The following is a 144,179-nucleotide window of genomic DNA, read 5'->3' as shown; positions in this document are numbered from 1 at the left end:
GGTCATGGAATAGTTTTGTATAACAGCATTAAGTTGACGACTTGCATAGGCAATAAGATAATTTCTTCTCTTTTTCTTATCTTTGACAAATTGGCACACTATACTTCCGACCACTACCATACTTGCATCACAATATACATAGTAGAGTAGATTCCACTTTGGAGGTTATAAGACCTGATACAAACTTAACTTTTTCTTTAGAACTTCAAATGCCTCTTGATAAACCTCGATCCATTCAAACTTCATTTATTTTTTTTGTATGCTAGTGATAGAGAGGATGATTGTAGCATAATCTAGAATTAGTTCTCCGTACCATTCAATGTGGTCTAATATTCTTTGTACATCTTTCACACTCTTTGGAGGTTTGAAGTTATTGATGACTCTAATTTTCTCTAGTTTGGGCTTTCTACCACTCTCACTTACCATATAGCCTAATAATATCCCACAACGCATTGTAAGATAGTTTTTTTTTTAAGATTTAACCCCAATCTCATCTTTCTGCATTTCTTTAAGCTCTCTTTCATGTAATGTAGAAGACCGTCCTTCATAAATTGCATGCTAAAATCATTGATGAATACTATAATAGATTTATACAACAAGCAAGTGAAGATGTATATAACTAATCATTGGAAAGTGGCCACTGCATTGCATAAACCAAATGGCATTATATACCATATAAAGGTACCTTATGGTGTTGTAAACACCTTCGTATATATATTCGCAAAAACGATAGATACTTGGTTGTAACCATAATACCCGTGCATAAATGTACAACATTCATGTCTTGCTACCTCTTCTAAGATGTTAATAATAAAAGATAATAAAAATGGTTTTTTTTGTGTGTGAGCATTTAATTTCTAATAATTTATATATATATATATATATATAACTTCCTATTTTCTTTCTTTACAAGTACCATAGGTGATATCCAATTAGTGATTTTTATAGGTTTTATAAAGCTTGCTTGTAACAATCTCTCTAGCTTTATTTTCACCACTAATAGAAGTTGAAGATTCATTCTTTACTCCTTTTGTCTAATAGATACCACTATTGTACTATAATTATTTATAATATGTAAAAATTAACTAAAATATATAATATATTTATAAGTGTTGATGTATATTAGAGTGGTTAGTAGATTAATTTAAAGAGAGTTTATATAAGAAAATTTATTTTAAAATTTATCTATTTTTATTATAATATTTAAATTATATAGGATTTAGATATTTAGTATAAGATTTAAAGAAAAAATTGAGGCTCAAAGTTGAAGATCTAAATCTCTAAGAAACTTATTTGGAAGGATGAAAGCAAGATATGGATAAGTGAAGACAAAGAATGAAGATCTTCATTTCTATTAGTCAAAAGTCATATCCAATAGGCTCTCAAGAGGCTGTTTGCAACCATAATAAGAATTTTGGCAACTTCAAAAGAGGCATTCAAGAATTTATTCTATATAAAAAAAATTCAAAAGAGAAGAAAATTTTGCATAAGAAAAAAATTACTAATTTAGATGCAGACTTGAGTGACAGTGAACAAACTGAGCTAGAGACTTACAAGGCGATGATGTAGTCTTGAGTCATAGATGCCAGTGCATACAAAGTATGAATGTGTGATAACAATAGGCAATATAGGGCAATATATTTTCTTAAGTTGCCATAAAAATTCATTTAAGCATTGCAATGGAAGTAGCTGTTTGATGTGATACAATGTTCAAAAATTGCTTCTAGAATACTATTGTTATATCTTTGAACGATTGTATATACTTGAATTCAAAAGCGGCTATCTCTTCCATTTTTTTCCAGCTAAAGATGTGGATGTATCAAAATTGTAACCAAGTAGTGGTAGAAATGAAGATGAAGGATGTATGCATAGGTATTATCTTTTTGGTAGATTGTTCTATCTATGTTGATATTTTTGTAAGTTTTATCAACAATGGTGTTGCTAGAATTATTCTTATTATCGTTGTAGTGCTTGGATTATAGAGCAACAAAGTTTGGTTGTTGTATGTTTCAACAAACACCTAGTTTCATATCTTTGATTGAGTTGTTAGCTTAATTCTTCATCTCTAAACTTGCTTGTAAATGATACTTCTCAAAGTACCATAATGATATGATATCAAAGGAGGAGTAATTAGCGAGATTATTGAAACATAGAAAGCATACTCCACACAAGTAAGTTAGAACTAGCAAGGTTGCACTTTAACAAATAGAGTGTGGTATGAGATAATTCTTCCCATGCCAACCCTTTCATTATATACTAGTACCAAGGTACGAAGTGCTACAACCCATATGGGATATCTCTTAGGACCAGCCCTCCCCTTGTATTCTAATGCACTATAGACCAGCACCTAATCTTATGGAATATCTCTAACAACACTTGTACTCTATTGACCATTAGCAACTACTTAAAGAGTTCTTTCCTTCAACACCCTCACTTTGCTATTGGTCAATTAGCTATCAATCCTAATGCCTTACTCAACTTGTTGTGTCTTTCTCTAACTAAGGCTTTTGTCAACAAATCAGCCAACATGTCTTTGGTTTTACAATACATCATATCAATAACCCCCATCTCTATCTTCTCTCTTATGAAATGATGCTGAATATCAATGTGTTTGGTTCTTGCATGATACTTTGGATTCTTTACAAAAACAAGACATCTTTGATTATCACACCTCAATGGAGTGGCCTCTAATTGCACAAGTCTAATATCTTCCAATAATAACCTCAACCAAATTGCCTTCATTGCTCTATGACTTGCTGCCATGTACTCCGCCTCCATTGTGGACCTTGCAATGGTTGGTTGTCTCTTGCAATTCCAAGATATGGCTCCTACTCCAATAAAGAATACATAGCCCGGTGTTGACCTTCTATCGTTTGCATCTCCAGCCCAATCCGCATCACAATATCCATGTAATGCAATATTATCTCCTCCAAGTTATAGTTTGAAGTTCAAAGAGCCTTTCAAGTACCTCATGATTCTCTTGATGGTTGTCCAATGCATAGGACCTAGTTTTGCCATGTGTTGGCTTACAACACTTACTGCAAATGCAAGATCCATCCTTGTGCCTACCATTGCATACATGAGTGAGCCTACTGCTGCCTTGTATGGTATGCCTTGCATTTGATGCTCAACTTCAACATACTCCTCATTCGTGAGCTTCATCAACTTCAAGTTGGCCTCCAAAGGAATTCCAATGGACTTGCGATCTCCTATATTGAATCATTTCAACACTTCTTCAATGTACTTCCTTTGGCTCAATGTAATGGTCTTTGATTCTTTACTTCTTGTGAATTCCACACCCAAATAATAATAGAGCTCTCCCAAATCACTCATCTCAAACTCTCTCTCCAATTTCTTCTTCAACCAATCCAATCTTACCATGGTGTTGCTTAAGATGATTAAATCGTCTACATAGAGGATCACAACCAGCAAGAAGTCCTTGGCTTGTAATACATACAAAGAATGGTCAGCTTCACTCCTTACAAAACCTTCCTTCACAAAGAATGAGTCAATGCATTGGTACCATACTCTTGGTGATTACTTGAGTCCATACAATGACTTCTTCAACTTACAAACAAGGTGGTGTTTGTCTTGTTGAATAAATCCTTGAGGTTGCTCCATGTAGATGTCTTCTTCCAATTCTCCATTCAAAAATGTTGTCTTGACGTCCATTTGATGTATCTCAAGGTCCATTGATGCTCCAATTGCTACTATGGTTCTAATGGTGGTGAACTTGGCCACGGGTGCAAATGTCTCATTAAAGTCCACTTCAGCAACTTGTGAGTAGCCTTTGGCAACCAATCTTGCCTTGTACCTCACAACATTGCCCATAACATCTCTCTTGGTTCTAAACACCTACTTACATCTAATTGCTGATCGATTTGGTGGAAGTCGAATCAACTCCCATATCTCATTGTCCATAAGAGATTTGTATTCTTCTTGCATGGCAATCTCCCACTTCATTGCATCACCACACCTCATTGCATCACACAAAGTCAATGGATCATCAAGAAGAGCAACATTTGCATGGTCTTCACTTACTTGTGGAAAGATATGGTTCTTCTACCATTCACCTTGTGGTCTTCTCTCACGTGTTGGATATCTTCTTTCATGCAAAGAGGATGAGCCTTCATGCCCTCTTGCTGCCTTGTATGGCTCATGGAGTTCTTTCTCTTACTCATTGGTTGATATTCTTCATCTTCATTCTCTTCATTGTCCTTGTTGTATCTTGCTGGAATTGAAGTCTTCATAGTATTGGGCTCTTCTATCATGGCATCTTCCTCTCTTTCTTCACTTTGAGAATGCTCTTCTTCATCTTCTTGTTTGTTTTCTGGAATTGAAGATGTGTCCACAAATATACCACTACTCCCACTTGGACACATCTCCTACTTTTCACTACCATTCTTATGCTCCAAGAACTCTACATCACGACTTTTGATGATCTTTTTGGTATCTAAACACATGAGCCTATATGCCTTGGTGCCTTCACAATAACCAAGGAATACACATCTTGTGCCCTTTGCATCAAGTTTGCCTCTCATACTATCTGGAACCTTGACATATGCAATGCACCCAAAAATCCTTATGTAGGATATGCAAGGTTTGTTACTAGTCCAAGCTTCTTGAGGAGTCATTCCTTCAAGTGTACTTGTGGGACACCTATTTCTTGTATACACAGCATTTACCACAGCTTCCACCCAATACTCATACCTAAGTTTTTGAGCATGAATCATACTCCTTGCCATCTCCACAATGGTGCAATTTGCTCTTTCAGCAACTCCATTTTGTTGTGGGGTGTAGGGAGTAGAGATTTGTCTTGTAATGCCTTCATGCTTCAATAACTCATCAAAGTGTTTGAACAAATACTCACCTCCATTCTTTGATCGCAGCACCTTAATCTTGTGCTCACATTGCTTCTCCACAAGTGCTTTCCATTCCTTAAACTTGGCAAAACACTCACTCTTGGCCTTGATGATGTAAATCCATACCTTCCTTGAGAAGTCATCAATAAATGTGACAAAGTACCTTGTTCCACTCATAGATGGTATCCTCATAGGTCCACAAACATCCGAATGCACAAGCTCCAGCAATTGGTTTGCTCTTGTTGCAACTCCACTAGGAAATAGTGTCCTATGTTGTTTGCCTTGAATGCATCCCTCATAACCAAGATTCATGGTAGAATGGCCAAGATCTAAGCCACTTACCATAGATTGAAGCTCCTTCATGCTTTTGGCATTCAAATGTCCAAGTCTTTGATGCCAAATGCCCACCTTGTCTTCATTTGATGGAAATTCAGCAAAGGCAGCAACCTCCACTCCATTGATCCTCTTGCAATTGATAATATAGAGATTGCCATCCCTAGTCCCTTTTGCTACTTCTTTGCCTTCTATGATTCTCATAAAACATCCATTCATGTTAAATTGTACTTTGCACCCATGAGTTACAAGTTTACTCACCGAAAGGAGGTTCTTCTTCATCTTTGGCACATGCAACACATCCTTGAGAGTGATTCTCTTGCTTATGCCCTTCACCACCACCTCCACTACAATGGTGCCCATTCCAATGGCTTGTACCATACCATTATCACCTAACCAAACCTTGGTTGCTGGAATTGGTTGATAAGTGTTAAATAAATACTTGTATGGAATCATGTATTTGGTACATCTGGAATCCACAATCCATTTGCTCATATCAAGCATGGAAGGAGTTTGTTTTGCCATGAATGCAAAGTCTTCACCTCCATGGTCATGAAAAGCATTGTTGGCATTCTCTCTTTCTCCTCTCTTTACCTTGAAATAATTTCTAGCAAAATGGCCTGGTTTTCCACAAATGTAACAAGTTTTAGGAGGATAATGTTGAAAAGGGGCACTTGCCTTACTTGGTCTTGTAAATAGTACTGATTGCTCCCCAATAGACTCTTTTTTCTTTCTTTTGGTCACTTCATGGGCTAGTCTTGCCGTGACATAGTCCAAAGTGAGGTCTTTCCTTGAAATGGACTCCAATGCCACAATGAGGGAGAAATAAGAGTCCAAAAGGCTTGAGAGCAATGTCATCACAACATCTTCTTCAAGTAAAGGCTTGCCAACAACATCAAGTTGATTTGCAACTGCTTTTACCTTATTCACATGAGCCATGAGATCTTCACCTTCTTCCATCTTCACAGTGAAGAATTTTTGCCTTGACCATAGCACATTGGAGAGATTCCTACTTTCATAGATATTGCAAAGAGTCTTCTATGCATCTGCTGCTCCTATGCAAGAAATGACATGAGCAAAGTTGCTTTCATCTAAATTGGTGGCAATTATGCCAAAAACCTTCTTCTCTCGTCTTTTGAAGTCCTTTTGCTCCTTGATGCTTGCCTCTATTTCAGGTACAAGTTCCTCCTCATCTATTATCTCCCAAAGATCCAATGACGCCAAAAGTAGCTCCATTTTGGCCTTCCAGTGGTGAAAGTTGTCACCTCTAAACTTTTCAACAACTCTTAAGCTATCACCTTCAAAAGATGCCATCTCAAGCTACAAGTAGATCCAAAAAAACTCTTGATTTGGAGTTGTAATACAAAAGATATGACTACTTAAAGATTGCTGAACTACAAACTCAGAATTCGCTGTTTTGCAACTTTTTACATATTTTGAGTCCAAATTATGTCTAAATGGTGGAGAATGGTTTGTAATGTGATTTTATGACTTTTAAAAGTTTCTTTCACGTCACTTCACTCAAAATGACTCACTTTCTCATAAAACTCTCAAATACTAGTGCTCCTTCAGCAAAGACACTATCAAGGTCTTGTACTAAGCTCATACACTCACAAATCCAAGAGCAATGACTTCAACAATTCACTAGCAATACTCTACCATAAGATCTCAACCACCAAAACAAGCAACAAAGAAATAATACAAGAACAACTTACTTAATAAGAGAATGTGGGCCCATAACCTATTGAAACATAGAAAGCATACTCCACACAAGTAAGTTAGGACCAGCAAGGTTGCACTTTAACAAATAGAGTGTGGTATGAGATAATTCTTTCCATGCCAACCCTTTCCTTATATACTAGTACCGAGGTACCAAGTGCTACAACCCATATGGGATATCTCCTAGGACCAGCCCTCCCCTTGTACTCTAATGTACTATAGACCAGCACCTAATCTTATGGGATATCCCTAACAACACTTGTACTCTATTGACCATTAGCAACTACTTAAAGAATTCTTTCCTTCAACAGAGATGAGGTATTATTATTATGTTGCCAAAATTAATGACATAGTAAGGTAGAGTAAAATTTTTTGGTTAAAAAAAGTACAACATAGTAGTTAAGAAGTAATACAATACTTAGAAGGTCCCAGGCTCTAGTACCACAAGTTAGATAATATTGGATTGAAGGCTGTATAATTTCGATCAAGTAATAAATTGGGTCACGCTTTTTTTCCAATCATTGTATGTGCTAAGTCTAGTCTTGCAAGGTCTTGTCTTATACTTATTGGTATAAACTTACACAAGTAATAATAAATTTATGATCCACATCTCATCCATTACAAATATGACAACCAAATGAGAAGATGACGAAGGCTACAACCAAATACCTCAAGAAAGTCCATCCATGGCATCCATTTTAATCTTAACAATTGTGATCAACTCAAGACAACTCTACCTTGAATATCTCATTTATAATTGCATAGGTGATTTCAATAAATATATCAAAGCTTACTTATCTATAATACAAATTAATGAGATCTTATTATTAAAAATATTGAAATTAATGTTCAAAATAATGTTATGAGAAGTGAATATTACATAGTTTTTAATATTTATTCATAGGTATTTTAAAGCCACTTAGGAAGAATATGAATAAAGCTTTATAAAAAGATTTAGGCCCATGAAAATTAATGACAATATTATATTATGATTGTCAAAAATTAAACAAGTGAGTCACAAGATAGTAGAAGATTATTTAGACATGTTTACAAATTTCATGGAAAAACTCAATGCTATTTTTGATGATTCCATCCAAACCTTGTGGTTCAAACAAAGCTTAGTATCTAATATCAAGTAAGATATGATGTACATGTGACCTAAAAGTATAGAAAAAATGATTAAGACTACTCTCAAGGTCGGATGTATGTTATCATTTGCATAAGAATCCAAACAAATTAACTCGGGTGGAATGTCAATAATATATAAACATTGCTATAAGATATGATCTAAGGACTATTGGTGGAATCTCTTAAATCCAAACAATTGTTGGAATAATACTCAAAAAAAGCCAACTATTGCTAGTATAAAATTGGAAGAAGAAATCAAATATGATATATTATTATGTGATAATACAACTATATGGTGAAAGATAAAAATATGAGATTTATTACAAAAGAGCTTAATACAAAGATATAGTAGCAAAACATAGATAAATGATAGGAAGGTAATAAAGTTTTTTTAGTATTAATGTTTTAAAAAAAAAAAAAAAAAAAAAAAAAAAAACTTCTATTTACTTTGTATGGCCATAAATAAGGCAAAACTAAGTAGATTAAGGAATTAAATCATATAGGCATCTTTAAGAGAGATTTAAGAATAGATTTTAGCAAATTTTACCTCAAAATACTAAAAATTGATATTTAGAAAGAATTGATTGTGAATTAGGATTGAAATGAGATCCTAAGGTATAAAACTTTACACTTATGGCAAATCTAAGATTCTTTGTTTGATTGGATAGTAAGATTTGAGAGCAAACTTGTAAGAGGTTTTTTGGAAGTTGATTTTTGTGAATTAAAATAAACCTCTATTAGGTGGAAGTTTATTCTAGTTTATAACAAGTGAATTATTATGTAAATTCTTTAAAAAAGATAGCTATTATTCAAATCCTAATTGATTCACTCTTTACTCTTCTTAAATCACCAAGCTCGCAAACAAAAAAAAATCTACCACTAATTCACACTTATTCTAATAAATCACTAGAAAAAATTCATGCCTTAAGAATTTCTTTCTTTTGATTAATTAATTATTTATTTTAGGTTTAGGATAATACATAATTTTTTATTTTAAAGTTTTTGTAAATAATTTCAATTAAATTTTTAAAAGATTAATAATTAAAATCCTTGTTTTATTACAAAGCACATCAATATTATTTTTTTCATTATAAGTTTGTTAATACAGTATTTTCAGCATATTCACTAAGAATCCAACAGCTAAAAGCTTTCTGATGCTTGTCATCAGTGCATCCTAAGTCTTTGTAATATTTCATGGAAAATGTAACATGAAATAAAATTATCAAGAAAAAAATATGCAAGTTGCATAAAGCATAAAAATAATTTCTACACATTCTAATCCCCTAGCAGAATATTCTGTAATTTCTAGTTACATCTGAAAGGAGTTTAGGAGTTGTCCTTCAGCAATGAAGAATCTTTTAAGACTTTTTTATGGTGTAATTGGCCAACACAGACTTTGTACCGTGTAAAAAGGATTAATAGTGTTAATAACATAAGGTTAATCTACCCAATTATGCCGAAGGTGAATAGATATTCATTTCAGTTGCAGAATTTCAGAAGGAATTTAGTATAGTGCAGTTGCACTGTATATCAAGAACAAAAAGACAAATCATGCATTAGAAACAAGCATATGCTTTACTGCAAAGACCCTTCTGAATCACCAAAATGTGTCTATTCTTAGCAAAAACAAGGTTTTGAAGGAAGCTGTACATATTTATTTCTGGAAAATCATAAGCACTTTTCTATCAGAACATGTCAAAATGTCATAGTTAGTGTGTTGAGAATGCAATTATTCAAAAAAAGAATGCTTCTACTAAATTTTACTTCGGAGTTCAAAAGGCAAAGTTGAAGGGTGGCAGCTTTGACAATTCGAGGAATTCTTCCTTTTTCCATTTGGGGAAAACACAGTACCTAAGAAAGCTAGAACAATCCTCCAGGTTAAAAGAAATAGAATCTTGTCGTGATGGATGCTACAAAAAGCTAAACATGCTTAAGTCTGAAGCCCAGGAGTGATAGATGCTGATTCGGGTGGATGATATCAGATGCGGATGAAGAGGGAGATCAATGTGGAATAATGAGGAATACATGTATGCTTTGGCATATTGTCTTATATAGTTCATGTATCTTTTGTTGTGGCCCATCTTCTCTCTTGTGGCTTAAAATGCATTGCTCCAAGTTCTTGCAATTTTACAAACACCAAGTGGTGTGTGTCTATACATATATATAGTTGTGTGTGTATACATACAAGTTTATAAGAGCTTTCCAATTGGAATAATAAATTTTAAAAATCATTTATCAATGTGTGTGTGTGTGTTTTTTTTTTTTTTTTTTTTTTTTTTGTACCAGTTATTTTGTATACAAGGGCTTTACTTGATATTATTGAATATCAAAATGATTTGATGAGATTATACTAAGATCATAACATGTGTATAACCATTAAACAGATTTTAGGAATAATTTCAATAAAACATTGATACAAATATTAAGCACTCATATCCTTTGTTGTTGGTATCTTAATACTTGTTTGTTAAACTGAGTTTAACAATATAATTGTTTTTTTGCATGATCAATTCAACTATAGGATTTTTGAAACTACTTTTAAGATAACAGAGAGGCGATATTTATTTTTTTATATTTCTATTAATGATAGTTTACAAAGTTATTAAAAAACTGTTATTATTATTTTACATATTATTAAGTATTTGATAAAATTATAATATCATTTATTAGTTATAAAATATAATATATATTAATTATGTGTTTTATTATTAAAATAAAAAAATTATAATGTTGTACTTCAAACTCAGTAGATAGAATAAATCATATTCTTAGAGTATTAAATAAATATATTTGAAAAAAAAATAAAACTAATTGTATACTTCTTTTTTTGTAAATAAATACACATATATTATAAATATTAAAATTTGAATGATAAATTAAACAAAATTTATTTATGGATGTTACATAATTAGAATGATTACAATAAAAGTTGTAGAAGGATATTATGTGGTGTTAGAATCTTATAATAAAATACAGACATACTCATCTTCTAGAATCAAATCTAGATTTTTATTATTTTTTGTAATTTTTTTGTGAAAACCTTTAGATTGTCTTCGAATTATTTAGAAACATTTGGAAGAGTCTGAAAAGTGATTACACTCTTTTAAGACTTTTATAATATTTCATATTCATCAAAGTCAAACTATAGCCTTTTAGAAATTTTGGTAAAACTTAAATAAAATTTCAGGACATTCATAATCTTCAAAGCCTTCTCAAATGCTTCTATTAAACCTAATTGCAATAGTATGAACAAGAAAGTAAGACAAGGAGTACATAAGTCTTACTATTTACAACTCTTGGCATTATAAACCTTGTCTTGTTTCTAATCTTGTATCTAGTTTTGTTAGGTATATAATTATTGATCTTGTAACAATTTTATAAAAACTTTCAATACTTATTTTACAGGGGCCTTAGAATCATCCTTAGTAAACAATTTTGTGAAATATTCGAACTAGTGTTATTAAACATTACAAAAGTTGCAAGTGCTAAATGATATTTAAGAAACTTGTTTGTTGTACTGAAAACTCGGTTCACAGTCTTGACACAATTCTTTTCAGTCCCATAGAACTTTTATTTTAACAGTATTTTGATTTAATAGTGTTGTTTTGGTTCTAAATGTGGTGAAACAACAAATGCAGATGCTAGAATATACAAATAGGGATTTTTCATATGGCAAAAGGATGGCAGAGCAGAAGGATCTTGGGCAGTGCAATCTCATTTTAGAAACCCCTCCATTAATTCCCAATAAAAAGACTTTGGACCAAGTCCATCACCACCAGCACAGGAAGGAACAAAGCACTTATTGACAAATCTCTACATGAATTCAATGTATGAATCTATGCCCATTGCATCTTCATGACAAAACAGCATGTGAGGAAATCATTACACAACCATGGGGGTACCCAAAATACCAGACAAACATGCACTCATTGAAAGACAGAGATCTCAGCACACATGCACTAATTAAATACCCTTCAAAAATGTATTTATGATACTGAACAAACTATAAGATTCCTACTGGTTCTGTTATGTCAAGGAGAAAAAGCTTGACCAAAAGGGTGTTGAGAACCAAATGAAAATCTGATGTTGGACATTTGGACCAAACTGGATCTTTAGAACCCAGATTGGTTCATAGCATGTGAGACTGTGGTCTAAAATCTTGAGCTTGGAAGGCTGGTGCTAGTTGTTGAGAGTGTCTGTTCCCATCTTCAGGCTGGTTCTGGGTTTGATTCTACATTATAGCCAAATCAATTCCTATGTATGTTTTCGCTTCTCCTTAATTTTACACTTAACTTTAGCCCTCCCCGGACCTCTCTTATGAGTGCATTTCGCCTTGGCAGCCCACTGAGACTCTGCTCCCCTCGACCCCCAGTTCCGAATTTATCGAGAGAGTGGGGGGGGGAGGGGGCAAAGGCAGGATACACAAAATTGTTTAAACTGCCCGACACCCATCTCAGGGATGAAGAAAACATTTCCCATGGTACGAGCTGGGAGCCTATTCCTCTGTGTCCGACATCGAGAGTTGGTTCAAGTCCTGGAGAGGAGCATGTTTCCCTTGTCATGGCAGACTAGACGAAGAAAGAACACACACAGTGTTGGAGGTTTCACGATATCGTGACAGAAAGGTGGGTGTTGGACGATGCTGGAGAGGGCGGAGTCAACAAGGATAAAGGGCCCAGAGTTGCCGCACCCAGCACGAAGCTCATCGAACTTTCCGAGTTTCCAAAGTTGCATTTAGGGGTCGCTTTTCTAACATTCCTGCCTTTGCGGGAGGGGAGGCCAACGATACTCCAACTCAGCATTGCAATATCTGTGAAAGGAGACGAGCAAGCGGGAGAGAGAGTGTACGTGCGCAAGGGTCTCCGAGGACAAAGCAACCACTAGAAAGACCGAGCCCCATGACAGGATTCGGTACGCATCCCAAAATCGAATCCAACTATCTGGACATCGTCCTTTATGTCGCGATGGATCCGCACCCATATGCCCGCAAACCCCTAAAACCCGCCAAAAGTCAATACTCCGGAATCTGGTCGTCAACATGTAATGACTGCGAACCTCCTGATGAGACCTCCTTAGCCCCCCCCCCCCATCTAAACCTAGTCATGTCCTCATACTCATACCCCACCTTTGATCCGCAAAGAGTATATGATTTATGCGACAGTGAATTCAGGCCCGAATTGAAAAATTGAACTGGTGAATAAAAGACTAAATGCTGCCGCTTCAACGCCAGGACAGGCAGGCAAGTATCATCATAAACCAGTCATTTTGTCATTAACTAGAATTGATGCCAAAGCATGTTAGGAACTTGTCAAAGTTCTAAAGATGCTTTCAGAAAATCGTCTTGCGAAAGATTGGAGCAGAAAAAGAGGCATGCATGTCTCTCAATATTCCTCAACAAACTGGGGCTGCTGAATTCTCCATTGCACTCGAAACTGTCTCCTGGTTTCGACTACTTCAAGGGGCCCTCAACAGCTGGTCTCTCGTGAGCCAGCGCGGTTCGTTGCAGGAAGGCAATCACGGGCATGCAACAGATGTGAGGTCATACATCTGTTACAGAGTACGTGGGGGAACATTTGCAACTCCGCCTTGCACGAACGACTGGGAGGAGGTTACATGTGGGACGAAATTGCGTGATAGGCCTTGCCTGGTTTCTGATGTTCTTAGTCATGGTGCACTTCACAATACTGCTTCTGAACTGAAGATGACCGAACTTGTGCAGGTGGTTACGTTGCAGTGGATGCTGAGAAGGTGCAAGCGATCTTCAGTCTCCAATCATGGCGAAACATCTGGCGACCCAGTTGCTGCAACAATGGAACGAGGCGCTGAAAACCATGCCTCCCGGATTCAGGACGGCGGGGAAAATCCTGGTGTGGGAGGAGCTTGCTTCCAACAAAGTGCTCATCACTATCGCACTTGCTTGGGTCCTTCTCTTCGTTGCGCGAACATGTTTACGAAACAAAAAGAGACTGCCTCCAGGTAGACGCGGGATGCTCAACGAGAGCACCTCCGGTCACTCTTCAGATACATGCGTGCAAACTTCACTTGGGTGTAGGGACGGTAAACGTCGGTTGAATGAGATGCTCGAAACCAAGGTAATTGCTCACCATGTTTCTCATTCGCCTTGTGCAGCTATTCCTGGCGGGTTGCCAGTGTTGGGAAACCTGTTGCAACTGACAGAGAAGAAACCACACCGCACTTTCACTGCATGGTCTAAGGAACATGGACCCATCTTCACCATCAAAGTCGGGTCAGTCCCTCAGGCTGTTGTAAACAATTCCGAGATTGCCAAGGAGGTGCTGGTCACCAAGTTTGCTTCGATATCGAAGCGACAAATGCCCATGGCATTGCGAGTCTTGACTAGGGACAAGACCATGGTCGCAATGTCTGATTATGGAGAGGAGCATCGCATGCTGAAGAAACTGGTGATGACCAACCTCCTCGGCCCAACCACTCAGGTACATGACCACAGAGTTCAACAGAATCCCCCTTGTCTGAAAATGTGTCATGTCTATGCTTCCCACTCAAAGGGAACTCCGGAAGAAAAAATAGTTTGCAGCCCTGCATTTTACAGACGCATTTCACCAAGTGGTATGGAGTTCGGCTGTGCAGAACAAAAACCGATCGTTGCGCGACGATGCACTCATCGGCATGATCGAAGGAGTGCTCGCCGAGTTGAAAGCCTCCCCGACCTCCCCCAAAGTCGTGAATGTTCGAGACTACGTGCAGCGATCGCTGTTCCCCTTCGCCTTGCAGCAGGTGGCTTAGACCCGAGATTCTTCCGTCTCGTCAATAACTGACTGGAAGATTTTGCATGATGAACAATGGGTCACGGTGAGTATGCAGTAGTCCTGAAGCATCGGTGTACCGTGCAGGTGTTCGGGTACATACCCGACCAGGTGGAGGTGCTGGAATTGGGAACTTGCGTGTCGACGTGGGATATGTTTGATGCTCTAGTCGTCGCCCCACTGAGTGCAGTCATCAACGTGGACTGGCGTGACTTCTTCCCCGCACTCAGGTGGATTCCAAACCGGAGCGTCGAGGATTTAGTACGAACCGTGGACTTCAAGCGCAACAGTATCATGAAGGCCCTCATCCGAGCGCAAAGGATGCGCCTCGCAAACCTCAAGGTCACATCACTTAAACGCAGAATCGCTACGTCTCCGTTGTAAGTGCTGACAGTCCATATCTGGGAACGAGAGATTCAGTCGGGTCGGTAAGGGTCTGACTGTGGTTCGTGCATATTGCAAATTCGCAGGAGCCCCCAAGATGCTATGCCGACATCGCATTGACGGAGGCAACTCACCTGACCGAGAAACAGCTAGAGATGAGCCTGTGGGAGCCCATCATTGAATCGGCGGACACCACGTTGGTCACCTCGGAGTGGGCAATGTACGAGATTGCCAAAAACCCTGATTGCCAAGATCGCTTGTACCGCGAGATTGTGAGCGTCGCAGGGACAGAACGCATGGTAACAGAGGACGACTTGCCGAACATGCCGTATCTGGGTGCCATCATCAAGGAGACGTTGCGGAAATACACGCCGGTGCCGCTGATCCCGTCTCGCTTTGTTGAAGAGGATATCACCCTCGGCGGCTACGACATCCCCAAGGGATATCAAATCCTCGTCAATTTGTTCGCAATAGCCAACGATCCCGCCGTTTGGAGCAACCCCGAAAAATGGGACCCCGAGCGGATGCTGGCGAACAAGAAAGTAGACATGGGATTCAGGGATTTCAGCCTCATGCCATTCGGAGCTGGAAAGAGGATGTGCGCTGGCATCACACAGGTGAGCTTCTACGACATCCAAAGCAAATTCAATTCCCCTCGCCACTTCTGGTCGTGCTTCAATGCTTTATAGTAAAGGATGTTGCAGCCAACCAAGCACAGCTAACCTGCAAACATATGTGTGGGAATTGGAACATTTGGCTCACAATACGAACACGGTTGAAGCGCAGGCAATGTTCATCATCCCCATGAATGTGGCAGCACTGGTACAACATTGCGAGTGGCGATTGTCTCCTCAGGAGATCAGCAACATCAACAACAAGATCGAGGATGTGGTTTACTTGACGACGCACAAGCTGTCTCCTCTGTCGTGTGAGGCTACGCCTAGAATCAGCCACAGATTACCCTGAACCTCAGAGAGTCCAACCACGTGTATCAAGCGGATATTAGCTCATAGACAGATGAGCCTCGGGGCATGCCGGGCCCAATTGCTGAAGCCCTGTTCGGAGAGGACCACCGGAAGGCCAGCTCAGCTTCACTGCGCCTTTGTGAATTTGGTGTTTTACAGATGGCAGCACTACCTTTCTTCTTCTGCTGCTTCTTCGCCCTCCCCCTCCAATGAATCGCATGTCCTGATTCGTGCATGATGGTTTGTGCCTGGCGGGGTAAACATTCACCGACCTGAATGGCGAACGTTCAATTCGTAATGAGAAGATCCGTAAGTGAGTGGATCGATGTCATTACCGAGCTGGAAATGTAAGCCGAGGGTAAATGCATCAGCAAGTGTGCAGAACGGAAGTTTGCTTTTGCACAAGTAGGTTTGTCGTGGTTACGATTCGTTGTCGAAGCAGGTTGAGACTAATCCCGATGTCGGATAAGTGATTAGACCGACGAATGTAAGCTGATATGAATAAATAGTGAACATGTTGCAAGCCAGTTCCGCCAGGTGTGTATGCGGAGGTGCGCAGTGTAAACCCATCTTTTTAAATCGAGAAATACTTACAACAAGTGCTGATACGTAGACAAGAAGAATCTCGTCTTCTTCACTCTACAGGAAATGTACACTTGGACATAGTCACCGAATTGAACGCACTGGTAAAGCCGAACGGAATCATCGCGACTGAACCCAACGCGTGAAGTATACCAGACGAGAGGCTTACAAGCAAGTTTGGGTGGCGCCTTGAGTTACCACAGAAGCGTCAGTGGCAGAGGAACCATGACGCCATGACACACACTGCCTTTACTGGTAATGCTAATTGTTTCTGTTTGAAGGAGCTCCCACTCATGGTTGCAACATAGTCTTGGACGCACGCACAATCATTTTGGATTGAATAGTCTTGGGATGCCCATGAAAGATGCAGTCAGTTGCTTCTATGTAAGATATATAATGCGTGAATTAGTCTTTGGAGTGAATGACCACACTTGCCCACTTTGATTGATGATGGTAAAGTGGCAGTACTTGGTTAAGCTAAGATTGCCACTTGTGCAAATGATTGACCACTTGATAACATGCATGCATTGTGTAACCTTTGTATGTTCATGTCAAGTTATTTATGTTTAGATAAATAACATTTTTTTTCTTTTTTTTGCCATTGTCTACGTCAAGCATGGAAGATAATATTTTCTTTATGTTTAGATAGAGAAGACGATGAAGTAATGAGCTCCATATTTCTTGATTATTGGAATTGTTATTTTTCTTAATTTTTTAATATATGATTATTATCAACATCTAGAAATGATATGTATACAATAGTTTTATAAGCATACATAGTAAGAGCAAAATAGATGATAATGTACAAAATATAATACATAAAAAAGGTTTATAATACAAAAAAATAGAGAGTAGAAATCATATAATATTAAATCAATTTCATAGTATATTTTGTCAATTGCTTTGTAAAAAATATATATTTTATACAAAGTTTATGTGTAACTTATTATATGTTCTCAATAGATGCTTGTTTTAAGTTTAGAACCATATATATTGTGTATTGCACCTTAAAATATGTTATCAGATAATTAATTATTGTTGAGTAAAAATATTACATTTACTATATACATAAATATAAATATAATACATGTGGTTCCCTTCTTAATTCCAATTAATTGATCAATGTTTTATTTTTTGTTGTAAAGCCATTGCAACTATAAGTTTAATATAGAATTTTATTTTTATATATATCTATATATATATATATATATATATATATATAATAAATTCAAATTTCTTATCTATAAGACCAAATGTTTTTACCAATATATATTTGCATTTGATCCATATAACTCCTAAAGTTAGTTTACATTTTTTGCAATATTTTAACTACTATCATTATTAAATATTAATATGTATTTAAATTCTTAGGTTTTGTTTTAGAATTATATTTACATCTTTGAATATTGAAATGGATATTTCTAAGAATACTTAAATTTATAAAGACGATAGTAGAATAAATAATTATTATTTAAGAACTAATGAATCTTTTTTGAATTATTTAGCAAAGCATGTGAAGTATAAGAAAAAAGTAATATAGACACATGTAGAAAGTGAAAATTAAAAAGAAAAAAAAAAGAAAAAAAGAAAAAAAGAAACCACAAAATTTGTATCATCTATTGCATATTATGAATTAATAATAATAAAGAAAAGGATGCATATATGACTTATCTAACATAAGCAATAATTAACAATCGTATTGTGGACTTAGATAAATTATCTTATTTCAAATAGCTTAGAAATCCTCTTATTATTTTTGGAATGTAATCTTAATTCCCTATACCTTGAAAATCTATATCTTTTTAAGATGTTTTTTTAAATTACATATAATTTAGGAATATATTTTATCAATTAGACGTTGATTTCATACGTAATTAAATATAATTTATAATACTTAAGTAAAAATAAAACAAAAAAATAAATTATATTAATATTATAGAATCAATATAAATCAATAATACAAACAATGTTTGATATGCATTAGAAGAAAGTTAAATAGATACTTGTGTGTATATATGTGTATTTGGATGGGGTTAGTGTGTTATTTTTTTATTTTATTTTTTTAAAATATATATATCTATTTACCCATTCCTTTTCTAAAGTTTTGTATTAAGTGTAGTTTTTATTTTTATTTTGTCAACTTCTCCAACAGAATAGAATAGGAGTAAGCATCTTACTTCTTATATTGCATGATGCATTGTATTTAATCCAAATCTAGAAGAGTATAATTTCTTATATTAGACATACAATACTATTATATACTATGCTTAAGAAATTTTAGATAGACATGTATTAGAAAAGATTTTTCTTCAAAATTTGTAGGATAAGAACTTCTAAGATTGATTAGAATAAGTCAAATAGAGAATTCATGTATGCATAATGTTTTGAAGTTCATTGGTGCAAATAGGTGGTTCTCTTAGAATGAGGAAAAAACTTCCATGCACATTTTACATACATATACATAATAATAAATATAAAATAATAAAAAATCCATATATTTTTATTTTTTTATAATTTATTTATTTATTAAAGTATAAAATATAAATAAATATAATTTTTAAAAAATAAAAATAAAATAAAAATATATTATTCTATAACCATATATATAGGCATACATCAAAACCTATCTGAAATTATATGCATAGCACCAAAGTTTTTGTATGATTTTAGGATGGGAATGATATAAGGCAAGGTCAATAAGTTAATATTACTTACAAACTTAGGGTGCATATTTATGAAACTCTTTGATAAGACTTAGGATTAGCTTTTGAATTCTCTCTAATAGGCATATCTTGCTTCTACACCAAGATTATTTTATTTTATTTTATTATCACATTCTTTGCTGCCACATAGCACCAATAAAAGAGGAAAAGCATTCAACCATAACATACAATATTTTTTTAAAATTTTGCAAGCATTTTGAAAAGAATCCTCACTTTAAGTTACACAAATTAAAGAAATTGCTCTAATATACACACATTTTATCCATAGACCTGTCAACTATCTCAAAGATGTTGAAGAAATTTGCAAAGTTGCTCAACACTACATTAGATACCCACTAAGCTGCCAAATGCGAATAAAAAATAAAATACATGTTAATAGAGGGGACACTTGTAGACTAATTTAATGCAAATGAAGAGCATGTCAATTCCATCAAAGATCTAATTTGCAAGAGTGTAACACGCATTATAGACCAATTCTATATAGAACATGATCTATTCCACTTTTCTAATAGATGACTTATAACTTTCAAAACTTGACATGACATCAAATCCTTTCACAATTTTGAAGAGAGTTTTTTGGTTGGCATTGTGGCTCTTATTAATGCATTGCCTATTCTTTTTAATATCCTTAATAAATTTGAATAGGAAAATATCTAGAATATAGATGAAATTGGTCATTTTTATCATATATAAGTAAACATTTGCACGAGTTGCATTTAAGGAATGATGAATATTATAGTGAGATTGGTAGATTGATAAATATTCTAAAGCAAACAAAGATTTTTTTGGCCACAATATAACTTAAAAGACACAAGTATAATAAAGAGCACATTACCATTGCAATTTGCACCAATGGTGATGTCACTCAGAAGATATAAATGTGGTTCATTAGCAAATATGTCAATCTTTGTTGCTTCACGCACCTTAAACTCTACAATCTCATTTGCAAATAATGCAATAGTTTTTACACGTGAAATGAAAAATTCTTGACTACACAATTATTAAGACTGTAATATTTGAAAACTTTTATACAAATAAAGAAATCAACCAATAAAAATATATTAAACTCTTGTTGCAATTTAAGCCAGAGATCAATTTGGATCAAGACAATAATCTTACACTTTCCAATTTAATTTACTACAATATATACACAAATTCTTCTATTGGTATATACCATTAACAAAAAAAAAAACTTGAATTCTTTGGTTACTTGATTTAAAAGTCATCTCAAAGTTTGAATTAAAAAAATATAAATTACATGTCATCTCAAATACAAAAATATATATTACATGTCATTTCAAATACAAAAAAAATATAAATTACATGTCATCTCAAATTTTGAATTGAAAAAATTAAATACAGATAAAATATGATCATGACATTATATGAGTGCACTAAGATTAGGAGGATACCTTTTTTCTGTGTTTTATCAACTCTGCACTCCACTGCACTTCCGAAGACACAGGAGAGAAAGTGTAGTGGTGGACGGACGAACGGACGAGAAACGGCGGACTGGGGACGAGGGGGGGGGGGGGGGGGGGGGGTTTGTCCGCGGGCTTCGTCTGCCTGGTCTCGGTTTCTTCAGACTTCGGTTTGGTTTGGCATGGTATGGTATGGTATGGTTTCTCATGACTGTGGACCAAATCCCAGGCCATGCCTTCTTCAAACCCTAGCCAAACCTCTCGCCATCGCCATCTCCCCGTTGTAGCTCTCTGCATCGCCCCCGCCAGCATCCCGTTGCTGATGTGCTTGTACTTGCGCACTTCCATGGCCGCGGTTCAAGCTATTTTTTCCAGAGTAAATTGCACGTCGTTCGCCAATACCACCAGTCCCATCCAGTGCATCCATTCGCCCCCGCCAGGTACGTCACTCGCAATTGCCACATCTTCGCATGCGTTCCAGGGCTGTGAGCTAAAGCTTTCAGTGTAGCTATGCTGGGATGGCGATGGACATCGCGGTTCCAGCTCCTGATCGCCAATTTGGGATCCGATTAACGAACGACACGCTGATCAAAGTCCAGCCTGAATGACTGTTCACAATGCGTGGGGTTTCATCGTACTTGTATTATCACTGCAAAATCCCACTTGGAAACACTGTAGGAGAGTATGTTAGTATCTCAGCTTGTACTCTAGACCACAGAGATTTCTTCCTCACAGCATGTACCCGCTCCTGGCGATGGTCATCCAGTTGTTATGGATGATGATTACGCCCTCGCAGGTTTTTAAATAGTGGCGCTCCTATGCTGTATAGTATGGTTTCAAGTCCGAGAGATGGGCTGGCGACATTCATGCTAGCCACAGATAAATTGGCTGCGTCATATTTGAATTAGGAAATGCTGTAGTGCTCTGGCATGTATGGCAACAGAAGGCTCCTTAATCCTCCACTGTATGAGGGGTGAGCAAAAGGATAGTTCGTTCCACTTCCCCTGTTAAGCGCCCTCGCTTCTGTGCAGGTAACCTAATCCGGTGTTGAGAGGGCGCCCAAGTGCTGTGTACATAATTCATTTCTGGAGAATGGAAGGCGATATTGAATGGTTTTCTGCACACCCTAGATAGCAGGCAATGGTTGAGGCACGGCCCATAGCAAGCGTGACAGATACAGCAATTATAACATCTACTGCATGCCTGATCTGGTGGAGTTAGATGATGCATGGTCAGGGAGAGGACTTGGAGCACGTGACAATATTTTGAGGATCGAGCTGAAGGGGATGAGCTAGCGAAGTCTGTGGCACCGTTGTGGTGCCGTGGCGAAACGATGGCATCCATACAGAGGTTGGATCTTACGAAATTGAGCAGTCCCGATGTAGGTCTGCACAATGCTGGCGGGGGTTCGCACCGGAACTTCGGTGTAAGTTTAGATAAGTCTCACAGTTTTCGAGATGGTCACGAGGCTCGGGTGACGGGTGGGAACGGGCCATCCAGCTCCCGCAGGGAGGCTCCGGCTCTGACGAGCGTGCTGTTTCTGGAGAGCATTAGCTTGCCAAGTGCAAAGTCGAGTGCGCAAGTGGAGTTACGACGTGCGATAATCGCAGCGAGTGGCCAACAGAACGATGACCCGAGTTTGGGAGGCTTGCAGTGCAAGGCGCTGGAGAGTAGCAGCGGGGAAGAGATCAAGCGGATGAGGGCGGGGCTGTTGGAGGGCGTGTCACGTGCAAAGTACGTGACGGTATATGCGCAGGGTGGGATGTGATGTGCAGAAATTAGAGAGGGGATTAGCTGAGTAGGTTTTGAGTGGTGGTGTTGAGATTTGTGGGTAGTGGTAGCTGCAGGATCGGGCGTGTATATTGCATGGAACGTTGGAGTGAGCGAGCCTTTTACAAAAAGTGTTATCGAGGCGAAATTATGGCAGAATATTGAAAAGGTTTGTGGTTATGTAAACTGGCAGAGAGCGCGTGCGGCACCTGTCGGAGGCGGTGATCAAGCTGGACAGATTTCAGCATGCAATGCAATCCCGGAAACGAAACAGACCGCAGCCTGGTGTTCATGACCGAGAAGGTCATGCAGGTGGAGTCCAGAGAGGTGCATTGTCGGGGCATGTATCGAGAGGGAGCGGTAGTGGTGCTTCGAGCAGCAGGGAGGGTTCAGGGATGCTGAAAGGAGGAGACTATAAGAGCAAGAACGGGATGGTGAACAAGCGAATGCGGACTTCGTTGGCAGATGCACGAGTAGGATTTCAAGCGTGCTAGTTGTGTTTGTGGAATGAGATGGCTGGTGTGTTTGCTGTGCTAAATTATGTCTAAGGAAGTTTGGTTCTGTCAGTCCTTGTGTAACATAGAGTCCTTCAGAATCATCCTGTTTGTATTGGAGGCCGTGAGAAACGTGACTGAATTTTGGGGTTCCTGTCGAGCCAAGGCATTGGAGACCGCACTGGGCCAGTTTGTTGCTTCTTTGTTGGCAACTCGCCGAGATGCAATTGGCGCATGTGGACTCTCGTTTCGTGGATGAAGAAATAGTATTATATCACAGGCAACATCTATAAGATACGCTTTTATGTGCTATACATGAGAAGCCACACTTGAATGCGACATAATGGTATATAATATGTAGACGGTGGTGGTATGTGTCATTTATGAGTGTGTAGACAGTTCCTTATGTTTTAATTTGGGGATTGTATTGCAGCCCGAGGGACGACCGAGCAATTTGAGCGTGCAGCGGTCTTCAGGGGTACAAGGTAAAGAACGGGAGAGCCCGAGGTCAATTAGCATTTTAAACTCTCCAGTAGAAGAGAAGGCGAGAGCTGTTGGAGGGGGCGGGGGATATGAGAAGACGAAGATGAAGGGGAAGCGGTCGGCTACCACAAAGGGTGAAGTAGCTGTGGTGAGCAGCTCGAATGGTGACACGGACGCCGAGCGCGAACCCAAGGGGAGTGTTCTACATCACCGAGGTGGTGTCGACGGTCGATCGCGTCCGATCGAAGGCCACGGTTACAGGTTTTTTTACTGACTCATAATTGGTTTCGGTATTCATGGATGGGTTTTGGGTTATAATGGATAGAAATATGAGTGCAGCTTAGGAAAGTTAACTATAGAGCTGTCCTCCTGACCTGAATGATCAAAGACGACGCGGAAGTCTCGTATTAGGTTAATCAAACAGAATGTGTTGTTCTGGAGATTAGGTTGGCTTGGTTTTCTATTATAATGGAGGTTGGAAGAGTGTCAGCATATTCGTTAAAGAAAGAGTATTGGGTCGGTATGATGAGATTGTGGGGTTTGGTGCAATGCTTAACTGCTTAAGGGCTCTAGGCTTGGTGCGTGGATTGGGCAGGTCGACATCGTCGGGGCCTGTACATGGCACATTGTCTGTGCAGAGAGCGGAAGCAGTTGCACATGCGAATTGGGGAAGCATACGTGGAGGTGGCAAGGCGGAAGTGGAGGGTTTATCCTGTGGCTTGGGTAAAGTGGAGCGGTCTGGTTGGTCAGAGCGAGAGCTGGTGAATTTGAAGACTGGACCCAAGTGCGTGACGTGCTTTGATGTGGGTTGTAGAAGCCGTTGCTAGTATCTCATTGTGTAGAATTGTGGGATGTTATTTGTGAGATGTACTGATATGGTGATGTGTGAAGTGCGAGATTGTGATGGGAATGATTCTTGCAGTGATGGATGATTGAACGCTACTTGTGCGTGCTGTGGCAGACCGGTTTCTCGAGAAGAAGCACGCTCAGCTGGTCATGGCGTGTTGCCGAAAGCGAAACGGTCGAATCTGGTTGCAGGTGGCAATCAGGCCGGGCATATGGGTCGGTTGTCATCGTTCACGGATACTCGCGAGAAGCCATCAGTAATGACGAGTCCAACAAAGGTGTCGGTGCCGTCTGGGGCTATGATCAGGAAAGCGTTAGCCCCGTCGCGGTCGTCTTCCCCACCTGTAGCTTCTTGGGGGAGTTCCAGACCTCAGAAGATGGCACGTGCTAGGCGCGTGAATCTGAATCCGCCTGTGAGCATCTCTCTTCCAGAGAAGGTGGAGGCGAACGATGAAGCAGACGCAGTTGCTGGGGGCAAGGATGGAAGTGCATCACATGCGGTTCTAAGCGTAAGGCCCAATTCTTCGAGCTCAGTCGGAGGTATGAACTTGGCCAAACGAGCTCTTAATGGGGAGGTTTTTGGTCCAAACAAAGCAAAGTCGGAGCGGGTGACCACTTCGGTGGGAGTGGAGGAGTTGGTGGAGGAGATTGGTAAGAGTAAGGTTAGGAGCCGTGAAGGAGATGAGGAGGAAGGGCAGTGTAAGGGAAGTGGTGGGAGGGAGAAGTTAGGTAGTGTGGTGGCGACGATCAAGAAGGAAAATCCATTAGCATCAGAGGAGAGTGGAGGTGGGGACGGAGTTAGACGGCAAGGGCGGACAGGGAGGGGATCTGCGACACCACGGATGGTGACTGCGAGCTGTCTGGTGGAAAAGGTGGAGGTCTCACCAGTGAACGCAAAGCCGACAAGGAATGCAAGATCTGCTGTGGATTCGAAACTAGGCGGGTACGTATGTGTTGGAATTGGGGGCAAGAATGAGGTCGTGTTCGTGCTAGTGTGTAGGGTGATGCTTGTTATGCTAGAGGATGTTTGAAGTGAAATAACCCCGGGGATACTTGGAAGTATGCACTTTGGCTGATCCTATCAGTCTGTGGTGAAAATTGATTGATTGCTATGGAAAGTATATGTTAACAAGTAGAGCCTGTTGTTTGGAATCCAAGTCAAAGTTTGTGGGATGTTTCGTGGTATTGCTTTTGTGGTGCAACGTTTATCAAAGCCTGTGTGGGTTGGCGTGTGTAGAATTGGGCGTCCAGGCAGTAAGAAAGGCAATGCTGATCGAAAAACTTCTAGCAGACCGAGGCGATTAACTGGCAACATTGGAGCTGAGATGACAGGTGTGCTTTAATGCCTTTTTTGTGGGGATTGTTGGAGTTCTGGATTGAATGAAGTTTGCGTAGTAATTTGGCCAGTTGGCTGAGTTTTACTCGTGTTTTTGAGCAGAGGATGATGATGACCATGAGCAGCTGTCCAGAGCAGTTCAGCAAACTGTGGAGTTCAGTGGTGAGACTCCGTTCCGGTCCAAGGGGTGCAGACTTTCGAATTTGGAGCTTTGGTTTTCTATCACGTTAGTTTGAGGCTTTTGTACTTGTAGACCTCCTCGGGGCGCCTCTATTGTAAATCCTCGGCCATGATATGCTATTCCAAGTCAGATTTGGATTATGTACGAGTTCTTAGCAGAGGGAATCTTTCAGTGTTATTGTGCGATCATTTACATATGTACACTTTAACCATCGTCTCCTCTGGAATTTGTAGTGGTGATACTGTATTGTATGTATATTCCTTGTACGATTTGTTTACTTTTTTTATGTTCTTTTTGCGTGTACGCAGAGTCAGTATGCCCCAACAGTTTTTGGCGACAAGTGGAGCCATACTTCTCTTATGTTACGTCTGATAGCCTGTCTTTTCTGCGGAAACAAGTAATGATCAAATTGCATACACATTCCTGTGCTGGTCTGTCCTTCGTTCTCTGTGAATCATATGTCCAGGTCATGACAGTGTACATAATTGTGGTGAGAAATGTATATTTGTCTGTATTTTGAGTGCATGCAGCCATGCAGTTTGCATTGCTGTATGTTTTTGCGTTTAGAACTGTACTCATGTTTCTGAAGCAAGATGTATCTATGATGTTTACACAAGTATCTGATAGATGAATATGTGGAGAGTCAAGTGTATTGACGTTTCAACTTTAAAGAGATTTCTTGTCGGAATCTGTAGATGGCTGTGGTGGATGAAAGCAATACTGCTTCACAATCTCAGAGTTTGGATGCAGCAGTCAAAGCAGCAGTTATTAGGGACAGGACCTCACACGGTGACGTAGTGAAGAATTTGAACCAGTCCAAAGAGCAAAGCTGGAAGGATAGGGGTTTCAGGAGAGGCAGGAGTGGGGGATGGTATGAAAAATTCTCCTCATTGTCACAACGGCTACTGTCTGCGTTCCTCACCGAAAGGGAAGATGACAGGAGTGAGAACGTATACAATGAAGCTTATGCGAACCAAGACTCAGATTGTCCTTTGCCTCCCAATACGCACAGCGAGATGGAGTGTGATCCGCGAGATGCGGAAGGCGAGTCGGATGTTGATAACGCGAAATGTGAGTCAGAGTGGTGGAGCGCAAGGGTTAGGCGGGGAGGGTACAGCGAAGGGCTGCCCATATCTGGTGTCCAAGGGTTTCAGGCTTGGGATGAATATCAAGGTCTGCTACCCAGCTTTGGCGAGGATTTGAATGTGTGGATATCGTGGAGAGTGAGTGGAATGCTTCGTGATGCTATGTTTTGTGTATGTTAATTGCCCTAGGAAACGGTGCATTGGAGAATGCGCAAAGCGACTTTGCCAGTCCCGTTGTCATAAGTGTACAAGTAGTTGTTTGTGGACACAATCGGTGTGGTGATGTTGGATATTGGTGATGTTACAGATGAAGAGGATATCGTTGTTAAGAATGATGCAGATGGATCAGCAGGCGCAGATTGTGTTGATGAAGTGGAGGTGATTGATAGAGGGGATGATGCACGATTCAGGTGGAAGATTGAGAATGGGTGCATGGATTGGGAACAACAGTATGTAAGGATGAGCCTGGACGACAGATTGTTGGTGGAGCTAAACAGCATTGGACTGCTATCTGTGCAAGCGGTGAGTGCACATTGCATTCTTGATTGAGACAATGGAAATGTTGCATGGATGAATAAATGGTGTGTGTGGAGTTATTATTAGTGTCGTTGTTGTAGATGTCATGTATGCAATGAATTGTCAGTCGTGGTTTTTGCCAACTGCGATTTTTGAGTGTGTAGGGGTATTTCTGTTGTTTTGGTAGTTGCCAGTGCCTTCATTATCATTGTCGTTGTTATTGTTATCAGCATAAGATTCTGTTTCTTTTAAAATTTATAGTTGGCTTCGGTGGGTTCAACAGCATGAGCAGGATGAGCAAGAGGAGGATGATATCGGTGAAGAGTTGAGAAGGCTGGAAAATCAGCTTTTAGAGCAAGTAAGATGCTTTGGATGTGGATTGTGTTTGATGAGGTGAGGAGCAAGCATAAGGTGCCTTTGTTGTTTTCATTACACTGATGTTGTATGTTGTGTAATGTGCAGGTTTCGAGTAACAAGGAGCGTTTGTGCAGACTTGAAAGTGCTGTTTTAAAAAATAGAGTGGTTGAAGAAAGGTGGGATTGAAATGACATTAGTGACTTTCATATTTGCTTGGTATAAGTTTTGTAACTGTTGTAGAGGGACTTTTGCTGTTATTAGCATGCATCATGTCTGTTGACCGTTTCACGACCCTAATCATGTACATTAACGAGGAGAGTTTTGAAGATTAATGCTAGTTTAATTTGATTGTCGTCCTGCAGAGCACGCGAGAAGCTTGCGATGGACATACTTGTGGAGTTGGCGTATAAAAAAAATTCGGTAAATTTCTGAATTTGTGCTTGCTGAGCTTTACATGCCGGACGCGTAACTATGAAGTTGTAGCTCCTGCGGAAGTCCACCTATTATGGAAATAGCTGCTGAGCATCGGCCATTAGCATTCGGCGTTTCATTTCGGTGATGATAATTGAATCCAAGATAAAAGTGTGGCTCGAAACAGGGAATCCTCAGTTATTGACATGTATACGTTTTTTGCATTGCAGGGAGGTCGTTCAAACAAGGGAGCTGCTGCCAAAGTAGCAAAAGCAGCTGCACTTGCATTTGCTAAGCGAGTTTTGATAAGGGTTCAAAAATTTGAGGCTGGTCATAGCTGTATAACGGACCCTGCCTTACGCGAGCGACTTTTCTGTGTTGCTTCCAGTTCAGTGGAAGTCAGTCCCAATGCAGCCATGGATGTGGTAAAAGCTGGTGGAGCTGTTGCAGCCAGTGCTGAACGGATGACGTCACCAAGCACTGCAGGTGAGGTAGCATCGTGGTATACGGTTGTTTTAATGATCCATATTCTTTTCGAATGTATGTGTGTAGATGTTTGTAGACGATGCGTCTTTCAATGCAAGTGAGTGTTTTTTCAATCCTCGTAGTAGCCTCATTTCATTTGCATATGTTTTCATATTCCTGTACTTTTACGCACACCACAAGTTATCCCAGTTTTCTAGATCAGTTTGTGAAGGTTTTGTTTCATTGGTCAGTTTGGTTATCTTGTAAGTGAAGTTCATTGAATATGTTGGGTTTTACTTTTCCTGAATCATGCCAAGCGGAATACTGCTGATGAAAGCGTTAATTGGTTACGTGGTGCAGATGCAGAAAAGGGCTCCTATGATGGGCTGTCAGCTGGCGTGGATTGCAGTTATCTGAAAGAAGGGAGCCGGTTGTCTCGAGCCAGGGAACGGGAGGCCTTTCTGGAGGATGTCTCTGGTTACACAAGCACTTGTGATGTGAATATGATGAGCTCGAATGGGTATGGGGGAAGCAAGGGCAAACGAAGCGAACGCGAGAGGGATGGAAAGGTTGAGGATGGAGACGTATTAGCAAGGCCAGGTCAAAGAAATGCCAAGGGAGAGCGAAAGATGAAGACAAAACCGAGGCAAAAGACGGGATTGCTGCTGAAGTCAGTCCAGGGGTTGGTGCTAACGGCCGTGGAGCAGCAGTACGATCAAGGCATGCGGTCGAATCAGGGTCATTCGGCGGCAACAGATAGACATGCGGGTAGGAAAGAGGAGGTTGTTTCGAGTTTGCCAGTGTTTCAGGAAGCGACGGTGGAACCCGATGGACAAATCGACCTGTCGGCGATACCTCTTCCTGGAATGGAAGAAATTGGCATGGCTCAAGCGGATATGGGATCATGGCTTGACTTCGACTTGGAGGACTCCCTGCAACAGACGGACGACTTCCTGATGGGACTGGATGTTCCGATGGACGACTTGTCAGGGCTTCACATGATGATGTAAGATCGTAATGAAATTATCGGCGTGGACGATTTGTCGTTACGAAGGACGTGGTTCTTTTTGTACACTGAAATTTGGCCTCACGAAGGTCTTGAATTGGGTGCAAATCTCCGAATGGTGGGGAAAGGTTATGCTATGCTGTTTTGCAGGGCGAGGTTTGAGGTCGAATAAGGTTTTTGGTGAAATGCCCATCATGCTGGTACTTAAACAGAGTTCGAGATCTTAAGAAATTTTCCCGCAGAAGTGAGGCCACAGTTGAAGGCATGCCATGTAGTGAGCTGTGACTGGCTACAGAGGAAACTACCATCTTGTACCTAAATTTCTTGAATCATTTTATTCTTCCAGTAATAACTTTAACAGTGGGCATGCATTTTCTGCTGCACCCATTAGAGGTTTTGATTCATGCTATAAGCAGAACATGGAGGTTTCTGGAATAAATTTGAAGACAGCGTTGCCTCAATCTCACTGAAACGAAATAGTACCAGGGTTACCAGCTAGATATCTCTAAGATTCCAAGTTTCTCGGTTCAAGTGGGGTCTGCATGGAGAGCCAATAGGCGGCGTCCCTTCTGTTCTCTCTAAGCAGTGCTCTTTCTCCAACTGTAGCTGCTTCACGCATCGAAGATCGAAGTGCGAACCATCAATCTCCGCAGTACTGGTCTTGACATAGCAAGAATTTCGTCCGTTTTGTCCATCTGTGGATTGCTCTGTGACGCCGTGCATCAGATCATGAGCACATGGAAGACCAGCAATGCCACGGTTTCAACTCTCTTCAGCGTTTATCTCCCTCATCTAGTGCTCTTGTAAGTTTTCTCTCATGAAACGGGTGTGTAATTTTCAGTGAGGGTGGTACATTAGTAGGCAATTGACTTCGAAAGCTTCCTCATTGCGAAATTTTCCTGTCTACTTTACTCGAATATTGAAATGTTGGCACGCCTTATTGAGCGTGAGAAGTAGCCAAATTGATTGAAAGCTCTGGTGTGGCACACTTGCGGACTTCCGGCTTGAGTGGCACCATAAATTTTCCTCATTGTTTCCTTTGTCTTGACCTCTTTATCGCTCTTGAGTCTTACATATTGCTTTTGGTAGTAACCGTTGTCAGATGTAGCGACTAATCTTGAATTAGCGAATGTTCTTCAAAACCATCATTATTCAACAACCTCCATTTTCCCTTCTGCGGTTATTTACGATGGTCTCCAAGATTGATTCAGCGCTACCAGTTGCTTTGTATTTGCCTATTACCCATATTCAAGCATTTAGATAATTGAATCTTGTGGAACAATTTTAATAGTTACAGGTATTTACATGAAAAAGTGTGCAGCTAGAGAAAGTAATACGGGTTTGAATCAGGATGTGTGCCCGTAGTTGGATAAATGTGGAAAGTTCATCCAGTGCTTGAAGGTTCTTATCATGGTGTGAGGACATTAGAGCCAAAATTGATCGCAGAGAGTAGTGAGTGCGCCTCCTGTTCTCTAAATAATGTTAACTTTTTTCGATTAGATCTGATTTTTGCGCGTTATCAGAATTTACGGATATACAGCACACACTTGGATGATAAGTTTATGTGTTTTAAATTTGCTTTTGAGTTGTTTGTGGCTATGTTTCTTGCAGGTAATTATGCCACCTCTTTCCAATGACCAAAACCGGTGTGAGAAAGCCTTGACAGGTAACACCACTGATCAAGCAAATGGTGTTGCTGACAAGGTATTTCGGATGTGCGCTTTTTTTAATTAATGATGAGACCAATTTGAAGGGTAATACAGTCATGATCAGAAACCCTAAACCTTAAACCCAAAACCTGATGACATTGTTGTGATCTAAATTTTACCTTTTTGTCATAGTATTTAACGAAGTAAAGGTGTCGCAACATTTCATGTATATAGTGCTGCAATTCTGATGAAAACGGTTATCACAATCTAGTTCTTGTTCTAATGGTCCACCTTGGATCCATCCCACGTTGAACTAGGTATATGATGAGTTTTAAACATGTTAATTTTAATGTTTGCACATGGGCTGGTCTGCATTTACTCCAAAGCACCAGAATAAGGACACAGAACTTTACCTCAAGACCCTTCTAAGCACGACAAAGGACTGATTATTACGAGGACAACGATCAGAGTAGGTGGGTTTGAAACTTATGATTTAGTAAGTTGGGCATATGGCTAGTCCCAAGCTTTGAGCAGCATGTCTCAAGTTCATTGTGAGCCTTTCTGATGGACGAAGAGTATATGCCAGAAATAATGTCTTCTTTAACCGTGCATCCAATCAATCAATTAATCAATCGTTAGACACTTCAAAACCTTCGTTGTCAACCAATAGCCTCATGGGGTTCGCCCTATGGTCCTCATGCACCATCATGTCTGAGCCCTACAAGGTGACCAAAGCAACTACCATAGTAGTTGCAAAGTGGTTAACTATTTGATTTCAACCAAATCAGTACTTTTTTAGATAATTTTTTATTGTCACAACAAATAAATATATCATTATTTATTTTATTTGATCTTTTCTTTGCAAAGCATATAATTCAATAAATTATAGAATGTATACATGACATAATTAATCTTGTATATTTAGAAGTTAACAATTTCTAAAGATAGATTACATGTAGTGATTTAAGAGACATCTTAAATCTCTTGATTTTTTTGAAGTGTTGGTATATTTTTAAATGTTACATTGCATAAGTTTAAATCATATTCATTAGAAGTTTTAGATTATAGTACAAATGGCATTGAATTTTTTTCTTACATTCTATTTATCTAAAATAGTATATCAAAGTTAATCAAGTACAAATCCATAGATCCATAGAAATATCATTCTTAAATTTAATATATTTATCTATTTTTCTATAAAAAAATAATAATTTAATAAGTTATTTTATATATGTAGAAATAAACAATGTAGAAATAAAATAAGAATGAATAATATTTAATTAAAAGAATTATAAAGATATTAATATTAAAATATCATTTAAAAAAGTTATATTCTTTTTTATTTTAAAAATATTCTTTTATTTGACTCTTTTGATATTTATAATTTCTCAATTTTATTCATATATAAATGTATGGTGATTATTAGATTTAAATTTGTCATCAACAATCACACTATTGTGTAGAAGATTGTAGCCTATTTTAATTTTGATGATAAATATTAATATCAATTTCTATACTATAATTTTTTTTTTTTATTCTCACAGACATTCATATCTATCTAAATTAAAGAAGTTAGTTGGAAATAAATAGAAATAAATAGATTTGATAATATCTTGTGATAAATCTTCTTAGAAACTTCATAGATACAATTGATTTTAAACATGTATGTAGGTGATTAGTAGGTTGAAAACTTGGCCAACAAATATACACCATATTATACATGTTGGACACTAGTGGTAGAAGTTTGTTATGTGGCTCTTATCTGAAACTTGTCTTATAAATTAGATACATGTCTTATAAGTTGGACACATATTGAAGATCCTATACAACATTGCTACATAGCTCTTAATTAGATAGTTTATATGGAGGCAAGATTAAAGCATTCTTTATTCTTTTTAATGCATTTTTAATCCTTTGTCTTGTTTTAAGAGTCTATTGTCTTTTTGTTTTTTACAATAGCCATTCAAGTTCCAATATTATACTAATTTTGAGGAAATATCTATTTCTTTTGAATGACACAAGTGTGAATTGAGGTTTTATTTGTTTGTAATTCATATCCTTGATACTTATAATGCACTAAATTTTATTGTGTATTTTAAAAGATCAACTATAAAAATATATATATATATATATATATATTTTTATTGTAATAAGAATATATTACATATTAAAGAATTTTATTGTTATTTTAATATTTATTATTTATTTTGGATTTTTTAAATATTGGTATCTTTTAAAATTAAAGGCTTTAGTTTAAATATTAAATATGAAAAATATATATATAAATTTTAATACTAAATTTTATTTTTTAATATTTGATAAAAAAACTAAAAATATATAAGTATTTTGATATGGTTTAAATTAAGAATTTTAAAATATAAAATATCAACTATTAAAGAATAATATATATATATATATATATATATATATATATATATACATGAATAAAGATTCATATAAAGCATTATAGAAGCATTATTATTGCTTCTATTGCACTATGGCTTGCTATTATATACTCTACTTCTATTATTGATCTTGCAATTGTTGGTTGTTTCTTGCAATTCTATAAAATAACTTTCACTGCAACAAAAAAATACATTTTATTATTGACCTTCTATCATATACATCTCAAATCCAATTCACATCATAATAACCATGCAAAGTAATGTTATCATCTCCAAGGCATAATTTGAAATACTTAGTACCTTTTAAGTATCTTATGATCCTTTTCATAGTTGTCTAATAGATTGGTTTAGCCTTTGAAATGTATTGGCTCATAACACTCACTGCATATGCAAGATCTACTTTTGTACCAACCATTGCATACATAAATGAGTCCATTATTTTCTTATATAGAATACCTTGCATTTGATCTTTAGCTTTAGCAAATTCTTCATCCACAAGCTTCATCAACTTCAAATTGGCCTCTAAAGATATATCTACAGGCTAGCACTCTTTTATATTGAATTTTTTCAACACTTCTTCAATATACTTGCTTTGACTCATTGTAATGGTCTTCTTAGTATGATCTTTCACAAACTCCAATTCTAAAGAATAGTGAAGCTCTTCCACATGACTCATCTCATATTCATTTTCTAATTTTGCCTTCAACCAATTCATCATCCGTAAGGTATTGATTGAGATAATCAAATTATCAATGTAAAGAATGACAATTATTATGAACTCACTTGATTGTATCACATACATGGAATAATCAGTCTTACTTCATTCAAATCCTTCATTCAAGAAAAATATGTCAATATGTTGATACTAAGCCTTTGATGATTGCTTAAGTTATATAAAGATTTCTTCAACTTACAAACGAGGTGTAAGTCTTTTTCTTCAATAAATCCTTGAAATTGATCCATTATCAAGGATAAGAACTTGATGAAAAAGTAATTCAGACAAATGAGCCTTCACTCAAAGAAAGGTAACAAAATATAAACAAATAAGTATGTATATTGAAAGAGAAACTGGAATAGCTATTGCCAAAAGACAAGAAAACTAGAGACCCTTGAAACTAAACTAGAAGCAAGAAAAGAGTTGACAAGAGTGAAGAAGGCTTCACTCTTGTCTCTATATATACTATCTAACTAGGGACTACATGGCAATGTTTTATATGACCTCCAATATGTATTGACTTTATAGAATATATGCCTTCACTTACAAGGCAAGTTTTTCTACGTGTGGGCCACATAGTTAGCTTGGTCTTTAAGCTAAAAACATGTGTGGCACATGGCCAACTTGTTGACCACGTTTCTAATCCAAAAAGTCAATTAAAGATACCTATGAAGTCAAAGCAACGTCTATAAAGCTTCTAGGAAGCTTCCATATCAAATACTATAGAATTAACTTATTTTTATCTACTTTTCCTTACTTCTACCTATTTATATATGTAATTACTGGCTTACATGAGTATGTCTGTGACATTATCCCCCCTTCTAGGGACGAGTTCTACGAGAAGCGGTCATCATATGTCGAAGAAATCTATGATGTGTCGAATTGTATTTGCCACATACTCTCATCTTTGTTCTTTTCGAAGATGATTGATAGGACCTTTCAACTATCGGTAGTATCCTATACTTGGGTGGGAAGACCACCCAGTTATCTGATTATTGTTGAGGCCTTCAAAACTTCCTTCAAATAAAACATTTGGAACACCACCAGGAGTTGTTTTTACCTCTAGTAAAATCACCAAACATCGAAAGTCCCTTCCAAGGTCGTGATACCAAACGCTTTGTATCTCACCATTTATTTGAGGAAGAACATGTCGTTCTTGAAGATCTTCATCTCAATTGCATCATCTTGAAGGTTAATACAATCGTAATGTCTTGTCCTACATGTCAGCAAAGGCTCTTGAGTCAAATCCGTTGGTTGTTGGTTCTCTATCTCTTGAGCATTACAACTACAAAGAAGCTACAAACAAGGATTGAAAGTAGAATGTTATCTTGCCTAGATCTTGTTTTTTTTATAAAGAAGATTTTCATCTTGATTTTGATGGATGTTGTCAATGAAAAGCCTCCACCACCTTTACTACATTTGCAAGATTCTTTACTGGCTCCCATGTGCATTCAATAATATCATATCCATGCCAATGGACAAGATACTCTAATTTATTTCGGCGTCGCCTTGAATCTAAGACTTCTTTTACTTCAAATTCTTCATTATTGTCCACTTCTATAGGAGGAGGTGGAATTTGTATTCTTCTTTGTATATCCACTATCTTATATGGTTTAAGAAGAGACACGTGGAATATAGGATGGACCTTCATTAACTCCAGTAGGTGTAATCGATATGAAACTAGATTGATTTATTTAGAAATAGGAAAAGGTCCAAGCCTACGATAGTCTAACTTATTACAAGGACAAGTAGTCTTGATATTGCGATGGAGTAACCATACCTTGTCATCCATGTTGAATTGTGGTTGTTCCTTCATATATACATCTGCATTTATCTTTTGTCGTTCTTCAGCTTCTTTTAATTACGCCTTCATTGTTGCATGTAACTCTGACAACCGATTTGTTATATCTTCTGCCACAGGATTATCAACTTTTGAAAAATCAAACGTGTCAAGTCGTGGATGATAACCATAATTGGCAAAGAAAGGTATTAATTGCATAGAAGAATGCACCATATTATTACAAGTAAACTCTGCCAATGGTAGAAGAATTGTCTAATCATCTTGTTGATAGTTGATGGTACATCTTAAGTATTGCTCCAAGACTTGGTTTACGTGCTCTATCTGTCTGTCAGTTTGAGGATGAAAAGTCAAAGATAGTTTTATATTCACTTTTAAAATCTTAAAAAGGGTTCTCCAAAATCTTGACACAAACTGAATTTCCCTATTTGATATAATATCTTTTGATAACCCATGATAGCGATAGATATTGTCAATAAAAAACTTAGCTATTTCTTCACCTCTGATAGATTTTATACATGACATAAAATGTGCCATCTAGGTGAAGCAATCTACTATTACAAGTATAGAGTTATAAGAACCTGAGCTTGGAAGATCTGTGATGAAGTCTATAGAAACAGAAGACCATGGTTGTTCTGGAATGGATAATGGCTGAAGAAGTCCAAAAGTTTGATGACGAAGAGTTTTTGATCTTGAGCAAACATCACATGATTGTACAAAATCTTTGACTGCCTCACTTATTTGAGGCCACCAAAAATCCCTAGATATCAACTCCAAAGTCTTATTGTATCCAAAATGTCCTACTGTTGGGAAGTCGTGACGAGCTTGAAGAACACGTAAACGTGCTTCTTCTTTTAGAACATATAAGCATCCTTTGAAATAGAGTAGGTTGTTCTTAAACTCAAATTTATAGGAATCATGAGATTTAGAAGAATTATTCTTGATATCATGAACAAGAGAGTCTAAAGACATACTTAACTTGACTTGCTTGAAAAAAGTTAAATTAACAATCAATATTGATTTTATTGCTCGAAGATGAAATTGCTTTGGCTTCAAGAGAACCGTTATTTGTTGCTCAAAAGCTGCATCTTCTTCTTTTGGTGCAAGATAAGAATGTCTAGACAAGGCATCAAACAAACCTTGTTGTTTTTCTAGTCGATAAGTGATGATGAACTCGAATCTTGATAAAAACATGCTCCAACGAGCTTGATGGCGATTTAATACGCGAGCTGATATAAAATACTCGAGGTTCTTGTGATCCATATATACGGTGAATGGACTGAAAGCGCCTTCTAGATAATGATGCCATTCTTGAAAAGAATCAATAATTGCAAGAAGTTCTTTATCATAGATCTCATAATTGATTTTTGCTTGCTGAGAATTTTTTTGAATGAAAGGCTACTGGATGAAGTTTGTCATCTGTTCCCATTTCTGATAAAATTACATCGAGAGCAAAGTCTGATGCATCTGTTTCCATAAAGAATGCTTTGGAAAAATCAACACAATACAAGATTGGTGCAGAAACAAACGTTGTCTTCAAAGATTCAAAAACAACTTCTGCTTCTTGATTCCATTGGAGTTTATCTTTACAAGTCAAACGTGTAAGTGGAGGTGCAACTAGAGAGAAGTCTTTGATGAAGATCCGATAGTAGTTCGTAAATCCCAAAAAGCATTAGACATCTCTTACCGTTTTTGGGATCTTCCAATCTATAATAGTTTGAACTTTCTTAGGATCCATCATAAGTCCATCATTTGAAATGATGTATCCTAAAAAATCGACTTGAGTAGTGTGGAATACACACTTTTCTATCTTGGCATAGAGTCCCGCATCTCTTAATTTTTGTAACACATGACGAACATGAGGTTCATGTTCTTTTGGATTCTTAGAATAGATCAAAATGTCGTCTAGATAACAAACCATAAAATCATCCAAAAACTCTCGAAAAACATCATTCATTAGATGTTGACAAGTTAATGGTATATTTGTAAGTCCAAAAAGCATGACGTTGTATTCAAAATGTGCATATGTAGTTCGAAACATAGTCTTCCATTCATCTCCTTCTTTGATACGTACTAGATTGTATGCTCCTTGGAGATCTATTTTTGTATAGATCTTAGCTTGATTCAATTGATCAAGAAGTGTAGATATTAAAGGTAGTAGATACCTATTTTTGATGGTAATCTTCTTGAGTCCTCGATAATCAATACATCCCCAATGATCTTTAGTTTTCTTTACTAAAGATATCTTATGTCTTTTAGTAAATTCTTCATCTAAGAAACATGCTGAGGCTCTTGAATCTAATAAGGTAGAGGCTTTATAATGTTTAGGTCTTAAAATAACATTTAATGTAAAACAAGAAGAGGGTTCTGAAGAGAGAATAAGACCTTTACTAGATGTTGTGCAAGGTTTCAGCCGCACAATCCCTATTGTAACTGGACAAACTCATTTTCTGACATATTATCTTCTTTGACAGCCATACTCCTTATTTTGTAGTTATGTCGTTTCTTTGGACAATATTGAGCACTGTGTTTTGATTCTCCATAATATAAATATAATCCTTCTTGACGACGACGACGAGTCTTTTCTTGTTCAGTAAGAGGTTTGAAACATATTGCATCGATTTACATATCTTTTATTTCTGAAGATATGTATTGAGAAAACGTAGGTGTTGCCATTGAATTATAATAATGTTGAGGCCTACTTATGTGACTCTCAGATCAAAATTCAAAAATTTGATTGTTATATTTTATAGCAAAATCAATTGCTTGACTCAATGTTTGAGGATCGGGTAAATTGAGCATCAATTTTTTTACCTCATATTGTAGTCCATAAAAGAATTGGCTAATGAGTGCAGTATCATTCCACTTGGTATCAATCACAAGTTATCAAAGTTGTGAAGCATATGTTGTTACAGATCGATTTCTTATCACAAGATATGGATCTTATTTGTTGTAATATAAATTGCATCATGTTCTCCATATATAGATCAAAATTCTACCAAAAAAACTTCTAAATTATCCAATATTGGATCTTGTCGTTCAAGAGAAGATGAAAACCATGATAATGTAGAACCAAAAAGTAGTGTTTCAATAAAGCTGACTTATGATCCTGGAGTTGGATAGCTTTGGGGTTGAAGTTCGATTTTTAATTGTACTAGATTGATGAATCCTCGAAACTTTCATCTCATATCATCAAATTTCTTGGGTTATCAATTCTTAGTTCTCTAGCATTTGAATGGTGTTCCACCTTAGGAAAAGGGGCATGATTCGATGTAGATGTTGAGGTAGCTCTGATCATCTCTACATCTCCACTTTCTATTATTCTTATTCCTCTTTTTGGTGGTGAATTAAGTTGATGCATCACAAGCATTAATTATCTCAATTGTTCTTATATTTGTGTCATTGCACTCTTCAATTTAACAAGCTCTGCCATGGTAACACCTAGAAAAAAAATGTCTAATATTGCTCAAGACAAGTAAGAAAAAGGACTTGAGAAGAAAGAAAATACTAAAAATAATATTAGTTTAAAAGAGGGTAATCTACAACTCTTGATATGCTTATGTCTTATTAAGAAAAAAGGGTAATCCACTCTTAATCAAGAAAAGACAAAGCTCTAATATTGTAAGTGTACTCTTGTCAATCTGTCAAGGACAAGAACTTGATGAAAAAGTAATTCAGACAAGTGAGCCTTCATTCAAAACAATGTAACAAAATATAAATAAACAAGTATGTATATTGAAAGAAAAACTCGAATGGCTATTGCCAAAAGACAAGAAAACTAGAGACCCTTGAAACTAAACTAGAAGCAAGAAAAGAGTTGACAAGAGTGAAGAAGGCTTCACTCTTGTCTCTATATATACTATCTAACTAGGGGCTACATGGCGATGTTCTATAAGACCTCCAATATGTGTTGACTGTATAGGACATATGCCTTTACTTATAAGGCAAGTTTTTCTATGTGTGGGCCACATAGTTAGCTTGGTCTTCAAGCTAACAACATGTGTGGCACATGGCCAACTTGTTGACCACGTTTATAATCCAAAAAATCAATTAAAGACATCTATGAAGTCAAAGCAACGTCTATAAAGCTTTTAGGAAGCTTCCATACTAAATATTATAGAATTAACTTACTTTTATCTACTTTTCCTTACTTCTATCTATTTATATATGTAATTAATGGCTTACATGAGTATGTCCATGACATTCATATAGATAGTCTTTTTTGATCTTTTATTTAAGAAAGCCCTCTTCACATCTATTTGATGCATTTCCAAGTCCATTACTGCTCCAATTGCCACAATGATTCTAATAGTGTTGAATTTGGCCATGAAAGCGAATGACTCATTGTCACCGACATACACATATAAGCCAATAATTACATGTATAAATAGGTAGAAGTAAGTAAAAGTAGGTAAAAATAAATTAATTCTATAATATTTACTATAGAAGCTTTCTAGAAGCTTCATAGACGTTGCTTTGACTTTATAAGTATCTTTAATTAACTTTTTGGATTAAAAACGTGGTCAACAAGTTGGCCATGTGCCACATATATTGTTAGTTTGAAGACCAAGCTAATTATGTGGCTCACATGTAGAAAAACTTGCCTCGTAAATCAAGGCATGTGTTCTACAAAGTCAATACATATTGGAGGTCCTATAGAACATTGCCACGTAGCCATTAGTTAGATAGTATATATAGAGACAAGAGTGAAGCTGTCTTCACTCTTGTCAACTTCTTTTCTTACTTTTAGTCTAATTTCAAGGGTCTTTAGTTTTCTTGTCTTTTGGCAATAGCTATTCCAATTTCTTTCTTAATATACATATTGGGTTATATCTATTTTGTCATCTTTCTTTGAGAAAAGTCTCATTTGTTTATTTATTTTTATCAAATTCTTATCCTTGACAGATTGACAAGAGTACACTTATAATATCAGAGCTTTGTCTAATCTTGATTAAGAGTGGATTACCTCTTTCTCTTAGTAAGACATAAGCGTATTAGAAGTTGTAGATTACCTTCTTCTAAACTGATATTGTCCTTAGCATTTTCTTTGTTCTCAAGTCCTCTCTTCTATTTGTCTTGAGCAATATTTGACATCTTTTTTTCTAAGTATTATGATGGCAGAACTTGCTGAAATGAAGAGTGCAATGGCACAAATGCAAGAGCAATTGAGGAAGTTAATGCTTACGATACATCAACTCAATTTACTACCACAAGGAGCAACAAGATTGGTAGGAAGTAAAGATATAGAAATGATTAGAGCTGCTTCAACATCTGCACCAAATCATATCCCTTGTCTTATGGTGGAATGCCCTTCCAATATTAGAGAACTTAGAACTGCCCTACCCAAAAAGTTTGATGGCACTAGATCAAAGTTTAGAAGATTTATCAATCAAATGCAACTTGTGATTGAATTCAATCCCAAAGCTATCCAACTCTGGGATCTCAAGTTAGATTCATTAGTATGCTTCTTTAAAATTCAGCATTATCATGGTGCTCATCTTTTTTTGAACAACAAGATCCAGTATTGGATAATCTGGAGGCTTTTTTAATAGAGTTTCGATTCATGTATAGAGAACATGATGCAATTTGTGTTGCAACCAATAAGATCCGTATTTTATGACAAGGCAATCGATTGATAGCATTATTTGCTTCACAATTTTGACAACTTACAACTGATATCAAGGGGAATGATGCTACACTTGTTAGCCAATTTTTCTACGGATTATAATATGAGGTAAAAAAATTAATGCTCAACTTATCTGATCCTCAAACATTGAGTCAAACAATTGACTTTGCTATGAAGTACAAAAATCATCTTTTTGAATTTTGATCTAAGAACCGTGCAAGTGGACCTCAATGTTACTATATTTCAATGGCAACACCAACATCTCTTCAACACATACATTCGAAAGTAGAGGATATGCAAATTGATGTAGTACAGTTGAAATCTCTTACTAAGTAAGCAAAGACTCGTCTTCATCAAGAAGGATTGCGCTTATATTGTAGAGAATCTAAGCACACTGCTAAATATTCTCCAAAGAAGCAATGCAAGCATAAAATGATGAGTACGGTGATCAAAGAAGATAGCATGTCAAAAAATAAATTTGTCTAGCTACAATAGGGACTGTTGTCATATTACGTGCTTTCTTGCTCGAGAACGTGCCGGGCGTCTGGCTGTAGAAGGTAGTATGGAGATTCGCTAATATTCAAGCAATCTATTGATTTTTGACTATTGGAATATAAACAATTGCAAGAATATATCATAAATCTATACGGATGTCCTTCGACTGCTCGCCAAAATCCTTTTTGCCCTAGCCGGTAGGTCTCTAGACATTACAGAGAACCCCGAACAACCCAATCTACTAATCTTCAATACCGCTTTATACTCACAACCTTGTATCCATTGACTATCTTGTTAAATTAATCCAAAAATTTTCATTCACTCCGCATACTCAATCCTATAGACACCCTTTTAATTCTTCAATCACAGACGTAACTTCGATTTCACAAAACAGTCAAGAGTAATCACATCCACTTCATTAAAACCCCGATTCACCAGTACAACACTGACTTCAGTAACGATTGCCTTACTCTTCCCAAAACTCTATGAAAAAAAGAAATCCCAATTCTCTATTTTTTTTCCCCCCCGAAGTATGAAGCTAGCTCTTCGACCCTTCATTTCTTAACCTATCCTCCTTTTTAATCCTAATTCTCTCCTCTTTCAAACCCTAGCCTCTGAATTTCTTCAATCTTCCGTCTTGGATCCGGAATTGGCTCCATTGTTAGAGCTTTCTCCTCCATTTTTTGCCTTTTAAAAGGTTCTTTTTTCGGAAACAACTTTCCCTGAAACGGCACAGAGAATATGATAGCCTGAAATGAATTCGAAACCCCCATAATCGGGACCACATTGAGTCGTTCGACCAATTCAGGTCTCATATTGGCTAAGAGGCTCGTAGTAAGACCTAGATGTTCCCGTAATTGGGTCAAATTGGTCCTTCGCGTCAAGCTCACTCAGTCATCGATTTAGTCCTTTCAATTCTGTTGACTCCCACTATTGGACTCAAACGGAGCATTTTGTTACTGGTAAGTATGCCCTAACCGATTGTGATGGGGTCTCTGAACTAGCCCTTGAATATTGGCACTAGAATCGGTCGTTGCTCCCAATATTTGAGGTAACTGAACATTAATAAAAGTCCCCTTTCTTTATATTTTTACGGTATACTCATATTACAATACGACATCCACCCCCTCTGAACCTGTGCATCCTCCAGTATGTACTAATTTACCCAATTGTAATTTGATTTATAATATATTCTCTACGTCTTTATCGAGTTCGTCTTCGTCACCTTCATTATCCAAATCACTTTCAACTTCTTGCTGCGTACCTAATTTGCATAATTCTCCTTCAATATCATATAATCTTTTTTTTTCTTTCTTTTAAAATCATCAACTTTCTTATACATAATATTTCCATTCTCCAAAATACCAATAAAACTTGCATCAAAGGCACCTTCATCTCGTGAGAGTACCTCCTCTTTTGTACCTCCATAATCTCGCCTTATAGTCGTACTTCTCCAAAATCCTTAAATCCTTCAACAATCTTTGGCAATGGTTTCTCCCTCAACCTATCTCTATTCCGTTCATGGTTAGGAGGTACTGTTAGAAATTGTACAGCTTTCCTCCCATCTTGGCTACCTACCCTTGCATAAGCAAAACCATCATCAAGTACTTTTGTTTCCATCCATGTTGCCGTAATATAAGGTTGTCCTAAAATCAACGGATAAGACGTTGTATCTTGAACAAAGAAATGTTGCTCCGTCACAACATCCCCAATCCAAATTTTGACATCTGGACAAGCTCCATATAATTCGCCCCATGTATTATTAGCTGTTCGTATTGCCCATCTATGTTCCATATCAATTGGCTATTTTTGCTTCTTATAAAGATCTTTAGATATGAGATTTATTTCAGAACCATGGTCGACTAAAGCAACAATTGATTCTTCTATATCTCCTACTTTCACCAATACCTCAATAGTTACCCTTGCCCAATGCTTTCGAGTATAATGACTCAAAGTTTCCATTTCCTTATCACTATAATCTTCGAAATGTACTCGTTGATTATACCCATTCTTTTCATTTGCTGGTTGCTTATAACCAATATCAACCTCTTTTTCATCTTTATATATTCTTGCATCAATAGCATGACTCATCCCATTTTCGCCCAATAATTGCCTCTTTTGCTTAATGCTGTCAATGATAACATCATGAAACTCCTTCTTTGCAATTCCCAAAACTTCTTTCAATGTGAATTCCACCTTAGCATTTAATATACGTTCTTCCAACACCCCTTTCAAATTTGTTGCCGCTTCAATGTCAAAAAGTAGCTTATAAGTAGTTGATTTGCCCTTATCTTTTGTCTCCCTTGTTTTTTCTTCCAATGGTGCTGAGGTATCCTTTACAGGCAATTCTTGTGAAGCTGCTTCCTGAGCCTTATCTCCTCGAGTTTGCCTCTTAGAAGAATTTCCTTCTCTCGTATCATCAAAATTTCCTCGTCTCTTTTCTTCCATCAAAGCTTCATGTTGGCTCTTAGCAATATATGCATGAACTGAAAGAGACTCAACAGGATCCTCCCAACCTGTTGCACCTCGTATTGTAGCTGCAGTCCTCAATAACACTTCTCGAGGTAATTTCTCTTCTTGCATTGTAGAAACGGCAGAATCCCAAAACTCACTAATTTCCGTATCTCCATCAAGGTCATCATCTACTCTAGCACCATAACTTGTACTTTCTTGTGCTGCTGTTTCATGCTCTTTTAAGTAATCTTGAACGAATGCTCTCATTCTTTCCTTGCCAAAATTGGTTTGAAGAAGATCCTCCCTATCTTTTAATGCTATCTTCTCATCTTTTCAGCAAATAATTCCTTGCCGTATCATATTATTAAATTCATTACAATCTTTTTTAGTGTGTGAAGCGTCATCACACCAAATGCATCTTTGTACATATCCTTGTTTTGAAACATTCTTCAAATTGTTTGTAGAAGTATTCTCTTCAAGTCTTACCAATTTGATATGAAGATATCGTATTCTTTATATAATTTCTTCCATCTCCATATCTGCTTTCTTTGATAAGGATGTCGAAGGTTGAACTATAGGCATTGTTGGTGGTGTTGTACATACTGGAGCTTTGGGTGCTTGTATTGTTTTCGGAATATTGCTCCTATCTTTCTTCCTTTCTCTTTTTGTAAGCAATCCCACTGCATCTTCAACGTTCTTCCACTTTGTTGTCAATCTTTCATCTTCTTCTTTGTCTTCAAAAAAGAGTTCTAATTTCCCTTGCAATTCTCCATCAGCAACTTGAAGAAATAGATCAACTTTGTTTGGCTCCAATGTCAATTTTTCTACCTTTGATAATTGAGAGTACTGCCTCTCAAATTCCCTTAGTAGCTCTGTTGCTTGCAAATTCTTATTAGGCCGTTCAATCCATCCCAGAAAATAGCTTCTCAGTAATGCGATCAGCATCTTCCAAGAAATATTTGTCTTTCAATGCATGTGAAAAAACCTCCCATGAATTCCCATAATGATCCGTAATCGATGTAATATGGTCTTTTATCTCTGGTATCGTGGCAAGTCCAAATAATTCAACCATTTTCTTCTCAAAAACCCGATTTAATTCCATTTCATGAACATAACATCTTAAATACCTTGAAATATTCCTTCCATCAAATTGATCAATTTTATTGACCACTGCTTGCAATGCTTTGGTTACGAAAGCTTCCTTTCGATCATTGCTTTCCTGTTGCTGCATTGATAATGAGAAGGCTTGAAACATACTAGCAATAGATGGATCCATGTGCATACCTTGTCCTTTAGAAGAACCCCCACTAGAAACTCCTCCCAAAGATCCTTCAAAATTTTTATTTTCGTTCTCCATAAAAATAAAAATAAAATCAAATGAAATCCAATACCTTCCACCTCAAGCTTTCACATCGGGTTCACCACTTGTGTCATATTACATGCTTTCCTGCTCAAAAATGCGTTGGACGTCTGGCTGTAGAAGGTAGTATGGAGATTCGCTAATATTCAAGCAGTCTATCAGTTTTTGACTATTGGAATATAAACAATTGCAAGAATATATCGTAAATCTATACGGATGTCCTTTGACTGCTCGCCAAAATCCTTTTTGTCCTAGCCGATAGGTCTCTAGACGTTATAGAGAACCCCGAACAACCCAATCTGCTAATCTCCAATACTGGTTTATACTCACGACCTTGTATCCACTGACTGTCTTGTTAAATTAATCCAAAAATTTTCATTCACTCCGCATACTCAATCCTATAGACACCCTTTTAATTTTTCAATCACAGATGTAACTTCGATTTTACAAAACAGTCAAGAGTAATCACACCCACTTCATTAAAACCCCGATTCACCAGTACAACACTGACTTCAACAATGATTGCCTCAGTCTTCCCAAAATCCTATGAAGAAAAGAAATCCCAATTCTCTATTTTTTTCCCCCCCCGAAGCATGAAGCTAGCTCTCCGATCCTTCATTTCTTAACCTATCCTCCTTCTTAACCCTAATTCTCCCCTCTTTCAAACCCTAGCCTCTGAATTTCTTCAATCTTTCGTCTTGGATCCGAAATTGGCTCCTCCGTCAGAGCTTTCTCCTCCATTTTTTTCCTTTTAAAAGGTTCTTTTTCCGGAAACAATGTTCCTTGAAATGGCACAGAGAACAGGACAGCCTGAAATGGAATCGAAACCCCCATAATCAGGATCATATTGAGTCGCCCGACCAATTCAGGTCTCATATTGGCTAAGAGGCCCGTAATAAGACTTGAATGTTCTCGTAATTGGATCAAATTGGTCCTTCGTGTCAGGCTCACTCAGTCATCGATTTAGTCCTTTCAATTCTGTTGACTCCCACTATTGGACTCGAACGGAGCATTTTGTTACTGGTAAGTATGCCCTGACCGACTGTGACGGGGTCTCTGAACTGGCCCCTGAATATTGGCACTGGAATCGGTCGTTGCTCCCAATATTCGAGGTAACTGAATATTAATAAAAGTCCACTTTCTTTATATTTTCACGGTATACTCGTGTTACAACACGACACCGTGTGACTAGAACCTTATATAATACCTAATGAAGGTCCTATTCTCTCCTTAGAACCCTTTCCATGTTTTAAGATAAATGTTATTCTAGGACCAAAACATCTCAAAGCCTTTGCCTTTTTAGATTTAAGAGCCTTAGCATGTTTCTTAAATGAAGAATTAGCTAAAAGATATAGCATACTTTTAGTGAAGAAAACTAAACCTGTTCATATAGAAGTCATAGATGGTCATTCATTGTCTTCAAGAGATGTTACTCATGAAACCCTTCCTATAGAAGAAGTAACTAATGATCATAGTAGCTTTGTAATATTTAATATCATTAGATCTCTCTCTAATCCAATTATTTTAAATTTATCATGGCTAGAAAAATATAACCCAAAAATAGATTGTACTTCTTATATTTTTGATTTTTTTAAAAGTATAACTAAGAGTGTAGTTAATCAAATAGAAAGTCATAAGTCTAGTATAATTAAATTTGGATTTGTAGGTATAAGAGCTTTCTTACATGCTGCAAAAGAAGGATCACCTTGTGTCATTTATGCCAGACTTGTTTCTACTGGTGGAAAGACTTCAAGTAGCATTCTAAGCCAATATCAAGATTTTTAAGATGTATTTGAGAAGAAAAATGTGGATACTCTTTCAAAACATCATTCCTATGATTACTCAATTGACCTTCAAGAAAGAACACAATTGTCATTTGGACCAATCTATAATTTATCACAAAATGAGTTGGCTAAATTCAAGGAGTATATTGAAGAGAATCTAGCCAAGAACTTCATACGCCATTCCAAATCTCCAACAAGAGCTCCAATTTTATTTGTGAAGAAAAAAGATGGATCATTGCGGATGTGTGTTGATTGTCGAAGACTCAACAAAATCACCATCAGAAACAGGTACCTGCTACTTTTGATATTTGGACTCCTTGATCAATTGAATCAACTTAAGATCTATACAAAAATAGATCTACGAGGAGCATACAATTTAGTATGCATCAAAGAAGGGGATGAATGGAAGATTGCATTTTGAATAAGGTATGGACATTTTGAATACAACATCATGCCTTTTGGACTTACAAATGCATCAACAACATTCCAACATCTAATGAATGATCTCTTTTGGGAGTTTTTAGATGATTTTTTTGTCTGTTACTTAAACAACATCTTAATCTATTCTAAGAACATAAAAGAATATGAACTTCATATTCGTCGTGTGTTACAAAAATTAAGAGATGCGGGACTCTATGCCAAAATAAAAAAGTATATATTTTATACTATTCAAGTCGACTTCTTAGGATACATCATTTCAAATGATGGACTTATGATGGATCCTAAGAAAATTCAAACTATTATGGATTGGAAGATTCCAAAAATGGTAAGAGATGTCTAATGCTTTTTGGGATTTGCCAAATACTATCAAATCTTCATCAAAGACTTCTCTCAAGTTGCAGCTCCACTTATACATTTGACTTGTAAAGACAAACTTCAATGGAATCAAGAAGCAGAAGTAGCATTTGAAGCTTTAAAGATAGCCTTTGTTTCTACACCAATCTTGTATCGCGTCGATTTTTCTAAGCCATTTTTTATGGAAACAGACGCATCAGACTTTGCTTTGGGTGCCATATTGTCACAAATGGGAACAGATGATAAACTTCATCTAATAGCTTTTCATTCCAAAAAAATTTCAGCAGTTGAGATCAACTACGAGATCTACAATAAAGAACTTCTCACAATCGTAGATTTATTTCAAGAATGGCGCCATTATCTAGAAGGTGCTTTTAATCCAATCATCATATATAAGGATTACAAGAACCTTGAATATTTTATGTCAACATGTATTTTGAACCGTCGCTAGGCCTGTTGGAGTATATTTTTATCAAGATTCGAATTTAAGATCACTTATCGACCAGAAAAAGAACAAGGTTTGTTAGATGCACTCTCTAGATGATCTTACCTTATACCAAAGGAAAGATATGCTACTTTTGATCAACAACAGATAATTCTCTTGAAGCCAAAGCATCTTCATCTTCAAACAATAAAATCAACACTAACTATTGATTCAACTTTCATTAAGCAAGTTCAATCAAGTATGTCTTTTGATCCTCTTATTCGTAATATAAAAGAAAATCCTTCAAAGTCTCATGATACTTCCAAGTTTGAATTCAAAAATAATTTATTATATTTTGAGGGATGCCTATATGTTCCTGAAAGTAAAGCTCAATTACGTGTTTTTCAAGCTCATTGTGACTTTCCAACAACAGGACATTTTAGGTGCAATAAAATTTTGGAACTAATATCTCGGGACTTTTAGTGGCCACAAATGTGGAATGCAGTCAAAGATTTTGTACAATCTTGTGATGTTTGCTCAAGATCAAAAACACCTCATCATCGACCTTATGGACTTCTTCAGCCATTACCCATTCCAAAACAACCATGGCCTTCTGTTTCTATGGATCTCATCACGGATCTTCCAATCTCAAGTTCTTATGACTCTATATTCGTGATAGTAGATCGTTTTACCAAGATGACACTTTTTGTACCATATACAAAATCCATCACAGATGAAGAAACAGCTAAGTTCTTTCTTGACAATATCTATCACTATCATGGATTATCCAAGGATATGATATCAGCTAAGGAAACTCAATTTGTATTAAGATTTTGGTGGACTCTTTTCAAGATTCTAAAAGTGGATATAAAATTATCTTTATCATTCCATTCTCAAACAGATGGACAAACGAAGTGTGTAAATCAAGTTTTGAAGTGGTATTTAAGATGTACCATCAACTACCAACAAGATGATTGAGCAACTCTTTTGCCATTGGCAGAGTTTGCTTAGAATAACATAATATATTCTTCTACAAAACAAACACCTTTCTTTACCAATTATGGTTATCATCCATGACTTGATACTTTTGACTTTTCAAAAGTTGATAATCCTGCAACAAAAGATTTGGCAATTCATTTGTCAGAGCTATATGCAATGATGAAGGCATAGTTAAAAGAAGCTCAAGAATCAAAGATCAATACGGATGTCTGTCGAAAGGAACAATCTCCATTCCACATGGGTGACAAGGTATGGTTACTTTGTTGTAATAGTAAGACCACTCGTTCTTATGATAAGTTGGACTATTGAAGGCTTAGACCATTTTTTATTTCTACACAAATCAATCCAGTTGCATATTATTTACACTTATAGGAGTCAATGAAAATCCATTCAATATTCCATGTATCTCTTCTTGAACCATATAAGATAGTGGACATACCAAGAAGAAGACAAGCTCTACCTCCTCCTATAGAAGTAGACAATAATAAAGAGTTTAAAGTGAAATAAGTCTTAGATTCAAGGTGGCGTCAAAATAAATTAAAATATCTTGTCCATTGGCGCGGATACAATATTAGTGAATGCACATAGGAGCTAGTAAAAAATCTTGCAAATGCAGCAAAGGTAGTAGAGGCTTTCTATTGAGGACATCCATCAAAATTAAAATAAAAACCTTTTTTATAAAAGAAACAAGATCTAGGCAAGATAACATTCTACTTTTAATTTTTGTTTGTAGTTTCTTTTTAGATGTGACGCTGAGGAGATGGAGAACCAACAACCAACGGATTTGACTCAAGAGCCTTTGTTTATTGACCTAGCAGATGAGACATTACGATTGTTACAACCTTTAAGATGATGCAATAGAGATGAAGATCTTTAAAAATGACATGTTCTTCCTCGAATAGATGGCAAGATACAATGCGTTTGATATCATGACTTTGGAAGGGACTCTCGATGTTTGGTGATTTTACTAGTGGTAAGAATAAGTCTTAACGGTGTTCCAAATATTTTATTTGAAGGAAGTTATGAAGGCCTCAACAACGGTCAAATAACTCGGTGGTCTTCCTACATTGGTATGGGACACTATCGATGGTTGAGAGACCTTATCAATCATCTTCGAAGAGAATAAAGATCAAAGTATCTGGCAAATACAATTTGTTGCATCATAGATTTCTTCAACATATGATGACAGCTCTTTCCTAGAAAGGGGGATAATGTCACGAACATACGCATGTAAGCTAGTAATTACATGTATAAATAGATAGAAGTAAGTAAAAGTAGGTAAAAGTAAGTTAATTCTATAATATTTGCTATAGAAGCTTTTTAGAAGCTTTATAGATGGTATTTTAATTTTATAAGTGTCTTTAATTGACTTTTTGGATTAAAAACGTGGTCAACAAGTTGGCCATGTGCCATACATATTGTTAGTTTGAAGACCAAGCTAATTATGTGGCCCACACGTAGAAAAACTTGCCTTGTAAATCAAGGCATGTATCCTACAAAATCAACACATATTGGAAGTCTTATAGAACATCGCCACTTAGTCCTTAGTTAGATAGTATATATATAGACAAGAGTGAAGCCGTCTTCACTCTTGTCAACTTCCTTCTTGCTTCTAGTCTAGTTTCAAGGGTCTCTAGTTTTCTTGTCTTTTGGCAATAGCCATTTCAGTTTTTTTTTTTAATATACATATTGAGTTATTTCTATTTTATCATCTTTCTTTGAATAAAGTCTCACTTGTTTATTTATTTTCATCAAGTTCTTGTCCTTAACACTCATTGAAATCAATACCAATAACTTGTGAGTAGCCTTTGGCAATCAATCTCATTATTATTATCTTGAATATCTTGATTGTCTTTGTTGCTAATTTTAATAATTATAGACATATTTTGATCTACTTTCTTTAGCTTTTCATCTTCACTCACATCTTTATCATCTTCATCCTCTTCTTTTTTACTAGAATTAAAGATGTATCCACAAACATACCATTATTCTTACTTAGACACATCTCCAAATCCTCACAAGCATTTTTATGCTCCAAAAATCCTACATAATGAATCTTGATAATCTTCTTGCTTTTTAAATACATAAGCATATATTTTTTGATTTTTTTTTGCATCAATTATAAAAAGGTTAATAGAATCATTGATATGAATGAACTTATAGGATACCTATTCCTTGTGTAAACTACTAAAACCATGGCTTCCTCCCAATATTCATGCCTAAGGTTTTGTACTTGAAGTATATTCCTTGCCATCTTGAAAATAGTACAATTTGCTCTTTCAAAAACTCTATCTTTATTATGAAGTTTAAAGAATAGAGGTTTGTTTAGCAATGCCTTGAATCTTTAAAAAATCATCAAAATGATTCGACATATATTTACTTCTATTGTCTATGCTTAATAATTTGATCTTATACTCACATTGCTTTTTCACAAGCACCTTAAACTGCTTAAATCTTGAGATTTTTTTTTTTTTTTTTTTTTTCGGTTTTAAGGATGTAAATCTATACCTTTCTTGAAAAATCATCAATAAATGTAATAAAGTATCTTTTTCTTCCAATTAATAGCATCTTCATTGGTCTATAAATATCAAAATATATAATTTCTAGTAATTTGTTAGTATGTGTTATAACTCCTCTTGGAAATAGAACCTTTTATTGTTTGTCTTGGATACAACATTCATAAGGAAGTATCATAGAATTGTGGCTAAATTAACCAAGATTCAAGCAACTTACAATGAATTGAAGTTCGTTCATGCTTTGAACATTCAAATGACTGAGTCATTGATATCAAATTCTAAACTTCTCTTGAATTTGTAGAAAGGCTGCAAATGCTGCCACTTCAACTCTATTCACCTTCTTACAATTGATAAAAGAAAGGTTGCCATCTTTTAGGCCTTTGGCAATATGTTGTCTATCCAATGTCTTCACAAAACACCCATATATATCAAATTAAATCTTATAACCATGTGATACAAGTTTGTTCATCAAGAAAAGGTTCTTCTTCATCTTTGGCACATGTAAGACTTTCTTCAATGTGATTCTCTTCATTTGGTTCTTTAAAATGATCTCTACTACAATAGAGCCAATTTCAATGGCTTGTACTATACCATTGTCCTTCAATTAAATATTTATTACTGAAATTTCTTTATAAATGTCAAATGAATACTTATATAGTATCATATGCTTAGTAGCATCCAAATCTATAATCTACTCGGATATAGCAACCATAGAGGCTCTTTTACTTACTATGAAAGTATAATCATTTCCACAAAAACTAATATTAATATTGTTTGCATTCTCTTTATTTTTTTTTAGCTTTGTAATAATTTCTAATAAAATAATATGATTTTCTATAAATATAGTAATTTTTATGTTACTTTATGAATTATTATATTAATAAAAATAGCTACCTTTGCTTTATCTTGAAAATAGAGCGAAATCATCACTTTAAAGCTCATTTTTTTTCTTTTTGGTTATTTCATGGACAAGTTTTGATGTGATATAATTCATGATAAGCTCCTTCATGTTGTTAGATTCCAATGCAATAATGATGTAGTTGTAAGACTCTAGAAGGTTCATGAGCAATGTCAACATAATGTCCTTATCATCAATTAGCTTATCAACAATTGCTAATTGGTTTGCAAGTACTTTTATCTTGTTGACATGAGCCATGAGGTCATCTCTTTTTTTTTATCTTTATTGTTAAGAACTTCTTCTTTGTCCATGGAATGTTGACAAGGTTTCTACTTTTATAGATGTTATAAAAAGACTTCTATGCTTTTGCTTGTCCATTGCAAGTAATTACATGTGAAAAATTAGCATCATCTAAGTTTCATGCAATCATGCTAAAAGTCTTCCTTTCATGATGTTTGTACTTCTTCTTCACCTTGACATCAACATTGTCACTTGAAGATTCTTTACTTTCATCAACAATGTCCCAAAGGTCCAATCATACCTATCTTATCTACTATAAAAATATACTTTTAGTATATTTTTTATACCTTAAGATCCTTTGTCCATTCATCTATCTTGTCTCTTAGCCTTTTTATATACCAAGAGCCAACTCTTTGACCAATAACAACTTACATAAAATAATATCCTTTATAATGTAACTTATTCTACTTTCATTTTTATTTACTTACTTTAATAATAGCAAGTAACTATCTTTTGTGAATTTCATAATTAATCTAATATATTTAATTTTTAAAAATATTATTATATATTTTATTTTTATTTTAAATTTATTTGGTATATTTGATTACTTGCAAAGTTCCAAAATATATCAAGATTGTGACTAAAGTGATAAAATGCAATGTACATCAAATACCAAATAAATAAATAAATATTTTGGAGTAAAAAATGAAGACTAAAATATAAAGAATTCATGGTCTAAAATTGTTTCAAAAGATTAGACTAACAACATCTTGCAATTTGTAATCCACTACTTACAAAAGTTCTTTATGATTTGGGTGCAATATCAATTAGAAATTTAAATGAAAAAAAAAAAAAAACATGAAAACCAACAGCTATGCATCAGTGAGAAAATAATATATGGGAATTTTTAAAAATTAGAAAAAAAAAAAAAAAAAAAAAAAAAAAAAGAGTGAGAAAGAGAGAAAGAGAGAAAACAAGCAGAATAGCAAGGATACAAATGCCATGAAAAACTGAGTCAGAAGCATTGACGACGAGGAGACGTGGAGAATGCAAATGCCGAGGCGCCACGGGCACGGTAATAGGGGAACTTTCGTACGTTGTGGCGGGAAGAGGGGGTGACGTGGAGCCTCTGCTTGGGCAGTGTGGGAACAGCGGATGAGGAGGAGGAGATCCCGCTTGTGGCGACGCAGCCATTGCCGCGGTGATGGGTAACTCGTGAATATAAATTCCATTGCCCATTCCTCTGCTTCGTTAGCATCTGAGGAATTTGCGTCTCTTTGTAGCACCTACTTTTGCGTTGGGTGTTTGCTCGTCGCACACTGTACCGCTGCTCCAGATCATCCTTGTCAGAATTTCAGTGGTACCTGCTGTGAGTGAAAGTTTCCAGTTTTGTTGTTCTGTCTGGCGAATCAGCAGCTTAAACTCACTCAGTCACTTTGTGAAAGAATATTGTGCTACTTATATTGTTGCATTCCAGTTTTGTACAAGTTGAATGTGTGATCCTTGAATAAAATCTTCGTTGAAGCTCTGAAGAAGTTGCTTTCTTTAGAGGATTCTTAGGTATTGTCAAAACATGTTAGTCTCTGTGATTGCTGTCCTTTGACATGCGCGTTTTGCGAGTATAATGTAGTCGTGGAAGACGTGGAACTTTGGTCCTTCGGGACGACTTGTGAGTAATCATGAAATAGAGCTTTGAATTTGTCAGGATTAATACTTCGCCACATCGGATTGCACTAAATGAATCCTCAGGTTTATGATGAGTAACCAACTCGCTCTCATCCGGTGGTCTTCTTTTTGTGAATTTTGATTCGTGCGATTCACCACCAAGCCTCAGCAAAGTTACGGGGAGCTGTTTCCAAACCTAGAAAACAAAATCGGAAGACGAGACGCTGTTCGGTGTGTACGAAAGTCGTGAAGCTTTATCATCAGTGTGGCATTGGAAACTGTTATATTTACGATCCAGGTAGGCACATGACTTCCATCCGCCAAGTTACACCCTGCTGCTAATTATGTGACCCTCGACATTCCTCAGTAAGCGTGAAGTTTACCCCTCGTGACCTCATAAAAAAACAGAAAATAACGTAGTCTACATGAAAACTTATGCTCTTGACATGGAAATATCGTCCCATGCCCCTCTCAGCAGCATGAACTCATTGATCACTGACAACTGTATACTGACCTTTTTGAAAGTGCTCGATTTTTTTTTTTTTTTTTTTTTTTTTTTTTTCCTTTTCTGCCTAGCATCAGGCAGCGAAGATGAAGATGCAAAACCGACCAGACTCAGACGTCAGTGTGTAGTATGTAATAATGCGATGAGATCTGGTTAGCTATATGACTCTAGATCTCGAGAATGGATTCCTGGGTGCACCAATTTACTTAGTAATCGACCTGCAAGGTATCCACATTGACTCTCAGGATCATTATTGTTCTCTTTTAGAAAAACCCTAATCAGAATTTTACTCCAAGTGTGTGCTGTGTGCACTATTCAGGAAGACCATATGTCAATTTGTCTCTTGGCGTTGCACACTCATCTCCGCAATATGATCAGGAGTCCTTTGTTACTATATATGCATGTCATGCGCATGTAGTAAATAGTTTGAGAGATCATCGGGCAATTTCCTCATTGCCGTAATTGTCGAATAATTTGGGCAAACGAGTAAAAGACTAGTGGTAGTATGCCTAAATACATCCTAGTTGGAATATCCTGTGCCAGGAGTTAGATTCCCTTGTGCACGAGTGGCCACACGAGCTCTCTATTGATGCGGGTAACAGCCTGCTTCTTTCAGCTCAGGAGCTTGCTAACGATGGGGGATGAAGATCAGCAATGGGTTAAATACAAGGACGATTATCACGAAGGCGTTTGGGCGAAGGATGTTTTAGAAATTCCTTTTCTTGAGGGCTTTTTTAAGAGTTTTGCAGAGGAGAAGCTCAAACAAGGGAAGCCCTGGAAAGCCCTAGATGTGGGATGCGGAATGGGCAAATACACGACAAGGTTACTGCGAGCCGGTGAGGTTACCAGTTACTGGAGCAAGTAAAGCTTTCCGGGTTGTCAAACATCCCTGTTTTGAATGCAATTCTTTGAACTCATTAAAAATAATTACTTACAAACCATACTCATTAGTGGATGGTGGTGATATTGATTGCGCAGGTGCAAGTTACGTGCTAGCAATTGACGTTGCGGCAGAAATGGTCGCAGGTGCAAAGAAAGAAACGGAACAGTTCCTCCTTGCGCAGTGAGTGTACCACCACACTTCCTCTAACGCCATGCACTCCAGGACTTAATAAACAGCAGGCTACGGAGCAGTTCATTTTATACTACTGCACGCTTGTTTTTTTTTTATTTTATTTTTTATTTTTTATCTCTGAACTACGTGGCGAGGAACGAAGTTGTGAAACTCTAGCAGATGTGAGTAAGTTTATCTGATGATGTCTAGTATTGATGTTTTCCCACATCTAGCAGATCAGGAGGACCAGCAGGAATAGGTGAAGCCGAATTCCACGTCTGCTCTGCAGCGCATTTGACCAGTATTCCGAGAATCGAGGAGACGACGTTTGACTTGGCGATTTGCATATACCTCTTCTGCAATCTCGTATCCAAAGAAGATGTATCTGTTCCTTCCACGACCACATAATCTGTAGCAGCATCTTAGTCTTGACAGAGCTTTCATTCTTTCGGGAGACTACCCGCATATTTCAGTTGAATTTGATTATAGCTTGTGCCTACAGGTCAAGCAGGCGCTTGGCGAGATCTCTAAGCTGCTCAGGCCTGGTGCGTCGCTCATCGTCTATGAGTTGCATTTCGTGGAATACCTTACTGGAACAGCTCACGAGAGGGGAGATGTTGAATATGTACCGAAAGCAGATGGTACGGGATACAAATATTTCGAAGACGAGGGCAAACCACGAACGGTTAGCATTCAATCTCCCACTTCACCGTGACCTAATTCCCATTTTTCACTAACATGTCTAGATTCTGAAATGTTCCAGATCTTTGCACTCATCGAGACAATCAATACATAAAATAACTCAAAGAATGAACATGTAGAAAGTTGTTATATCAACAGCGGATCTCTACTCCGCAGTCAGATGCTAACTTCATGTGCTTTATCCGTTGGCAGTTGAGGATTCGCATGAAATCTGGACGTCAAATTGAAATTGTGAACCGGTTCTATACTCTCTCATTTTGGGTCACTGCACTCTCCGAGGCGGGGTTCCAAATAACACAGTTTCACGAACCGCATACAAGTCTTACAGATGTTCCTTCCGATGCACCCAGCTTCATGAGGCACTACGCTGAGCGTCCAACTGCCATGTGTTGGGTGTGCACTAAAGTGTCCCAGTGACAACAGATGTTTGATACGAAGTGGTTCTCTTCATGTAAGAATATGCAATTAGCAGACATGTATTATTGCTACAATGAAGTTCGAGGACTTTTATTTTCATCCATGTGAAGCTGAGAGGGTACTGACTGCATTAATTGCAGCCACACTGCCATCTCCGCCGATTTCTTTGAATAGTGCAACATTCCATTTTAAAAGGTTCAACTTCATAGAGAAACTTCTGACAACCCATTGCATAACTGTCCATAAGCTATTTTTTGGGCCCTGAATTGATGCGGAGATCAAATGAACAATTAGTCAGCTGAAATTATCCCACAAAACCTTAATAGGAAAATGCCGAATTTTATGAACCGCAACTCTACAAGAATCACAAAGAATTAATTTGCGATCCTAAAAAACAGCCACCTCCCAGAAATTGCAGATTTTGATGTTACATATTTATTGTGAACTACGCCAGATTTGTACAGCTTCTCAATTTCCAAATACAGTAATAGATTAAGAAGCATAAAAGCAAGAAATGCGCTGGTGGAAATTTCACAGAGAATGACGAGTTTGTGTTGTCGATGAAAGGAATCATCTTCAGTTCAATACAAAAGCTGCTGGACATCAATGACTCTTCAATTCAAACATTAACCATGAGTTCACTTGGCTTTCTTCCCAACATTTCCTTCACCCCATTCTTCTCCTCTAAAGTCCACAATTACATAAATGCTCCCAGTCGAGACTACCACTCTCAACCACAAAAAGAAGAAAAAAATCAAAATTAAAAACAAATATTAAAGTTTATATATTTGTGAGAACCAGCGAATTGTTTGTACGCCTTCTCTGGAATCCTCCATGGACAATTTACAATTAAATATGTTACTATAAGGAAGTTGACTGGAATTAGAATCACAGAAGTTGAGACAGTGTTAAGGACAGGCACTGTTGTCACACTTACAACCTAAATTTCTTTCTCCAGATTCGAAAGATGGATGTCCGACAGATTGAGAGTGCCGGACTCATCATAATCGATTGCAGAGAATTCTTTCAAGATGCCTTGAACATCATCTTCTACAATCTTGCCCTCCTCCTTGAGCTTGTAGAGCACGAATTCCGCCGCGCTACATCACCATCCATTCTAACCATCAATAACCAACATCGAAGCAGGCCAAGATAGGCCCAATGTAATATAAACAAAACGACTCAGGTCATTAAACTCGAGTTCTGGGAGGTGAAGGTTTGAGAGCTGAGAGTCAACACGGACCTTACATCACCATCTCCATCAAGGTCGGCAGCTTCCAAGTCGGCTGGAGTAGTTGGGCGATGCAGAGCCCAGCATGCAATCTCATGCTGCCGTTCCTCAGTACGACTTTCAGCTAAATACAAAAAAAACTGCGCCAAGCACACAGTGCTTGATAATATCCAAAACACTGCAAAAATACGACCAGCTTGAGAACGGAAACTCTGATCACCATAGCCAAGTGTGGTCACGGTGACACACACAAGATAGAATGCGTCAATGAAGTTCATTCCCTCCCAGTACATCAATGCAAACATCCCTGCTATAAGGTGTACAAATACTGCAACGCCAGCAATGAGCATCTTCCAATGAGCAGCCACCACTCCATCGTCGACCACAATCAGCTCTCTTTGTTCCTTTTTCATATACTTAAAATAGATCTTCTGAACTAAAACTCTCTCTTGCTTCTCAACAAGGTAGTTCGCGGCACCACTCACAAGCGCACCGACTAGACCAAATCCTGCGAAAACAAAGGCGCACGTAAAGAGCTTGGCGCCAATGGTTTTGGGAACCAAGTCCCCATATCCAACAGTCGTCATGGTGACAATGGCGAAGTACAAAGCATCCACATGGGATGATGTCGATGAGCCTTCTAGTTGAATATCAAATAAAGAAAAGCATAACAAGCCCACAAGCAAGTAAATGACTAGCCCAATAATCGCTTTGAAGATGACGGACATCCCCTCCTGCTCCTGCTGAAATTGGGGTGGCGGGGGCAGGGACCTTGCTGCTCGAGTCAGGTGCGTTATTCGTGACTTCTGCGTATCGCTGAGTTTGTAGGCATCCTGAGGAGGTGCACTCCGGACTCGACACAACCTTAGAAACACATACAATGCAGACAAACTTCTTCACTTGTAACTCATGACGAACAAGCAACACTGACGATTCGAAAAGACACTAATTACATTATTGCTGTATCAAATAAACGAAAAGGAAGGTCAGAAGAAATTTGACAAGTTCTTCTAAGACAACGCTTCCTTACGATGCTTTTCCGCGTATTATTTTGGATTGTTTATTTGTGTGAGTGTGTGTCTCTGTCTGTATGTATATGCGTATATATTTACATACACATATACAATTTTCTTTCCTTTATTTTTTGAAATTTCTTTGTACTAATCTTTGCATTGACTGCAGAATAGGGTATAGAATGCAGAGTATAGAAAGTGAATGTGCAGTCTACTCACCTGCCGAATATCTTGCTCCTTGGTGGTTTCGGTACGGGGCTGTAGCCATCAAGGAGGCCCTCCGTTAATGATCCCTGCTCTCTAGGATTCTTCAAGATTGAATTGCCACCAGCGCTAAAGTTGGTGTCCATAATGATAGCTGGAACACAAATCACCAAGCGGGATGTTGAGAAACAATAGATATCAACAATCACAGCAACGTTCAGGCCCAAACACCAGATACAAAGCTTGATCCACTTTGTCAGGCTCTACGGCAGATTCGGACAACTTGCTTCGATTAGGAAGACTTGAAGTATTTGGAAATTCAGAGATGCTACTTAAGAAACAGAGGACACGACTGCAACCTAACAATTAAAACTCCGCGTTTACGGAAGAATTAACAAACTATACACGAGCCCAACGATCGAGAACAAACCACTCACACACTAGGGGAAGCCTCAGAAAAGAAAAGAGATGGATACTTCTTCAGGTGAGGCAGTGTTGAGGAGACGAGAAGAAAGGTTTAAGGCAGCCAACAGAAACGGAGAAAAGGTCGAGGGAGGCACATGCCTGAACTGCCCTAATCGGAGCCTCAACAGAATTAGACCTTGTCCCTCTTCCCTCAAGTTGTGAGAAAACATTAATCCTTTCTGGGGCCGAAGGAACGCGGCCTGAAACCGAGAGTTATCCTCACATATGCATCTGTAACCTGTGGGGCTCCATTCCTAATTCCATAACCATGAGAGCTTCAACTCTGTTAACAAAACCCCGAAGTCGTACCTTTGCAATGAGGTGGAATTCTACGTGTCAAATTCTCCCAAATTTCATCATCAAGTTGAGTAAGTGAATATTCAAATTCTGAAGAGGATTTTTTTATAAGGGCCTTTCACGAACACCGAATTTATTTCGTGATTCGCCACCGATGATAAACCAGGGTTTTCTATTTCAATTGGGCTGGGGGCTTGGACGCCGGAATGAACGATCTCCCCACAGCAGGGTACGAAGTGGGAAGAGGAAGGTGGTAATGACTGGTTTAATACTGGAGGTCCAGGGAAAGAAATTTCTCAAAACCTTCCAGAGTAGAATCCGTGCTCAATGTCAAGAAATATCAGCTTTGACACAATTTCCTTAAGGTCAGGAGTCAGCTTGACAAATAACACAAAAATGGTAAACCGTTTTCACTCGTGGAATTGTATTACTCTTTCCTTTTTCAGGGTGTGCTGAAATTTGTAATTGGTGTAATGAAACATACTTTCAATTTTGGCATTGACTCTTTAATGTAAGCGATGCGGGATTAATCCACCTGCTTTATGAACGCTCTGTGAAGAGCCGTAGGTTTATTAACCCTTTGAAGTCACTGCAAAGCACGCTGAAAGCTCAAAGGTTTGCCATGCAGGGTCCACATTTGCGGTAGCACGAAAGTAAAAAAACACTCTTGGCAGACTGATGTGGTGGAATTGAACAGATGAGGGAAGACGATGAAGAAGGTAAGCACTTTGAACAAGTCGCTTCGTGGTCTTGACTTCAACTAGACCCGGGATTCCCGTGGGTGCATTCCGAAATCTGCGAAACCGCAAACGTGAATGCGTATTGGGGCCCAGTCGCCGCGCTCTCCGAGTCTAGCGGTTTCTAGTTCATTTCCGTGGCGCCCAATTCCTTTGCTTGTCATCGTTGAACGTTGTTTCCGACACTAATCCTTTGGGTCTTGCTCATGCTCCTCTTCCTCCTTTCTCATTAGGGGTTTATCCTACATGCCTTGAGCACCATCACTTGTACTCTCGCCTTTCGCATCATTGGCATCACCACATACCGGCGTTCTTTGTAAGATATCTTCTACTGTCAGTGTGCTTGGTCCACCTGGTATCTTCTTCTACATCCTTGGGAGCGTACATGTGATGGTCTACTTTGTTACTCGTCGTTTTGAGGGTGTCCGTGCGTCCATTATCTGCTGCTTATTTTTGCGAGAGTGCATCTTGTGAGCAATGCAACACTCTTGCATGAGCTGTTTGCTTTAGGGTTAGGTTCTCAGCGGTGATAATGCAGATTCCGTATTACTTGCGTTCTAAATGGAAGTGGAAGAGCTCCCTACCTTGTGGTGTGGGCTGTTACTCCTGGAGCTGCGTAGGCTCTACGCTCAACTGCTTTTTATGATTTGCGGTGCTTTTGGCACGGTGCGTTTCCAGCGATGCAGTTGTCCTATCGTAGAATTTTCATTTTGATGGCATACAGTTATTTTCATTCACAATTTTTGCTTGTGAATGTGGAATGTTTTCCTAAAACCTGTTCTGTTGGAGAGTGCTCACACACTCTCGTGGAGCCTAGGCAAGTCTTTGAGCTGGGAAGATACTGTTATCTTCTCGACAGCCAAATGTTAGAAAGGGAATCGATTTGTTTACAGAGTTGTTGAATCCTCAGACTGCGGAGTGTGAGTCTTGGTGCACGTGATTATGTCTGGATCCACTCATCTCGTTCCTTAATCTTTTATTTAGAGCCTCTACATTCAGTGTTGGCATCATTCAGCAGCATGCTCCTGCAGTGTGTAAGGTCTTACGGAGGTATCTTTTTTGTAGTGCCAAACGCGTGGTCTAAGTGCGGCATGAACTTTGGGACTTTCATTTAATTTGGTCGGCCATGCTATATTAGTGTTGAATGTCACTGTCTTGCTTCTAAGGTTGTGCAAATGAGGCCAAGTTCTTCTATGAATTGAGTGACATAACATCATGTTTGGGCGTTTGTAAACAGGGCCAACAAGGAACGAAATTTAGGTAGTAAGATTCTTCTAAGGTAATTAGTCGTATGAGGGCAGAAGGACGATGGCAACGTGGACAAATTCTACAGCCTTTATTTACTTATTGTTGGTGGTTGCATTTATGACGCTTGTCCTTGTATCACATGACCCTGCAAATCTTCATTCGAGGTCACATAGAAGAACACTTCCTGGTAAACGAATAAAGGTTCGCACGGTGCACCATGACAAGAAGCATCACGATCCTGTGGCGTTTGATCCCATAGTGGCAGAATTTGAAAGACGCAAAGAGGATCGAGCATGGGAGAAACAATACTTCGAGGATCAGTACAAGAAATGGGGAGAGCAAGCGCAAAACAACGAGGGTGTGTTCCACCATGAGGGACTTCGTCGAGGAGAACCTCTAAAGGTCTGTCATCTACTAGGTTTTCATGCGGGTTATCAGGAACATCTTCCAATTTGAGTAAAATGTGTTCTCTGATTCGAGCAGTTTAGACTATTTTTCAGTATGATTGTTATTATCATCACTATTAGCTTTTATTATGAGATCATCCAGATTTGATAGTGACATTGGAGACTGCAGGTTTTGAAGAATAACGAAGTCGACCCTCACGAAGTGGATCCAGATTTTGAAGATCCAGAGGAGTATTTGAATGATGAAGATCAATTTAACATTACCCATCGTCTCGCTGTATTGTTCCCTCTGCTCGACGTAAACCCACGAGATGACTTTGTGAGTCTGATTGAGCTGCAAGAGTGGCATTTAGTACAAGGTAGAAAAGCTATGCAACATCGAAGCGATCGTGAAATGGAGGCTAACGACAAGAATCATGATGGTCTCATATCTTTTGAAGAGTACCTTCCACATTTGACGGAGGAAGAACGAGGTATGCACCGTGGTCTACATTATCTGATGTGGTTCCTTGAAGAATGAATCCAGCGTGCAAGTAGCTCGAATAACAGTAGTGGGGTCTTTTTGATATTTCCAGCAACTAAGACCAGTGGCTGCAGGACAAAACAACACGGAGTTCGGCGAATCTGGATGGTATAAGGAGCAATTTGAAGTATGTGACAGAGACAAAGACGGGCTGCTCAATTCTACCGAGTTTAATGAGTATGTTCATTAATACTTGTAAATTTTTCGATAATATGATTTGTTTGCCATCTCAGCAGATTTATCTTTAACTCAATACTTCACTTACTTATCGCAGCCAGTGTCGTGAATTAGTGTTCGACATGCTAGGGATAGAGGAAGTGGCTACTCTTAGGAACATATTTATTTCAGCAGAAGAAAGTCCGAAGTATTGTGATCTTTTTGTTGCCTTACACGGCAGTGTAGTCAGAACCTCCGAGGCCAGTGGTATCCATTGTATTCGTGTGACTTGTTGTTTAGCCCAAGCCTCTGACCTGAATCATTCTTTATTGATTGCAGCTTTTTACATCCTGACGACAGTAATAACCCTCGCGTGCTTCAATGGTGCCGGATGGAGCAGATAAGGTAATGCCTGTTTACGAGTTTTAGAAGAGTGTCCTATAAACTTATTAGTGCTTGCTTGATTTTGATTGCATTTTGCGAACCTGTTCCAGGACTCATGACACAAACAAAGATGGGAAGATAAACTGGGATGAGTTTCACCATGGAATGTTCGATCACTTGCGGGACGAACATGATACTGAACATCTACACCCAGCCGAACAGCTCGAAGAAAAGAAGCAGGTTCAATCCAAACACTTTTTTTCTGAAATCGACAGAAATAAGGATGGGTGAGTCCGCTTACCAACGCACTTCTAGATTCTTCTTAACCCCTTTGTTGGCTGTTTTGCTATGTTTCTGGTACATTAACCTTAATAACCTGTTTCACATTGGATTCCTTATCTTTTTTTTCTTTTTTTTTTTTTTTTTTCGCAGCATTTTTTTTTTTTTATAAAAATATGTTAGGAATTATTCTCTACTTGCAATGCTAGCATCCCTTGCTAGATTGGTAGTTTTGTCGGATTGTTGATCATATTTGTAGCCTTTGCAGTTTCACCTTGCCATGAATTTCTTTGTATATGAGCTCGTATACAAAGAAACGTTTCGCCAGCGATCCGGTATTGCATATGGTTTAAGAGATACTTCATTGTTTTGTTATGTTTTCTTAACTGGTTTCTTCTGTTTTGATTGGCTTAAGGTATTTGACTGAAGACGAGATTGCCCCTCTCATGGAGAAACTCAGACCAGGGGAATTGTATTATGCAAAGCAGCAATCCGAGTACCTATTGCAGGAGGTTTGCCTTCTGTATTATATTACGTCTCTTTTGTCTTTCTATATGCTCATGTGGAAGCTCATTGGAGTTGCTTGTGCGCCTGACTAACGTGGAAGAATACTTTGCATAGAAGTTATAATATTTTTTTGTTTTGTCAGTTCATTCTCTAACTTCAACAGATTAAACCCTAATATCGATTTTTGAGAAGGGATTCAAGAAGACTATTCTCCAGAGCATATTTTGGGCTGCAAATTCCAGGATTGGTAGATCGGTAATCATAAGTAAGATGCTCGGTTTCTTATTATGATCGTTGTAATGCTTTGTTCAGGCCGATGAAAACAGGGATGGGCGATTGACACTAGATGAGATGCTGAACCATCCGTACATTTTTTACAGCACAGCATATGATGAAGACGAGTTCGATTACTCAACACACGATGAATTTCGATAGTTTTTCTTCTTCCTTTTTTATTTTTTTTCTTTTTCTCGAGGTAGTTTCTTCCTTGTGTCAAATGTGTTGCTTAAGGTCAATTCAATTGTTTATGCGCTCTATTATCTTTTCTGGCCCTGAAGAAGTTCTTGCACAGATGTCGAAGCAGTTTTGAGTAACTGAAAATTTCTGTCCACTGTTTTTGACAGGTGCAGTTCAAGACAAATTATGTTTTGCACTTTGGTGGTCATGTGCTGTCTGAGGTCTGAGGACAACTTCCAAATATTGGATCCACGGAATTAATCAGAACTTTGAACACTTATTGCCGTAGAAGTAGAAATCTGGGGCTTGGAAATAGCAATAGAGATTTGTAATCTTATAGCCGGTCCCACTCGCAGCTTTTTAGATTATGGTCCTCATTCTGTGATGACTGGTGATGGAGTTAAATCAAATTTTAGGACTGCATCTATTGGAGCTTCTGCCAGTATTGTCCTGCTCGATTCAATACTATTTTTTTCAAGTATATCGAGCTCTGTTTGTTTTACTGCCTGTGCCCTTGCCGATCTTCACACACTCTGAACCAATTGCAACACATACACCAATTAGATAAATCCAGCAACATCCTTGGACCATATGAACTGGTAGCGTTTGTTGTTAGAAAAAAAAAATATGTATTGTGTTGGAGAAGTGTGAAGCAGCTGGAGTGTAATGGTATGAATTTTTCATATGCTTAGTGAAGTAACGTTTTACGTCCAAATGTACACTTGTTCACTAATGCATTTGTAGTAGATAAATGGCTCTTTTATGATTATGCTTCAATGTGTATATTTTGAATGGGGTCTCAGTTGATATATTCTTAAATTTTACAGGTTTCTACAGGTTTGCAAGCTGTTCTGTAAGGAAAAATAAACTTTGAATGATCTATTTTATAGTGTCATTTACTAATTTTTTAATGTTGTGAGAAACCCAAATTAATAAAGTTAAAAATGTACCTCATTGTGATCAGGATTTTCTTGCTTGCAATCCTTCGACGATAGATGCTGAATTTTGGAGAAATCGGTTACCTTTTCCTCAATTTTTTTTTGATAGTGAGGATCATGACTTTTCATCCACCGAGGAAACAGATGAATAGAACTCTTGGGTTGCTATTAGTGGAAAACCATCATCCACTTCAAGGAAAGAACAATTAGAAGAGAAAGTCAACAAAACAGGATGACTCGAAGTTTATGTGTTTAGGAAAATGGAACAATTACAGCATCACCGCAATTTCACATTGCCACTAGTGGGCGCGAAAGTAGTATCAAAACGACCTTCTTTCGAAACTTTGATGAATTACCCAACAAATCTGTTTTGATGCACATTTATATTCATTTATTATTCATCGTGCCAATACACACTGGTTCTCTGTGGTCATCGCTTCCTTCCTTTGCGACTCTCCTCCTCCCTCTGCCCTTCACCTTGTTGCAATGTCGACTGCGTCGTGATCATCGCCGTCCTTGTCTTTGTTTGCTTCCATGGCGCCTGCTCTCTCTTCCTCCGTTTTTTGCTTCCTCCCTCTCTTCCTCACTTTTTACTGCTCCCTCGTCCTCTCTGCGTCTGAGCGCCGCGCTGTTGCCCATGATGACAACATGAAGGAACACGTTCAGAGCAACAAATTTTTAGCCAACGAAGCATCCGATGATTCTCTCGGCTTCCCTACTCTGTAATTTCCCACCTTTGTTCCCTTCATCTCCCTGTCCACAGCCAGCTCAATCCTATGTTCTCAACCACAGTGAGGGTATTACTGACGTAGCATTGGTAGTAGCGTGGATTTTATTAGGGTTTTGCACTGCTGGTCGATCGCAACTGTGCTAGTGTTGTTTGATTGAACGTGAATTCTGTCTTGATAATTGGTTAGATGAGCTTCCAGTACGGCAGCAATCATAGCTAACGGAAACTGAACAGTGCTTGGTCTCTCTCTGAACTTGGTTGGAAAATTCGGGGTTTGGGTTTCAGAAATGCGGAAGCTCTAGCGAATACGCGCTGCCCGAAGCAGGTCGAGTTGCGATGGCAGACGGAGGTCAGCTCCAGCATTTACGCCACTCCTCTTATCACCGATCTCAACACGTATTTACCCTAACACTTCCATACCTCATGGGTCTTTTAATGCGTCTATATCCCAATTTAAGGTCTTTACCAATTGAGATGCTAGATATGATCACGTTAAAAAAAATGTTTCTGATTGTCGTCTTACCAAACTATATTAATTCTAGCTTCAGAGGCGCTCCTTTTTAATTATCAAGATATGATGAACATCATCCAGTAAGTTGCATCATCCTCACCAGAATTACCGCCCTTGTGCATATTCTAAATGACACTACAATGTTCTGATACATGTATTTTTAGGCACGACCGAGAACATTGAAGTAGATGGCTAATATACCTTGCTCCCATCTTGCGCCATCTACTCCCTCGCCCCCAAATAAAACCAATTCTTCAAAAAAGCTGACTACTGCATTTTGTCGAACGCTTATTGCAGAGATGGCAAACTGGAAATTGTTGTTCCTTCCTTTGTACATTACCTGGAAGTTTTAGAAGGCTCTGATGGAGAAAAGCTGCCAGGTGACTCCTCTCCCCATTCCACTCTCATTGCGTTAAATGCCGAAGTATACTACTCTTGTGTAGATTTATTCCAAATTGATGACTAATCAATGGTAACCGCAATAGTTTAAAGTAGATGCTCACGACCACCCTCTATGTTGTGAAGACATGCTTTTGAATAGCTTATGTTTGTAGACGCCACGTTTGGGTATCCTTGTTTGCAACTCCACAAGGTGCTATACATTTAGTGACAGTTGTGGCACATGGAAAACAAAAGTGAGATATGTGATCAATGGACTATGTTGGTAATGCAAATGCAGGTTGGCCTGCGTCTCATCAGTCAACCGTGCATTCAAGTGCTTTAATGTATGATATTGACAAGGATGGAATACGAGAAGTTGCCCTGGCGACATTCAATGGCGAAGTTCTATTTTTCCGGTACATCCAGCTCCTTCACTCAGTACTTGATTACGGTACCTTGGATACATCCTTCATACAACACTGACATGTTTTCAGCTTTGAGCAATCGTAAGAAATGACAAAAAGCCCGAGTAATAATATTATTAAGATTGAGAGATTGGATTATTATCAAGAACTGGCATTTTTGTAGCTTTAACCTTGAAGAATAGCAGTTTGTGCATGCCAAATGTATAGCAACCTCGACCTCGGAGTTTTGGACTTAATAGTTAACTACCATAGGAGATTGCACTTGGGCTAGTCCGGCACTTGCTTCGGATCAATTCCGCATTTTCGTTGCACTCTTATTTATATCGTGGAATACTTTAGAATCTTGTGTATTATTGCTGATCATGTTTAGTACGGGTGGTATAGATGATCTCGGCTTTTGGGCTCACTGTTTGTCTCTTTCAGAACTGACTTTGGAGGTTTGCAGGCCTTCAGGGTTTCTTATGGGTGAAAAATTAGTTGTGCCGAGAAGGAGGGTTCGAAAAGACTGGTATGTGGGTCTCAGCCCCGACCACGCAGATCGGTCGAAGAATGACGTTCACGATGATTCTCTTATCGACTTAAACACGATAGCTCCTCTCAACAACACGTATTCAATACATGGTGATTTATATATTTTTTTTCCTTTTTTGGGAAAATAATTTGTAGAACTCTTGTTGTTTCAGAATTTGTATCCTAACCGATTAGAATATCTGCTGTTGGCGTGCCAAAGCTGATACCCTTATCATTTCCCTTAGCGGATGTACCAAAGCTCATTAAACATCTTCTTCTTTGTATAATATTTTCTTGTCTGTTTGATATTTGCCGGACGTTTCAGTTCATGGTTTGGAATTTTTCTTGCTAGTAAGTTCCGTATTTACATATTATATTTTGATGCAATAGTACCTTAGATTGACCTAGTTTCCATCTTTTTGATTGTTCAAATGAGTGAGGCTATTGCCCTGCGACGTTTGAATAGAAATGTTCTTTTCGATGCTGTAGTATTACATACAAAATGAGGTTCTGCCTTACGCTTTTTTTCCCAGGGAAGATACACTTTTTCCCACTATTTCCTCCTGTTCTGGAATTATGTGCTGCAGTTCGTTTAGGGAGCATTTTTTCGCTGACGATATGATGTGGGTGCAGGTACTAATGCTTCACTAGCTGGAAACAATACATTGCAGCAATCTGGACCAGCACCTGCCGTGAGTACAGGATCGCATGCGTCCAGTCAGAATGTGACAAAGCGGCGACTTCTAGAAGAGCCGGAAAAAGAAGCCACAGTAGAGAATGATGACAGTAATGTACTTGAAGACGATGCAGATTCCTCTTTCGATGTTTTCCGAAACGCGGAAGAAATCGCAGAAGATCATGGTGATCAAGGACTCCTGGATCATGATACATATGACTATGATGACTATGTGGATGAGTCTATGTGGTCTGATGACTCTTGGTCGGAAGCGCAACATCTCAAGGAGGCTGATTTTATCGACATTGACGCGCACATTCTTTGCACCCCCGTAAGATAATCTGCTTAACTATGCACCTGTGTGACTATGTTTGGTGTTTCATGGGATTTGTTGGATTTTTTTTAGTCAATGTTTCGTTTATGAAAACACTAGCATAACCATTTAGTTTCATCCTTATTTAAAATTTGGATTAGTACTCTAGGTTTGAAGTCCTATTAGCTGATGCGCATGTCTCGTCGTCTTGAACCGATTTGTGCGTATTCAGAGGTTATATCCAATTCATCGTGGTTATTTTTTTGGTCATGGCTTTGCTTGTGCAGGTTATAGCTGACATTGACAAAGATGGAGTGGATGAGTTGATTGTCGCTGCTTCTTACTTCTTTGATCGTGAGTAAGAACTCTCCTCCTTTTCTTCCTCCACGTGAGTAGAACCTTTTTCAATTTTTAGGGTTTCTTGTTGGTTATGGATTCTGTATCAGCAGATGTAGCCGAGGAATTTCATGTTGTTGGTATGAATGTATGATCAGGATTGACAGAAAGGATTGCAAACAGCATGTGGATGGAAGCGTTGGTCGAAGGATCGAAGGACGCGCTAAGTTTCTGTGTGTTTTTCTGTACGAAGGGGTCTATCTCTCTAACACCGCATGATCTTACTGTTACAGATACTATGACCTTCCAGAACATGCGAAGGAACTTCCTGATGGTCTTGATATTAGCAAATATGTTGGTGGTTCCATTGTGGTGTTCAACTTGGATACGAAGCAAGTGAAGTGGACTGTGGAGCTAGATCTGAGTACTGACTCAGTCTCGTATCGTGCTTACATTTATTCTTCTCCTACGGTTGTCGATGTGGACGAAGATGGGTTTTCAGAGATTGTCGTGGGGACATCCTTTGGCTTTCTCTATGTTCTCCAACACAATGGTATCTCCTCGTTGCACTTGAACTTTGAGTCAGGCTGCCTAGACATGGTTAGGTCATTTTCTGCTTACAATTGAAATGATGCTTAGTCATAAAGCCTGCACAGAACAAGAACCTTTTTCTTCATGGCACTATCAAGTTTGGGGTCCAGAGTAAAAGCAGTATCCTGACATGCTTTTTTTTTAAAGGAACTTTGAAGGAGCCATTTCCCTTACTTATGGGTGAAATCCAAGGACAAGTCGTTGCTGGCGACATTAATGACGATGGAAAGATTGAAATCGTCGGTGCTGATGTTCGTGGTAATGTTGCCGCTTTCACCGGTGATGGCAAGGAGCTTTGGACAGTACACTTGAAAAGCATCGTTGCTCAGGTGATTGTCAAGCTCCATCATGAATAACCTTTGCAATATTTGTTTAGTCATCCACTATTTCTATCGTTTCGTAAAGCCTTGTTGTGCGCATTCTAAGGTTTTTGCTAATGGACTAGTGCTTGATGTAGTTTTGAATAGTCTTCGTCATCAATTCTACCTCTTTTGGCTGGTTACCTACCTCATTTATTTATTTCATGGTATTTAAAATATAAATATTATTAAAAAGGTAATATATATATATATATATATATATATGCCTCTGCAGCCCTTTTATGTGTTTTAAATTTGCAACACCCATTTTCAAAACGTTCATTATTATTGTATCATTTTTCTTTTTGACCGTCATCAACTTTTGTCTACTTTATCTGAGACATACTGATGAGAATTCAATTGCGTCATGTAGGGGCCCACCATCGGAGATGTTGACGGGGATGGTCACACAGATGTCGTCGTCCCTACCGCATCCGGAAAAATCTTTGTCCTTAGGGGTTCAGATGGCGTTTTCGTCGCTCCATTTCCTTTTAGAACGCATGGGCGTGTTATGGCACCTGCACTCTTAGTGGATCTGAACAAGCGAAAAGCAGAAAGAAAAGGGCTGACCATCGCTGTCACATCATTTGATGGCTACTTTTACCTGATTGAAGGTAGTTCTGGCTGTGCTGAAGCTATCGACATTGGGGAAACCTCGTAAGTTTTCACTGCTAAAATCTAAGTTTTCTTCCTATACGTTGGCATATATTTGTCTGGTGTTAATGGCCAAGGTATAGCTCCTGATGATTTCTCATATTTGGGGGGATCAGCTGCTGAGGTGCCTCTGTGCTGGTGAGATAGAAGTGTTCAGATGCAAAGCAAGCATACCCTTGTGTAGTGATTTATTTGACCCCATTAAGAAGTAGTCTTCCACTCCTTTTGCCGTGCATATATTTACTGCTCTGTTTTGTTAAATTTTAGTTCTGTAGGATTATATTTTATTGTTACATTACATTTTTTACATCATTTTCGAGATTCGGTTAGTAGTGTAGGCTTGTACGTAGTGCTTTGGCAACCAATGGTAACCTCCGTCTACACTCGCAGGTATAGCATGGTGCTAGCAGACAATGTGGATGGAGGCGATGACTTGGATTTGATTGTCACAACCATGAATGGTAATGTTTATTGTTTCCAGACACCTGCTCCACATCACCCTCTCAAGGTACCTAAAATTTTATATACAATTCATTTATTGTTTTGAGAATTTTCAATTAGAGTTGCAGGTTAAAGTATATCTGGTAGCAGCTATATCTACATTCTTGGAAATTTTTGTGAATTGATCCCTACGTTCTCTTCTTTTCCTTCTCTGTTTTTGTTTTTTTTTTTTTTTTTTGTTTTGCCATGTGAATTCTATTCTTACTTGATTTTTTGAAGTTGAGATCTACTAAGAGATTGCAGAATTTAAGTATTGATAGACAGCTACTAAGACTTTCAATGTTTGGTTGATAAACTTTCAGATAGTGTTTGTGAATATTGCGTTGTTACTGACATGTATCATTCGAATTTATTTGTCCTGCTCTGTTTCATGTTATACGAGGATGTAGTGGTCAATTTTCTAATTTAGGATTATGATTGTGCCTAGGCATGGCCGTCGCAACTACAAGGGAGGAATGTAGTGGCAAGCAAGATTAATCGACAAGGCATTTATGTTCTTCCTAAGTCAAGAAGTTTTCGGGACGAGGCTGGAACTAACTTCTGGGTGGAATTTAAAATTGTTGATCAGCATCGACCTATGGCTGGCTCTCCCGGAATTTATAATGTAACGGTATGTGCCTAATTGAGCATGTGTTGTAAAGTTTTTAATGTCCCCGCCTCCCATCTTTTTTGTAGTTTTATTTGTGTGTTTTAAAGATCTTTTTCTCCCTTGCAATTGATTTACACAAATAAAATTGAAATTCCTCGAGCCACTTTACTGCTATTGAGGGTCCGCCACATCTATTTTTCATCTCTGAATAGTTTGTTGATTATCAACCTACATCCTTCTGTGAAATTTGCCTCTTGTTCCATCAAGCTGGACAATCAAAAGAAACTGGAAACGTTTCGCGTCCTGATGCAGCAGTGTGCACAAGATTGTTACTGAAGTATTAACTTTATAAATGTCGTCGGCTGGCTTTCCAGGTTACTCTTCTAGTTCCAGGCAACTACCAAGGACTCAAGCGATTGGTGCAAAACAAAATTTATACATCGCCTGGTGTATATCAGGTGAAGGTACCATGTGTGTCAGTGCGCACCACAGGAAGTGTGGTAGTGGAGATGGAGGACAAGAATGGTCTGTATTTCTCGGATGAGTTTGCACTTACGTTTCATATGCGATACTACCGTCTACTGAAGTGGCTTATTTGTCTTCCTTTTGTGGGCATGGTAAGCCTTCTTCTTGTCGTACAATCTCAAGAAGGCGCACCACTGCCATCCTTTTCTCACCAACTCTAATCTGAATATTTTTCCTCCCATCTTCGGGTGCTTTTTATTTAGTTAAAGACATACTTCTTGGTGGTGGAAAACAAAGATGGTAGCTTCAGTATCCTTAGACAAAATGTAAAATCCATGCTTGTCAGAAGTCCATTCATTCAGAGCAGTCTTGTTCCAATGAAATCACGTCTTAAGAAGTAGAATCTTGGCTTTTAAAACGCACATTTAAGAAGTAATTGCTGACCCTCTAGCCTTCGCTATGCTATGCAATGAGTTTGGTTTCTTTTGATATCCTTGCTTGTTACAATGATTTTAATCCAGTCATGACAAAGTTCAAAGACTGCACGTAATTTGTGTGTCAAATTCTAAGAGAACTATGAAGATGATTAAGAAATCTTTACAAGTTTGTTATAAATTAGATTTTATGGGTGGGATAAGAAGATTGAAAAAATGACTTTTTTAATCCTTTTGTACATGTCACTCACTGCGTTTCCAAGTAAAATACACTTTAAATGAATGTGCACTAGAACTATGAATAATTCATTCTTCACTACAGAGAGTTTAATTATATGATATCAATGTCCACAGTGTCAATGTATATTCATTATACCATGAAAATGGTATTTAATATTTCTAGAATTTGATTATGGGATCAACAAATTAATTTGATTTCATGCAACAATGTCATCAAGAACATTTTCAATATGCAAGATTGAATTTGAAATGTGACCATTTGCAATTACCTATTTCTAATGAAGAGGATATTTCAAGCCTAGTTATAGCAAAAAGTCACCAATGACAGTTTGAAAACACAAATAAATGATATTGTTTTATTTAATTTAGAGAAAGAATTATAAATTTGAAAAACATACGTGACCAAAACACAAAAGAAAAAGAACGATCCTAAGTTTTTTTTTTAGAGTTGAGTACATTATCATTAAAACTAAAAACAATTGAATAATGGCAGTTAACTATGGGATGAAAACTTTGTTTACATTTTGCTTGAATTAGTTAGTTTTTTATTTTAAAAAATCAATTCATAAATTTTAAAATTTTAATGTATAATTCTAAAAAATAATAATAATTGAAAATAAGATATCTATGTATGTCATAAAGTATGTTAATAATAAAATTAACATTTTTCATATGTTATTATAATATTTTGTTGATTTTCTATCTATTGGCATTTGTGTACTTGTTTTTGTTGAATCTTAATATTTTGTTCTTGAAAGATTATAATATGTTTCAAAACTAAAAGGTTTCTTTGTACTGAAGTGAATATTTTAATTCATAAAAAAAACATTCATGCATATATAATCTACTTTTTAAAAATTATTTTAAAGTATATTAGCTTATGTATTGAAGATTCTATGAATCAAAAAAAAAAAAAATTAAGTCTAATAATTTTATTTGTATATATATTTAAAATATAAATATGTAAAACTCTCTGACGGTTATTCCAAAACACAAGAATTGTAAGCTACCAAAGGTAAAAACTCAAAGAAACTTCAAAATATTATTGGCATAATGTCAATAACTATTTATTTTATTTTATTTTATTTTATTTTTTTGAAGAATCTAAATATTGACATAATCTGAACTTTCAAAAATATCAAATTTTAATGATGTTATTTATTCAAATTTTTATCTGTTATTTAATTAATTTTAAAAATATCACTTATTAATATATATTATCATATTTTATTTTAAAAACTAATAAGCTAAAGAATATATATATATATATATATATATATATATATATAATGCTAATTAACTTATTTTTATTTAAATTTATTTCAAACTATTTACTAATAGCTATTTAATATTATACTTCTTGTATAAATATTTATTATTTATGGTTATTATTAATTTTAATACCAAATTTCATTAACATTCTCAAAAGAAAAGTATTTCGTTGAACAATGTGAATTTTTAGTTGTTATAAGAAATTAAAAAGATAGTAGTATAAAATTTTATATTTCTAATTCTAATTCTAATTAGTATCTACTTGTTTTAATAAGAATTCTAGTTTGTAGCTAAAGTTGAAATCATTTGTATTGATTTCTTACTATTACAATGGCTTCTAATTAATATATTTTAAGTAAAAGTACACCAATAATGGATGTCTAGGTGCATTTGAATCATTTATTTAATTGATTGTTTTGTAATAATTAAATATCTCTAAAATATTATAATATATCAATTAATATATTATCTTTAAAAATTAAGATACAACCTAATTAGTTATTCTATTTAATAAGAGGGATTGATTTATATGGCCTTTTCTTGGTTTGAAAGTTTTCAACTTGAATAATGATCACTCTACTTCTTGTATTTAATACAATTACATTAAATACTAAAAATTACATTATATGGCTAAATCACTTACTTTTTATTTGCATGCTATAATTGAATAGTATACCTAAACTTATTTGCCTTGTGTTACAAATATAACAAGCACTTGTAATTACTTAAATAAAAAGAATTAGGTAGAAATAAGCAAAAGTAAATGGAATTAATAATATCTTAAGACGAAGCTTTTTAGAAGCTTCATAGATGTTGATTTGATAATAAATTTATGACATGTTATACATATTGACTACTTCTAGTAGAATTTGGCCATGTGTCGCATATATAAGAAACTTATTTTGCAAGTTGGATATATGTCTTATAAATTGGACATATATTAAAGGTCCTATAGAACATAATCATGTAACTCTTAATAAGATAGTATACATGGAGACAAGACTATGGCCTTTCTCACTCTTATCAGTGCTTTTTTTGTTCTTAGTTTTGTTCAAGTGTCCATAATTTTTTTTATTTTTGGCAATAGCCATTTTAATTTTAATATTATATTAACTTTGAGTGATTTTCTATTTTTTCTAATGACACAAGAATATATTGAATAATACTAATTTTCTATTCTTATTTTGTTTTAGAAGTGAATAAATTATCTTACTTCCCTATTTGTATTTTAAAAAATGTAGATTATCCACTTTTAAAATAATATTTTTATTTTCTACCTTTGATTCTTTCTTTAAAGAAAGTAGACTATTCTTCTTTATAGATATTTTTAATTGATATTACAGATTGTGGATAATCCTCGTCTAATTTAATTGATAGATATATTAAAGTTGTCTATTATAGAGATGAAAGTAAAAATTATGAATGTTATATTTGATAGAAGTGAGAATAGATTTATAATTAATGCACATCTTTACAAACTTGTCTATATTTTTAGAGTGAAAATTTTATATATTACCAATGTCAACTATGGATGTATTATTCTTGTACCTAAGGAAGAAATAAATAATAAAGTCCGATATCTACACCAAGAAATTGTGCAATTGAGAGAAACAAGTTGATGAACTTCATAAATCTAAAAAGTCTTGTTACTACAAGTATGAAAAAGGCAAAGATTAGTATATCAAAAAAATTTGATAGAAGAAGATAAAAAAAATTTAAGACAATAACAAGTCAAGTTCTATGTAAGATTATATCTTTACCTATATCTTCATGGATTTACTCAAGTTAAATTTAGAAATAAATTCCTATCTAGAAGTGATTTTTCTTAATTAATCATTTTGATAAAAAAAATATTCATTACTCTTATATGATTTAAATTCATTCTTGGAGGTATTTATGGCCACATTTGAAGAAAGTAATTGAAAAAAGATAGCAGAGACAAAACTCTTACATTTCCAACAAACATCACAATCAATTACTATATATGTTATTGAATTTTAAAATATTGCTTGTAACATAGATTAGAATGATAAAGCTCTTATTAATCAATTATTATATGGATTAAAAGATAATGTCAAAGATTTATTATTGAGAATGTTGAAAGCAAATTTATTAAAATAATTTATTGCTCAGGACATTGCATGCAACAATCAATTTTATGAAAGCTGCAAAGAACAAAGATTTGAGTGAAGAAGAACAAGTTAAGTCATGAAAAAAATTCCCAAGTTTTTAGAAACTTATTCATCAATGCTAAAACCTATGCAAATTGATATGATATATTTTAAATCTTTTATTAAGGGGAAAAAAAAAATAAAAATAAAAATAAAATAATATTGTAAAGACAGATTGTAGTCAGCATTGTATTCAATATATTCTAAAGAAGCAATGCAACCACAAAATAAAAAGCATGGTTGCCAAATTAGACAATATATCAAAAAATAAGTTTATCTATATATAATAAAAAACATGTAGCTTGAAACTTATGCAACACCTAATAAAGATTTTATTCTATTATTATATCCTTCATCTTTCTTTACAATAGATGTTTATTTAAAAACCAAAAACTTATAAATTTTCAACCTTGTTAGATTCAAGAGCCTCAAATCTCATTTTGTAGACATAAACTTTGTTAAAAAATAAAAAAATGTACATATAAAAAAAACTAAGTCAATGCATGTAGAAGTCATGGGTAGATATCATTTGTCTTTTGGAAATGTCACCTACAAAATACTTCTTATTGCTATTGTAATACATGATTATATAAATTTAATAATATTTAATGCTATTAGATTTCTTTTTAATTTAGTTATTATAGGTTTTTTTTTATAACTAGAGAAGTATAATCCTTAAATAGACTAGATTTTATATAATCTTGATTTTTTGATAATATAACTTGGATTTTTATTAGTCAAGTAGAAAATTATAAGTCTACTACAACCAAATCCTTATTAAAAAGTACAATTAAAAAGTTCAATTTTCTTTTTATGCATGTTGTAAAAAAAGAATCACCTTTACTATTTATATAACATCTATTTTTTGATAAATGGAAGATTTTATGAGATATTTTGATCTAGTAAAAAGATTTTATAGTTTTCTTTAATATATATATATATATATATATATATATATATTTATTTATTATTTTAAAGTATTTTTCTTATAATTATCCATTTGATCTTTAAGAAGATCTCAATTTTTATTTTGATCAATCTATATTTTTTTATAAAATAAATTGGCTACACTCAAAGAATTTATTAATAAAAAATTAGTCAAGAACTTCATTTTTCATTCAAAATCTCCAATAAAAGCTCCTATTATATTTGTAAAGAAAAAAATAAGCATTACAACTAATATGTATAGATTATTGAAGGTTCAATGAGATCATTATCAAGAATAGATATTATTTGCTTTTAATATTAATACTTCTTGATCAATTGAATTAAGCCAAGATCTATACAAAAATAAATCTATAAGAAGTATATAATTTAGTCCATATTAAAAAATAAGATGATTAAAAGTTCAAAAATAGATATTTTTTATAGAAATATGAATGGATATTTTAAATATAATGTTATCTTTTTTGGACTTCTATTTTTTTTCTAATATCTAATAAATGATATTTTTTAAAAGTTTCTAGATGATTTTATTGTTTGTTATCTAGACACCTTTTTAATCTATTCTAAGAACTAAAGAAAAGCATAAATTTTAAGTTTGTTATATATATTTCTTCAGTTATAAGTTTGTCTTTATAAGTCAAATATAACTTTAACTTAGACAAACTTAAGTTGAATAAAGAAGTTGCAACTTTATTTCAAGATATAAAGTCAACATTTATTACAACTCAAACTTTATATGATATTAACTTTTCCAAGGCTTTTTTTATGGAACCAAATGCATTGGACTTTGCCTTTAATGCAATATTGTTATAAATGAGAGAAGATGACAAACTTCACTTAATAGCTTTTTATTCAAGAGAATTTTTAGCAATTGAAATTAATTATAAGATTTATAAGAAATAGCTTCTTGCAATTTTTGGTTCTTTTCAAGAATAGTGCCATTAACTAAAAGGTGCTTCTACTGCAATTTTAGTGTATATAAATTACAAGAACCTCAAGTACTTTATGTTAGCAAGTATTTTCAACTGATGCCAACCTTGTTGCAATATTTCAATGTTGAGATTTGTATTTAATATCACTTACTGGCTATGAAAATAACAAGGTTTTTATAATATCTTTTCTAAAAGTTTTTATTTTTTACCAAAAAAAGATGAAACTTTTAATTAATAAAAAATTATTCTTCTAAATCTAAAGAAATTTTATTTTTGAACAATGAAATCAATGTTGATAGGTGATTCAATATTTCTTAATAAAGTCTAATTAAATGTCATGAAATCTTCTTATTTATGATATTAAGAATATTCTTTCAAAATCTCACAATACTTCTAAGTTTGAGTTGAAGAAAAATCTACTTTATTTTTAAGGATTTCATATATATTAAAAGATAAAATATATATTCTTTAAATATATCTTAAAATTTAATTACATAATATTATAGATGCAATAAGATCTTAAAATTAATCTTAAGAGATTTTTGGTACTATCAAATATAGAATGCAATTAAAGACTTTATACAATCATGTGATATTTGTTGAAGATCAAAAATTCTTCAACTTTAATTTTATAGACTTTTTCAACCACTATCTTTATTGGAACAATCATGGTTTTTTAATCTCAAATTCATAAGACTTTATATTTGTGATAGTAGATTATTTCAATAAGATTTTACATTTTATATTATATACAAAAACTATCATAAATGAAGAAATAATTAATTTTTTTCTTAATAAATTATTTATTACTATTATATTTATAAAATAAAATTATATTAGATAGACTCAATTTGTGTTGTATGTGCATTTACTAATATATGAATTTACTAATATCTTTTTGCACTTTAAATTTATTTGGACTTTAAAAAAAAAAATTTAAATATTGAAGGTAGATAAAAAAAAACCATATTTTTTTTTCATCCTTAAAAATTTGGATAAATAAAATGGATGAATTAAATTTTGAATCAATATCTAAAATATATAATCATCTTTCATTAAGATAATTGAAAAACTTTTTTGCCATTAGAAAAGTTTGCATATAATTACATAATATATTATTCTATTTAATATACATATTTTTATACTATTTATAATTATCATCCATGTCATGATAATTTTGACTTCTCAAAGGTTGATAATCATGAAATGAATGATTTGAAAAATCATTTAATAAAGCTACATACAACAAGAAAAACAAAATTAAATGAATCTCAAGAACTACAAAAGATTACCATAGATATCTATTATAAGGAAAAATATTAATTCTATGTTTGCAATAAGATATAATTACTTTTTTGTAATATTAAGACTATTTTTTATTTATTATCTAATCAATCGAGTTGAATATTGCTTATACCTATAAAAGTGTATAAAGATCCATTTTCAATCTTTACATTTTTTATTGAGCCATAAAAAATAGTGAATTTATCAAAAAAAAAGAAAAATGATATTTTCTTCTTTAGAAGTTAATAATAATCAAGAATTTGAAATAAAAGAAGTCTTAAACTCAAGGCAATGCCAAAATTGATTAGAATATTTTATATATTGGTACAAATATGATATTAGTGAATGCACATAAGAGCTATTTAGGGATCTTGAAAATGCAATAAAGTAGGTTGATGTCTTTAATGACCAACATCCATCAAAACTAAGATGAAGAGTCAAACAATTTTTAGCTATAAATTAAACAAGATTCAATGAATATTGCATTATATCTTCTATCTTTATTTATAGTTTCTATGTATTTGTAGTATTAAAGAAATAAAATAAATAAATCAATAATTAATATATTAAATTCAAGGGCTATTATTTGCTGAATTATTAGAAGAGATATTCAAATCGTCACAATCTTTAAGGTAACAAAATAGAGATAAAGATCCTCAAAAATAACATGTTATATCTTAAGTCAATAGCAAAACACAATGCTTTTGGTATCATGATCTTAAAAGAGACTTTTGATGTCTTGTAATAATATTAGAGGTAGAAACCATCTTTGATGGTATTTAAAATTTTGCTTTTAAAAAAAGTTATAAAAGCCTCAACAATGATTAAATAACAAGATGGTTTTTTTGTCCTACTGTAAGATACTATTGATAATTAAAATGACCTATCAAAAGTTAAAAAGATTAAAATTTGTAGCAAATATAATTTGTTGCAATATATACTTCCTCAACATATTATCACTGCTCTTTATGAAACTTATCTCTAAAAAAAGAGATAATATCAAAGATATAATAGATATTTATAATAATTTATATAAGATAAATTAAGTAGAAGTAAATAAAAATATTTAAAATTAATAATATCTTAAGAAAAAGCTTTTTAAAAGCTTCATAGATATTGATTTGATTATATAAGTACTTGTAGGTGATTAGTAGATTAAAAAATTAATCAATAAATTAGCCACATAGTATATATATATATATATATATATATATATATATATCCACATAGTATATATATATATATATATTTCAAGAATATAAATTTTAAAAAACTAAAAGATCAATAAACTCTTTCATTATTCAAAAAGATAAAAAAAATCATTCAAAGATGGTATAATACTAAATTGGAATCGATATTACCAAAGACAAGAAAATTAGAAAGTCTTAAAATAAGACTAAGGACTAAAAAGGCATTGATAAGAGTAAACAAGGTTTCACTCTTATCTAAGTAAGAGCTATGTGGTGATGTTCTAAAAGACCTTCAACACGTGTCCAACTTTCAAGTCATATGCCTTAACTTATAACGCAAGTTTTTTATGTGTGTTTTACAAATTCAACTTGTACCATAAGCTACCAGCACATACAATATGTCACTAACTTATTAGCTAATTTTTTAACCTATCAAAAAATCTAAGTCTTGAAGGTTCTTTATCTCTTTAGCACCACAAATATACAAAAATTACAAATAAGGATAGAAAATAGAATGCAATCTTTTTTAAACCATATTTCTTTTATAGAAAAGATTTGCTATTCTTCATCTTAATTTTGATAGATGTCATTTATAAAAAAAACATCAATTTTTTTTGTTGTATTTCCAAGAATCTTCATTAGCTTCCATATGTGTTTACTAATATCATATCCGTACCAATGAACAAGATGTTTTAAGCTCTTTCAATGCCACATTGATCCTAAGACTTCTTCCATCTCAAATTCATGATTATTATCTACTTCTATAGGAAGAAGTATCATTTGTCTTCTTCTTGAAACATTCACTATCTTATATGGCTCAAAAAGGAATAATTAAAATATAAAATAGATCTTCATAGATTTTTATAAATGTAATTAATAAGGAACTATATTGATTTGTTCACAAATAAAAAATGGAACAAGCCTATAATAATCCAACTAGTCAAAAGAACAATTAGCCTTAATATTGCAACAAAATAATTATAACTTATCACCAACATAGAATTAAGGTTGTTTCTTGCAATAGGCATCTACATTTGTCTTTTTTTATTCTTCAGCTTCTTTTAATTATGTCTTTATTATTATATATAGCTTAGATAAATAATTTCTTAAATCTTTTATCATAAAATTATCAACTTTTAAAAAATCAAAGGCATGAAGTTGTAGATGATATCATATTTGGTAAAGAAAGGCATTTATTGAATAGAAAAATGTATTATATAATTATAAAAAAACTTTGTCAATGAAAAAAAAATAGTCCAATTATCTTGTTGATGGTTGATAATACATCTCAAATACTATTCCAAAACTTAATTTATATACTTCATTTGTCTGTTGCTTTGAGGATGGAAAGCCAAAGATAGTTTCATATCCAACTTTAGAAACTTAAAAAGAATTTTCTAAAATCTTAATACAAATTGAGTTTCTTTATTAAATATAATATCTTTGAATAATCTGTTATAGCAATAGATATTATTAAGAAAAAACTTATTTATTTCTTCACATGTGATAGATTTTGTACAAGATATAAAATATGCCATCTTCATGAAACAATCTGCTATCATGAGTATAGAATCATATCAATTTGAGACTAAAAGATTCATCATAAAATCCATAGAAAAAAAGACTACAATTTTTTTAGAATAGGTAATGGCTGAAGATGTCCATAAGATTGATGATAAGAAAAAATTTATTTTGAACAAAGGTCACATGATTATACAAAGTCTAAGATTGATTTCTACATTTGAAGCCACCAAAAATCTCTAAATACTAGCTCCAAAGTCTTATTGTATTAAAAATATCCTACTACTAAGAAATCTTGATAAGCTTAAAAAACACATAATTATGCTTTGTTTTCTAGAACATATAAATATCTCTCAAAATAGAATAGATTATTCTTTAAATTAAATTTTAAAATATTATAAAACTTAGAAAAAAATATTTTTAGTATCATGAATAAGAGAATCAAAGGACAAACTCAATTGCACTTCTTTAGAAAAAGGTTGAATCAATAGTCAATATTGATTTCATTGCTCAAAAATGAAAATATTTTGATTTAAAATATATATATATATATATATATTGATCAATAGCTAAAACTTTTTTTTTTATTCAAGATAAAAAATATTTAGAAAAAAATCTAAAAAACCTTATTATTTTCTAGATTATTAAATGATTTTGAAAACAAATCTTGATAAAGACTTGCTCGAACAAGCTTGCAATAATTCAAAACATGTATTGCTATGAAATACTTAAATTTCTTGTGATTCTTAAATAAGATGATTGGATTAGAAGTATCTTTTAAGTAATATTATTATTTTTGAAATGAATCCACAATTGCAAAAAGTTCTTTGTTGTAGATCTTATAGTTGATTTTGGTTATTGAAAACTTCTTAGAATATGAAGCTATCAAATAAAGCTTATCACCATCTCCCATTTGTAACAACACCACACTTAAAGCAAAGTTTGATGCATCTTTTTTCATAGAGAATATCTTTAAAAAATTATTGTTATACAAGATTGATATAAAATAAATATTATCTTCAAGACTTCAAAAGATGCTTCAACTTCTTTACTCTATTCAAGTTTTTCTTTACATGTCAAACATTTAAGAAAAGTTGCAATTTAAAAAAAATCCTTCATAAAGATCCAATAATAATTAATAAATTTCAAAAAATATTGCACAACTCTTATTATTTTTGGAACATTCCAATCTATGATAGTTTGGATCTTCTTAGGATTTATCATTTCAAATAATGGCTTTAACCTAAATAATATGAAATACACACTTTTCTATCTTGGCATATAGTTTTACATCTCTAAGTTTTTGTAACACATGATGAATATGAAGTTCATGCTTTTTTGTGTTCTTAGATTAGATTAAGATATCATCTAGGTAGTAAATGACAAAATCATCAAGTAACTCTTGAAAAACATCATTGATTAGATGTTGAAAAGTAGTTGGTGCATTTGTGAGTCTAAAAGACATGACATTATATTCAAAATGACTATACTTGATTTGAAATGTAGTCTTCTATTCATCTCTTTTTTTTATGTATACTATGTTGTATGCTCTCTATAGATCTATTTTTATATAGATCTTTGCTTAATTGAGTTGATCAAGAAGTCTTAAAATAAAAAATAAAAGATATCTATTCTAGATTTTGAACTTGTTGAGCCCTCAATAGTCTACAAATATCTACAATAATCCATCTTTCTTCTTCATAAATAAGATAAAAGCTTGTATTGGAGATTTAAAATAGAATATGAAGTTTTTAGCCAAGTTCTTGTTAATGTGCTCTTTGAGTGCAGCCAACTTGTTTTGTGATAAGTTATAGATTGGTCCAAATGATAATTAAACTCTTTCTTGAAGATCAATTCAACAATTATATAGATGTTGCTTTAAAGGAATATCTACATTCTTTTTCTTAAAAACATCTTGACAATCTTATACTAACTTGGAATGTTGCTTGTATTAAAAATGGATGTGGTATATATGGCAAAAGATGATCCTTCTTGTGTAGCATGCATAAAAGGTCTCGCACCTATCAATAAGTATTTTATTATATTAGACATATGGATTTTTACTTGACTAATAAAATCTTGTCTTAAATATAAACAATATCAAGGTTACCAAAAATCTAATCTATTTGAGACTTATACATCTTCAACCACAATAATCCTAAAATAACTACATTAAAAAGAAATCTAATTACATTAAATATTATTAAGCTATTATAACCACTAATTCCTACATCTAAAGAAATAGTTTTATGAATAAGATCTCCAAAAGACAACAAATAACTATTTATTACTTCTATATTTATAGATTTAATAATAAATGTGATTGGTTTTCATTGATTACAGATCTAGTAGTAGAAAAATGAATTTAAATTACATTTCTTTTTCATGATGGTTAAGATGGATAGATTGATTTAATACAACCTTAGGTCATTTTAATATCTTACTAAATTTAACCAATCAAAAAAAATTAAGTTTTAACCTTTCATCTTCTTTTACAAGCCTAAAGATTTTTTTAAATTAATTAACATAATAATAACAAATAGTTCTTCCTTTCTTAGTATATTACTAAATATATATGTGATGCCAAGTAATTATCTTTCAACAAGGTTCCAATACTAACAATAATATTTTGTCATTGCATGGAATAATTCTATGCAAAGACATAGTTTAATAATTTATATCTTTTATGAAGTATTAGAAAAAAAATGTAAAGTATACAATAAAATCTTTTAAATAATCACAAATAATCATGTGGATTCAAATCACTTAATTACTTTTATTTCTTGTACCTGAACTTTTCCAATCAGATTCTTGGTACAGTTACATATTAGAATCTTCAGAATAATTCTTTAGATAAAGAATTCAATGTGGAAACTAGAGCACATTAGTAAATACTACGTTAGGAACTGCTTGCTATGAGATCAAGCTTTAAAATATTTATGAAATCTCAAAAACTGTGTTTATGAATTCTGGAATGCTACTAACCTTGTTTCAATCACCGAATTTTTAGACTAGATGTAACTTCAGATAGTTTGCAAGTGATCAATCAAAGCTGACAAGGACTTTGCAGTTTCAGGACACTGCCAGTTCACAATTCATGGTGTCGCAAGAATCATGAAAAGTGATTACCAACCTAATATTTTATCCAGATTTCAAAAATGCCCAACATAACCTACTTTTCTACAATAAGAATATTAAATCAATGCTTATCACATTAAGTCAATAAATAAATGGGATGCTCAAAGGCACTACTGTAGGCTGGCTGAGAGGCACGACATTGCCAAGTACAGCCGAACGTACTGCTCTGGGAATTAAAATTGGTCATCGAGTCAGAGGTAAATGTTAAAATGGCCCTTGGGTTCGATATCAGTGAACCGTGTAAAGCACTACCCAACTTGACCTCGTTTTGTATTAACAATCCTTTCATGTCAAACGATATTAGAGGGGTATCGTAAGAAAAGAGCCACTTGAGACTTCGAAACTCGATAGTAAAAATGTTGTCCCCATGCACAGCTCATTACAGCTCCCGCTTACAGCTTTATGGAAACCAGTGATAGGTCAGATTAAGTGCTAGGAACGTGACCGCTGCGTGCGGTGGTAGAGTAAGTAACCTGCGAAAGCTGACATGAGGAACGTCCATAATACCTAACAAGGCAACCAGAAGGGGAATGGTGAGCCGGAATCACCTAGTAAACTTTCTAAATATAGAGGATGAATCAGATATACAACCTCCTCATCTCATATGGCAAATCAACACAATCAGATTGATAGCATCAGAAACTCTTCATTCGTATCAGGTCATTAGTGCTTCTTTTTCGCACTTGTCATGCACTTGTAAGCAGAATCAACAACCTACCAGGAATTCCTTTGGACTGTTTGGTGTTACCGAAGCAACCTACTTTCCCACAGAACTTACCACTAGAAATAGGAAAACAATGATTCGAAAGACGAGTCGCACATGGAATAAGCTACTCATTAAGGAAAATATAGACAAAACGCTAGTTACAATTTCGCAAACAGTCTCGATTTAACATTTCACTGACCTTGTTGACCATGTTCCATTTTTCAAGATTCCGGACCCGCATGTTTATGTCTTCCCAGACGCACTCCGCTAAAACTGAAGGTTCCTCAAGAATCTCAGAGCCAGCACTGGCTCCCTGCAACAAAATTACGGCGTTGACATGCAGAAATAAACCTGGCGAACTGAAACATCTTAGTAGCCAGAGGAAAAGAAGGAAAAATGAGAAGGAAAACAGATAAATCCCGAGCTACCTAAAAAGCCCTAAACCTGATGAACTAATGCACTGTGAGAATCGTCGCAAGCCACCACGAAACACCCTGCCCCACATAATAACATCAGAAAACTAAGAATCACGCGCATCCCATGCTTATTCAAAACAAACCTGGGCTTGAACGTAATCCACAAGTTCCTGCAGGCGTGCTGCCTGTGGATCCTCCACACCCTTCTTATGTCGGCCCGTTCCAAGTATAATTTCTATGTATGGCTGATTAAAAAAAAATGCGTTGAAATTCCAACTTAGTGTCTGATCGGCATCCAGCATACTCAATTCAAGTTACAGATGCAAATTTCAGCTCGGTCATCAGAAGTGCAATAGGAGGCTCGTACCATAGTGGTATAACTGCCCTCCAAATTGAGGACTAGTCCTGCGGTTGCAACCGTCTCTTTGTTGGAGCCTTTAATTTGAATATATGGAGTCGGAATGTTATGTAACTGGTCAACTTCAATTAGAAGCTGCCATATATCAACATGCACCAAGTGCCATATCATCAGATAGCAAGACACAAAGCACTGTATTAACTGTTCACAATCCATGTAACCCAATTGGATACCTATTCCGCCTATAGGTAAGCAGAAATTACAAAACTTAAGTTACTTGAGTATATACATAAAATAAGTGACTTGGCGATAAATTTCGGCGTTAGCATACAAAAGAAAGACTTTACATCAGTTAAATGAGGTAATTTAAAAGTCCCACTAATAACCATCATTAATTGCAATGGTTACAGGGAGGGCAATAATTGAAATATTTGGAATTAATTATACATCTGTTTCAGATAATAAACAGATTCGCGAAAATATCAACCAAAATCACAGGAGTTCGTACACAAGTTCGATAAATAAAAATCGAAAGCGCATAACAATTACAGGCTAGAAGTAGCATAAGGAAAACCTTATCGTCTTGGTATATAGTTGCTGTAGCCTCGATGTAAGCTACTGCTTGATACCTGTGATTCAAACATATTGAGTGAAATTGCCAATCGTTGTCAATGTCTACGAACTTAAAAACTGCACTGCCTTGTTGTAGGCAATTCTGAAAGTGACAAGTTCAACAACAAACCGAACTTATGCAGCCGGCGAAGGACGACATAGAGTGCATAGATTATACAATGCGAAGAAAATCCAACAGTAAAGGATCGAATCACCGATTTAATCACTCCTGACTACATTGGCTTTGAATAGGACTACAGCATACCCATCGAATACCAGCAATATTCATTCAGTCACAAAAAAGGGATCTACTGCAAATACTTATATTTGAATGGAACAGTAAGCATTAGTAACCCATTCAATCAAAGAGTTAAATCAAATGATAAATGTAAGTATAAGCACTATTCTCACCCGAGTGTCAAAAGCCCCGCCACAGTTCGGACACTAATATCAAAGTCCACCCTGGGCTGGATTATGAAATCTCCTTCTCTTATAGGCTGCGAAATGCCAAAACCAAGCAGAGACAATAAAATTATACAAAACCAGAAGCAGCTCATAACGAAGATTGAAAAGAGAAAACGCAGTCAAGCTCTCAAGTCTGCAATATAATCATTGAAGATGCACATGCTGGAACTGTACCTCACGGATCAGAAGTGCGAACCTTCCTTCACAGTTTCTCACTCGAATCCAATTGCTTTCTGTACCATTGCCGTTTTTGGGAAGACCCGGTAGGTGAAAATATATGTCAGTGAATTTTTGCACCGTTTTCACTATCTTTTCTGGGTCCAATATTTTTGCTATCTCCTCAAATGAAACCTACACAAACGACATTTTCCACAAAATGAAGTACTTCAGTGATGACATGAAAACTAAGTAAAAATCTGAACATCAAATTAGTGGATTTCTGAAACGATTAGAAAATAGCATTCTACTATGTTACGTGTTTCATTATACCCAAACAATAGTTCATCCAAACTGAACCATAACTGTCGGCATGCTGCAATTGCTCGAAATCCAACAAGTTGTATATTGGAGACACACTACAATAAGAGTTTGGGGGGAAAACTTGACAGTACCTGCTTACTGCTTTTGAGAACGAACATTGAGCTTTCAGGGGAATGAACAGGATCAAAGTCATTGGAAATTTTCAACTGCACACATTCATATAAACTAGTATGACACAATCCACTACACAACAATCAATCTCAAGTTCGGTGTAAGAAGCGTAACAAGGAACTGGATAGCATCCTCTATGAATGGTGAAACTAAGCTTGTACAGCTTTGAATTGCCTAGATTCGTGAAATTAAACAACATTCTTGACTTGATTCAGGGGTAAGAGAAACCGACATGAGCATGAACAAGATGAGGTTCAATATCTTGTTGGAACATGGGAAAGACTGTGGTCATCACTTCTTGCTGTGAGATGGGCCGTCCGCTCTGTTCCAACTCCCTTTGAACTCTAGCAACCAGATGAGAATGCACACCTCCAACCTGGGCATATGACTCAGTTCGTAAAGACTATCCAAGACACTTGGGAAAGAGATTGCAAGATATTGATAACAATCTGGCGTATCCTGTCTATTCCAAGTATGAGCCTATTTGAAAATTTTATTCCGCTCTCGGGCCTCTGAGGCACAGCCCTTGAAAAGTATGTTATGTACAGGATACATAAAAAACCTCAAGCATACTATGTTGGCAAGCACATATAACCTGATTCCCTCAGCAAAAGAACTCGTCATTACCACAGCCACCCAAAGATTCAGGAATGGTCGAATGTTGGGATGCAACGCGTACACCCCTTCCAAAATGACCTGATGCATCCACGCCATCAGTCACGCCGTCCAGGTTTGAAAACAAGTCGCAAGACTTTGGAGACAAAATGCTACTAGGATTTCCTCCATCAGAAACAAATTGAAGCACACAATCAAATACCAAAGTGCAACAAGGCTTCAGACTGACCACACCGCAGTCTTCAGTAACTGTGAGCTCCTTTGAGCCACTTCGCACATTTTTCTCAAAATCGAATACAGGAATCCTGGTTGAAGGTAAAGTTTTCAAATCCTCAATGTTCTGCAAAAGCACACACGTGTTTCGAGACCCTTTTTTTCTCTTGTCCAGACAGCACGAAGCAGCTATTCAAATACAAGCGAAGTTCAGGGACAGAACTTGAATTCAGTGGTGCACTTTCAGGTGATTAGCACATATCAGAACTCAACACACAATAGTTACAAACCAAGTCTAGAACCCTAGTATTCAATAACTAAAATCTTCACCAAGCCTTTATAGTTCTACTGACATGTATGATGTAGTGGTGGCATCGATCTTTATAAAATGAAAAACTATCAGAAATTTGGAACTATTCACCAAGAAAGACACAATCCACAATCCATCAATATTCACTCGATATTTCGGGGTAACCTTAAGCAATAGAGGCAAGTCCAACGTGCTGAATTCATCATAATTAGAATCCTTCACTTCTTCGGCATTAATATAGCTCTCCATAGAGATAACTTCACAACCCACTATGTTTGCCATCTTGTGGGCAAAACTAGTCTTGCCAGATCCACTCGGTCCACCTGTCCATGAAGAGGGGAATGTCATAAACAGCGTAACAGAATGATGTCACTACATTTAAAACTTTGCACAACATAAGGTGAGAATGATGAGAACCAACTTGCAGAAAGTTTCAAGTGACAGACACGAAAATCTAGACAGATGCACCAGTGTACAAACACGGCAACTTTAGAACACCATGGTGATAGACATATGAGAGAAAATGCGCATTGCTGATATCAAAGACGAGGATGCATTAAGCCAATTATTCTTCTTCTATAATGCATCCTACGTACACAATCTCACTACTTAAATTGAGCGTCGACAAGCAACAAAGTACAGCGTAGAATTGATTCAGTACCAATGCCGACAATCACAGGGGGACCTCGTGCGTTAAGGAGTGTCTGCAAAACAAGGCAACGTTAGAAAAGCCATGATAATAAATAAGATGTCATCTAAACTCCTAAACATAATCTCACGCCAGCATAATCTGCAAACAGAAATATAAACAGAGCACAAAGACTACCTGAACTGCTTGTACAGCCAAAAGAAGACCTCTATCAAAGTCAAATGTCTCCGACATTGGAAGAAGCTTGATTGCATCTTTTGGAGACATCACAGAATGATTTAAACCCGGAACTGCTGAAATTAAGGAACCAGTCTCAGGTACTATATCATCCTCTGCAGGGTGTAAACTCCCCATGTAAGCCAGTTTAGAGAGTTAAATCGAATTTCATTATGGTGCCACACTACAAAAAATTATTAAAAGCCTCAAGGCACAGAAACATATGAATCTCTTGATGCTAGAAAGCGCCTTAACCAAGAGGTCTGAAAGAATGTTATCATAGAAACTCAAAAAAGGCATATGCAAGACTCATTCAATGAAGACAATTACGGAACAAGAGAATCAAAACAATAGTTAGAAGGGGGAACCACAAGGGCAATGTGATCTAAACCTCTGACAGAAGTTGTAAGGTGCCAGGACCCGATCACTGGGTCTATATCTGACTTAGTTGGCGACCTCGTCCAGGTCTCCAAGGTGTCCGAAGGCTTCAGAGGAGACAACTGTTTCAGCCGGATTGGAACTGGTGACAACACACTCGGCTCTCCTCTATTCAGAGGTGCTGGAGGTGTAGGTGTTCGTGAACCAGAAAATGCTGAAGTTGGCAGTGGCGGTGAATCCAATCGTGGAAGCCCTATATACAATCATGACAGCAATGAGTATGGACTACAATTTCAAATGAGGAAAACAAGCTTGAACCTAGAAAGCCCGGTAACCATGAACATGGTCTTCAAAAAAGAACTGCTGCACTTATAAAGGATAAATGTTGCAGGGAAAATATGAACCTGAGTCCATAGTAACGAACGTTATTATGAATACAGGTTCATAATTGTATCAGAAACGCAACTTGGATTTAGTTTGGTCTAAACCTCAATTTACACCAAGCTAAAATTCAAATCACCTCACTTTTGAACAGATATGTTCCACCGAGAATCTTCAAACTATAGTTGATAAAGAAGAACCAACCTTTGATATCTAGTACCATTTCCATGTACGATTTTGTGATCCATGGCCCATCAAGACCAATTGCAGCTGCTTCAGCTGCCACAACCTGCTTCAAGTTTCATCCTTTCAGTTCAGATACTTGTTTTTTGAACCAATAGCTCGAAATATTCTCCAAGCATACAAACTGAAAGATATCAAAACCACTCAATGAAATTCGATACGACCCCAACTAAGGAATCCACCTATGAGAAGACGCTTACCTTGCGATCAGTCCCTTTAACTTGAATGAAAAATTTATTCACATCATCAATTGTCTCAATAGATATAGATACTTTGCCATTATCGATAATGGCTGACTCTCGCTTAAAGCTCACGGCAACCTGATATCCTAACGCTAGTAAACCGCCTAACGTGGTCTTCCCCACCTATCGAAACAGAACACAGAACACAACTTCCAGTCAATTGTTGTACGAAAAGTAATTGTTTGTGACGCCACAAGGAATAATTAAGTGTATAGGAACAAGCTAGCTCCAACTTATTCATCACATACCTCAAATTCAGCTTTGGGTTTAATAATAAAAAATTTGTCAACAATTCTCTGATATCCCTCCGCAAGTTCATATCTGATGCCACACTGCCTCATCCTGATCCAGTCACTCGTTTTTGAACTGTCCTGTTGGGCTGGAGGTCTCAAGTACATCTCAATATATCTGGAGATAAACATTCAATCCGTATCATTTCGGTATCTATCCAGAATTTTAGTGATTTAAGACCACCAAGTTTATAAAAAGCCAACATTTACAAGGATTGAAATGACTTTATTTGTGAACTACATTCCAATTTGTCCAAATCATTCAACGACTTTGCCAGTGAGCCACAGCCTCAAGTGTGACTGAAGAAGGTAAAAGATGATACTTACTGCTCATGGCGCACATCTTCTGAATTGAACAGCATCTCAATGGAAGTCTTCAACAACTGAAGAGAGGTTCATGGTTGAGTGAAGATCTTCACGTTAAAATGTTCAAGCAATCCAAGAACAATGGTAGATTAAGCACTACGCAAATATCAATATGTGTGTGTGAGTGTGTGTGTGTACACACACACACACACACACTTATACAGATTCTTGGTTCTTGGTTCTTGGTTCTTGGTTCTTGGTTCTATCAAAGAACCATCTGGAAGACCTTCTCCTACAACGACACTAAATCCTAACTTTTGTACACCACACCTGTTCAATGCATAGCGTCCATTAAGGATTCATCACATAGTTCAGTAACACAGATGCATGAATACAAGCTTGTATACCTGCTTCTCTGACTTCAAAATGTAATATGGTTCGCGGAGACTTGCAGAAACAAAACTGTTGCTAATCCTGATCTGTTTATGAACACAAAAATGTCAGTGCTTGCAATCAAATATGCAGTAAACAGCTCAGCATTACGATTCCTAGGATCGAAATATCATACCTGAGCATGATGGAGATCCGGTTCAATATTTGTTCGAAAATTAGGAAAAATACTGTCTATCAGTCGATCCAATGACAAGGTCTCGCCAATGTCCCGACGAACTTTTGAAAGCAAATTAAAATGAACGCCTCCAACCTGCAAACCTAGTTCTTACGTAAGTCCAAATGTTGCTGGAAAACCCCACATGCACATTACTGGTTGATTACATTGCAAAAACGACCTGCAACAACTTGTTACACGGGGAAAACGATTCCTAATTGCAAAAATCCTTTCACAAATTCGAGGTATATTAATTTTAAATAAATTGTTTTCAAAACACCTTGTAAAATTATATAATGTACACTCACCACAGCCACACTGATGTCCAGCAGAGGACGCAATCTGGAATGAAGTGCGTAAGTACCTTCAACGAGAACCTGGCAGAAGATCCATCCATAAACGACGACAATGAGAAAGTTCAGAAGAGAGGTGTAAGGTAATAAGCAGAAGCGCACAAAATATAATTTCAATCCAAATGTAAGGGCAAGTGCGAGCTTAAGGTGAAGAGCCTTACCACACCGGACTTCGGAGCCTTCATCAAAAGAAAACCTGAGCGCTTTTTCTCTTGGAAATCAAATTCCGGCATCATAATATCCTTTCCCTTCAACAGGTCCTGTCCCACTTGAACTGAGGTATAAGTAACCAAATCAACTTTGACCAAAATACCATGAAAGTTCGCAAAATTGAGCTCACCTAATGTCTATGGAATCACGAGTTTAACTTAAGCAATCTAAGTAATCGTACAAGTTATCACGGGCGGCCAAAAAGCACATATGGTATGACATAATAAAATCTCAAAAAAACAAAACAAAACAAAACAAAAAATCTATTGATTTTGGCAACATACTTGATCATACGAAGTAATTCAAAATATTTTGTATGTCTTCAGATGGACTGCATTACAAGCATCAGAAATGCGAAAGTACCTCCAAATTTCGAATTAATAGCATAAAGTCGAGGGTATCAAAGTCGTTGCTATCATCAACAGACAGTGACGGATCGTGGTAGTTCTCCATTGACACAACCGCACCCCCAAGGACAGAAGCGATCTTGGTGGCGAGGCTACAGATTCCGATAATGCCTCCAGTTAGAGAACCGACTTGATATGCTTCATTCTTAGACACAAGCACTTGACGATATAACGTTTCTTGAGACAGCACCAAAGATTGTCAACGGAGTATCAGTGGGTTCAAGATCAATGAATTCAAGAAATCCTTGATAATTCACGAGCATAAGATTGACTCCACGATTGGCCAATACAATCTCCGGGAAGTTTCAACGAGTTAAACCATAATAAAGATTCTAAAAGTATTCTTGCTTAATGCAACGAAGCTTTCATTCCCACCCTGATCGAAGCGTTTCTTACCTTCTCACAACATAACTACTGCTCATTCCTACTTCACAATAAGTGCAAGAATTACTTTCTCCTACAAAATCAATAACAGTGTTCAAGATTAACTTGGTTGTGTAAGCATTATGAATTTGAGCTGATGTTCCAATTCTTCGGTGGAGATGTCAAACCTAGACTTTCCCGAGCCACTCGGTCCACCTATGCCAACTGAAACCGAGCCTCGCTTCTTATCCCGAAGCTCTTGAATGGCACGCACCGTCAAAAAGTAGCCATGGTCAAAAGACTGTCAAGAAATTACTAGATAGGTCAGTTAACTTTAAGACAAGAGTACTATATCGTTCTTGATGCCTGATATAAACGAGCTTTCCATGGAGCATTAAGAAATTTATGCATAGGTCATTTTAAACAAACAATATCAATATACAAAGCACAGCATGCACTGAAATATACGTGAGCAGGTTAATATGGATCTAATGGACAAAAACGATTAGGTAATACTCATAATAGGGCACCCGCAAAGAGAGAGTTCAAAGAAAATCTTCGCAGTGCTTGAACGGAGATTAAAGCAATCTATAAAAACCAGGAAAAACAACTTTGAAAACAACGATCTATAAATTGATTGTTCTCTCGGCAAGTGTGCTCGAAGAGCATAATCATGAAGATGCGGCATTGGCTAACAATTTTCAGAGCGTGCATACCAAGGGTTCTGAAGATTGCAGCCAGACTAAACGCTTGCGATAATGAGAGTTAGGGGAAAGTTGAGCTTACTAAGCTCAATTTGAACTTGACGTGACCCAGTCAATAAAATACTTTCCATACAGATTCCACTTTCCACAATAACTGTGAGTGTGATGAAAGTTCAAATCGACCTAGATGAGCAATTCAAGCCCAAAAGCAGAAAATTCCAATTACGATTAAGCAGAAATCACGGTTCCCTAAAATTGAAGATGTGGAAAATAGTGAAGGCCTCAGCATCAACTGCGGCTCTGCAATTCTATTTCTATACAGCTCATGACGGACTTCTATACCTGTGTTCCTCCTGCAGCAAACAGATCCAATCATTTCTTACAAAGAGCAATCCCTGCGGTTGCCTGTATCCAACCTTAATATTTCCGGCGCCAAGACTGCAATCGTACCTTTCCTGCATACTTCGGGTAGATACAAGCAGAGATGCCGATGACTACATATATTTTAACACAGGTATGCGATTATTCACCTCATCCCTTCTGCGTCCTAACACGGGCGCTGGCAATCAGCGGTCATGCTAACAGTAGACTTTTAGAAGAAAGAGATTCCGAAGTAATAAAGAGCGAAAATGACAAACCAATTTCGACACAAAAGACTGGATTCTTGTTCAGCACCAAAAGAGCGTCATGATACGCAGTCTAGAGGCAATCCAATGACAAAATTGTATTTTAAAGTAAAATTCAAGAAGGCCAGGTTGGTGCTTTTCTTGCAAGTGAAGCAATGAAAATGCAAGTGAAACAGAGGAAGTCGATACAAGGAGATCGCAGAGCAAAAAAAAAAAAGAAAAGAAAAAAAAAAAAGAGGGGTATCTTTACGATTTCCTTCAAAGCAACAATGGTCACAATACGAATGTAAAGAATGCCAAGAAGGAAAAAAAGAGGAGAAAAGAAGGGTGAGAGGGGCGTACGACTTGGAGAGGAAAGGAGAGGAGCTGGTGATGAGAGGCATCGTCGTCCATAGCTGCATCCGGAGGGGGAGTGGGATCCGGCGATGGTGCGGATGGCTCAAGACGTGGAGAGGAGAAAACAGAGCTAGAATAAGAGACGAGAGGAGATGTGGGAATGGTGATGCATGGTAAATTAACAGCAAAGAAAATTACGAAGAAGACAAAGAGGAAGACGAAGGAGAAGAAGAAGAAGAAGAAGAAGAACCGTGGAGCGCAACTAGGAGGAGGAGGAGAAGAGGATGGTATCGGTGGGGATCGGAAGGACGACGTTGAGAGAGAGAGAGAGAGAGAGAGAGAGCGAGAGAGAAAGCGCGCGGGGGGGGGGGGGGGGGGGGGGGTGGGAGAGAGTGAGAGAGAGAGCATTTAGGCTGAAAGGTCGTTGGTTCGTCTCCGTCACCGCTACTCTCCCTTCAGCCCTCCCTCCCTTCCACACTACTCTGTCTGGTCCGCCGGCACTTTCTTTGTCCTGACTTGCTCCCGAAGCTCTCGTCACACACCGAAACCTGGTCTCGCAATCCAACTTCCCACACCCCACCCCCTTCCACCTTCCCTCTTCCCTCTTCCTTCCCAGGCTGGCTGTGTTTGTTTCTGTCTGTCGCTGTTTCACGCAATGTGGAACCCCCCACTCCTCCGTCCCCCGTCCCCCGTCCCCTTCACACTGGCCGCACTGCAACATGGTCGCTATAAATAAAGCATGGTGAAGTAGTATTCTTCTCTGCTGGACAATGGAGCACCGCACACACCATCATTGCCATGCGATGCTATGCTATGCTGGACATTGCTTGCTAGATTCCTACCTTGCTTGCTTGAACGAAGAACGAACGAAGAATAAGAGAGAGCTTCAACACCATTTCCACCACAATATTCATGAAACCCTTTTCTATCTTCATTTTCTATTGGATGCCAAATATACTGTATGCAAATCTACCCTCCATTATTTGTAAATTCAGATTGTATATATGTATATTTTTAAAGTTAGCAACTAATTTCAAAATATTAGAGGTGATCACATATATTTTACGTATGTAAGTTGAAAAAAAAAAAAAAAAAAAAAAAAACTTCAGAAAAGGACTTTGTTTTTAAATGGCTAATGCAATTGAGTATATTAAGGTGATTAAATATGGATATATTGGTGCAATGGCTTTTAAAGTTTCAAAATATTTATAGAAAACAATAAGATTTCTCTGATAAATTCTAATATTTTAATGTCACAATGTTTTTAAAGTAAAAACAATCATTTCTTTGAGAAAAATAATTTGATTTGATTCATGATTTTTTAATTTTTATTTTTTTTGTAGTTTGTTTCATTTTGGTTTCTTTAAATTTGATTTTTGATGTTTTTAAAAATATAATGATATCTTCCTTTTTAAATTTAAATCAGCAAACTATTTTAAAATCAAATTATATATCTTAAATTATCTACTCAACTTATGTACATAGAGAGAATTTAAAAAAACTTCTGCTGATACACAAATTAAAACATACATTAGTTTGTTAATGAAACAAAAAAATGAGAGTTGGAAAAAGGAGGGAAATGGAAGGGGGGTCAAGATGAAGGCTGGAAACAAAGGAAATAGGGACTGACAACAAGGAGGGTGGAGCTAAGAGCCATAATTATAATGATGGTTTCTAGAGACGATCCATTTTTTTTAATGATGATTATAATATGATGGATAAATGGCTATTGCCACACACAAAAAGATCATTCAATTTAGTAAATGGATATGTTATTTTAATAAATAAATAAATATATATATAATATTCTAATTACTATTCTATAAATAAAAACTAAAATATGAAGATAATCAATTATTCAAATCAATGTTTTTATTATTTTATACAAATATAATACCAACATTTTTTCAACTCTATAAATCAAAATAATTATTTTCAATTATGTTTCAACATAATGTATAACTACTATGATAAATCAAAATTCTTATTATTTAGTACATAAAGGATTAAAATGATAAACATAATCATTTTGAATTTTACATTTGTATGTTCAAATTTTTCTTTATAAATAGCATATATTTTTAATTATTATGTTTAACAAAAAAATATGCATATTAAAAAAAGAAAAAAATTAATATATATTTTTCTATTTTTACAATCAATAATTTTAAATAATTAGTATTTAAAATTGTACAATTTACAAGTTTATAACTTCAAAAATATTAGATGTCTTATAAATATATGTAAAATGAAAATAAAAATTATCAATGCATTGAATAATGATACAAATTTTAACTTGAAATTCTCAATAATAATTTTTAAAAAATATTAAAAGTATATATATATATATATATATATATATATATATATAATAAATTAGTGTCTAAATATCTAAACAGATTTTGAACTGAATTATTTATATTTGATATCATGAATATCTTTGAAATTTGAAAATTTCTAATTAAAAAATAAAAAATACTATCAAATATAAATATTACAATCAAATAACTATATATAGTAGTATAATTTAAATTTGTTTATTATTAAATTTTTAAAATTTTCAAAATTAGATTATCCAATATAATTAAATATAGTAAAATATCTGCCATAACTTTAAAAGTTTTTATTGTATTAAAGAAAAAATTAGAAATAAAAATTATAAAACTTATAATCAATTTAAAAGTGTCATATTTATGTGCAAACAAATATGACCAATAATTATTTAGAAAAAATTGATGATTGTTACATTGTATAGCTATAAAAATTATCCATTTCATTTTTTAATCATAATATAATTTAATTTATAAAAACTTGATTGAAAACTTGTTAAAATTAAATCTAAAATATATAAAACTATGAAGTCTAAATTATTTATTTTTATTTGATTTGTATAATATTAGAAAATTTTGAATATTTTATAAAAATAAAAATATTTTATTTTTAAAAATAATATTTATTTATTTATTTAAGAATTTTTTAAATAATATAATCTTTGATTTTTTTCCAAGATTAAAAGAAAAAAATAGATTGACATTATTATACTCTAAATATTAATTGTTATTAATTTTTATAATTATTTTATATTAAATAAAATAGATTTATATTTTTGATAATGTTATTAGTAAAAAATAATTAAATTTTCAAATAGGTTAAAAGAAAGGAAATAATCATGTAAATTATATTTAAAAAAAATCCAAAATCAACATTAATTAGTTACATATGTTAATTAATTAAGATTTATTAATTAATAAGTATTAAATAAGTATAATTAATTGATATCATTAATTAAATATATTAATGTTAAACTTACTTAATATTTAATTATTCTTTTTTATAGATTCATTTATTAATAATAAATTTTATTTTCTTATAATAAGTTTTTTTTTGTTATTTCTTCTTAAAATCACATAAGTACCTTATAATTAGATTTTTTCTTTCTTCTAAAACAATATATATATATATATATATCAATCTTCTATATTTTTTAAATAACAAAGAAGTGGTTTTAGGATTTTAAAGCAACATTTATTATAGACATATATATTTACTTAAAAAAAAATATTAGGTAGACAATAAATGTAGATAGATTTTACAATATCTTGTAGTAAAGCCTTTTAAAAACTTAATAGATGTGGATTTGACTTAAATGTATTTGTAGTTGGTTGATATGTTTGAAATTTAGCCATATGTTGCACATATTGGTAGCTTGTGATACAAGCTAATCTTTTGGCACACAAATAGAAAACTTGTTTTATAAGTTGGACATGTGTCTCAGAAGTTAGGTATATGTTAGAAGTCTTATAGAATGTTGTCACATAGCTCATAGTTAGATAGTATATATGGAGGCAACACTAAAACTTTCTTTTCTACTATCAATGCCTTTCAAGTCCTTAGTCTTGATTCAAAAGTCTCTAAACCTCTTATCTTTGATAATGGCTACTCAAAATTCAATAATATACTAAATTTAAATTTATATCTATTTTATTTAAGTGACACAAAAGATTTTTAATATTTTATTTGTTGTAATTCATGTCTTTGACAATATGAGTTAATTCATTGTTTTTATTTTATTTTGGAAGTAAGTTGGTTATCTCACATATGATGTTAAGTATTAAAGTTTGCAAACTATTCATTTTTTGTTACTGACAAATATATTTATTCGAATAATTATGTAAGTAATATAAATAAGTAGAAGTAAATAAAAATAAATTAATTTCATAATATCTTCTATTTTTTTTTAAAAGCTTCATAGATATAGTTTCACTTTTATATATGTTTATAGGTGATTGATAGATTAGAAACTTAATCAACAAGTTAGCTACATATTACATATATTGATAGCTTCTGATATAAGCTAACAATGTGGCACATATGTAAAAAAACTTGTTTTGTAAGTTAAGACATGTGTCTTGCAAATTTGACATGTGCTAGATGTCTTATAGAATATTATAATGTAATTCTTAAATAGATAATATATATAGAAGCAAGAATGAAGTCTTTTTTACTCTTATCAATTAATTTCTTACTTCTAGTCTAGTTTCAAAGGGTTTTAATTTTTTTGTCTTTTGAGAATAGTCATTCTAGTTTCTTTTTAATATACATATTTTTTTATTTCTATTTTTTTTTAATCTTTCTGTGATAAAAGTCTCACTTGTTTCTTTACCTTCATTAAGTTTTTATCCTTAAAACCTTTAAACTAATATTTTACTTTTCTAACAATAATTTATCTCCTAAAAAGAAGGTTCTATCTTTTTTTATATAAATTCTTTTTTGATATTAAATATTACAGGTTCTTTCTTTTAAATTGATTTGTAGATTTATTTGAATTGTCTATAGAAGAAAAAATTATAGATGTGATACTTGGCATAAATAAAAAATAAATTTATGACTATTGCACATTTTCATGAGTTTAATAATATTCTTTGGATAAAAATCTCATGTATTTCTAATATGAATCAAAGAAGTACTATTCCTATAGCTATAAAAAAAGACAATAATAAAGTTCAAAGTTTATGTGAAGAAGTTGTGCAATTAAGAAAAAGAAAAAAAAATGAAGTTCACAATTGAATTCAAAAAGTCTTGCTACTATAAGTATAAAGGAGGCAAGGATAAATATGCTAGAGAAGTTTGATAGAACGAGATTAAAATTTTAAGGATTTTTACAACAAGTAAAGTTCTATCTAAGGTTATATCTTTTCTAATATTTTAATGAATTTACTCAAGTTGGATTCATTGGTGTATTTTTATTTGAAAGTGTTCTCTCTTAATTTATACCTATAATAGAAAAGAATTCATAATTCATCTATAATCTCAATTCATTCTTAAAAGTATTTAGAAGCATATTTAAAGAAAATAATTGAAAGAAGGTAGCAAAGACCAAACTTTGATAAAGATTATGTTTAGCTACCATATATGTAATATGATATAGATAACATATTTGTATTATTGACGCATAGAGATAGATAGTTGAAACCATATTTGGGAAGTTTATTGAAGTTTGTAGAATTGAAGTTAGGTTAGTGGACTATATAAGATCTATTATAGAACATTCTAAAGGAGTTTAGAACAATTAATTAGATGGAATCTACCATGGAACATTCTAAGAAGAGCTTAGGGCAATTATTTGAAAGGATCCTTGATTAGGAACATTTCTAGGATGATTAGACAAAATATAAATAAGACTAGCTAGGGGCCAATTAGATACTTAGGTAGGTATGGCTCCGGATCTTTTTTCTTAGTGAAATTTTATTTTGTTTCATTTTATTAAATTTTGCTTTATTTTCTTTTATCGTATTTTGCTCTGTCTTTCATTGTGATGGAATTTTACTTCATATCAATTACTTCCATTTCAATCTTCTTTTTTTATAAATTGATGTTAAATGTCAATGTACTTGATCCTTGAATGATACTTTGGATTCTTTGTAAATTCAAGACATCCTTGACTATCATACTTCATTATAATTGCTTTCATTTACGATACTGCAATGTCTTTCAAAAGTTGTCTTAGTCATATTCTTTCTATTGCACCATGGCTTGGTGCCATATAATCTGCTTCCATTGTTGATCTTGTAATTATTGGTTGTCTCTTACAATTCCATGAAATAGCTTCTACTCTAACAAAGAATATATATTCTATTGTCATATTAGATGAAGTCTTGCTTGAAAATACATTAAGTACTTGGTTGTGGAAGATAGAATAGAAATTGTAATAATTGTTTTTTTAACTCTAATAGAATACTAAATAAAGTCTTATTAAATCTTAAAAATACAAAATAAGCTTTAATCAAATTCAAAAGAAATCTTAAAGAAATTACAAAAAAAACCATAAGAAATCTTAAAGGAGTTCAAAAGAAATCTATAATAAATCTTAAAAGAATATCTAAGAAATCCTAAAGAAATATTAGAATAATAACAAACATATCTTAAATAAATCTCAATTAAGTCCTAATTTAATCCTAATTGAGATTTTGATGGACTTCAATCAAATCCTAGGCTAAATCCTAAATCCTAAATAAATCTTAAATCCAAAATCTTAAACAAATCTTAAATTATAAATCCTAAATAAATCCTAACCAAATCTTAAATTCTAATCCTAAACAAATCTTAATTCAAATCCTAAACTCTAATTCAATCCCATTCCAAACCAAATTCTAACCAAATCTTAATCAACTCTATCTAACTTTAATACAATTTAGAATCTCAATATCTATTGATTAAACCATTTATCTTATTTGAAATTTTGTACGCTTTTTAATAATTAAATAAGAAAAAAAAATACAAAATTTGAAGATAATTGCACTTACCAAATAAAAAGAAAATCCTAAAATTTGCTTGGGTATTGATCGGCTTCCTATTTCAATCTGAATGTTAAACTTCTAATGTAAATATTTCTTTTTCAAACCATTCAATTATTCTAAAATTTCACATATATATAACAAATCAAGCCTATTACTTTTACATATAAATTTCACTTCAATCCAATTAGTAGATTATTAAAGATCTTAGATTTCTAATTACCACTCAAAGTCCAATTTTCAAGATTTTAACCTACTTGATATTCAAAAACTTTCAATTTAACTATTCAATCAAGCTCAAACTTATAGTATATAGTTCAAACAACTATTTTTATAAGTCTTCAAAATTTAAATTATAGATCTACTATCAAATTTATGAAATTCTTTAAAACGTAATACCTTTTTTATTTCACAAATTTGAGAATCATCCAAAATAAGTGTGACTTTGTAAAGCTCTTATAAAATCATTACACATTTAAATCAGTTAAAATAAATGCCCAAAGAAACCTTATCAAGTCTGCTCTCAAATCTCACTATCTAATCTACCAAAAGACCTTAGAATTGCCATAGATACTTGGTTTTATGCATCGCGGTCTGATTTTGATCCAAGTTGGTAATCAATCCTCTTCGGTGTCATAATATGTGAAGTCTTGCTTGAAAATGCTCAGGACACTTGATTGTGGAAGATAGAATAGAAATTGTAATAAAAAAATCCTAATTCTAATAGAATACTAACTAAATTTTAATTAGACTATAACAATGCTAAGCAAGCTTTAATCAAATTCAAAGAAATCTCAAAGAAATTACAAAGAAATAATAAGAAATCTTAAAAAAATATTAGAATGGTTGCAAATATATCTCAAATACATCTCAATTCAATCTTAATTTAATCCTTGAGGTTGCTCCATGTAAATATCTTCTTTTAGATTTTCATTCAAAAAAGTTGTCTTGACATCTATTTGATATGTCTTCAATTCTATTGTTGCCCCAATTGCAACAATGGTTCAAATGGTGGTGAATTTGGCCATGAGAGCAAATGTCTCATTGAAATCTATATCAACAACTTGTGAATAGCCTTTGGCAACCAATCTAGACTTGTATTCTATAACATTGCACACCATTACATCCCTTTTGGTTCTAAACATCCACTTATAATTAATTGAATATCAATTTGATGGAAGTTGAGTCAATTTCTATATTCCATTATCTATAAGTGATTTGTACTCTTCTTCCATAGCATTCTCTGACTTCATAGCATCTGAGGACTTCATTGCATCATACAAACTCAATGAATCAATAAAGAGTGCAACATTAACATGTTTTTTATTTACTTGAGATAAGATGTGATTTTTCTACTATACATCAAGTTATTTTCTATCTTATAAAAGATATCTCCTTTCACTTGATAAAGCTTCACCTTCTTTTATTTCAAAGTTTTTTATAAGCTTTTTCTCTATTAAAATTAGTTTCTTCAAATTCAAAGGTTGGTATTCTTCATCATTATCATCATCTTCAATATCTTCATTGTCTTCATGGCTAGTTTTAGCAATTGAAGGCACACTATGGTTTATCTTCTTTGGTTCTCCATCTTGATTTGAATTTCTACCATCATCAATACCATCAGCTTCTACTTCTTTCTTTGCTAAAATTGAAGATGTATCCACAAACACACTATTACTCCCACTTGTAGTCATCTTTGAGTGCTCATAAGTACTTTTACACTCCAAAAATTTTACATCACGATTCTTAATGATCTTCTTAATTTCTAAATACGTAAGCCTATATACCTTGATATCTTTACAATATTCAGTAAATACACATTTTTTATCTTTTATATCAAATTTGAATGTTATACAATCTGATACCTATTAGGGACATAATCCTTAGAATCTTCTAGAGACAAGTTTTTAGAACCTTCTAGAAGCTTCTTAATTAATAGAAGATATTAGGGACATAGCCCTTAGAACCTTCTAGAGGTAAGTTTCTAGAATCTTCTAGAAGCAAGTCTCTGGAACCTTCTAGAAGCTTCTTAGTTGGTAGAAGATATTAGGAACATAGCCCTTAGAACCTTCTAGAGATAAGTTTCTAGAACCTTCTAAAAACAAGTCTCTGGAACCTTCTAGAAGCTTCCTAGTTGGTAGAAGTTACTTGAGAAGCTTCTTAAATAGAAGTATATTTTGGAATCGAGGCTTAAGAGTTCTTCAGTTTTGACAATACATCTCTTGGACCTCTAGCTCACCTCTCTGGTGTTGTTCTCATCTGATTAATCTAGTTCTTGCAAGTTCTTGTTGAACTTCTTGTTAGATCTCGAGTCTGTATTTCTGTGTCCGTGACAGTTTGTCGAGACTTCATTCACCTCAGATATCAGAGCTAGTTTCTTCTTTGTTAGAGTGTGGATTACCCCTCTGCTTGGAAGTGTACTAGCATTTTAGAGGTTGTGGATTACCCTCCTCTAAACTGATACTTCTTTTGTTACAATATTGGAGTCTTATTCTTCTTGAAGAGAGTGGATTATCCCTTTTTTTGAAGCTCTTAAGGCACTTTAGAGGTTGCGGAGTACCCTCCTCTAAACCAATATTGTCTTCATGTAGAGTCATTTCTGTCCTTCTCTTAGAATGGCCGGGGGCCAAGACATTAGTATGATAGCAATTTTGGAGTCCAAGTTGGATGCTATCATGAATGCCCTCGCTACGTTATCACAAAGAACTGCAGAGATTGAAGGAGTCATGGCAAGGCTTCATAATGATAGAGCATCTGGGATGGCACAATCTAGGTTGCACCAGCCTCAAACTACTACACTGGAGAAGCAACTTTGCCTCAAGTTCGACAAGCACCACTGGTTCTACAATATAAGGAGCCCCGAGTTAGCCTTCCGGACAAGTTCGATGGTACGCGTTCCAAGTTTCGAGGATTTATCAATCAAATCAGGTTGATAACAATTTTACAACCGAACACTATCCAACGGAGGAGTCACGTGTTGGGCTTGTTGGAACCTTACTTACAAGACAAGCTCTATCATGGTTTGTTCTTTTGTTTGAGAAGCGATTGTCCATACTAAACAACTTAGAAACCTTTTTGGAGGCGTTTGCGGAAGCATTTGGTGAATACGATAAGGTTCGATGGGCTACAACAAAGATCCGATCGCTACGACAAGGGATGCGCTCTACATTAGTCTATGCATCGGACTTCAGGCTTCTTAGCATGAGACATCAATTGGGACGAAGAAGCGTTGATGAGTCAATTCTATTGGGGTTTAAGGGACGATGTGAAGGATTTGCTGTTAACTCTTCTTCATCTGTAAATGCTCAACAAAGCTATTAGCCAAGTTGTGAAGTGCGATAACCACCTATTCCAACGCTGCCAAGACCAACGTTCAAGACAACATATGGTTCGTCACACCCCAACTATGTCGACAAGCAGCATGAATTCACATTCAGAGGTAGAAGACATTCAAATTGATGCGGTACGTGTCAAATTCCTTACTCTAGAAGAAAAAAAGCGGCGTATGGAGGAAGGTCTATGCTTGTATTGTGGTGAAGAAGGCCATAAAGTTGGAACTGCCCTAAGAAGCAAAATCGACGTATTATCAAGACTAAGGGCACATTTGTTCAGGAAAACGAGGATGTCCAGCCACAATAGGAACTGTGCGGCTGGATAGTGAAATATTGCAACAACAACGAGGTTCCTTTCTTTCCGCTCAACTTGCCGTTTACTTTATAATTCCTTTGCTTATTGGCCCTCAGAATTTGAAAACCTTAGCATTATTAGATTCAAGAGCATCTGCTTGTTTCTTAGACGAAGAATTTGTGAAGCGTCATAAGATCCCTTTAGTATAAAAATCCAAAGCTGTTCATGTTGAGGTCATAGATGGACGACCTTTATTGTCTGGTAGTGTCACCCATGAATCAGAACCTATAGAAGTGATGTTTAAGGGCCATAGTAGTCATATTATTTTCAATATTATTAAAACCCCATCAAATCCTATTATTCTTGATCTTTTTTGGTTGAAAAAGCATAACCCAACCATAGATTGGATATTGCGGAAGATGACCTTTCCCACAAAACCACCCAAGAGCAAGCCTAGTAAAAAACCCCGAATAGAAAAATCCTTATTCATTGGAGCAAGAGCGTTTATAAGATCGTCTAAAGAAGGCACATCGTTTGTCATTTATGTGACTTCAACTACTACGGAGAAGATCTCAATAGCAAGTATACCGGAGCAACATAAGGATTTTAAAGACATGTTTCAAAAGAAAAATGCCAACATAATACCTGAACACAGACCATATGATTGTATCATAGACTTGCAAGAAGAAACACAACCGCCTTTTGGCCCAATCTACAATCTATCGCAGACGGAGTTGGCGGAGTTGCAGAAGTACATCGACGAGAATCTAGCCAAGAACTTCATCCGTCTTTCAGAATCGTCAATTGGAGCACCCATTTTATTTGTGAAGAAGAAAGATGGCTCATTGGAGATGTGCGTGGACTATCAAGGCTTCAACAAGGTAACAAAGAAGAATCGTTATCCGTTACCCTTGATTTCTGGTCTCCTAGAACAACTTGGACGTGCAAGGAGCTTTATAAAAATTGATCTAAGGAGAGCCTACAACCTCGTATGAATCAAGGAAGGAGATGAGTGGAAGATAGCATTCCGTACAAGGTATGGCCATTTTGAGTATAATGTCATGCTCTTTGATCTAATTAATGCTCAAACGGTCTTTCAACATATGATGAATGACATTTTCTGAGAGTACCTTGACGATTTTATTGTCATCTATTTGGATGATATTTTGATATTCTCCAAAAATGAAGAAGAGCATGAAAAGCATGTTCGTTTGGTCTTGGAGAAACTACACGAGCGAGGACTATATGCCAAATTGGAGAAGTATTTATTTCACTAAATAGAGATGGAGTTTTTGGGATTTGTTGCGACTACGGAAGGCTTGAAGATGGATTCCAAGAAGGTGGAAGCAATTGTGTCCTGGGAAGTTTTGAAGACGGTGAGAGACGTACAATGGTTTCTTGGCTTTGCCAACTTCTATCGGATCTTCATCAAGAATTACTCTCAAGTTGCTACTCCTCTCAATTGGTTGACATGCAAAGATAAGCTGGAATGGGGACTTCTAACGGAGAAGGCGTTTCAAGACCTGAAGACCACATTTACTATGGCTCCAATCTTGGTACATCCAGACTTTACAAAGGCCTTTTATTTAGAAATTGATGCTTCGGATTTTGCTTTGGGAGCTGTACTTTCACAAATGGGGGAAGACAAGAAGCTCCATCTGGTTGCACTCTATTCTCAAAAGTTCTCTGCTGCTGAAATCAATTATGAGATCTATGAGAAGGAACTTCTTGCTATGATGGATTCTTTCCAAGAATGGCGTCATTTTCTTGAAGGAGCTGCACACCCAGTGACCGTATACACAGATCACAAGAATTTGGAGTATTTCATGTCGGCTCGAGTTCTAAATCGACGTCAAGCTTGGTGGAGTATGTTGCTATCTAGGTTCGATTTTGTTATCACTTATCGACCTGGAAAGCAGCAAGGACTATCTGATGCCTTATCGAGGAGATCGTATCTTGTACCAAAGGCTGGAGAAGCAGCGTTTGATCAACAATGTATGATATTATTACAGCCAGAGCAATTTTGGCTTTGCGCTACTATTGTGCCAATTGATGCAGACTTCTTGAATCAGGTATGTGCCGCGACCATTGAAGATTCAGTAGCCATTGATATCAAGCAACGTGCCAATGAGGACAAATTCAAGGTGGAGGGAGATCTTTTATACTTTGAGGAGCAGTTGTATATCCCAAAAGGACCAGCATGACTCCGAGTTCTTCAATCTCGCCATGATTTTCTAGCTGTGGGACATTTTGGATTCAACAAGACCTTAGAGCTTATTTCTCGAGATTTTTGGTGGCCCCAAATGTGGAAGGATGTGAAAGATTTTGTCCTCTCCTACGACATCTGTTTAAGATCCAAGAATCCTCGACATCGCCCTTATGGACTCCTACAGCTATTACCAATTCCACGTCGATCATGGTCTTCAATTTCTATGGACTTCATCATCGACCTTCCATCATCGAACTCATTTGACAGTATCTTTGTCGTGGTAGATCGGCTTACAAAGATGGTGTACTTTGTTCTTTGCAAGAAGACATCATCTAGTGAAGTCACAACAAGGCTCTTTCTTGACAATGTGTATCGATATCTTGGACTACCAGATGATATCATATCAGATCGAGGAACCCAGTTCGTATCAAAGTTTTGGAGATCTCTCTTTGAGATATTGAAGGTAGATATCAAGCTTTCTTCGGCTTTTCATCCTCAAACTGACGGCCAAACGGAACGGATGAACCAAGTCTTGGAACAATACTTACGATGCAGCATCAACTATCAACAAGACAATTGGACCACATATCTATCGCTAGCCGAGTTTGCATATAACAACACTCTCCATGCGTCGACTCAATACACACCATTCTTTTCCAACTATAGGTATCATTTGAAGCTTGATTTATTGAGTCCGTCAACAAATAACAATCCAGCAGCTGAAGGATTTGCGAAACAACTATCAGAGCTTCAAAATATGTTGAAGCTTCAATTACAATCCGCTCAAGAATCCTACAAGGCGTCTACAGATAGATTTTAGAATCAAGCACCTACTTTCAAAATTGGAGATAAAGCATGGCTTCTTCAACGAAATATCAAGACCAAGCGATTATGTGATAAGTTGGACTATCGAAGATTGGGACCATTTATCATCCAAAAGCAAATCAATCCAGTCGCGTACCGTCTAGAATTACTGGCTTCTATGAAGATACATCCAGTCTTTCAGGTTTCTCTGTTAGAGCCTTATTGAGAGTCGTCTTTTCCTAAAAGAGTATAATGTCCGCCACCTAGTATTGAGATCGAGAACTACAAGAAATACGAGGTTGAAAAGGTACTGGATTCACGATGAAGGTGGGACAAGTTGGAGTTTCTTGTTCATTGGTGCGGCTACAACATTAATGAGCGAACGTGGGAGCCAGCTGAAAATCTCGCCAATGCGCCACAAAAGGTATAGGAGTTTCATCAACAACATCCTCATAAACCTAAGCCGGTTTGACGATAGCTTCCTTCTGAAGCTTGCTCACCCAACAAAATAAGAAAGGGGGAGAGCACGACCAAAATTCGTAGTTGATGTAGTTATTTTCTCCAAGATAAAAAAGAATTTTTTCAGTAGTCATAGTTTGGTCTTCTGATATGGATAGCCAAGAGATAGATACTATGCCAGTCAGATTATCTCAACCGACTAGCTCATGAAGGTGACCCCAAGATGAAGAACTGCCTATACCTCCACGACGATGGAAGATACGGAGTAGCCAATCATTGGTAATTGTATTTGAGTTTGAGCCTGCTTAGGATGGTCAGCCAGAAGGCGTATTTGCAGGACAATTTCACAATGAGGACACAGAAGTTCATGCTTAGTCAGAAGTTGAAGGAGTGGGCCACTACCATTGGCTTCAAGGGCCGATGAACCACTTGCCTCGTGAACAACAGTTGGAGTTCATAGCAGACGTTATGCGACAGATCTTCATTTTCTTGTGTTGGTACTGATTAACAACAACGTTGCTTCTCAGAGACCTCGAAGTTAAAGGAGGGGGTGATATTAGAGACATAATCCTTAGAACCTTCTAGAGACAAGTTTTTAGAACCTTCTAGAAGCAAGTCTCTGGAACCTTCTAAAAGCTTCTTACTTGGTAGAAGATATTAGGGACATAGACCTTAGAACCTTCTAGAGATAAGTTTCTAGAACCTTCTAGAAATAAGTCTCTGGAACCTTCTAGAAGCTTCCTAGTTGGTAGAAGTTGCTTGAAAAGCTTCCTAAATAGAAGTATATATTGGAATCGAGGCTGAAGAGTTCTTCAGTCTCGACAACATATCTCTTGGAGCTCTAGCTCACCTCTCTGGTATTGTTGTCATCTGATTAATCTAGTTCTTGCCAGTTCTTCTTGAACTTCTTGTCAGATCTCGAGTCTGTATTTTTGTGTCCGTGACAATACCTTTGCATAGGCAATGCATTCAAAAATCCTCATGTATGAAATACAAGGTTTTTTGCCACTCCAAGCTTCTTTACTACTCCAAGCTTCTTGTGGAATCATTGATATAAGTATACTTATTGGGCACTTATTCTTTGTATACACTACATTTACTACTACTTCCGCCTAATATTCATGTCTAAGATTTTGTGCATGAAACATATTCCTTGTCATCTCCACAATGGTGTGATTTATCCTTTCAACAATTCTATTTTTTTGTCGAGTATAAAGAATAGAGGATTGTCTTGCAATACCTTGAATCTTCAAGAATTTATCAAAATATTTTCATATATGCTCACTTCTATTAAACGTATACAACACTTTGAGCTTGCATTCACATTATTTTTTTACAAGGCCTTAAACTCTTTAAACCTTAAGAAACATTCACTCTTGGCTTTAAAGATGTAAATCTATACTTTTCTTAAAAAATCATCAATAAATGTGAGGAAGTACCTTATTCTTTCAATTGATGGTGTCTATATTGGTCCAAAAACATCAAAATGTACAACCTCTAATAATTTAGTAGTACTTGTTGTAACTCCACTTAGAAATGAAGCTTTTGATTGTTGGCCTTGTATATATTTTTTTTAAGAAAGTATCAAGGCATTGTCTTTGAATTAATCAAGATCCAAGCTACTTACTATGGATTGAAATTTCTTCATATTTTTGGCATTCAACTTCAAGTATTAACAAATCAAGGCGGGTTTATAATCTCAAGATCTATCAAATTAATAACAAGATCAACTAATGTATCTAATGGGTCAACAAAGAGGACAGCCATGTCGAGTACTTGTAGATTGTGGCTCTACAAAAAATTGCATCTTGATTGAAATTACCAACCAACTTGACATTAAAACCAAGGTAATGAATATATATATATATATATATATATATATATATTCTTTGCAAATGACCAAGAGAATCTATTGAATGAGACATATGAAGAAGTAATCTTAAGGTTGAGTAATACTTATGTCTTAAGAAAAAAGTTCAAAATAAAAAAGCTAAGATATGATACTATTTTTAATATGCTATAGCTAGATGTGAAAAATAAACAAATTGATTTGTTAGCAAGGACAATCTCCTTCAAAGATGGTGGATGCAAAATGAGTCTTTGTACTTTTGCATCAAATAAGAAAGAAAAGCAATCTGCGGCTAAAGATTTACTTATAGGAATAACCTTTATAAAGAAATAAATACAACATAAGCAACCTATATACATAGTGGTTCTAAATCTTGCGTTAATAGTGGAAAAGACAATTGAAGGAGTAGAATGGGCAAAGCAACTCATATGAGAATATTACAATGTCTTTTCAATTGACCTACCTAGTAGCATGCCTCTTGATCAAAGTATCCCCTTTTAAATAGAACTATTATCTGAGACCAAATTGACAAGTTTGTCAATTTATTGCATAATACCATATAAACTTGAAGAGCTATTAAAGACATTAGACATACTCTTAGAGAAGAGCTTCATTCCAAAAAGTACATCACCATGGAAAGTACATGTACTCTTTGTACCTAAGAAGGATGGTAAAATTTTTCTTTGCATCAACTATTGAAGTCTCAAGAAACAAACTCTTAAGAATGCATTTTCACTTCCATGTGTGGATGATCTTTTAGACCAATATGGAGGCGTTGTCGTTTTGTAACATGACTATATGGTAAAAGAAGATAATAAGGATCTTATTATAGAAGAGCTAAGTTAAAAGAAAAAGTAGAAAAATATGGATATAAGATAGGAAGGTAGTAAAGCTTTTAGTATTAATGCTGCCTTTTTAGAAAAAATAGCTTCTACTTACTTTGTAGGGCCAAAAATAAGGCAAAATAAAGTAGATTGGAAAAATAAATAATATAAACATCTTTAAGAAGAAGTTAAGAATAAATTCTAGTAAAAATTACTTAAAAAAACTATGTATTGATACCCAAGGAGGGCTGGTTATCAACTTGGATCAAAATCAGACCTTGAGGCACAAAACCAAGTACCTACGGCAACTCGAGGGTTCTTTGCAGATTGAAGAGTAGGATTTGATAGCAGACTGAATAAGGTTTCTATGAGCATTGGTTTTGGGTGATTTAGAGTTGTTATGGCTTTGTAAGAGCTTTACAAAGTCAAGATTATTTTCAGATAACTTGGGATTTGTGAAATAAAATAGGATTGATGTTTCTAGTGATTTCAGGAGTTTTGTAATAGATCTACAAGTTAAATTTTGTAGATTAATGGTCATAGTTGTGTTTAATATGTATTATAAATCTTAGCTCGATGTAACAGTTAAATTGAGGGTTATTGAGGTTTAAGTGGGTCAAGGTCTTAGAAAGTAGAATTTTAGGTCCAATGAGGGTTTCTAAGATTTCTTGCAATCTAATTATTGGATTGGAGTAAAATTTATGTGAAAGGATACTAGACTTATTTTTCTATGTGTATGAAAATTTTGAGATCAATCGAATGGTGAAAAAGAGAGATATTGGCTCTGGAAGATTAGTATCAAGGTTGTAGAAGGAGGCCGACCAACACCCAAACACATTTTTGAGATTATCGTCTATTTGATAATTCCAATCCTTTTCAAATTTTTTGTGCTTGTTTTCAACTTAGTTTTTAAGAAGTGTACAAAATTTGAGTTAAGATCAATAGTTCAATCATTAGTTTTTGAGGTTTAAATTTGTTGTGGGAATTACTAGGGTTTGCTTAGGGTTTAGTTTAGGATTTAGAGTTTGGTTAGGGTTTGGTTTAGGATTTTAGAATTTAGTTAGGATTTGGTTTAGAATTTAGAGTTTGATTAGGATTTGATTTAGGGTTAGGATTTGGTTAAGATTTAATTTAGGGTTTAGAATTTAGTTAGGATTTGATTTAGGATTAGGATTTGGTTAGGATTTGATTTAGGATTTAGGATTTGATTTAGGATTTGGTTAGGATTTGGTTAGGATTTGGTTAGGATTTGGTTTAAGATTTAGTTAGGATTTTATTTAAGATTTAATTAGGATTTGATTTAGGGTTTGCTTAGAATTTGGTTAGAGTTTGGTTTAGGATTTAGCATTTGATTAGGATTTGGTTTAGGATTTAAAATTTGATTAGGATTTTATTTAGGATTTAGGATTTGATTTAGGATTTGATTAGGATTTGATTTAGGATTTGATTAGGATTTGGTTTAGGATTTAAGATTTGGTTTAAGGTTTAGTTGGGATTTGATTTAGGGATTAGGATTTGGTTTAGGATTTGATTAGGGTTCGGTTAGAATTTGGTTTAGGATTTGGTTAGGATTTGGTTAGGATTTGGTTTAGGATTTAGGATTTTATTAGGGTTTATTGAGGATTTAAGATTTAATTACTTTTTGGCCTAAAGTTTGAATGAAGTTCAATATGATTTTAACTAGGATTAAATTAAGATTGAATTGAGATGTATTTGAGATATATTTGTGATCATTTTAATATTTCTTTAAGATTTCTTATTATTTCTATGAAATTCCTTTGAGGTTTTTTTGAATTTGATTAAAGCTTATTTAGAATTGTTATGGTCTAATTAGAGTTTAGTTAGTATTCTATTAGAGTTAGAATTTTGTTGTTGCAATTTCCATTCTACCTTCTACAACTAGGTGCTCGGAACATGGATATTTTGAATGGCTTGTTTTACCTTTTGGCTTTATTAATACTCCAATCTCTTACATGTGTCACATGAACAGATTATTTCAGGACCTTTTAGGCAAGCATGTAGTTTTCTTCATCAATAATATCCTAATATATAAGAAAATTCTTGAGGAGCATGAACAATATCAATGGAAAGTCTTGCTCTGGTTGCAAGATAGTTGCTTATATTGCAAGCAATCAAAGTATAAACTTTGGAAGTCAGTGGTCAACTTTTTGGAGTATGTTGTGTCTTTTAAAAGCATGCATATAGAACAGGATAAGGCGAAAGCAGTAGAAGATTTGCCAACTTCAAAAGATGTTTCTGAAGTTTTCTCATTTTTAGGCCTTGTTGGATATTATTGCCATTTTGTTTGGCAATTTATACACATTGCTACCTCATTGACAAGTCTATTGGAAAAAAGTGCCCTATTTGAATGGAAATTGGAACAAAAAATGATCTTTAATAATTTAAAGGAGGCATTCTTTATTGTCTCAATATTACAATTATATGATGCCAACTTTTCTTGTATACTTGACATTGATGCTTTTGATTTTATTATTGGTGTAGACTTTTAACAAGACTTTAGTAGAAACCTTCAACTTGTGGTATATAAAATGTGCAAGCTAAAATGAATATAGCATAATTATTTTGCACGAGATCAAGAGCGACTAGCAATTGTACATGCTACAAAGGTATGACAACATTATTTGTTAGAAAAGCCAATGACTGTTTGAATTGACCTTCAGTCTTTATTATATGATTTGCATTTAAAAAATATGAAATTAAAACATCATTGTTGAGAAGAACAATTGCAACTCTTTGACATTTGACTTGAATATAAGAAAGGGCAACAATATACCATATTGGACATCTTATTGCTTAGATCAAACTTGAAACCCAAATCAGGCACCTAGACAAAAGTTGCTACTATTAGTAGTATCAATTCAAACCCAACCAAAGAAACAAAATAGAAGGAAGCTACGTATTAAAATGCTTATTTCAAAATGATTACTAATTGACTAAAGATAGATGATGTATAATATCAAAATTACTATCTTAGTGATGGATTATTCTATCTCAAGAAGCAAATTTATGTACTTGATAAAAGTATAATTTGGATGTGCATACTTCAAGAAGGATATGATGTTTCAATATTTAAATATCTAAGGCATGAAAAGACTTTAGAATGAATATCAAGGACATGATTTTGGACAAGTTTGAATTGTGATGTTCAAACTTTTGTGTACTCCTGAAAGTCATGCCAACGTAATAAAGTATGTAATATAGCATCTCCTAAATTATTATAGCTAATTTTACTACCTATGGCATGTTGAAAGTAGATGCCTATAGATCTCATTACATATTTGCCACAGACATCTCATAATCATATCATGATTGTTGTCTCTGTGGACCGACACTCAAAAGAATTTTACTTGAATATGGTACATTTAGATATTAATGTCCTAAAAATTGCATGAACCTTCTTTGATACTATCTTTTGTCATGATGGATTATCTTATGTCATCATTTTAGATCGAGATCTATGTTTTTTTAAAAAAAATTGGCAATATTTGTTTAAGCTATTAGGTATACGACTTGCCATGTCTATGGCCTTCCATCTCCAAATAGATGGACAAACATAGCATGCAAATTAGACTTTAGAAGATATGCTACATGCATTCATGGTAGTTCATTATGATAGCTAGGATGAATATTTGATACCTTTGGAGTTTGCTTACAATGATAGTATTTAAGTAAGTATTGATTATTTACCATTCTTCTTTAATACCAGTCAATATTCAATTATGTCAATAAGTCTTCATCATCACATTGATACCGATAACTTGACAACAAAGAAATTTATACAACAACTTAGAATGGCCTTATAAAAGGTACGGCACCACTCCATTACCATATAAAATTGGTAGAAGTAATATGTAGATAACCACTAGCAACATAAGACCTTTCGAGAGGGTGATTAGGTATTACACTCTAATGCCAACTTACCACTTACTACATCAATCCAAATCTATAATTTGATACTTCGATGCCTTAAATCTTTTTGTATTTCTTTAGTCATTTCTTACGTCACATATTGTCTCAAGCTTCTGCAGCATATTTGGGTCCATTCAGTCTTCTATATTTTACAACTCAAGGAATTTCATATCGAGCCAAGGTATTTTTTGGACCAACATCAACCACCACCACTACCAGTTGTAATTGATGACCAACAAGAATATGAAGTGGATAATATTTTAGAGCATTACTATTTTGTCGTAGCAATGGATGTCCACAACTTAAATACAAAGTTCTTTTTAAAAATTATCTTATCCATAATGCAACATAAAAACGTGCACAGAACTTCATCCATTGCTAAGAAATAATTTAGAGATACCATTGACAAAAAAATGAAGATTTTTTGCATTAATACAAGAAGATTAACTATAATAGAGTATAGATAAGATATTTGTATTATTAATGCATAGAGATAGATAATTAAAATTACGTTTGAGAAGTTTATAGAAGTTTGTAGAATTTGAACTAGGTAAGTAGACTATGTAGAATCTACCATGGAATATTTTAGGAAGAGCTTAGAATAGTTAATTAAGTAAGATTTATCATAAAATATTCTAAAAATAACTTAAGGTGATTATCTAAGACGGTCTTCTATTAGGAATATTTTAGAAAGTTCCAAGATGGTTAAACAAAATATAAATATGACTAACCAAGGCCATTTGGGTACTTTGGCATGTATCTATTTGAACCCTTTCTCTTAGTAAAGTTTGATTTTACATCAATTTTGTTTTATTTATTTTTTATTGTAGTTTGCTCTGTCTTTCATTGTGATAGAATTTATATTGTTGTAGATTAAAAGGATCTTAGATTTTTGATATAGTCCAGTTCTATTTTAATATATATTATCAAATTCCAAAATCTTGTTTGTAATATAGATGTGAATAATAAGTCTTTATCAATCAATTTTGATAAAGATTAAAATATATAATCAAAGATTTATTATTGACAATGTTGAAAGTAGATCCATCAGAATAATTTATTACTTAAGCCATTGTATGCAAAAATCAATCCTTTGAAAGATTTTAAGAACAAAGATTTGGTTGAAGAGACATAACTCAAGTTATAGTGACAATTTATAGGTTTTTAAAAGCTTATTCATCAAAATAAAAACTTATGCAAATGAATACAATATGTATCAAACGTCTTATTGAGAAAAAAAAAAAGTTGGAATCATCAAAAAGGTTTGTTCTTATAGTACAAAGAGCCTAAATAGATTACTCAATATTAACTAAAAAACAACATAATCACAAAATAAAATGCATGATTACCAAAGAAAAAAATGTGTTAAAGAATAAAAAATTTTAACTACAATTAAGACCATGCAATTAGAATCTTATATAATACCTAACAAAGGTTATATTCTCTCCTCAAATTCTTCATTTTTCTTTCCAAGAGAAATTTGTTTAAAATCAAAAAATCACAAAGTCTTTGCTTTGTAAGATTCATGAATTTCAACTTGTTTTATAGACAAATACTTTGTTAAAAAATAAAAAATACTCGTAATCAAGAAAACAAAGCTCATGTATGTAAAAATTATAGATGGTTATTTGTTATATTTAAGAGTTATTATCTATAAAAATATTTTTTAAAATTTAGCAACAAAAGATCATAATATCTTACTAATATTTAATAAGACTAGATTTCTCTTCAACGTAATTATTTTAGGATTATTATGGCTTAAAAAATATAATCCTCAAATAGACTATATTTTTGTAACCTTGGTTATTCTTGTAGTTTAACTTAAACTTTTTTTTGTCAAATAGAAATCTATAAATCTAAAACAATCAAATTCTTATTTATAGATCCAAAAGTTTTTATGTATATTACAAAAAAAGAGTCGCCTTTTGCTATTTAGGCCATATATTATTGATAGTAAAAAGACTAAAAATGGCATTCCAAACTAGTGCTAAAATTATCAAGATATTTTTTAGATGAAAAATATAAATATTCTTTTAAAAATTATTTTTATAATTATTCAATTAATCTTTAAGAATGAATTCAACCACCATTTGGACCAATCTATAGTTTATTATAGAATAAATTGATTGCATTTAAGGAATACATTGATAAGAACTTGGTTAAGAACTTCATTTGTTATTCTAAATTTATAGCATGAGTACCAAGCTAATTTAAAAAAAAAAAAAAAAAAAAAAAAAAAAAATCAAATATATATAGACTGCATCAAAACACAATTTTCTTTGGAAGATTCAATAAGATCACCATAAAAAATAATTATCTTTTATCTTTGATATTAAAACTTTTTGATCAATTAAGTCAAGAAAAAATCTATGTAAAAATAGATCTATGAAAAGCATACAACTTGGTACACACTAAAAAAAAATTAAAAAAAATTAAAAAATACATTTCAAATATAATGTCATCACTTTTGACTCACAAATATGCAAGTTGCTTTTCAACATCTAATGAATAATGTTTTTTTACAAATTTCTTGATAATTTTTTTTTGTTATCTGAATAATATTTTAATTTGCTCTAAGAATACAAAAGAGTATGAATTTTATATTTATTATGTGTTACAAAAACTTAGAGATGTAGGATTATATGCCAAGATAGAAAAAAGTATATTTTATAATACTCAAGTTATTTCTCTAGAATACATTATTTCAAATAATGGACTTATGATGTATCTTAACAAAGTCTAGACTATTATAGATTGAAAGATTTCAAAATAAATAAGAGATATGCAATGTTTTTTGAGATTTGCTAATTACTATTGCATCTTCATTAAAAATCATTTTTTTAATAATTTCTCCACATTTGACTTGCAAAGACAAAGTTGAATAAAGTAAAGAAATTGAAGCATCATTTGAAGCTTTAAAGATAATATTTATTTTTGTACTAATCTTATATTGTATTAACTACTTCAAGGTATTTTTTTATAAAAATAGATGCATTAGAATTTACCTTAAAAACAATATTATTGCAAATAGGAGCAGATTACAAATCCAATCTAGTAGCATTTTATTCCAAAAATATTTTAATAGCCAAGATTAATTGCAAGATTTATAATAAAATAAAATATTATAATTATCAGTTTCTTTCAAAAATGACATTATTATCTATAAGGTACTTTTAATCTACTGATAATATTCATGGATCACAAGAACCTTAAATATTTTATGTCAAAATTGTCGCTAAGTTCATTGGAGCATGTCATTATCAAAATTTGATTTCAACATCACTTATTGACTAGAAAAATAACAAGTTTTTTTATATGTCATTTCTAAGTATTCTTATCTTGTATCAAAAGAAGAAGATGTAGCTTTTGATTAACAAAAAATAATCATCTTAAAGTCAAAGTAATTTTATCTTTAAACAATGAAAGCAACATTGATGGTTGATTCACCATTTTTCAAGCAAATTCAATTGAATATGTCCTTTGATTATCTTATTCATGATATTAAGAATAATTCTTCTAAGTCTCATGATACTTTTAAGTTTGAATTCAAGATTAATCATCTTTATTTTAAGGATTGTTTATATATTTTAAAAGATAAAGTACAATTACGTATTCTTCAAGCTTGTCATGGCTTCTAAACAATAAGATATTTTTGGATATAATAAGATTTTGGAGCTAATATCTAAAAATAATTGATAGCTTCAAATAAAAAAGTAATTATAGACTTTATAAAATCATGTAATATTTATTCAAGATAAAAAATTCCTTGTCATTGACCTTATGTACTTCTTCAATCATTACTAATATTTAAGATTTTTTTTTTTTTTTTTTTTTTTTTTATAGATTTCAACATGGATCTTTTAATTTCAAGTTCATGTGATTTTATATTTGTGATATTTGATTGTATTATTAGAATGACACATTTTATACCTCAAATATTGTTATTTTACAACTACAATTCTTGATTTCCTCTAGGTTGCCAATAGTTTGTAGAAGGCACCAAAATTCACATGTTTTTTTGCAAACCATAAAGATCCATTCACTTCTAGCTTAGGACAATATGAAAGACTATGAAAAATAATTTCAACTTTGAACTATCTATCTTTGTGCATAATTTTATAAATCAATGAATTATTCCTTATATATATATATCTATTCATTTTTTTTAAAGAACATAGACAATTGATACAATGAATCAATTGATTATTATACAAAAACAAATTATATCATCTTATCATCCAATTGTTATTATTCTATTGCAAAACTCTTCAAAAGCTCTTCTAAAGTAAAACCATCAAACAAATTCTTGTAATTATATTGACAATTAGGTCTTTTAATCCTTTATATTTATTTAATGATATTTGACTAAGCATATTATTTCTTTCTCTAAAGTCTTGTCAAAAACAATTCACAACAATTAGCATGTATTTTTTACAACTCAACACTTTCACTTTTTTTATTACTACCAAATGTCAATGAGCTCTATATTCTTTGCAAATTAATAAGCATAAATTGATAGAAAATATAGTTTTTAATTCACAATTTGAACTTAGGCTCCCTCCAATATTAATTCTTTTACTTGAAAAAATCATTGTTGAATACTTATAATTATGTAAAGATTTCTACTTCCTTCTTCAACACAAATTATCTTTGGCTCTCCAATCCTACATCTTCATTATGTCTTCAAACACAATCCTAAAATCTAATATATATAAATATATATATATCGTTTTAGATCTTGCAAAAAAAAAATAGTGTTAGATTTTGACTAAGAACAAAAAATAGAAGTGGATGCAAAGAGAGGCAAGCACAACACTTGAGTTTTTGGACCACAATTTGTGTGGTAGACAAAGAAGCAATTATTGGAAATTTTCAAAGTTCTAACAACTTATTTTTTAGAGATATTTAAGATTCCAACTACTTTACATTCCTAGAATTCTTTGAGTTCTTTTCTTCATAGCCAATCAAAATGGTTCTTGTTTTTTTATCATATATCCAAGTTGTCTTATATAATAGATTTTGGAGCTTATTATTTATTATTATACAAATTTTATTATTCATAGAATAAAATTTATTATTAAAAATATTAATTTTTTTAAAAAAATAAATTGAATTGTTATATAAGTTTATGTTGCTTAATTCTTTTGATGACTTCGAATTTGAATAATTTAAGAATCCTACTTAGTTTATAATAGGATTTATTCATGTTGATATTCTTGGAAGTTTAATATAGGATTATTCCTATTTTATGGTTATTAAGAATATTTAGTATTTTCTTCTTTGATATGTAAATACTATTATCTTAAAATCTATTTAATCATTGATATTTATCTTAAGAAATTATTGATTTCTATTAGCCTAGTTGGCTTAATTAATCGGATTAACATGTTAGAACAAACAATCAAGTTAGATCATATGAGGTAACTTAATTTAATTAAATTAATTCAAGTAAGATTTTCTTTTGAATAAAAAAACCTTTTTTATATATGTATTTGTAGAATATATATATATATATATATATATTTATTTTTCTATATATCTAAGATTAGATTCTTGAATTAAAATAATAATATCATTAAAAATTCTAATATTAATTTTTTATAGTCTAATTTAAATTATTAATATAGAAGATTAGATTCTACTATATATTTTTTTATATTAATAATCTACATAGGATGCAGTTATGTACTTCTAAGATTTTTAAATTAATTTTTGCAAGTTAAAATTTACTTCTTTATCAATTTTAGTTTCAAAAAATTAAAATAATAATTATATTTTATACTATTTACAATTGTAAGAATAAAAATGAAAAATAATGTATGAATATATATATATATATATATATATATATAGGTATTTTTGTACAGATAAAACTGTAATAAAATAATAAATTGGTTCATTTCATAGCATCTTCTCACTTTACACTATATTTCAAAGGAGATTTTATTTTATTTTATTTTATTTTTTTCACCAAACGAAAGAAATTAGTAATATTTTTAGTGAGAACTTCTAGGAGTATAAACTCTTTCTTTTGGATAAAATTTTATTTTTAATTTGGATAATTTACAATTTCAAAAGAAGCTTAACAAATGCAGGTGCAATGACAGTAGCGGCGGAGCAAATCAAACAGGTGACCGAGTGGCAAGCCATCGGCAAGGATGGATGGATGGATGGATGGATGGATGGATGAATTTATGGATGAATTTATGGATGAATGGGTTGATGGGGATGAAGAAAGAGAGAGGCGTGGGGTGGGGACTGCAGAGAGGAGAGAAGAGAAGAGTGAGAAGAGGGGGAGAGGGTGGATACGAGCTGTTATCCGTGGAGTGGCCAATGGGGAGGGGCAGTATCGATTTGTGAGGGGATAAGGCGAGAGAGTGCACATGCTCGCCACGCTCCATAACCACACGATTCCTCCACCCTCCATAGCTGTGACTCCCGTCTATTGTAATAGCAGCAGCAGCATTCACCCTTCTCCTGTCTGTTTTTTCCCCACGCAGGCTTCAGCCTGTGCGTTGCATCCATTCGCCTTGTCTTGTGTAGTAACCCCATCTGTGGATATGGCCACCGCTGCTTCCAGTTTCGTGGGCGTGGTGTCCAACGCCATTGTTACTGGATCCGCCACCTCGTCGATGTTCCCTAGCAGAGTTCAATGTCGACCTGCAGTGATGATGTCAAGGCGCAACTCCGGAAGGATGGTGGTGCGGGCCGAGGAGGCCGCCGCCCCTGGCGCACCTGTTGCCCCTGTCAAGGAAGAGGCTAAGCCAGTCATTGGACCCAAGAGAGGCAGCGTCGTTAAGGTTCTGAGGCGCGAGTCTTATTGGTTTAACGACACCGGCAAGGTTGTTGCCGTCGACCAGGTAATTCCCGTTCCATCTCCTCCTCGACGTTGAAAGTGGCTTAAGTATCAAACATTTCTCACAGTCACCTTCTTGCTGGTCACCACAGCTGATTTTTGCTAATTCCTTGATCTTCGTGTGGAACTTATTATTGAATGAATAGTTCATCCTGATCCTATATTTTGATCAAATAAGTGTGAAGAGAATCCTAGCCACGCCGTAAGCTGTCTGCATTGGCTTCAAATCGAAGCACCAGTTTGACGAATTTGGGTTTCATCAGTCTTACATGCATACATCTTCTGATAGTTCTTCTAGAGGTAACCACAATCTCATACATGTTAATTGACTTGCTTCAGGCACCTGGCGTGAGGTACCCCGTCGTTGTGAGATTCGACAAGGTTAACTACGCAGGGGTTTCTACCAACAATTACTCTCCTGATGAGCTTGAGGCTGCTGAATAGATATTTTCAGCCAGAGCTCAATCAGATATCTGTATTCGTTGACAATTTATCTGTAAAGGTTCCTAGTTTTGCGTAATATTTTTCGGTGCTAATTCGAGTGTGCAGTAACAAGCGAGTTGTAGTCGTTGTTTTGTCATCTGTGTTGAAGAGCACATTATGGGCATTTACAGCTATCACTAAGTTTGTTGTGTCATTCGATGGCACATCACCAACCTAATGTCATTATGTCATGAATTTCTCTCACTTTATTCGTCAAAATATCCCAAATGCCGTGGAAGTGTGACGATTAGTACTTACGTTCCTGTAACGCCCATGATATCGATGACAATGTACTATCAGCGACGATCAGTCATCCAGTAATTGTCCACACTTGACCCTTGTTTCACCGCTCACTTTGCAGATTTTCTTAGCACTATCCGCTCTAACAGGTTTTAGCGCACCTTTCAAATATGCAATCGAAACTGTATGTGGATTACCTCTGCACAGCACCTAATGTAACAAGTAACGGACACCACTACTAAACACCTCAGTTAAATCTAAATTAAATCATCAGCCAGTACTAATGTCCACACAGGTAATTAATGTAACATCTGTCTACATTGCATCTGAATGTGCTACAATCCCTGTCTCGAAGCTATGTCGGTAACTTGGAAAAATAGTGGTGGTATCTCGGAACACTTACCGAACAGAGCGAGAAGGCATCTGTTCACCCTCTCGAAGCCAATCGTGTTTCCACAAGTAGAAACTGTTACAAATTTTTTATCATTGAAAATTCCAATTCACCACATTTACCTGTTCCATTATCGCAAACCCTGCAGTGTGCAATATGTTCTCATTCTAGATTATCTGCAACACTATCAACCAATCCATCTACTCTCATAAAATCTATTGCTGTCGAAATGTTCCCAACACCGGTACAGGACTGCATCGAAATAGCGACAATTTGCAATGTCAGGCGTTGAAGATGCCAAATCTAACACTGAACAATAGAAGCGGAGATTCTGTCGGCTAATGAAAATAACGACATTTTAGTAAAACGCGAAAGTATTCTAAACCCCCGCGGAGGATCGATCGTACGCAAGTGATGAGTGAGAAATCTTAACTTAGCATCCCTCTCAACAGGGCCATCTAAACAGATTCTTCGCGTATTTTATGTCCTTAACAACAAGAAAGAAGAAAGCCAGAGCAGGTTTAGAATTTCTTATGCTTTCTATCATCACTTTTTTCGCAAAAGAACAATTGCGAAGAATTCTTATTACTAAGGATGCCAATGGCTGAAAAGTTTGGAAAAAAGGTTTCGAAATATACCTTATTTTCTTATGAAATAGCAGAAAACAACTTAATAATTTACTTCATTTATATCTACAAATAGAGTGCTAGGAAGACATCCAGAATACTGTGATTATACTTTTCAAATTCAAAATTTTAGTGTAAATGAAATGCGGGACATGAGAGGTGTCCATGCAGTAAAAAGAGGGTGTCCACCTAACGGTTCCCGTAAGAATACATCAAGATATAAAATAAAATAAAAAAGTAATACATCAAGCTCACAAAAAGAAATAAATTCAAATTATTCCCATTAACTAATAATATAAACTAATATAAATTGCAATAATTTTGATTGAAAATTTAGAATGTGAAAATCTTTTATTTTGCTGTAATTGATTGCTCTTATCTAGTAGTTACAATTTAGATTCCCTTAGTATATAATTATTTAAAAAATTGAATGAAAAAATATTATTAATTCTAAATTTAAAATATAACAATTGGATTTTTTTTTAATGTTTCTCGAACAAAGTAGACAAAGTAAAAAACTGATTCGTCTTATAATTTTGAACTAGATTTAACCAGAAGATAATATTACTTACTTGTTTAACCTAACAGTTCAAATTTTTTCAATTTTTGTTAAGTATGTGTATATAGATATTTACACATACATACACACACACAAATATATCCTTGTGCAAAAATATCTAGTTACATTATAAAATTAACTACTGTCTAATGCTAACAAAATATGTTACCAAATAAGTAAACTCACATCAATACCAATGTAGATTATACTAGAGATACATGTTCTTGTGCATCAAAATGTTAGAAACAAATTTTCATACAATTCATAGATCTTTTGTTTGTTTTCAGGACATAAGTCTATTTATTTTAAATTATATATATATATATATATATATATAATCTAATAATTAAAAAAAGAAAAAAACTTGTATTGTTCATTGATAAGAAAAAGATAAGCTTTTTTTGATATTCATATACTTTTAAAGATTCTATGTAAGAGTTGGAAAATATTGAATAAATTACTGTATCATTATCACAACTTTTCTTTTTTTTACTTATAAATTAATATTTTGACTTTACAGCCAGAAGGAGAATTTGTTATGTTTTAAGATCTGTGTTTCTTTTTATCAAATACCATTGTTACAAAAGTACAATAAATATTTAAATATAAATATAAATATATATACTTCATTGAGCACATGTAGAGTTTATTTGTTATATCAAACATGGATGAATATTTAATTAAGTTTGTTGTTGACTATTTTAAATGATTCATGGTCTTAACTATAAAATAAAATAAAATAAAAATCATTTTATGTTCTTCTGTTATAGATTTATTAGGTGTTTTGTTCAAATAGAATAACAATTGATTTGTTGGAATTTTTGATAAGTGGCATCAGTTTTCATATTCTGTTGTTTATAAATGTTTTTTCTTTATAGTTTCTCACTTGCTTGCAATCTCAAATTGTATGGACTTACACATTTGAATGAAGTTTTTGTAAATGTTACATTTTAATAAGCTGTGGGATAGGCACACGCTGGAAGGAAAGGCTCAAGGAGAATGAGGCTGAAATGGAATGTAACATGATTGGCAGAGTGGCGGAAATCCTTGTGCAGGTCTGGGAACTCTATTCCAGGGCTACTGAGAATGGTGTGAGAGAGGAAGGGGAAGGAAGTTTAGTAAGGGACTTGCATGGAAGAGAATCTGGCGGAGGAGGAGGAGGAGGAGGAAAGAGGAGGCCCCATCCTGGAGTGTGTGCTGAACCCTGAATCGCCACCGTGTCCATGGGCGCAGCAGCAGCAACACAGACAGTGAGTGGTTTTACTACTACAACTACACCGCCATCCCCAGGACGGACGAAGCTGGGTTGGGCTTGAATACCCTCTGGACTGGAACTGGGTTCCGGACGGGAGGGAGGAGGGGGACGAGTGTCGTTCCAGACAGACGGACGGGGGACGAGAAACGGGGAACGAGGGGGGGGGGGGGTTTGTCCGCGGGCTTCGTCTGCCTGGTCTCGGTTTCTTCAGACTTCGGTTTGGTTTGGCATGGTATGGTATGGTATGGTTTCTCATGACTGTGGACCAAATCCCAGGCCATGCCTTCTTCAAACCCTAGCCAAACCTCTCGCCATCGCCATCGCTATCGTCACTTCCCCATCCTTCCAAACCATCTATCCGCATCGCCCTCGTTACTGCAGCACCCTCCTTCCTGCGCACTCACGGCCGTCGTCCTTGTCATTTTCTTCGATCAAATTTTACAGCGTTCACCGATACCCCCACTCCCACCGAGTGCATCCATTTGCTCCTGCCAGGTACGCTACTTGAAATTGTGATCTTTTTGCTTGCGTGCCAGGATTGTGAGCTAACTTTTTCACCGTACTCATCCTGGGATGGCGTTAGTCTACACAGTTCCGGCTCCTGGTCGCGAATTCGTGATCTGATTACCGGAGGAGAGGTTGATTTCCGTTCAATCTGCTTGACTGCTTGCAGTGCTTGGGGTTTCATCCTATTTATATTGGCACTGCGAAACTCCACTGGAAAATACTGTGAGGTAGTATGATGAAATGAAACTGTCCAGCTAGTATCTCAGCTCTTACTCTGGACCATGCAGATCACACCTCCTTAGCATCTACTTGCCCTGGGGGTGGTCATCCAATTATGATAGGGAATAATTGCATCCTTGCGGTGTTTTAAATTCTGCTGCTCCTGTGCTGCATGGTAGGAAGCTTAAAAGATGATGTTAAGTTGGAGGGATGGCATGGCAACATTAATGACAGCCACACATGAATTGGTTGATCAAATTTTGGAGTAGGGAATGCTAGACTGTTCCTACATGCATGATAACAGAAGGCATTCCTTTATTCTTCGTTGTTTAATAACAACACAGGAGTTCGGCCAATCGCGCATACTCTCAGGTATCACCCTGCTCCCTTGCTGGTAACCTAATCCTGTGTGCCCAGGTGCTTTGTACGTACTTGATTTTTGGAGGACGGAAGGCGATGCCGAATGGTTCTTCTGTACATCCTAGATAGGAGGCAATAGTAACGGCTAGGGCCGTGTCAAGTGTGATTATCATAGGAATGGCATCATCTAATGAATTTCCGCACTGTGGAGTTAGATGATGCATGGTCCGGGCTAGGGCTGGGAGCATGTTACAAAGCTTGATGATCGAGCTGAAGGAGATGAGCTAGCGATGTCTGTGGCACCGCTGTGGTGCCGTGGTGGAAGGATGGCATCCATTCAGAGGTTGGATTCTTCGAATTTGAGCAGTGCCGATGCTGTCCTGGAAGATATTGGCGGAGTTCCGCATCGGAACTTTGGTGCAATTTTGGACAAGTTTCACAGTTTTCGAGATGGTCATGAGAGTCGGGCGACGGGCGCAGGCGGGTCGCCTAGTTCCCACGGCGAGGCTTCGGTTCTGACGAGTGTGTTGTTTCTGGAGAGCGTAAGCTTGCCAAATGCGAAATCGAATGCGCAAGTGGAGCTACGACGGGCGATGAACGCGGTGAGCGGTCATCAGAGTAATGACACCAGTTTGGGAAGCTTGCAGTCGAAGCCGCTGGAGGGTTGCAGCGGGGAAGAGGTCAAGCGGATGAGGACGGGGCTGTTGGAGGGCGTATCAAGAGCGAAGTAAGTAACGGGAAATGTCATGAACGGGATGTGATATTGTGCAGGAATGGAGAATGGGAAAGCAAGCGTGGTTGTGTTTAAAGTCGTGACTTTTGGTTGCAACAGGGCCAAGTATGTTTGTTGCATGGAAGCATGAGGTAAATGAGTTTTGTAAGAGCTCTATAGATGGTATGGCAGAGTTTTGAATGCTTGTGATCGCGTGAACTGGCAGAGAGCGCGTGCGGCACCTGTCAGAGGCTGTGATCAAGCTGGACAGATTTCTGTATGCAATGCAGTCTCGGAAACGGAACAGACTGGAGTCGGTTTCACACGATCGAAATAGTCTTGGGCGTGGTCAGAGAGGTGCATCGTCGGGGCACTTGACGAAATCGAGTATCCGCTGGTCTTCGAGCAGCGGTGAGGGTTCTGGGCTGCAGAAGGGAGGAGGGTATAAGAGTAAGAGCGGAATGATTAACAAGCGAATGCGGACTTCGTTGGCAGATGCACGGGTAAGGCCACAAGCGTGCGAATTGTGTTTGCGGAATGAGGGGATTTGGATGTCTGCATTGAAAATGCATGTAGGAGGTAGTGAGGTGTTATGACTAGTGAGTCCATACGTAATAGGGAGGCTCTCAAAACATTCCTGTTGCTGTCGGAGGTGCTGAGGGATTTGCTATTTACTTCGAATTGCTCTATAGGTTTAAATGTTAATGCGATGTTGTGCACTTTTGTTACGTCGGAGCTGCCAGCCTGTGTGCTTGAACACTCGGTTTGAGGAATAGGGAATGCTTTAGATATTAGTGAGACATTTTATGGATGCGCTTTCAAGTGATACACACAAGATGTCGCGTTTGAATGTGATGTGATGTTGTACGGTTTGTAGGATGTGGGATTGACGGGGATTATAAGTGTTTAAAACTGTTCATGCTTTATGATTTGGGGGTCGTCTTGCAGCCTGAGGGACGACCGAGTAATCTGAGCGTGCAGCGGTCTTCAGGGGTGCAAGAAAGAGAACGAGAGTGCCCAAGGCTGAGTAGCTTTACCACCACTCACTCGGATGAAAATGAAAGAGTTTCTGTAGGAGGGGGAGGGCGATATGAGAAAACAAAGATGAAAGGTCGAAGGTCAGCTACCATAAAGGCGGAGGCAGTCATGGTGGGCAGCGCCAGCGGTGGCACGGATGAAGAGCGGGAGCACAAGGGTAGTGCTCTACATCATCGTGGTGCTGTTGATGGTCGATCGCGTCCTAGCGAAGGCCATGGTTACAGGTTGGGTGGTTCATGATTGTTCATGATTGTTTCTGTTATCATGGATGAGTGTTGGATTTGAAATGGATGGAGAGGCTAATGGAGCTGATAACATTTAAAATTAGAGAGGTATATTTTTGTCATAAATGACTGGGCCGTGAACCGAAGTCTCGCGGTAGGCATTACACTATCTGAATTGATTGCAAAAAGAATGTGACCTTGGGGTAGGATGATGTGCGGATACGCCTTGTTAGCACTAATCAGGGACTGTCATTGTTATCATGGAAGATGATGGATTGGGACCATATGGGTTGGAGGATGAGTGGAGTGCTAAGTTGTGGATGTGGTTGACGGGGAGCTGAGCTTGGCGCGTGGATTGGGCAGGTCGGTACCGTCGGGGCCTGTGCATGGCACATTGTCTGTGCAGAGAGCAGAAGCTGTTTTGCATATGGGGAACAGTGGAAGCATACGGGGAGGTAACAAAGTGGAGGTGGATGGTTCATCTCAAGGCGTAGGGAAAGTGGATCGCTCTATTTTGTCTGAGCGGGATCGTGTGAATGTGAAGATGGGAGTCAAGTACGAGATTTGCTGTGGCTGTTGGTTGCATCAATAGTGATTGGAATTGTTATTTATAGGAACGAGCGTAATGGTTTGCGTTGCAATGGTGAGGTGTATTCATAGTGATTTTACTGGTGTTTGCTAGTGTGGATGAATGGATGTGCTTTGGGTGAGCTATTACAGATTGGTTTCTCGAGATGAAGTGCGCGTAGCAGGTCCTGGCGTAATGCCGAAGGCGAAAAGGTCAAATCTGGTTGCAGGCAGCAATCAGGCTGGGCATTTAGGTCGCTCGTCATCAGTCATAGATATTCGGGAGAAGGCATCAGTGATGACCAGTCCGACAAAGGTGCCGGTGCCGTCTGGCGCCTTGAACAGGAAGGGATCAGCCCCGTCGCGGTCGTCATCGCCGCCGGTAGCTTCTTGGGGGAGCTCTCGACCTCAGAAGGTGGCACGAGCAAGACGCGTGAACCTGAACCCGCCTTTAAGCATCTCCGTTCTTGAAAAAGAGGAGGCGGACGGAGGCGTCAATGCAGGCCATGGGTTGAGGGATGCAAGTGTTGCAGGTGCGGCTTTAAGCGCAAGGGCGATGCCTTTGGGCGCAGTTGGGGGGTCGACCTTTGCAAAACGATCATCGGTTGGGCAGTCGAGTGGTTCCATTAAGGCACAGTCGGAGCGAGTGTCGGTTGCTGTGGTTTCGGTGGAGTGTGTTGATGAGGTGGCGAAGAGCAAGGAAAGGAGCCGGAAAAGAGAAGCGGAGGAAGGAGAGCGTAAAGCGAATGGAGGGAAGGAGAAAACTGGTAGTGTTCTGGCGACGATCAAGAAGGAGATGACATTTGCAGAGGAGGGTGGAGGTGCGGACGGAGTGAGACGACACGGACGGACTGGAAGGGTACCCGTGACACCGCGGTTGGTGGCGGTGAGCTCTTCGTTTGAGAAGGTGGAGGTGTCACCCGTCAATACGAAGTCGACAAGGAGTGGAAGGGCTGCAGTGGAGACGAAACTGGGCGGGTATGTGCGCTAAATTTGGAGACAAGGTTGAGGTTGTGCGAGTGATAGTGCAGCATAATGAATTAACTGGAATGAGTGGGGAATGCTTGTTTGCTTGTCCTAATTGTGGTTCTGTTTATTTGTGGTGCAAATTGGTTGCTTGCTGTGGAAAGTGTGTTTAACCTCCAGAGGCTGTTTTACATAATTCAACGTTGAGATGTTACGTGTGGAGGCTTCGTAGTGTTGATTGTTTCATGGATCACTTATGAGAGCTTTTTGGATTGGTGTATGCAGAGTTGGGCGTCCAGGCAGTAAGAAGGGCAGTGCTGATCGAAAAACTTCTGCCAGGCCGAGGCGGTTACTTGGCAACGTCGGATCTGAGATGACAGGTGTGATTTGATGATTCTTTTGAGAGATAGTTTTAGTTATGAATTTGAAAATGTTTGCAATGGAATGCAGGTAGTGAACTGAGTTGTTTTTTTTGGACAGAGGACGATGATGACCATGAGCAGCTCTCCAGAGCAGTTCAGCAAGCTGTGGAGTTCAGTGGTGAGACATCGTTTCGTTTGAAGGGACGCAGGCTTCGGATTTGCAGCTATAGTTTTGTAACATGTCGTAATTCAAGACTTTTATAGGTGTAGAATTCCTCATGGTCGTCTCTTGTAACATTTTGTGTATGTCATGTTATTTCAAGGCAGAGTTGAATTTCTTTTCAGTTCTGAGAAACTCTTACTGTTAGTATGCGATCATTTACTTCAACCGTGATTTTCTTTGGATTTGATAGGGATTATACTTTTTTTTGTGGATATTCCTAGGACGATTTTGCTTGTATTTATGTTTTTCATGTGTTTATGCAGCATCAGCGTGCTCCAATACTTTCTGGAGACAAGCAGAACCGTATTTCTCTTGTGTGACTTCTGATGACCTGTCATTTCTTCATAGACGAGTAAGTTATGAATTAAATGCATCTCTCTCTCTCTCTCTCTCTCTCTCTCTCTCTCTCTCGTGCGCGACACCCACACACACCCACACATACACACTCATATATATATATATATATATATATATATATGTGTGCGTGTGTTCCGTTAGCTTTTGGCATCGATACATAATTGTAGCGGGCAGGTTATATTTGTTTATATGTTGTGTGCATGGCACAATGGAGGTTGCGATGGTATAGGTTTTTTGCGTTCAAAACTGTACTCAAGTTTCTCAAGCAAGGTGTCTGATGTTGTCTCCAGATGGCTGTGTTGGGTGAAAGCAACGCTATGTCACAATCTCAGAGTTTAGAAGGAGCAGTAAAATCTGCAGTTATTAGTGACAGACCTTTAGGGGGTGACGATGTGAAAGATTTGATCCAGACTAAAGAGCAAAGCTGGAAGTATAGGAATTTCAGGAGAGGCAGTAGCAGGCAATGGTACAACAAAGTCTTTCCATTGTCACAACTGCTACTGTCTGCTTTCATTAGCGAAAGGCAGGACGATGGCAGTGAAATTGTATATGAAGAGGTTTGCGTGGACCAAAATTCCAATTCTCGTCTGCCTCCCAGTACGCACACCGAAATGGATATGGATGTTGACAGCGCGAAACCCGTGTCAGAGTGGTCGAGCACAGGGGCAAGACAGGAAGGGTACAGCGAAGGGTTACCCATGTCTGGTGGCCAAGGGTGTCAGGCGTGGGATGAGGATCAAGGTTGGCTACCAGATTTAGCGAGGGTTTGTATATGTTTGGATAGTGGTGGATAATGGGTAGAATGGGCGTAATTGCAGTGGAATGCTTTGGGGTGTGCATCTTTAGTGCATTTGCAATTGGTCCAGAAGAGAATCTGCGATGCGACATTATTAGTCTGGTTGTTTAAGTTAGATGGACAGCAAGCAGCAGTTTGTGGATGAATTCAGTGTAATGACGAGATGTTAAACTTCGGTGATGTGACAGATGGAGAAGATATTGTTCTTGTGAATGATGGAGACGAATCAGCTGGCTCAGATTGGGGTAATGACGCGGAAGTGGTTGGTAGGGATGTTGATGCAGGGTGTGGGAGGGTGATTGAGAACTGGTCCGTGGAATGGGAAGAGCAATATGGAAGGATGAACCTGGACGATAGGTTAGCGGTGGAGCTAACCAGCATTGGGCTGCTACCCGTGCACGTGGTAAGTGTTCAATGCATGTATCTTAGAGACGACCAGGACGCTTTGATAATGAGTGGTGTTTGTGAAGGAATTAATCTAAGTGTGGTTGTAGGTACGGATGGCATGTATGCTATGATTTTGCAGTCGCGATAGTTTCTGACTTCCATTTTTAGAGTTTGGAGAGAGACGGGTGTTGTTTAAAAGTCTCTGATGCCCCCATTATTACTATTCTTCTTCTTCTTCTCCTTCTTCTTCTTCTTCTTATTGTTATCATCATTATTGTTTACAAGAATTGTTCATCGGTTTTCTTACTTACTTTTTACTTTTAATTTAATTTAATTTTTTGGCTATGGTGAATGCAACAGGATGACCATGAGGACGATGATATTGGTGAAGAGTTGAGAAGACTGGAAATTCAGCTTTCGGAGCAAGTAAGAGGGATTGGATGCAGAACATGTTTATAGAATGTGAAGTAAGAAATGTATGTCTTGTTACTTAAATTGCACTAATGGCGTGTGTTGATTAACGTGCAGGTTTCAAGCAACATGGAGCATTTGTGCAGACTTGAGAGTGCTGTTGTAAAAAATAGAGCGGTTGAGGAAAGGTGGGATCGAAACCACAGTTTTGATTTTCCAGTTCGCTTGGTGTAAGTTTTACCACTGCTTAGGCGGTACTTCTGCAATATGTATCAAGTACTTTGTTCGCCTGTGCTGTGAGCAGAATCATGCCTGTAAGTGATTCGACTGTTCGAAGTTGATTCTGGTTTCATTGGAGTGGTTTTGCAGAGCACGCGAGAAACTCGCGATGGACAGACTTGTGGAATCGGCGTGTAAAAAGAAATCGGTAAATATCTGAAAATGTGCTTGTTTAACTTATAAATGTGAAGTTTTAGCTGTTGCAGAAGTCCTGCTATTTTGAATATAGTTGTGGAGCTTCACAGCCAAAACTTTGGCTTTAAGCAGTGAAAATCTAAGTTGTTGACAATGTATGCGTGTCTCGGATTGCAGGGGGGTCGTTCCAGTAAGGGAGCTGCTGCCAAAGTAGCAAGAGCGGCTGCACTTGCGTTTGCTAAGCGAGTTTTGATAAGGGTCCAGAACTTCGAGGCTGGTCACAGCTGTATAATAGACCCTGAGTTACGCGAGCGACTTTTCTGTGTTTCACCCAGCCCAGTGGATGTCAGTGTCGATGTTACCATGGATCCGATTAAGGCTGGTGGTGCTGGGGCAGTTAGTAGCGAGGGGATGACGTCACTGGGAGCTGTAGGTGAGTTAGTATCGCATCGTGAAGATTCTGTATGATGCATCTTTTGTTATGTGAATATTTTCTGACGATGTTTTTTCCTATGCGCATGGAGGTGTTTGTTGCTCGCAGTAACGTGATTTCATTTTCTCACGAGAATCCTAAACCCTAAACCTGCACACTACAAGGCAACATATTTCTCCAAATCAGTTTGTGAAAATATTGTGTTGATGATCTGTTTGCCTACCAGCTCACTTGAACGTTCAATTCGTATCATAGCTGGGTTGTTTTCCTCCTGAACCATGCCTGGTGGAGCAATGTTGATAGAAATAATTGGTGAGTTACGTGCTGCAGAATCAGGGAGAGGCTCCTATGATGGGCAATCAGCTGCTGTGGATTGCGGTCATCTGAAAGACGGGGACTGGACGTCTCGAGCTAGAGAACGAGAGGCCTTTCTGGAAGATGTTTCTGATGTTTCTGGGTATACAAGCACTCGTGATGTGAATAGCTTTTGCTCGAATGGGTTTGGGGGTATCAAGGGTAAACGTAGCGAACGAGAGAGGGATGGAAAGGGGAAGGATGTAGGGTCAAGGCCAGGTCAAAGCAATTCCAAGGGAGAGCGGAAGATGAAGACGAAACTGAGGCAAAAGACAGGACCTCTGTTGAGGTCCGTCCAAGGGTTGGTGCCGAGGGCCGCGGAGCAGCACTTCGGCAAAGCCAGATTGCTCGATGAGGGGCATTCTGCGGCAGCAGACAGCCATGTGGCGAAGGATGAAGTGATGTCGAGTTTACCAGCATTCCAGGAAGCGGCGATGGAAGCTGAGGGTCAAATCGACTTATCAGCAATACCTCTGCCTGGAATGGAGGAGATGAACATGGCTCAAGCGGACATGGGGACTTGGCTGGACTTTGACTTGGAAGACCCTTTGCAACAGACAGACGACTTCCTGATGGGACTGGACGTCCCGATGGATGACTTGTCGGGGCTCCACATGATGATGTGAGATGCACGGTGGAGTTTGGCCTCACAAAGGTTGGCCTCACGAAGGTCTTGGATCGGGTGCAAATCCTCAAACTATGGGGAATGGGTGTTCTGCTTTTCACGGCTAGGTGTGAGGTCGAATAAGGGTTGTGGTGGAATGCCCACCATACTTGTACATTTACAAGGTTGAGATTGTAGGAAATTTTTCACCAGATGTAGGGTCACAATTGAAGGCAAGCCATGCAGTGGGATGTGCCCGAAAGTAACTTGTGACATTGGCTACAGATAGGATACTATCATCTTGTACTATAATTTCTTGATTTTTTTTTCTTTTTTCTTTCAGCGACATCTATGAAGATTGGAGGTTTCTACAGTGAAACTGAAGACATTTTTGACACCATGTTTGACTGAAATGAAATAGAACTGGGGCTCCCATGTAGATTTTTGGAAGAAATTTTGGCCATCGGGGTCCAAGGCGAGGCTCTTAATGAGACCAATACACCAAGCAGTTTTGCTGTATTCAAAACTCGGGTTGGTGCAAGTTGTACGAAAATCTCCATTAGTTGTCGCCACTCAAATTCTTTGCCGGTCAAGGCTAATTATGTTGACTAGTTTGCCAGGTTGTGGGGTAAATAAGTGGCTTGAAAGGTTGGACCCCGAACCATGAGCATTGGTGACATATATTATGAAGTGTATGTTGGGTGGCTGTTGCCGCCGCGTTTTGGCCGCAGGGAGTGTATTTTGTGTTGTATCAAGGTCTTCCACGGCTCTGTCCTCGGCATAAGCTCCTTCAGGAGCAATTTTGCCATCAGAGCATTCATTTGGGTTTCAGGATCTAGTAACTTGATCCCGCCATTGGACTGGGGTTGAATTAAGGATGTCCAGCTCACTTTGGCCTTGCACCGCATGTCCCCTGCTTGCGACCAGGTGTAGTTTTGGATTAAAGAACGCACTTGGTTGATGGATTGGAGGTGCTGGCTCTAGCAGGAGGCTACGTACCAAATGGAAGAAAGTAAGACTTGATTTGCTATTAAAATCCGGCTGGCAAGTGATAGCCGTTTTGTGCTCGAATGAGCGAGTTCCCTTTTTAAAGCCATAAGAGCAACTTGAAAACAAATTTCAGCAAAGACCCAAACCCCAATTGTAAAGCTTAAGTACTGTATTGTACCGTCTGGGTCTAACCAATGCAAGTTTTCAACCTCTTACCATTTGAATGGTTTGGCTTTGTTGGTAATTCTAATGGCTGTTGACTTGTTCCAGTTGATCTGGTTTCTTGCCACTAGTTTGAAGGTGTCTAGGGCTTGCGTTGTACATAGTAGATTTTTGAGTGTTCTAATGAGATATAGTTTTGTGTCGTCTGCAAATTCTTGATTTGTGATTTTGGAGGTGAGCCCATGTAGTGTGATTCCTTTTGCACCTTCTACATTTTTGACAAGATAGCCAAGACAATCTGCTATGAAGAAGTAAAAGAATGGAGCCAGTGGGCATCCTTGTTGAACTGATTTAGTCAGTTTGAAAGGTTCATTAATGATTCTATTGAGACCTTTTACACACCATGAATCAAAGTAGAGTACTCTCATCCAACGGATCCAAGGTATTCCTTAACCTAAAGTGGACATGGTGCCTTCTATGGTGTTGTCTGAAACTGTGGAGTTGGAATTGTGCTGGTCTTGTACATTCTCTCCCGAGAAATTGAAAGTCTTGTCATGACTGTGACCTCCCCTTCCAACCAATTGAATTTTGGAATCAGATTATTTGCAAGAGGGATTTCTAAGCATGGATGTGTGGGGTATAGAAAGATGATTCCAGATTGATGGATATGAGGTCTGGTTGTGGTGCCTCTGCTGCCAATGTTCTGCCATGTTTTGGTTTCTTGTTCTACCACACAGCATTGGTTTCATGCCTTTGATGTAGTTGTGATAATTGTTTCTTGTGTTGTTTTTTTCTTGCCTTGTTTGACTCAGGTGCAATTGGCTTTGTTATGGCTCAACTCAAGGCATTGATTGCTATATTGTAGAATACCTTTGTATTCCAGAAAAAATTCTTCCTCTTTTGTAGTCACTGAAATTAACAGTATAATTGAGGAAAGAAGTTTGACATTTTCTACAAGTACACATACTTGCAGTGTGGAAGATTTCTTCAAGTACTTTTTCTATTTCCCAATTTACACTACCTTGCCTATTTCTGCACAGATGTTTGGAGAATGTCCTATAAAATATGTCATGTAACTTCGAGAACCAAATTCATATATGAATCATATATATATATATATATATATATATATATATTGTACTAATAGATCAAACTGAGGCTTCTAGAAGTTGATATAGAGTAAGTGTATGTCAAAGTTTAATGGGCTAAGTTGTACGGCTCCTTTGGCTTCCTCCTTTGTGGTAAAGGTGAAGTCAAAGTATTCTCTTTGTAATATTTTGATGTAATTGACCATCATCATGGGATCAATTAGGTTAATATTTATCTATTCTTAGAATTTGATTTTGGAAGAATGCTTGGTGGAGACATTGCCTATTAATATGCTATCGTATTGTGGTTTGGCTACTATGTGAAAATAATAAATATAAATATTTAATGTAAAAATCATTATACAATGTGGTAAGAACCATATTATTAGATTTTAGTTGGTTACAAAATGTGATTAGATTACTACTTTGAAGTGGTTTGTTTAAAAGGGCTATTATTGAAGTTGATTTTATGTTGATAATAGTTTATATATTTAGAGCCACCTTTATGGAGCATTGGTGATTCTTAAAATCTTATTTTGTTTTCTTATTTGGTATTTAGGAAATATATTATATAAATCTTATAAGAAAAAGGATTGGAGAGGGATTTTGGTAGAAAAAAGAGTAGTTTGGGTATCCATATAGATGAATAGAGATGGATGATGAAAATCTCCATTGCTACTAGCCAAAAGGCATGTCCAATGGGCTTCAAGGAGGCTCCTTGAGGCCTTACTAGAAATTAGGGTTATTCTTTCAAGGTCATTCAAACTTGGAAGGCTAAGATCAAAAAATTTAGATTTTTGTCTATGGTTTTGGTATAACTTTTGTATCATTTTGAGTTTTTATGAAAGGGATATAGATGCTCAAAGTTAAGGTATTGGTTTTGTATCTACTATTGCTCTTTTGTACATAATGCACACATACAAGAAGCAATGAAGGATTGGTGATTGTGGTTGGAGAAAGCACTTTTTTGGCTATACTTTTTATATAATGCTTGATGAATTCTAAGCTAAGATAAAGGAATTATAAGAAGTTGAAGTCAACACTTATAATCTAAGAATAGTAAGTGACTTGATTTACTAGTAGTTATGTTTTGAGCTATATCTTGAGAAGTTTGATAAGATTTTGGCTAAAAATTACCAAAAATATATATTATCATGTTAATTAACTTTATATACAAATGTCGTGGCATTTAAAGTTTGGGGTTTTGAGATATAGAGAAAATAGTATTTGGATTCTTGTAAATTAGAGATTAAAGCACTTGCTAACAATTCTAAGATGCTAAATAATTTTTCTTAGATTTATGGTTCATTTTTTTTGTCATAAAGCTTAAGGATAAATTTTAAATTATCTAGAAATTTGAGAAAAATTGAACATTTGGATCAAGAGATATAAATTTCTAAAGTTTGGAGAGAAAAAATCTTTTATAGGAGAAAAATATTTTGAAAGGATTTTACTACAATTTGGGCATTTTATATAAAGTGAAGGGATTTTTAGAAGCCAAGACTTTAAATATATGTTAAAGATAGAGATATGGAGCCATAGCAAAATTATGATATAAAGATGGATTTGTAAGAGGATTATAGATTTTCTTTGAGCTTATGGAAAATCAAACTTACTAACAAATAATTACTTATAATTTGGTATAGAAAAGGATGTTAGGATATTTCTATATGCTTTAGAAAGCCTTATGTATAAAGCTTCTTAAATTTAAAAGGATTTTACCAATAGAACATCTTTTGATACTATTGTATTTTTTTGGCCTATATAATAAGAATACATCATTTATTAGAACTTGTCCAATAAGTTAAAGCTAAATTTTCTATAGCTAGTTACCTGATATATTTTTAGATAGAAAATCATGCCATACAACAACATACTTGGCTTTTGATTTAGTTTCTTGATCTATACAAGCTAAGGTATCTATGGATAGAATTGGTCATAGTTTGAACCATAAACAAGTATTGAAGCTTAAATAGTCTTGGACATACCAATCCATGGCAATGGCGAGATAAGTACCATAGCAATTATTGTAATTGTGATCATCTCTAATTATTTTCTATGAATTTCTAATAATATTTAAATTTTATTATATAATATAAAATAAGCAAAAAATTTGAAATTACAAACAATACCAAGTTTTAGGATTTAGTGGTACTATGCATGCAATAATTGCTTGTATGGTTTCTACTAGTCATCAATCCTATGTCCTAATGAAACTCTTTGTCTTTTTAGCTTAAAGATGGTTGACTCACGAGGTACTATAATAGTCAAATTCTTTCTAGGCTTAATATTTTCAAAAGCTTTGTCAAGTGTTGTTAGTTAACTAAGTTCATTTGTGTACTACAGTTTCATAAACTAAGCTATTTAATTTTAATATTTTATAAATTGTTTCCTAAGGTTATGTGCTAACTTCATATACTTAATATAATTGCCTCATTCTATGGCTTGTTAAAAATTATAATTTTCCATAGCTAAGTTTTAGTTAAGATACTTAGTGCTCCTCATCAGGTTTTGCAAAGTCTTGCAACAGCCTTGCTTTTCGCAGAAAAAAAAAAAAAAAAAAAAAAAAAAAACCTCAAGAGCTATAATTCAAAATATTTTGAATTTTTTCAAAAATATTATTTTTAATAAATATCATAGTTTTTATCTAATTTAAGATGTTATTGATACTTTTTATTATAATTAATTAAAATTCTATATTTAAAAATTATTAAATAATATTTTAAAATTAAAAGAATTTACCTCAATTAATTTTAAATTTATAAAATTTCAATAAGACCATTAATTTTTTTTAATAGTTTTTTTTTGGAGTTTCATATAAGCTTAAAATTCTTGATAAATTCAAGTTACATTGGTGGGACTTAGATAAGATTCATTTAGAAATAGATAACATAAAAGAAGCAATTGAACATATGAAGGTTTAGAAAACCTTATGTATAGCTAGAAATTTTAATTTTATTCTTTAAAATATCCAAAAACATATCAAATAGATTATCAAAGAATTAAGATAGTTCTTGGAATTCTACTTACAAATGAGAAAATTAGCACATATAATTAATTTGCACAAGGTTACAGATCTAGTACTTACAAAATCAAATTTTGTTACTTGCGACAAGATAATTTAGAAACACTCATTCTAGTATACTTGACAATAAACTTTAGATAAGTTCAAAAAGACCACCAATATTGGTTCTAATGTAAATATAAAAGAAATAAATTCTTTGAATGCTAAGAGTGGAACATCTTAGAATTGATGGTATGTAATGAAAATAAAAGATGATGCATTTACATTTTTGCTATAGCAAATCAATTTTTGAATCTAATTGGTACAAAAGTTTAAAATTAAAATTGAATTGTAGCAATGAATAATATAGATATTTTAGAAAAAAAATTGAATCAATGAAATCTTTAGCATAATAAGATTATATTCTATGTAAATCAAACTACTTATTTGATAAACAAAAGAGAAGAAACATAGGAATTAAAAGAGAATCAAAAGACTAGGAAAATGATACAAAATTAAAATCAAAATCAATTCTTTTTGAGAAAAATTTATATAACACAATCAAAATGATTATGGATTTTCTAACATTTCAATGTTGGTATGGCTTCTTTGCACTAAACAAAGGAGATATGCAATAAAAAAAAAATGCACTATCTAGATAATACAACAATGAAAGCAAAAAATTCTATTATTTGTATGAAGATAAAAGAAAAAATATCACAATTATCCTTGAAATTTGCCAAAATATCAAGAAGATCCATGTGATAATTGCAAATCTACCTTTCAACATAATAAGCTTTAATCTTCTTGTTTTTTTAGTTGCTATTGGGGCCCAAAGCATGTGCAATGCAAATTTTAGCATGGCACTTTGCATTCACATCTTGAGCACCTCATGAAATGGATGCCACCTCTGTTGTTGCAAGTGTGGGTGCACAAATGAGTTACATCGACTAGTTCTGCTTTGGCCTTCTCCTCTTGGTAACTTTGTGTTGATCATGGACCGCGGGTGTTCTAGCCGCATGCAAGAAGCACAACACGTAGTAAAGGAGAAGATGGCAGGCCAACATCTAAG

The 144,179-nt window shown here is 35.5% G+C and overlaps 9 protein-coding genes and 1 long non-coding RNA gene across 35 annotated transcripts; 8 read left to right on the top strand and 2 right to left on the bottom strand.

Moving 5' to 3' along the window:
• Positions 1-13,471: 13,471 nt before the first annotated feature.
• LOC112273132 (ent-kaurene oxidase) lies at positions 13,472-16,775 on the top strand. 2 transcript variants are annotated; one of them, XM_024501575.3, is made up of 7 exons: positions 13,472-13,599; positions 13,762-14,018; positions 14,172-14,497; positions 14,652-14,798; positions 14,915-15,169; positions 15,298-15,828; positions 15,998-16,775. In XM_024501575.3, exons 2-7 carry the CDS (start codon positions 13,817-13,819, stop codon positions 16,175-16,177), a joined length of 1,641 nt encoding a protein of 546 aa, XP_024357343.1. In that variant the 5' UTR covers positions 13,472-13,599; positions 13,762-13,816; the 3' UTR covers positions 16,178-16,775. The 2 variants fall into 2 exon arrangements, with proteins under 2 accessions (XP_024357343.1, XP_024357345.1); XM_024501577.3 differs by lacking the exon at positions 13,472-13,599 and having other exon boundaries at positions 13,638-14,018.
• A 4,274-nt stretch (positions 16,776-21,049) lies between these two features.
• LOC112273130 (uncharacterized) lies at positions 21,050-22,137 on the top strand. Its single transcript, XR_002966917.3, has 2 exons — positions 21,050-21,342; positions 21,934-22,137. It is a non-coding gene; the product is annotated as an uncharacterized LOC112273130 (long non-coding RNA).
• On the top strand, positions 22,088-31,787 carry LOC112273388 (uncharacterized). The gene is made up of 16 exons (XM_024502101.3): positions 22,088-22,636; positions 22,866-23,145; positions 23,600-23,910; positions 24,245-24,433; positions 24,611-25,438; positions 25,733-25,827; positions 25,934-25,993; positions 26,321-26,409; positions 26,708-27,185; positions 27,405-27,619; positions 27,897-27,971; positions 28,076-28,146; positions 28,333-28,390; positions 28,612-28,867; positions 29,207-30,655; positions 31,464-31,787. The coding sequence occupies exons 1-15, from the start codon at positions 22,236-22,238 to the stop codon at positions 29,854-29,856; spliced, it is 4,056 nt and encodes a 1,351-aa protein (XP_024357869.2). The 5' UTR covers positions 22,088-22,235; the 3' UTR covers positions 29,857-30,655; positions 31,464-31,787.
• Positions 31,788-55,272: 23,485 nt separating this feature from the next.
• On the top strand, positions 55,273-58,554 carry LOC112273119 (uncharacterized). Its single transcript, XM_090245191.1, has 7 exons — positions 55,273-55,379; positions 55,845-55,973; positions 56,783-57,016; positions 57,159-57,243; positions 57,471-57,615; positions 57,737-57,919; positions 58,129-58,554. The coding sequence occupies exons 3-7, from the start codon at positions 56,815-56,817 to the stop codon at positions 58,351-58,353; spliced, it is 840 nt and encodes a 279-aa protein (XP_090101317.1). The 5' UTR covers positions 55,273-55,379; positions 55,845-55,973; positions 56,783-56,814; the 3' UTR covers positions 58,354-58,554.
• Positions 58,555-59,113: 559 nt separating this feature from the next.
• On the bottom strand, positions 59,114-62,214 carry LOC112273118 (two-pore potassium channel 1). Of its 11 annotated transcripts, none has more exons than XM_090245188.1 (4): positions 62,099-62,214; positions 60,817-60,955; positions 59,597-60,448; positions 59,114-59,453 (listed from the first exon to the last, which is right to left on the bottom strand). In XM_090245188.1, the coding sequence occupies exons 2-4, from the start codon at positions 60,945-60,947 to the stop codon at positions 59,294-59,296; spliced, it is 1,143 nt and encodes a 380-aa protein (XP_090101314.1). In that variant the 5' UTR covers positions 60,948-60,955; positions 62,099-62,214; the 3' UTR covers positions 59,114-59,293. The 11 variants fall into 11 exon arrangements, with proteins under 11 accessions (XP_090101314.1, XP_090101316.1, XP_090101315.1 ...); XM_090245190.1 differs by having other exon boundaries at positions 59,597-60,092; positions 62,099-62,210; XM_090245189.1 differs by lacking the exon at positions 62,099-62,214 and adding an exon at positions 62,048-62,067 and having other exon boundaries at positions 59,597-60,092.
• On the top strand, positions 61,842-66,741 carry LOC112273117 (uncharacterized). 11 transcript variants are annotated; one of them, XM_090245185.1, is made up of 11 exons: positions 61,842-61,962; positions 62,192-62,282; positions 62,534-62,616; positions 62,839-62,966; positions 63,538-63,950; positions 64,125-64,428; positions 64,553-64,655; positions 64,974-65,039; positions 65,129-65,305; positions 65,713-65,809; positions 66,117-66,741. In XM_090245185.1, the coding sequence occupies exons 5-11, from the start codon at positions 63,609-63,611 to the stop codon at positions 66,237-66,239; spliced, it is 1,212 nt and encodes a 403-aa protein (XP_090101311.1). In that variant the 5' UTR covers positions 61,842-61,962; positions 62,192-62,282; positions 62,534-62,616; positions 62,839-62,966; positions 63,538-63,608; the 3' UTR covers positions 66,240-66,741. The 11 variants fall into 11 exon arrangements, with proteins under 11 accessions (XP_090101311.1, XP_073385464.1, XP_090101309.1 ...); XM_073529363.2 differs by lacking the exons at positions 62,534-62,616; positions 62,839-62,966 and having other exon boundaries at positions 66,117-66,279; positions 66,428-66,741; XM_090245183.1 differs by lacking the exon at positions 62,839-62,966.
• A 713-nt stretch (positions 66,742-67,454) lies between these two features.
• On the top strand, positions 67,455-74,728 carry LOC112273116 (protein DEFECTIVE IN EXINE FORMATION 1). Its single transcript, XM_024501518.3, has 13 exons — positions 67,455-67,920; positions 68,214-68,324; positions 68,737-68,819; positions 69,119-69,236; positions 69,691-69,866; positions 70,389-70,762; positions 71,032-71,102; positions 71,374-71,633; positions 71,819-72,000; positions 72,404-72,687; positions 73,075-73,192; positions 73,613-73,795; positions 74,149-74,728. Exons 1-13 carry the CDS (start codon positions 67,733-67,735, stop codon positions 74,458-74,460), a joined length of 2,460 nt encoding a protein of 819 aa, XP_024357286.1. The 5' UTR covers positions 67,455-67,732; the 3' UTR covers positions 74,461-74,728.
• A 12,600-nt stretch (positions 74,729-87,328) lies between these two features.
• Positions 87,329-98,401, bottom strand: LOC112273468 (uncharacterized). 5 transcript variants are annotated; one of them, XR_002967033.3, is made up of 26 exons: positions 98,030-98,401; positions 96,546-96,658; positions 95,951-96,086; positions 95,539-95,637; positions 95,333-95,401; positions 94,986-95,120; positions 94,825-94,896; positions 94,439-94,494; positions 94,070-94,229; positions 93,780-93,944; positions 93,541-93,625; positions 92,969-93,208; positions 92,539-92,693; positions 92,374-92,416; positions 91,878-92,035; positions 91,419-91,529; positions 91,202-91,270; positions 90,807-90,950; positions 90,535-90,609; positions 90,098-90,274; positions 89,870-89,955; positions 89,421-89,475; positions 88,856-88,981; positions 88,632-88,733; positions 88,272-88,423; positions 87,329-87,873 (listed from the first exon to the last, which is right to left on the bottom strand). XR_002967033.3 is itself a non-coding variant. In XM_024502302.3 (26 exons), the coding sequence occupies exons 1-26, from the start codon at positions 98,078-98,080 to the stop codon at positions 87,799-87,801; spliced, it is 2,871 nt and encodes a 956-aa protein (XP_024358070.3). In that variant the 5' UTR covers positions 98,081-98,399; the 3' UTR covers positions 87,329-87,798. The 5 variants fall into 5 exon arrangements, 4 of the variants coding, with proteins under 4 accessions (XP_024358070.3, XP_090101203.1, XP_090101202.1 ...); XM_024502302.3 differs by having other exon boundaries at positions 88,272-88,385; positions 98,030-98,399; XM_090245077.1 differs by having other exon boundaries at positions 88,272-88,385; positions 95,951-96,171; positions 98,030-98,333.
• Positions 98,402-124,962: 26,561 nt separating this feature from the next.
• Positions 124,963-125,895, top strand: LOC112273668 (photosystem I reaction center subunit IV, chloroplastic). The gene is made up of 2 exons (XM_024502701.3): positions 124,963-125,379; positions 125,715-125,895. Exons 1-2 carry the CDS (start codon positions 125,080-125,082, stop codon positions 125,817-125,819), a joined length of 405 nt encoding a protein of 134 aa, XP_024358469.2. The 5' UTR covers positions 124,963-125,079; the 3' UTR covers positions 125,820-125,895.
• Positions 125,896-129,886: 3,991 nt separating this feature from the next.
• On the top strand, positions 129,887-138,990 carry LOC112273349 (uncharacterized). The gene is made up of 16 exons (XM_024502013.3): positions 129,887-130,027; positions 130,231-130,742; positions 130,954-131,230; positions 131,676-131,989; positions 132,353-132,544; positions 132,710-133,534; positions 133,808-133,902; positions 134,003-134,062; positions 134,371-134,459; positions 134,755-135,205; positions 135,449-135,663; positions 136,008-136,073; positions 136,176-136,246; positions 136,428-136,485; positions 136,650-136,905; positions 137,236-138,990. Exons 2-16 carry the CDS (start codon positions 130,306-130,308, stop codon positions 137,883-137,885), a joined length of 4,056 nt encoding a protein of 1,351 aa, XP_024357781.1. The 5' UTR covers positions 129,887-130,027; positions 130,231-130,305; the 3' UTR covers positions 137,886-138,990.
• Positions 138,991-144,179: the final 5,189 nt, after the last annotated feature.

Source organism: Physcomitrium patens, chromosome 20, assembly GCF_059467195.1.
Source record: "Physcomitrium patens ecotype Gransden chromosome 20, ASM5946719v1, whole genome shotgun sequence".
NCBI classification, from domain to species: domain Eukaryota; kingdom Viridiplantae; phylum Streptophyta; class Bryopsida; order Funariales; family Funariaceae; genus Physcomitrium; species Physcomitrium patens.
Note: the sequence above shows the minus strand (reverse complement) of the source record. Positions and strands in the feature narration are given on the sequence as shown.

Coding starts and splice junctions, on each gene's coding strand:
- LOC112273119 (XM_090245191.1), top strand. CDS start 56,815: ATGGGGGATGAAGATCAGCAATGGGTTAAATACAAGGACGATTATCAC. Junction 57,244..57,470: donor GAACAGTTCCTCCTTGCGCA/GTGAGTGTACCA, acceptor CACATCTAGCAG/ATCAGGAGGACCAGCAGGAA. Junction 57,616..57,736: donor ATCTCGTATCCAAAGAAGAT/GTATCTGTTCCT, acceptor TTGTGCCTACAG/GTCAAGCAGGCGCTTGGCGA.
- LOC112273116 (XM_024501518.3), top strand. CDS start 67,733: ATGGCGCCTGCTCTCTCTTCCTCCGTTTTTTGCTTCCTCCCTCTCTTC. Junction 68,325..68,736: donor CTTATCACCGATCTCAACAC/GTATTTACCCTA, acceptor CGCTTATTGCAG/AGATGGCAAACTGGAAATTG. Junction 71,634..71,818: donor CTATGTTCTCCAACACAATG/GTATCTCCTCGT, acceptor TTTTTTTTAAAG/GAACTTTGAAGGAGCCATTT.
- LOC112273118 (XM_090245188.1), bottom strand. CDS start 60,947: ATGGACACCAACTTTAGCGCTGGTGGCAATTCAATCTTGAAGAATCCT. Junction 60,449..60,816: donor AGGAGCAAGATATTCGGCAG/GTGAGTAGACTG, acceptor TGTGTTTCTAAG/GTTGTGTCGAGTCCGGAGTG. Junction 59,454..59,596: donor GATGGAGATGGTGATGTAAG/GTCCGTGTTGAC, acceptor ATGGTGATGTAG/CGCGGCGGAATTCGTGCTCT.
- LOC112273117 (XM_073529363.2), top strand. CDS start 63,609: ATGGCAACGTGGACAAATTCTACAGCCTTTATTTACTTATTGTTGGTG. Junction 65,040..65,128: donor TGCCGGATGGAGCAGATAAG/GTAATGCCTGTT, acceptor AACCTGTTCCAG/GACTCATGACACAAACAAAG. Junction 65,810..66,116: donor CCGAGTACCTATTGCAGGAG/GTTTGCCTTCTG, acceptor TGCTTTGTTCAG/GCCGATGAAAACAGGGATGG.
- LOC112273468 (XM_024502302.3), bottom strand. CDS start 98,080: ATGGACGACGATGCCTCTCATCACCAGCTCCTCTCCTTTCCTCTCCAA. Junction 94,495..94,824: donor TTTTGAAGTCAGAGAAGCAG/GTATACAAGCTT, acceptor ACCTCTCTTCAG/TTGTTGAAGACTTCCATTGA. Junction 92,036..92,373: donor CCCTGTGATTGTCGGCATTG/GTACTGAATCAA, acceptor CTTCATGGACAG/GTGGACCGAGTGGATCTGGC.
- LOC112273349 (XM_024502013.3), top strand. CDS start 130,306: ATGTCTGTGGCACCGCTGTGGTGCCGTGGTGGAAGGATGGCATCCATT. Junction 131,231..131,675: donor CTTCGTTGGCAGATGCACGG/GTAAGGCCACAA, acceptor GTCGTCTTGCAG/CCTGAGGGACGACCGAGTAA. Junction 131,990..132,352: donor AGCGAAGGCCATGGTTACAG/GTTGGGTGGTTC, acceptor TGGATTGGGCAG/GTCGGTACCGTCGGGGCCTG.
- LOC112273668 (XM_024502701.3), top strand. CDS start 125,080: ATGGCCACCGCTGCTTCCAGTTTCGTGGGCGTGGTGTCCAACGCCATT. Junction 125,380..125,714: donor AGGTTGTTGCCGTCGACCAG/GTAATTCCCGTT, acceptor GACTTGCTTCAG/GCACCTGGCGTGAGGTACCC.
- LOC112273388 (XM_024502101.3), top strand. CDS start 22,236: ATGGCATCCATACAGAGGTTGGATCTTACGAAATTGAGCAGTCCCGAT. Junction 22,637..22,865: donor GAGGGCGTGTCACGTGCAAA/GTACGTGACGGT, acceptor GTAAACTGGCAG/AGAGCGCGTGCGGCACCTGT. Junction 25,439..25,732: donor GTGGATTCGAAACTAGGCGG/GTACGTATGTGT, acceptor TGGCGTGTGTAG/AATTGGGCGTCCAGGCAGTA.
- LOC112273132 (XM_024501575.3), top strand. CDS start 13,817: ATGGCGAAACATCTGGCGACCCAGTTGCTGCAACAATGGAACGAGGCG. Junction 14,019..14,171: donor CAAAAAGAGACTGCCTCCAG/GTAGACGCGGGA, acceptor CGCCTTGTGCAG/CTATTCCTGGCGGGTTGCCA. Junction 14,799..14,914: donor TCCCCTTCGCCTTGCAGCAG/GTGGCTTAGACC, acceptor TGTACCGTGCAG/GTGTTCGGGTACATACCCGA.